This window comes from Leiobunum rupestre, chromosome 5, assembly GCF_980474605.1.
Source record: "Leiobunum rupestre chromosome 5, qqLeiRupe1.1.hap1, whole genome shotgun sequence".
NCBI lineage: Eukaryota > Metazoa > Arthropoda > Arachnida > Opiliones > Sclerosomatidae > Leiobunum > Leiobunum rupestre.
This window is the reverse complement of record NC_143388.1, coordinates 46833872-46978050: the sequence shown is the minus strand read 5'-3', so window position 1 is coordinate 46978050 and position 144179 is coordinate 46833872.

Here is a 144179-nt window from a genome sequence, read left to right as displayed (position 1 = left end):
TGACTACTTTTAACTCCGAAGGGGATTCTTTTCATACCAAGGGTGATTATTTCTTTTCATACCAAGGGTGATTATTTCTTTTCATACCAAGGGTGACTACTTTTAACTCCGAAGGGGTTTCTTTTCATACCAAGGGTGATTATTTCTTTTCATACCAAGGGTGACTACTTTTAACTCCGAAGGGGTTTCTTTTCATACCAAGGGTGATTATTTCTTTTCATACCAAGTGTGACTACTTTTAACTCCGAAGGGGTTTCTTTTCATACCAAGTGTGATTATTTCTTTTCATACCAAGGGTGACTACTTTTAACTCCGAAGGGGTTTCTTTTCATACCAAGGGTGATTATTTCTTTTCATACCAAGTGTGACTACTTTTAACTCCGAAGGGGTTTCTTTTCATAACAAGGGTGATTATTTCTTTTCATACCAAGGGTGACTACTTTTAACTCCGAAGGGGATTCTTTTCATACCAAGGGTGATTATTTCTTTTCATACCAAGGGTGATTATTTCTTTTCATACCAAGGGTGACTACTTTTAACTCCGAAGGGGTTTCTTTTCATACCAAGGGTGATTATTTCTTTTCATACCAAGGGTGATTACTTTTAACTCCGAAGGGGTTTCTTTTCATAAAAAGTGTGACTACTTTTAACTCCGAAGGGGTTTCTTTTCATACCAAGGGTGATTATTTCTTTTCATACCAAGGGTGATTACTTTTAACTCCGAAGGGGTTTCTTTTCATACCAAGGGAAATTATTTCTTTTCATACCAAGGGTGATTACTTTTAACTCCGAAGGGGTTTCTTTTCATACCAAGGGTGATTATTTCTTTTCATACCAAGTGTGACTACTTTAAACTCCGAATTGGTTTCTTTTCATACCAAGGGTGATTATTTATTTTGATACCAAGGGTGATTACTTTTAACTCCGAAGGGGTTTCTTTTCATACCAAGTGTGACTACTTTTAACTCCGAAGGGGTTTCTTTTCATACCAAGTGTGATTATTTCTTTTCATACCAAGTGTGACTACTTTTAACTCCGAAGGGGTTTCTTTTCATACCAAGTGTGATTATTTCTTTTCATACCAAGTGTGACTACTTTTAACTCCGAAGGGGTTTCTTTTCATACCAAGGGTGATTATTTCTTTTCATACCAAGGGTGATTACTTTTAAATCCGAAGGGGTTTCTTTTCATACAAAGTGTGATTATTTCTTTTCCTACCAAGTGTGACTACTTTTAACTCCGAAGGGGTTTCTTTTCATACCAAGTGTGATTATTTCTTTTCATACCAAGTGTGACTACTTTTAACTCTGAAGGGGTTTCTTTTCATACCAAGGGTGATTATTTCTTTTCATACCAAGGGTGATTACTTTTAACTCCGAAGGGGTTTCTTTTCATACCAAGGGTGACTACTTTTAACTCCGAAGGGGTTTTTTTTTTCATACCAAGGGTGATTATTTCTTTTCATACCAAGGGTGACTACTTTTAACTCCGAAGGGGTTTCTTTTCATACCAAGGGTGATTATTTCTTTTCATACCAAGTGTGACTACTTTTAACTCCGAAGGGGTTTCTTTTCATACCAAGTGTGATTATTTCTTTTCATACCAAGGGTGACTACTTTTAACTCCGAAGGGGTTTCTTTTCATACCAAGGGTGATTATTTCTTTTCATACCAAGTGTGACTATTTTAACTCCGAAGGGGTTTCTTTTCATACCTAGGGTGATTATTTCTTTTCATACCAAGGGTGATTACTTTTAACTCCGAAGGGGTTTCTTTTCATAACAAGGGTGATTACTTTTGACTCCGAAGGGGTTTCTTTTCATACCAAGGGTGATTATTTCTTTTCATACCAAGGGTTACTACTTTTAATTCCGAAGGGGTTTCTTTTCATACCAAGGGTGATTATTTCTTTTCATACCAAGTGTGACTACTTTTAACTCCGAAGGGGTTTCTTTTCATACCAAGGGTGACTATTTCTTTTCATACCAAGGGTGACTACTTTTAACTCCGAAGGGGTTTCTTTTCATACCAAGGGTGATTATTTCTTTTCATACCAAGGGTGATTACTTTTAACTCCGAAGGGGTTTCTTTTCATACCAAGGGTGATTATTTCTTTTCATACCAAGGGTGATTACTTTTAACTCCGAAAGGGTTTCTTTTTATACCAAGTGTGATTATTTCTTTTCATACCAAGGGTGATTACTTTTAACTCCGAAGGGGTTTCTTTTCATACCAAGGGTGATTATTTCTTTTCATACCAAGGGTGATTACTTTTAACTCCGAAGGGGTTTCTTTTCATACCAAGGGTGACTACTTTTAACTCCGAAGGGGTTTTTGTCATACCAAGGGTGATTATTTCTTTTCATACCAAGGGTGACTACTTTTAACTCCGAAGGGGTTTCTTTTCATACCAAGGGTGATTATTTCTTTTCATACCAAGTGTGACTACTTTTAACTCCGAAGGGGTTTCTTTTCATACCAAGGGTGATTATTTCTTTTCATACCAAGGGTGATTATTTCTTTTCATACCAAGGGTGATTACTTTTAACTCCGAAGGGGTTTCTTTTCATACCAAGGGTAATTATTTCTTTTCATACCAAGGGTGATTACTTTTAACTCCGAAGTGGTTTCTTTTCATACCAAGGATGATTATTTCTTTTCATACCAAGGATGATTATTTCTTTTCATACCAAGGGTGATTACTTTTAACTTCGAAGGGGTTTCTTTTCATACCAAGTGTGACTACTTTTAACTCCGAAGGGGTTTCTTTTCATACCAAGGGTGAATATTTCTTTTCATACCAAGGGTGACTACTTTTAACTCCGAAGGGGTTTCTTTTCATACCAAGGGTGATTATTTCTTTTCATACCTAGGGTGACTACTTTTAACTCCGAAGGGGTTTCTTTTCATACCAAGGGTGATTATTTCTTTTCATACCAAGGGTGACTACTTTTAACTCTGAAGGGGTTTCTTTTCATACCAAGGGTGATTATTTCTTTTCATACCAAGGGTGACTACTTTTAACTCCGAAGGGGTTTCTTTTCATACCAAGGGTGATTATTTCTTTTCATACCAAGTGTGACTACTTTTAACTCCGAAGGGGTTTCTTTTCATACCAAGGGTGATTACTTTTAACTCCGAAAGGGTTTCTTTTCATACCAAGTGTGATTATTTCTTTTCATACCAAGGGTGATTACTTTTAACTCCGAAGGGGTTTCTTTTCATACCAAGGGTGATTATTTCTTTTCATACCAAGGGTGAATACTTTTAACTCCGAAGGGGTTTCTTTTCATACCAAGGGTGACTTCTTTTAACTCCGAAGGGGTTTTTGTCATACCAAGGGTGATTATTTCTTTTCATACCAAGGGTGACTACTTTTAACTCCGAAGGGGTTTCTTTTCATACCAAGGGTGATTATTTCTTTTCATACCAAGTGTGACTACTTTTAACTCCGAAGGGGTTTCTTTTCATACCAAGGGTGATTATTTCTTTTCATACCAAGGGTGATTACTTTTAACTCCGAAGGGGTTTCTTTTCATACCAAGCGTGATTATTTCTTTTCATACCAAGTGTGACTACTTTTAACTCCGAAGGGGTTTCTTTTCATACCAAGTGTGATTATTTCTTTTCATACCAAGTGTGACTACTTTTAACTCCGAAGGGGTTTCTTTTCATACCAAGGGTGATTATTTCTTTTCATACCAAGGGTGATTACTTTTAACTCCGAAGGGGCTTCTTTTCATACCAAGTGTGATTATTTCTTTTCATACCAAGTGTGAATACTTTTAACTCCGAAGGGGTTTCTTTTCATACCAAGTGTGACTACTTTTAACTCTGAAGGGGTTTCTTTTCATACCAAGGGTGATTATTTCTTTTCATACCAAGGGTGATTATTTTTAACTCCGAAGGGGTTTCTTTTCATACCAAGGGTGACTACTTTTAACTCCGAAGGGTTTTTTTTTTCATACCAAGGGTGATTATTTCTTTTCATACCAAGGGTGACTACTTTTAACTCCGAAGGGGTTTCTTTTCATACCAAGGGTGATTATTTCTTTTCATACCAAGTGTGACTACTTTTAACTCCGAAGGGGTTTCTTTTCATACCAAGTGTGATTATTTCTTTTCATACCAAGGGTGACTACTTTTAACTCCGAAGGGGTTTCTTTTCATACCAAGGGTGATTATTTCTTTTCATACCAAGTGTGACTACTTTTAACTCCGAAGGGGTTTCTTTTCATACCAAGGGTGATTATTTCTTTTCATACCAAGGGTGACTACTTTTAACTCCGAAGGGGATTCTTTTCATACCAAGGGTGATTATTTCTTTTCATACCAAGGGTGATTATTTCTTTTCATACCAAGGGTGACTACTTTTAACTCCGAAGGGGTTTCTTTTCATACCAAGGGTGATTATTTCTTTTCATACCAAGGGTGATTACTTTTAACTCCGAAGGGGTTTCTTTTCATAAAAAGTGTGACTACTTTTAACTCCGAAGGGGTTTCTTTTCATACCAAGGGTGATTATTTCTTTTCATACCAAGGGTGATTACTTTTTACTCCGAAGGGGTTTCTTTTCATACCAAGGGAAATATTTCTTTTCATACCAAGGGTGATTACGTTTAACTCCGAAGGGGTTTCTTTTCATACCAAGGATGATTATTTCTTTTCATACCAAGGATGATTATTTCTTTTCATACCAAGGGTGATTACTTTTAACTCCGAAGGGGTTTCTTTTCATACCAAGTGTGACTACTTTTAACTCCGAAGGGGTTTCTTTTCATACCAAGGGTGATTATTTCTTTTCATACCAAGGGTGACTACTTTTAACTCCGAAGGGGTTTCTTTTCATACCAAGGGTGATTATTTCTTTTCATACCAAGGGTGACTACTTTTAACTCCGAAGGGGTTTCTTTTCATACCAAGGGTGATTATTTCTTTTCATCTCAAGGGTGACTACTTTTAACTCTGAAGGGGTTTCTTTTCATACCAAGGGTGACTACTTTTAACTCCGAAGGGGTTTCTTTTCATACCAAGGGTGATTATTTCTTTTCATACCAAGTGTGACTACTTTTAACTCCGAAGGGGTTTCTTTTCATACCAAGGGTGATTATTTCTTTTCATACCAAGGGTGATTACTTTTAACTCCGAAGGGGTTTCTTTTCATACCAAGGGTGATTATTTCTTTTCATACCAAAGGTGATTACTTTTAACTCCGAAAGGGTTTCTTTTCATACCAAGTGTTATTATTTCTTTTCATACCAAGGGTGATTACTTTTAACTCCGAAGGGGTTTCTTTTCATACCAAGGGTGATTATTTCTTTTCATACCAAGGGTGATTACTTTTAACTCCGAAGGGGTTTCTTTTCATACCAAGGGTGACTACTTTTAACTCCGAAGGGGTTTTTGTCACACCAAGGGTGATTATTTCTTTTCATACCAAGGGTGACTACTTTTAACTCCGAAGGGGTTTCTTTTCATACCAAGGGTGATTATTTCTTTTCATACCAAGTGTGACTACTTTTAACTCCGAAGGGGTTTCTTTTCATACCAAGGGTGATTATTTCTTTTCATACCAAGTGTGTTTACTTTTAACTCCGAAGGGGTTTCTTTTCATACCAAGGGTGATTATTTCTTTTCATACCAAGGGTGATTACTTTTAACTCCGAAGGGGCTTCTTTTCATACCAAGTGTGATTATTTCTTTTCATACCAAGTGTGAATACTTTTAACTCCGAAGGGGTTTCTTTTCATACCAAGTGTGACTACTTTTAACTCTGAAGGGGTTTCTTTTCATACCAAGGGTGATTATTTCTTTTCATACCAAGGGTGATTACTTTTAACTCCGAAGGGGTTTCTTTTCATACCAAGGGTGACTACTTTTAACTCCGAAGGGTTTTTTTTTTCATACCAAGGGTGATTATTTCTTTTCATACCAAGGGTGACTACTTTTAACTCCGAAGGGGTTTCTTTTCATACCAAGGGTGATTATTTCTTTTCATACCAAGTGTGACTACTTTTAACTCCGAAGGGGTTTCTTTTCATACCAAGTGTGATTATTTCTTTTCATACCAAGGGTGACTACTTTTAACTCCGAAGGGGTTTCTTTTCATACCAAGGGTTATTATTTCTTTTCATACCAAGTGTGACTACTTTTAACTCCGAAGGGGTTTCTTTTCATACCAAGGGTGATTATTTCTTTTCATACCAAGGGGGACTACTTTTAACTCCGAAGGGGATTCTTTTCATACCAAGGGTGATTATTACTTTTCATACCAAGGGTGATTATTTCTTTTCATACCAAGGGTGACTACTTTTAACTCCGAAGGGGTTTCTTTTCATACCAAGGGTGATTATTTCTCTTCATACCAAGGGTGATTACTTTTAACTCCGAAGGGGTTTCTTTTCATAAAAAGTGTGACTACTTTTAACTCCGAAGGGGTTTCTTTTCATACCAAGGGTGATTATTTCTTTTCATACCAAGGGTGATTACTTTTAACTCCGAAGGGGTTTCTTTTCATACCAAGGGAAATTATTTCTTTTCATACCAAGGGTGATTACTTTTAACTCCGAAGGGGTTTCTTTTCATACCAAGGATGATTATTTCTTTTCATACCAAGGATGATTATTTCTTTTCATACCAAGGGTGATTACTTTTAACTCCGAAGGGGTTTCTTTTCATACCAAGTGTGACTACTTTTAACTCCGAAGGGGTTTCTTTTCATACCAAGGGTGATTATTTCTTTTCATACCAAGGGTGACTACTTTTAACTCCGAAGGAGTTTCTTTTCATACCAAGGGTGATTATTTCTTTTCATACCAAGGGTGACTACTTTTAACTCCGAAGGGGTTTCTTTTCATACCAAGGGTGATTATTTCTTTTCATCTCAAGGGTGACTACTTTTAACTCTGAAGGGGTTTCTTTTCATACCAAGGGTGACTACTTTTAACTCCGAAGGGGTTTCTTTTCATACCAAGGGTGATTATTTCTTTTCATACCAAGTGTGACTACTTTTAACTCCGAAGGGGTTTCTTTTCATACCAAGGGTGATTATTTCTTTTCATACCAAGGGTGATTACTTTTAACTCCGAAGGGGTTTCTTTTCATACCAAGGGTGATTATTTCTTTTCATACCAAAGGTGATTACTTTTAACTCCGAAAGGGTTTCTTTTCATACCAAGTGTGATTATTTCTTTTCATACCAAGGGTGATTACTTTTAACTCCGAAGGGGTTTCTTTTCATACCAAGGGTGATTATTTCTTTTCATACCAAGGGTGATTACTTTTAACTCCGAAGGGGTTTCTTTTCATACCAAGGGTGACTACTTTTAACTCCGAAGGGGTTTTTGTCACACCAAGGGTGATTATTTCTTTTCATACCAAGGGTGACTACTTTTAACTCCGAAGGGGTTTCTTTTCATACCAAGGGTGATTATTTCTTTTCATACCAAGTGTGACTACTTTTAACTCCGAAGGGGTTTCTTTTCATACCAAGGGTGATTATTTCTTTTCCTACCAAGGGTGATTACTTTTAACTCCGAAGGGGTTTCTTTTCATACCAAGTGTGATTATTTCTTTTCATACCAAGTGTGACTACTTTTAACTCCGAAGGGGTTTCTTTTCATACCAAGTGTGATTATTTCTTTTCATACCAAGTGTGACTACTTTTAACTCCGAAGGGGTTTCTTTTCATACCAAGGGTGATTATTTCTTTTCATACCAAGGGTGATTACTTTTAAATCCGAAGGGGTTTCTTTTTATACCAAGTGTGATTATTTCTTTTCATACCAAGTGTGACTACTTTTAACTCCGAAGGGGTTTCTTTTCATACCAAGTGTGATTATTTCTTTTCATACCAAGTGTGACTACTTTTAACTCTGAAGGGGTTTCTTTTCATACCAAGGGTGATTATTTCTTTTCATACCAAGGGTGATTACTTTTAACTCCGAAGGGGTTTCTTTTCATACCAAGGGTGACTACTTTTAACTCCGAAGGGGTTTTTTTTTTCATACCAAGGGTGATTATTTCTTTTCATACCAAGGGTGACTACTTTTAACTCCGAAGGGGTTTCTTTTCATACCAAGGGTGATTATTTCTTTTCATACCAAGTGTGACTACTTTTAACTCCGAAGGGGTTTCTTTTCATACCAAGTGTGATTATTTCTTTTCATACCAAGGGTGACTTCTTTTAACTCCGAAGGGGTTTCTTTTCATACCAAGGGTGATTATTTCTTTTCATACCAAGTGTGACTACTTTTAACTCCGAAGGGGTTTCTTTTCATACCAAGGGGGATTATTTCTTTTCATACCAAGGGTGATTACTTTTAACTCCGAAGGGGTTTCTTTTCATACCAAGGGTGATTACTTTTAACTCCGAATGGGTTTCTTTTCATACCAAGGGTGATTATTTCTTTTCATACCAAGGGTGATTATTTCTTTTCATACCAAGGTTGACTACTTTTAATTCCGAAGGGGTTTCTTTTCATACCAAGGGTGATTATTTCTTTTCATACCAAGTGTGACTACTTTTAACTCCGAGGGGGTTTCTTTTCATACCAAGTGTGATTATTTCTTTTCATACCAAGTGTGACTACTTTTAACTCTGAAGGGGTTTCTTTTCATACCAAGGGTGATTATTTCTTTTCATACCAAGGGTGATTACTTTTAACTCCGAAGGGGTTTCTTTTCATACCAAGGGTGACTACTTTTAACTCCGAAGGGGTTTTTTTTTATACCAAGGGTGATTATTTCTTTTCATACCAAGGGTGACTACTTTTAACTCCGAAGGGGTTTCTTTTCATACCAAGTGTGATTATTTCTTTTCATACCAAGGGTGACTACTTTTAACTCCGAAGGGGTTTCTTTTCATACCAAGGGTGATTATTTCTTTTCATACCAAGTGTGACTACTTTTAACTCCGAAGGGGTTTCTTTTCATACCAAGGGGGATTATTTCTTTTCATACCAAGGGTGATTACTTTTAACTCCGAAGGGGTTTCTTTTCATACCAAGGGTGATTACTTTTAACTCCGAATGGGTTTCTTTTCATACCAAGGGTGATTATTTCTTTTCATACCAAGGGTGATTATTTCTTTTCATACCAAGGTTGACTACTTTTAATTCCGAAGGGGTTTCTTTTCATACCAAGGGTGATTATTTCTTTTCATACCAAGTGTGACTACTTTTAACTCCGAGGGGGTTTCTTTTCATACCAAGTGTGATTATTTCTTTTCATACCAAGTGTGACTACTTTTAACTCTGAAGGGGTTTCTTTTCATACCAAGGGTGATTATTTCTTTTCATACCAAGGGTGATTACTTTTAACTCCGAAGGGGTTTCTTTTCATACCAAGGGTGACTACTTTTAACTCCGAAGGGGTTTTTTTTTATACCAAGGGTGATTATTTCTTTTCATACCAAGGGTGACTACTTTTAACTCCGAAGGGGTTTCTTTTCATACCAAGTGTGATTATTTCTTTTCATACCAAGGGTGACTACTTTTAACTCCGAAGGGGTTTCTTTTCATACCAAGGGTGATTATTTCTTTTCATACCAAGTGTGACTACTTTTAACTCCGAAGGGGTTTCTTTTCATACCAAGGGTGATTATTTCTTTTCATACCAAGGGTGATTACTTTTAACTCCGAAGGGGTTTCTTTTCATACCAAGGGTGATTACTTTTAACTCCGAATTTGTTTCTTTTCATACCAAGGGTGATTATTTCTTTTCATACCAAGGGTGACTACTTTTAATTCCGAAGGGGTTTCTTTTCATACCAAGGGTGATTATTTCTTTTCATACCAAGGGTGATTATTTCTTTTCATACCAAGTGTGACTACTTTTAACTCCGAGGGGGTTTCTTTTCATACCAAGGGTGATTATTTCTTTTCATACCAAGGGTGACTACTTTTAACTCCGAAGGGGTTTCTTTTCATACCAAGGGTGATTATTTCTTTTCATACCAAGGGTGATTACTTTTAACTCCGAAGGGGTTTCTTTTTTTACCAAGGGTGATTATTTCTTTTCATACCAAGGGTGATTACTTTTAACTCCGAAGGGGTTTCTTTTCACACCAAGGGTGATTACTTTTAACTCCGAAGGGGTTTCTTTTCATACCAAGGGTGATTATTTCTTTTCATACCAAGTGTGACTACTTTTAACTCCGAAGGGGTTTCTTTTCATACCAAGGGTGATTATTTCTTTTCATACCAAGGGTGATTACTTTTAACTCCGAAGGGGTTTCTTTTCATGCCAAGGGTGATTATTTCTTTTCATACCAAGGGTGATAACTTTTCACTCCGAAGGGGTTTCTTTTCATACCAAGGGTGATTATTTCTTTTCATACCAAGGGTGATTACTTTTAACTCCGAAGGGGTTTCTTTTCATACCAAGTGTGACTACTTTTAACTCCGAAGGGGTTTCTTTTCATACCAAGGGTGATTATTTCTTTTCATTCCAAGGGTGATAACTTTTCACTCCGAAGGGGTTTCTTTTCATACTAAGGGTGATTATTTCTTTTCATACCAAGTGTGACTACTTTTAACTCCGAAGGGGTTTCTTTTCATACCAAGGGTGATTATTTCTTTTCATACCAAGGGTGACTACTTTTAACTCCGAAGGGGTTTCTTTTCATACCAAGGGTGTTTATTTCTTTTCATACCAAGGGTGACTACTTTTAACTCCGAAGGGGTTTTTGTCACACCAAGGGTGATTATTTCTTTTCATACCAAGGGTGACTACTTTTAACTCCGAAGGGGTTTCTTTTCATACCAAGGGTGATTATTTCTTTTCATACCAAGGGTGATTACTTTTAACTACGAAGGGGTTTCTTTTCATACCAAGGGTGACTACTTTTAACTCCGAAGGGGTTTTTTTTTCATACCAAGGGTGATTATTTCTTTTCATACCAAGGGTGACTACTTTTAACTCCGAAGGGGTTTCTTTTCATACCAAGGGTGATTATTTCTTTTCATACCAAGTGTGACTACTTTTAACTCCGAAGGGGTTTCTTTTCATACCAAGTGTGATTATTTCTTTTCATACCAAGGGTGACTACTTTTAACTCCGAAGGGGTTTCTTTTCATACCAAGGGTGATTATTTCTTTTCATACCAAGTGTGACTACTTTTAACTCCGAAGGGGTTTCTTTTCATACCAAGGGTGATTATTTCTTTTCATACCAAGGGTGATTACTTTTAACTCCGAAGGGGTTTCTTTTCATACCAAGGGTGATTACTTTTAACTCCGAATGGGTTTCTTTTTATACCAAGGGTGATTATTTCTTTTCATACCAAGGGTGACTACTTTTAATTCCGAAGGGGTTTCTTTTCATACCAAGGGTGATTATTTCTTTTCATACCAAGGGTGATTTCTTTTAACTCTGAAGGGGTTTCTTTTTTTACCAAGGGTGATTATTTCTTTTCATACCAAGGGTGACTACTTTTAATTCCGAAGGGGTTTCTTTTCATACCAAGGGTGATTATTTCTTTTCATACCAAGGGTGATTTCTTTTAACTCTGAAGGGGTTTCTTTTTTTACCAAGGGTGATTATTTCTTTTCATACCAAGGGTGATTACTTTTAACTCCGAAGGGGTTTCTTTTCACACCAAGGGTGATTACTTTTAACTCCGAAGGGGTTTCTTTTCATACCAAGGGTGATTATTTCTTTTCATACCAAGTGTGACTACTTTTAACTCCGAAGGGGTTTCTTTTCATACCAAGGGTGATTATTTCTTTTCATACCAAGGGTGATTACTTTTAACTCCGAAGGGGTTTCTTTTCATACCAAGGGTGATTATTTCTTTTCATACCAAGGGTGATAACTTTTCACTCCGAAGGGGTTTCTTTTCATACCAAGGGTGATTATTTCTTTTCATACCAAGGGTGATTACTTTTAACTCCGAAGGGGTTTCTTTTCATACCAAGTGTGACTACTTTTAACTCCGAAGGGGTTTCTTTTCATACCAAGGGTGATTATTTCTTTTCATACCAAGGGTGATAACTTTTCACTCCGAAGGGGTTTCTTTTCATACTAAGGGTGATTATTTCTTTTCATACCAAGTGGGACTACTTTTAACTCCGAAGGGGTTTCTTTTCATACCAAGGGTGATTATTTCTTTTCATACCAAGGGTGACTACTTTTAATTCCGAAGGGGTTTCTTTTCATACCAAGGGTGTTTATTTCTTTTCAAACCAAGGGTGACTACTTTTAACTCCGAAGGGGTTTTTGTCACACCAAGGGTGATTATTTCTTTTCATACCAAGGGTGACTACTTTTAACTCCGAAGGGGTTTCTTTTCATACCAAGGGTGATTATTTCTTTTCATACCAAGTGTGACTACTTTTAACTCTAAAGGGGTTTCTTTTCATACCAAGAGTGATTATTTCTTTTCATACCAAGGGTGATTACTTTTAAATCCGAAGGGGTTTCTTTTCATACCAAGTGTGATTATTTCTTTTCATACCAAGTGTGACTACTTTAAACTCCGAAGGGGTTTCTTTTCATACCAAGGGTGATTATTTCTTTTCATACCAAGGGTGATTACTTTTAACTCCGAAGGGGTTTCTTTTCATACCAAGGGTGATTATTTCTTTTCATACCAAGGGTGATAACTTTTAACTCCGAAGGGGTTTCTTTTCATACCAAGGGTGATTATTTCTTTTCATAACAAGTGTGACTACTTTTAACTCCGAAGGGGTTTCTTTTCATACCAAGGGTGATTACTTTTAACTCCGAAAGGGTTTCTTTTCATACCAAGTGTGATTATTTCTTTTCATACCAAGGGTGATTACTTTTAACTCCGAAGGGGTTTCTTTTCATACCAAGGGTGATTATTTCTTTTCATACCAAGGGTGACTAATTTTAACTCCGAAGGGGTTTCTTTTCATACCAAGGGTGATTATTTCTTTTCATACCAAGTGTGACTAATTTTAACTCCGAAGGGGTTTCTTTTCATACCAAGGGTGATTATTTCTTTTCATACCAAGGGTGATTACTTTTAACTCCGAAGGGGTTTCTTTTCATACCAAGCGTGATTTTTTCTTTTCATACCAAGTGTGACTACTTTTAACTCCGAAGGGGTTTCTTTTCATACCAAGTGTGATTATTTCTTTTCATACCAAGTGTGACTACTTTTAACTCCGAAGGGGTTTCTTTTCATACCAAGGGTGATTATTTCTTTTCATACCAAGGGTGATTACTTTTAACTCCGAAGGGGCTTCTTTTCATACCAAGTGTGATTATTTCTTTTCATACCAAGTGTGAATACTTTTAACTCCGAAGGGGTTTCTTTTCATACCAAGTGTGACTACTTTTAACTCTGAAGGGGTTTCTTTTCATACCAAGGGTGATTATTTCTTTTCATACCAAGGGTGATTACTTTTAACTCCGAAGGGGTTTCTTTTCATACCAAGGGTGACTACTTTTAACTCCGAAGGGTTTTTTTTTCATACCAAGGGTGATTATTTCTTTTCATACCAAGGGTGACTACTTTTAACTCCGAAGGGGTTTCTTTTCATACCAAGGGTGATTATTTCTTTTCATACCAAGTGTGACTACTTTTAACTCCGAAGGGGTTTCTTTTCATACCAAGTGTGATTATTTCTTTTCATACCAAGGGTGACTACTTTTAACTCCGAAGGGGTTTCTTTTCATACCAAGGGTGATTATTTCTTTTCATACCAAGTGTGACTACTTTTAACTCCGAAGGGGTTTCTTTTCATAACAAGGGTGATTATTTCTTTTCATACCAAGGGTGACTACTTTTAACTCCGAAGGGGATTCTTTTCATACCAAGGGTGATTATTTCTTTTCATACCAAGGGTGATTATTTCTTTTCATACCAAGGGTGACTACTTTTAACTCCGAAGGGGTTTCTTTTCATACCAAGGGTGATTATTTCTTTTCATACCAAGGGTGACTACTTTTAACTCCGAAGGGGTTTCTTTTCATACCAAGGGTGATTATTTCTTTTCATACCAAGTGTGACTACTTTTAACTCCGAAGGGGTTTCTTTTCATACCAAGTGTGATTATTTCTTTTCATACCAAGGGTGACTACTTTTAACTCCGAAGGGGTTTCTTTTCATACCAAGGGTGATTATTTCTTTTCATACCAAGTGTGACTACTTTTAACTCCGAAGGGGTTTCTTTTCATAACAAGGGTGATTATTTCTTTTCATACCAAGGGTGACTACTTTTAACTCCGAAGGGGATTCTTTTCATACCAAGGGTGATTATTTCTTTTCATACCAAGGGTGATTATTTCTTTTCATACCAAGGGTGACTACTTTTAACTCCGAAGGGGTTTCTTTTCATACCAAGGGTGATTATTTCTTTTCATACCAAGGGTGATTACTTTTAACTCCGAAGGGGTTTCTTTTCATAAAAAGTGTGACTACTTTTAACTCCGAAGGGGTTTCTTTTCATACCAAGGGTGATTATTTCTTTTCATACCAAGGGTGATTACTTTTAACTCCGAAGGGGTTTCTTTTCATACCAAGGGAAATTATTTCTTTTCATACCAAGGGTGATTACTTTTAACTCCGAAGGGGTTTCTTTTCATACCAAGGGTGATTATTTCTTTTCATACCAAGTGTGACTACTTTAAACTCCGAATTGGTTTCTTTTCATACCAAGGGTGATTATTTATTTTGATACCAAGGGTGATTACTTTTAACTCCGAAGGGGTTTCTTTTCATACCAAGTGTGACTACTTTTAACTCCGAAGGGGTTTCTTTTCATACCAAGTGTGATTATTTCTTTTCATACCAAGTGTGACTACTTTTAACTCCGAAGGGGTTTCTTTTCATACCAAGTGTGATTATTTCTTTTCATACCAAGTGTGACTACTTTTAACTCCGAAGGGGTTTCTTTTCATACCAAGGGTGATTATTTCTTTTCATACCAAGGGTGATTACTTTTAAATCCGAAGGGGTTTCTTTTCATACAAAGTGTGATTATTTCTTTTCCTACCAAGTGTGACTACTTTTAACTCCGAAGGGGTTTCTTTTCATACCAAGTGTGATTATTTCTTTTCATACCAAGTGTGACTACTTTTAACTCTGAAGGGGTTTCTTTTCATACCAAGGGTGATTATTTCTTTTCATACCAAGGGTGATTACTTTTAACTCCGAAGGGGTTTCTTTTCATACCAAGGGTGACTACTTTTAACTCCGAAGGGGTTTTTTTTTTCATACCAAGGGTGATTATTTCTTTTCATACCAAGGGTGACTACTTTTAACTCCGAAGGGGTTTCTTTTCATACCAAGGGTGATTATTTCTTTTCATACCAAGTGTGACTACTTTTAACTCCGAAGGGGTTTCTTTTCATACCAAGTGTGATTATTTCTTTTCATACCAAGGGTGACTACTTTTAACTCCGAAGGGGTTTCTTTTCATACCAAGGGTGATTATTTCTTTTCATACCAAGTGTGACTATTTTAACTCCGAAGGGGTTTCTTTTCATACCTAGGGTGATTATTTCTTTTCATACCAAGGGTGATTACTTTTAACTCCGAAGGGGTTTCTTTTCATAACAAGGGTGATTACTTTTGACTCCGAAGGGGTTTCTTTTCATACCAAGGGTGATTATTTCTTTTCATACCAAGGGTTACTACTTTTAATTCCGAAGGGGTTTCTTTTCATACCAAGGGTGATTATTTCTTTTCATACCAAGTGTGACTACTTTTAACTCCGAAGGGGTTTCTTTTCATACCAAGGGTGACTATTTCTTTTCATACCAAGGGTGACTACTTTTAACTCCGAAGGGGTTTCTTTTCATACCAAGGGTGATTATTTCTTTTCATACCAAGGGTGATTACTTTTAACTCCGAAGGGGTTTCTTTTCATACCAAGGGTGATTATTTCTTTTCATACCAAGGGTGATTACTTTTAACTCCGAAAGGGTTTCTTTTTATACCAAGTGTGATTATTTCTTTTCATACCAAGGGTGATTACTTTTAACTCCGAAGGGGTTTCTTTTCATACCAAGGGTGATTATTTCTTTTCATACCAAGGGTGATTACTTTTAACTCCGAAGGGGTTTCTTTTCATACCAAGGGTGACTACTTTTAACTCCGAAGGGGTTTTTGTCATACCAAGGGTGATTATTTCTTTTCATACCAAGGGTGACTACTTTTAACTCCGAAGGGGTTTCTTTTCATACCAAGGGTGATTATTTCTTTTCATACCAAGTGTGACTACTTTTAACTCCGAAGGGGTTTCTTTTCATACCAAGGGTGATTATTTCTTTTCATACCAAGGGTGATTATTTCTTTTCATACCAAGGGTGATTACTTTTAACTCCGAAGGGGTTTCTTTTCATACCAAGGGTAATTATTTCTTTTCATACCAAGGGTGATTACTTTTAACTCCGAAGTGGTTTCTTTTCATACCAAGGATGATTATTTCTTTTCATACCAAGGATGATTATTTCTTTTCATACCAAGGGTGATTACTTTTAACTTCGAAGGGGTTTCTTTTCATACCAAGTGTGACTACTTTTAACTCCGAAGGGGTTTCTTTTCATACCAAGGGTGAATATTTCTTTTCATACCAAGGGTGACTACTTTTAACTCCGAAGGGGTTTCTTTTCATACCAAGGGTGATTATTTCTTTTCATACCTAGGGTGACTACTTTTAACTCCGAAGGGGTTTCTTTTCATACCAAGGGTGATTATTTCTTTTCATACCAAGGGTGACTACTTTTAACTCTGAAGGGGTTTCTTTTCATACCAAGGGTGATTATTTCTTTTCATACCAAGGGTGACTACTTTTAACTCCGAAGGGGTTTCTTTTCATACCAAGGGTGATTATTTCTTTTCATACCAAGTGTGACTACTTTTAACTCCGAAGGGGTTTCTTTTCATACCAAGGGTGATTACTTTTAACTCCGAAAGGGTTTCTTTTCATACCAAGTGTGATTATTTCTTTTCATACCAAGGGTGATTACTTTTAACTCCGAAGGGGTTTCTTTTCATACCAAGGGTGATTATTTCTTTTCATACCAAGGGTGAATACTTTTAACTCCGAAGGGGTTTCTTTTCATACCAAGGGTGACTTCTTTTAACTCCGAAGGGGTTTTTGTCATACCAAGGGTGATTATTTCTTTTCATACCAAGGGTGACTACTTTTAACTCCGAAGGGGTTTCTTTTCATACCAAGGGTGATTATTTCTTTTCATACCAAGTGTGACTACTTTTAACTCCGAAGGGGTTTCTTTTCATACCAAGGGTGATTATTTCTTTTCATACCAAGGGTGATTACTTTTAACTCCGAAGGGGTTTCTTTTCATACCAAGCGTGATTATTTCTTTTCATACCAAGTGTGATTACTTTTAACTCCGAAAGGGTTTCTTTTCATACCAAGTGTTATTATTTCTTTTCATACCAAGGGTGATTACTTTTAACTCCGAAGGGGTTTCTTTTCATACCAAGGGTGATTATTTCTTTTCATACCAAGGGTGATTACTTTTAACTCCGAAGGGGTTTCTTTTCATACCAAGGGTGACTACTTTTAACTCCGAAGGGGTTTTTGTCACACCAAGGGTGATTATTTCTTTTCATACCAAGGGTGACTACTTTTAACTCCGAAGGGGTTTCTTTTCATACCAAGGGTGATTATTTCTTTTCATACCAAGTGTGACTACTTTTAACTCCGAAGGGGTTTCTTTTCATACCAAGGGTGATTATTTCTTTTCATACCAAGTGTGTTTACTTTTAACTCCGAAGGGGTTTCTTTTCATACCAAGGGTGATTATTTCTTTTCATACCAAGGGTGATTACTTTTAACTCCGAAGGGGCTTCTTTTCATACCAAGTGTGATTATTTCTTTTCATACCAAGTGTGAATACTTTTAACTCCGAAGGGGTTTCTTTTCATACCAAGTGTGACTACTTTTAACTCTGAAGGGGTTTCTTTTCATACCAAGGGTGATTATTTCTTTTCATACCAAGGGTGATTACTTTTAACTCCGAAGGGGTTTCTTTTCATACCAAGGGTGACTACTTTTAACTCCGAAGGGTTTTTTTTTTCATACCAAGGGTGATTATTTCTTTTCATACCAAGGGTGACTACTTTTAACTCCGAAGGGGTTTCTTTTCATACCAAGGGTGATTATTTCTTTTCATACCAAGTGTGACTACTTTTAACTCCGAAGGGGTTTCTTTTCATACCAAGTGTGATTATTTCTTTTCATACCAAGGGTGACTACTTTTAACTCCGAAGGGGTTTCTTTTCATACCAAGGGTTATTATTTCTTTTCATACCAAGTGTGACTACTTTTAACTCCGAAGGGGTTTCTTTTCATACCAAGGGTGATTATTTCTTTTCATACCAAGGGGGACTACTTTTAACTCCGAAGGGGATTCTTTTCATACCAAGGGTGATTATTACTTTTCATACCAAGGGTGATTATTTCTTTTCATACCAAGGGTGACTACTTTTAACTCCGAAGGGGTTTCTTTTCATACCAAGGGTGATTATTTCTTTTCATACCAAGGGTGATTACTTTTAACTCCGAAGGGGTTTCTTTTCATAAAAAGTGTGACTACTTTTAACTCCGAAGGGGTTTCTTTTCATACCAAGGGTGATTATTTCTTTTCATACCAAGGGTGATTACTTTTAACTCCGAAGGGGTTTCTTTTCATACCAAGGGAAATTATTTCTTTTCATACCAAGGGTGATTACTTTTAACTCCGAAGGGGTTTCTTTTCATACCAAGGATGATTATTTCTTTTCATACCAAGGATGATTATTTCTTTTCATACCAAGGGTGATTACTTTTAACTCCGAAGGGGTTTCTTTTCATACCAAGTGTGACTACTTTTAACTCCGAAGGGGTTTCTTTTCATACCAAGGGTGATTATTTCTTTTCATACCAAGGGTGACTACTTTTAACTCCGAAGGAGTTTCTTTTCATACCAAGGGTGATTATTTCTTTTCATACCAAGGGTGACTACTTTTAACTCCGAAGGGGTTTCTTTTCATACCAAGGGTGATTATTTCTTTTCATCTCAAGGGTGACTACTTTTAACTCTGAAGGGGTTTCTTTTCATACCAAGGGTGACTACTTTTAACTCCGAAGGGGTTTCTTTTCATACCAAGGGTGATTATTTCTTTTCATACCAAGTGTGACTACTTTTAACTCCGAAGGGGTTTCTTTTCATACCAAGGGTGATTATTTCTTTTCATACCAAGGGTGATTACTTTTAACTCCGAAGGGGTTTCTTTTCATACCAAGGGTGATTATTTCTTTTCATACCAAAGGTGATTACTTTTAACTCCGAAAGGGTTTCTTTTCATACCAAGTGTGATTATTTCTTTTCATACCAAGGGTGATTACTTTTAACTCCGAAGGGGTTTCTTTTCATACCAAGGGTGATTATTTCTTTTCATACCAAGGGTGATTACTTTTAACTCCGAAGGGGTTTCTTTTCATACCAAGGGTGACTACTTTTAACTCCGAAGGGGTTTTTGTCACACCAAGGGTGATTATTTCTTTTCATACCAAGGGTGACTACTTTTAACTCCGAAGGGGTTTCTTTTCATACCAAGGGTGATTATTTCTTTTCATACCAAGTGTGACTACTTTTAACTCCGAAGGGGTTTCTTTTCATACCAAGGGTGATTATTTCTTTTCCTACCAAGGGTGATTACTTTTAACTCCGAAGGGGTTTCTTTTCATACCAAGTGTGATTATTTCTTTTCATACCAAGTGTGACTACTTTTAACTCCGAAGGGGTTTCTTTTCATACCAAGTGTGATTATTTCTTTTCATACCAAGTGTGACTACTTTTAACTCCGAAGGGGTTTCTTTTCATACCAAGGGTGATTATTTCTTTTCATACCAAGGGTGATTACTTTTAAATCCGAAGGGGTTTCTTTTTATACCAAGTGTGATTATTTCTTTTCATACCAAGTGTGACTACTTTTAACTCCGAAGGGGTTTCTTTTCATACCAAGTGTGATTATTTCTTTTCATACCAAGTGTGACTACTTTTAACTCTGAAGGGGTTTCTTTTCATACCAAGGGTGATTATTTCTTTTCATACCAAGGGTGATTACTTTTAACTCCGAAGGGGTTTCTTTTCATACCAAGGGTGACTACTTTTAACTCCGAAGGGGTTTTTTTTTTCATACCAAGGGTGATTATTTCTTTTCATACCAAGGGTGACTACTTTTAACTCCGAAGGGGTTTCTTTTCATACCAAGGGTGATTATTTCTTTTCATACCAAGTGTGACTACTTTTAACTCCGAAGGGGTTTCTTTTCATACCAAGTGTGATTATTTCTTTTCATACCAAGGGTGACTTCTTTTAACTCCGAAGGGGTTTCTTTTCATACCAAGGGTGATTATTTCTTTTCATACCAAGTGTGACTACTTTTAACTCCGAAGGGGTTTCTTTTCATACCAAGGGGGATTATTTCTTTTCATACCAAGGGTGATTACTTTTAACTCCGAAGGGGTTTCTTTTCATACCAAGGGTGATTACTTTTAACTCCGAATGGGTTTCTTTTCATACCAAGGGTGATTATTTCTTTTCATACCAAGGGTGATTATTTCTTTTCATACCAAGGTTGACTACTTTTAATTCCGAAGGGGTTTCTTTTCATACCAAGGGTGATTATTTCTTTTCATACCAAGTGTGACTACTTTTAACTCCGAGGGGGTTTCTTTTCATACCAAGTGTGATTATTTCTTTTCATACCAAGTGTGACTACTTTTAACTCTGAAGGGGTTTCTTTTCATACCAAGGGTGATTATTTCTTTTCATACCAAGGGTGATTACTTTTAACTCCGAAGGGGTTTCTTTTCATACCAAGGGTGACTACTTTTAACTCCGAAGGGGTTTTTTTTTATACCAAGGGTGATTATTTCTTTTCATACCAAGGGTGACTACTTTTAACTCCGAAGGGGTTTCTTTTCATACCAAGTGTGATTATTTCTTTTCATACCAAGGGTGACTACTTTTAACTCCGAAGGGGTTTCTTTTCATACCAAGGGTGATTATTTCTTTTCATACCAAGTGTGACTACTTTTAACTCCGAAGGGGTTTCTTTTCATACCAAGGGTGATTATTTCTTTTCATACCAAGGGTGATTACTTTTAACTCCGAAGGGGTTTCTTTTCATACCAAGGGTGATTACTTTTAACTCCGAATTTGTTTCTTTTCATACCAAGGGTGATTATTTCTTTTCATACCAAGGGTGACTACTTTTAATTCCGAAGGGGTTTCTTTTCATACCAAGGGTGATTATTTCTTTTCATACCAAGGGTGATTATTTCTTTTCATACCAAGTGTGACTACTTTTAACTCCGAGGGGGTTTCTTTTCATACCAAGGGTGATTATTTCTTTTCATACCAAGGGTGACTACTTTTAACTCCGAAGGGGTTTCTTTTCATACCAAGGGTGATTATTTCTTTTCATACCAAGGGTGATTACTTTTAACTCCGAAGGGGTTTCTTTTTTTACCAAGGGTGATTATTTCTTTTCATACCAAGGGTGATTACTTTTAACTCCGAAGGGGTTTCTTTTCACACCAAGGGTGATAACTTTTCACTCCGAAGGGGTTTCTTTTCATACCAAGGGTGATTATTTCTTTTCATACCAAGGGTGATTACTTTTAACTCCGAAGGGGTTTCTTTTCATACCAAGTGTGACTACTTTTAACTCCGAAGGGGTTTCTTTTCATACCAAGGGTGATTATTTCTTTTCATTCCAAGGGTGATAACTTTTCACTCCGAAGGGGTTTCTTTTCATACTAAGGGTGATTATTTCTTTTCATACCAAGTGTGACTACTTTTAACTCCGAAGGGGTTTCTTTTCATACCAAGGGTGATTATTTCTTTTCATACCAAGGGTGACTACTTTTAACTCCGAAGGGGTTTCTTTTCATACCAAGGGTGTTTATTTCTTTTCATACCAAGGGTGACTACTTTTAACTCCGAAGGGGTTTTTGTCACACCAAGGGTGATTATTTCTTTTCATACCAAGGGTGACTACTTTTAACTCCGAAGGGGTTTCTTTTCATACCAAGGGTGATTATTTCTTTTCATACCAAGGGTGATTACTTTTAACTACGAAGGGGTTTCTTTTCATACCAAGGGTGACTACTTTTAACTCCGAAGGGGTTTTTTTTTCATACCAAGGGTGATTATTTCTTTTCATACCAAGGGTGACTACTTTTAACTCCGAAGGGGTTTCTTTTCATACCAAGGGTGATTATTTCTTTTCATACCAAGTGTGACTACTTTTAACTCCGAAGGGGTTTCTTTTCATACCAAGTGTGATTATTTCTTTTCATACCAAGGGTGACTACTTTTAACTCCGAAGGGGTTTCTTTTCATACCAAGGGTGATTATTTCTTTTCATACCAAGTGTGACTACTTTTAACTCCGAAGGGGTTTCTTTTCATACCAAGGGTGATTATTTCTTTTCATACCAAGGGTGATTACTTTTAACTCCGAAGGGGTTTCTTTTCATACCAAGGGTGATTACTTTTAACTCCGAATGGGTTTCTTTTTATACCAAGGGTGATTATTTCTTTTCATACCAAGGGTGACTACTTTTAATTCCGAAGGGGTTTCTTTTCATACCAAGGGTGATTATTTCTTTTCATACCAAGGGTGATTTCTTTTAACTCTGAAGGGGTTTCTTTTTTTACCAAGGGTGATTATTTCTTTTCATACCAAGGGTGACTACTTTTAATTCCGAAGGGGTTTCTTTTCATACCAAGGGTGATTATTTCTTTTCATACCAAGGGTGATTTCTTTTAACTCTGAAGGGGTTTCTTTTTTTACCAAGGGTGATTATTTCTTTTCATACCAAGGGTGATTACTTTTAACTCCGAAGGGGTTTCTTTTCACACCAAGGGTGATTACTTTTAACTCCGAAGGGGTTTCTTTTCATACCAAGGGTGATTATTTCTTTTCATACCAAGTGTGACTACTTTTAACTCCGAAGGGGTTTCTTTTCATACCAAGGGTGATTATTTCTTTTCATACCAAGGGTGATTACTTTTAACTCCGAAGGGGTTTCTTTTCATACCAAGGGTGATTATTTCTTTTCATACCAAGGGTGATAACTTTTCACTCCGAAGGGGTTTCTTTTCATACCAAGGGTGATTATTTCTTTTCATACCAAGGGTGATTACTTTTAACTCCGAAGGGGTTTCTTTTCATACCAAGTGTGACTACTTTTAACTCCGAAGGGGTTTCTTTTCATACCAAGGGTGATTATTTCTTTTCATACCAAGGGTGATAACTTTTCACTCCGAAGGGGTTTCTTTTCATACTAAGGGTGATTATTTCTTTTCATACCAAGTGGGACTACTTTTAACTCCGAAGGGGTTTCTTTTCATACCAAGGGTGATTATTTCTTTTCATACCAAGGGTGACTACTTTTAATTCCGAAGGGGTTTCTTTTCATACCAAGGGTGTTTATTTCTTTTCAAACCAAGGGTGACTACTTTTAACTCCGAAGGGGTTTTTGTCACACCAAGGGTGATTATTTCTTTTCATACCAAGGGTGACTACTTTTAACTCCGAAGGGGTTTCTTTTCATACCAAGGGTGATTATTTCTTTTCATACCAAGTGTGACTACTTTTAACTCTAAAGGGGTTTCTTTTCATACCAAGAGTGATTATTTCTTTTCATACCAAGGGTGATTACTTTTAAATCCGAAGGGGTTTCTTTTCATACCAAGTGTGATTATTTCTTTTCATACCAAGTGTGACTACTTTAAACTCCGAAGGGGTTTCTTTTCATACCAAGGGTGATTATTTCTTTTCATACCAAGGGTGATTACTTTTAACTCCGAAGGGGTTTCTTTTCATACCAAGGGTGATTATTTCTTTTCATACCAAGGGTGATAACTTTTCACTCCGAAGGGGTTTCTTTTCATACCAAGGGTGATTATTTCTTTTCATACCAAGGGTGATTACTTTTAACTCCGAAGGGGTTTCTTTTCATACCAAGTGTGACTACTTTTAACTCCGAAGGGGTTTCTTTTCATACCAAGGGTGATTATTTCTTTTCATACCAAGGGTGATTACTTTTAACTCCGAAGGGGTTTCTTTACATACCAAGGGTGACTACTTTTAACTCCGAAGGGATTTCTTTTCATACCAAGGGTGATTATTTCTTTTCATACCAAGGGTGACTACTTTTAACTCCGAAGGGGTTTCTTTTCATACCAAGGGTGATTATTTCTTTTCATACCAAGTGTGACTACTTTTAACTCCGAAGGGGTTTCTTTTCATACCAAGGGTGATTATTTCTTTTCATACCAAGGGTGACTACTTTTAACTCCGAAGGGGTTTCTTTTCATTCCAAGGGTGTTCATTTCTTTTCATACCAAGGGTGATTACTTTTAACTCCGAAGGGGTTTCTTTTCATACCAAGGGTGATTATTTCTTTTCATACTAAGGGTGATTACTTTTAACTCCGAAGGGGTTTCTTTTCATACCAAGGGTGATTATTTCTTTTCATACCAAGGGTGATTACTTTTAACTCCGAAGGGGTTTCTTTTTATACCAAGGGTGATTATTTCTTTTCATACCAAGGGTGACTACTTTTAACTCCGAAGGGGTTTCTTTTCATACCAAGTGTGATTATTTCTTTTCATACCAAGGGTGACTACTTTTAACTCCGAAGGGGTTTCTTTTCATACCAAGGGTGATTATTTCTTTTCATACCAAGTGTGACTACTTTTAACTCCGAAGGGGTTTCTTTTCATACCAAGGGTGATTATTTCTTTTCATACCAAGGGTGATTACTTTTAACTCCGAAGGGGTTTCTTTTCATACCAAGGGTGATTACTTTTAACTCCGAATTTGTTTCTTTTCATACCAAGGGTGATTATTTCTTTTCATACCAAGGGTGACTACTTTTAATTCCGAAGGGGTTTCTTTTCATACCAAGGGTGATTATTTCTTTTCATACCAAGTGTGACTACTTTTAACTCCGAGGGGGTTTCTTTTCATACCAAGGGTGATTATTTCTTTTCATACCAAGGGTGACTACTTTTAACTCCGAAGGGGTTTCTTTTCATACCAAGGGTGATTATTTCTTTTCATACCAAGGGTGATTACTTTTAACTCCGAAGGGGTTTCTTTTTTTACCAAGGGTGATTATTTCTTTTCATACCAAGGGTGATTACTTTTAACTCCGAAGGGGTTTCTTTTCACACCAAGGGTGATTACTTTTAACTCCGAAGGGGTTTCTTTTCATACCAAGGGTGATTATTTCTTTTCATACCAAGTGTGACTACTTTTAACTCCGAAGGGGTTTCTTTTCATACCAAGGGTGATTATTTCTTTTCATACCAAGGGTGATTACTTTTAACTCCGAAGGGGTTTCTTTTCATGCCAAGGGTGATTATTTCTTTTCATACCAAGGGTGATAACTTTTCACTCCGAAGGGGTTTCTTTTCATACCAAGGGTGATTATTTCTTTTCATACCAAGGGTGATTACTTTTAACTCCGAAGGGGTTTCTTTTCATACCAAGTGTGACTACTTTTAACTCCGAAGGGGTTTCTTTTCATACCAAGGGTGATTATTTCTTTTCATTCCAAGGGTGATAACTTTTCACTCCGAAGGGGTTTCTTTTCATACTAAGGGTGATTATTTCTTTTCATACCAAGTGTGACTACTTTTAACTCCGAAGGGGTTTCTTTTCATACCAAGGGTGATTATTTCTTTTCATACCAAGGGTGACTACTTTTAACTCCGAAGGGGTTTCTTTTCATACCAAGGGTGTTTATTTCTTTTCATACCAAGGGTGACTACTTTTAACTCCGAAGGGGTTTTTGTCACACCAAGGGTGATTATTTCTTTTCATACCAAGGGTGACTACTTTTAACTCCGAAGGGGTTTCTTTTCATACCAAGGGTGATTATTTCTTTTCATACCAAGGGTGATTACTTTTAACTACGAAGGGGTTTCTTTTCATACCAAGGGTGACTACTTTTAACTCCGAAGGGGTTTTTTTTTTCATACCAAGGGTGATTATTTCTTTTCATACCAAGGGTGACTACTTTTAACTCCGAAGGGGTTTCTTTTCATACCAAGGGTGATTATTTCTTTTCATACCAAGTGTGACTACTTTTAACTCCGAAGGGGTTTCTTTTCATACCAAGTGTGATTATTTCTTTTCATACCAAGGGTGACTACTTTTAACTCCGAAGGGGTTTCTTTTCATACCAAGGGTGATTATTTCTTTTCATACCAAGTGTGACTACTTTTAACTCCGAAGGGGTTTCTTTTCATACCAAGGGTGATTATTTCTTTTCATACCAAGGGTGATTACTTTTAACTCCGAAGGGGTTTCTTTTCATACCAAGGGTGATTACTTTTAACTCCGAATGGGTTTCTTTTTATACCAAGGGTGATTATTTCTTTTCATACCAAGGGTGACTACTTTTAATTCCGAAGGGGTTTCTTTTCATACCAAGGGTGATTATTTCTTTTCATACCAAGGGTGATTTCTTTTAACTCTGAAGGGGTTTCTTTTTTTACCAAGGGTGATTATTTCTTTTCATACCAAGGGTGACTACTTTTAATTCCGAAGGGGTTTCTTTTCATACCAAGGGTGATTATTTCTTTTCATACCAAGGGTGATTTCTTTTAACTCTGAAGGGGTTTCTTTTTTTACCAAGGGTGATTATTTCTTTTCATACCAAGGGTGATTACTTTTAACTCCGAAGGGGTTTCTTTTCACACCAAGGGTGATTACTTTTAACTCCGAAGGGGTTTCTTTTCATACCAAGGGTGATTATTTCTTTTCATACCAAGTGTGACTACTTTTAACTCCGAAGGGGTTTCTTTTCATACCAAGGGTGATTATTTCTTTTCATACCAAGGGTGATTACTTTTAACTCCGAAGGGGTTTCTTTTCATACCAAGGGTGATTATTTCTTTTCATACCAAGGGTGATAACTTTTCACTCCGAAGGGGTTTCTTTTCATACCAAGGGTGATTATTTCTTTTCATACCAAGGGTGATTACTTTTAACTCCGAAGGGGTTTCTTTTCATACCAAGTGTGACTACTTTTAACTCCGAAGGGGTTTCTTTTCATACCAAGGGTGATTATTTCTTTTCATACCAAGGGTGATAACTTTTCACTCCGAAGGGGTTTCTTTTCATACTAAGGGTGATTATTTCTTTTCATACCAAGTGGGACTACTTTTAACTCCGAAGGGGTTTCTTTTCATACCAAGGGTGATTATTTCTTTTCATACCAAGGGTGACTACTTTTAATTCCGAAGGGGTTTCTTTTCATACCAAGGGTGTTTATTTCTTTTCAAACCAAGGGTGACTACTTTTAACTCCGAAGGGGTTTTTGTCACACCAAGGGTGATTATTTCTTTTCATACCAAGGGTGACTACTTTTAACTCCGAAGGGGTTTCTTTTCATACCAAGGGTGATTATTTCTTTTCATACCAAGTGTGACTACTTTTAACTCTAAAGGGGTTTCTTTTCATACCAAGGGTGATTATTTCTTTTCATACCAAGGGTGATTACTTTTAAATCCGAAGGGGTTTCTTTTCATACCAAGTGTGATTATTTCTTTTCATACCAAGTGTGACTACTTTAAACTCCGAAGGGGTTTCTTTTCATACCAAGGGTGATTATTTCTTTTCATACCAAGGGTGATTACTTTTAACTCCGAAGGGGTTTCTTTTCATACCAAGAGTGATTATTTCTTTTCATACCAAGGGTGATAACTTTTCACTCCGAAGGGGTTTCTTTTCATACCAAGGGTGATTATTTCTTTTCATACCAAGGGTGATTACTTTTAACTCCGAAGGGATTTCTTTTCATACCAAGGGTGATTATTTCTTTTCATACCAAGGGTGACTACATTTAACTCCGAAGGGGTTTCTTTTCATACCAAGGGTGATTATTTCTTTTCATACCAAGTGTGACTACTTTTAACTCCGAAGGGGTTTCTTTTCATACCAAGGGTGATTATTTCTTTTCATACCAAGGGTGACTACTTTTAACTCCGAAGGGGTTTCTTTTCATTCCAAGGGTGTTCATTTCTTTTCATACCAAGGGTGATTACTTTTAACTCCGAAGGGGTTTCTTTTCATACCAAGGGTGATTATTTCTTTTCATACTAAGGGTGATTACTTTTAACTCCGAAGGGGTTTCTTTTCATACCAAGGGTGATTATTTCTTTTCATACCAAGGGTGATTACTTTTAACTCCGAAGGGGTTTCTTTTCATACCAAGGGTGATTATTTCTTTTCATACCAAGTGTGACTACTTTTAACTCCGAAGGGGTTTCTTTTCATACCAAGGGTGATTATTTCTTTTCATACCAAGGGTGATTACTTTTAACTCCGAAGGGGTTTCTTTTCATACCAAGGGTGACTACTTTTAACTCCGAAGGGGTTTCTTTTCATACCAAGTGTGATTATTTCTTTTCATACCAAGGGTGACTACTTTTAACTCCGAAGGGGTTTCTTTTCATACCAAGGGTGATTATTTCTTTTCATACCAAGTGTGACTACTTTTAACTCCGAAGGGGTTTCTTTTCATACCAAGTGTGATTATTTCTTTTCATTCCAAGGGTGATTACTTTTAACTCCGAAGGGGTTTCTTTTCATACCAAGGGTGATTACTTTTAACTCCGAAGGGGTTTCTTTTCATACCAAGGGTGATTATTTCTTTTCATACCAAGGGTGATTACTTTTAACTCCGAAGGGGTTTCTTTTCATACCAAGTGTGACTACTTTTAACTCCGAAGGGGTTTCTTTTCATACCAAGGGTGATTATTTCTTTTCATACCAAGGGTGATTACTTTTAACTCCGAAGGGGTTTCTTTTCATACCAAGGGCAATTATTTCTTTTCATACCAAGGGTGATTACTTTTAACTCCGAAGGGGTTTCTTTTCATAACAAGGATGATTATTTCTTTTCATACCAAGGATGATTATTTCTTTTCATACCAAGGGTGATTACTTTTAACTCCGAAGGGGTTTCTTTTCATACCAAGTGTGACTACTTTTAACTCCGAAGGGGTTTCTTTTCATACCAAGGGAGATTATTTCTTTTCATACCAAGGGTGACTACTTTTAACTCCGAAGGGGTTTCTTTTCATACCAAGGGTGATTATTTCTTTTCATACCAAGGGTGACTACTTTTAACTCTGAGGGGTTTCTTTTCATACCAAGGGTGACTACTTTTAACTCCGAAGGGGTTTATTTTCATACCAAGGGTGATTATTTCTTTTCATACCAAGTGTGACTACTTTTAACTCCGAAGGGGTTTCTTTTCATACCAAGGGTGATTATTTCTTTTCATACCAAGGGTGATTACTTTTAACTCCGAAGGGGTTTCTTTTCATACCAAGGGTGATTATTTCTTTTCATACCAAAGGTGATTACTTTTAACTCCGAAAGGGTTTCTTTTCATACCAAGTGTGATTATTTCTTTTCATACCAAGGGTGATTACTTTTAACTCCGAAGGGGTTTCTTTTCATACCAAGGGTAATTATTTCTTTTCATACCAAGGGTGATTACTTTTAACTCCGAAGGGGTTTCTTTTCATACCAAGGGTGACTACTTTTAACTCCGAAGGGGTTTTTGTCACACCAAGGGTGATTATTTCTTTTCATACCAAGGGTGACTACTTTTAACTCCGAAGGGGTTTCTTTTCATACCAAGGGTGATTATTTCTTTTCATACCAAGTGTGACTACTTTTAACTCCGAAGGGGTTTCTTTTCATACCAAGGGTGATTATTTCTTTTCATACCAAGGGTGATTACTTTTATTTCCGAAGGGGTTTCTTTTCATACCAAGTGTGATTATTTCTTTTCATACCAAGTGTGACTACTTTTATCTAAGAAAGGGGTTTCTTTTCATACCAAGTGTGATTATTTCTTTTCATACCAAGTGTGACTACTTTTAACTCCGAAGGGGTTTCTTTTCATACCAAGGGTGATTATTTCTTTTCATACCAAGGGTGATTACTTTTAAATCCGAAGGGGTTTCTTTTCATACCAAGTGTGATTATTTCTTTTCATACCAAGGGTGACTACTTTTAACTCCGAAGGGGTTTCTTTTCATACCAAGTGTGATTATTTCTTTTCATACCAAGTGTGACTACTTTTAACTCTGAAGGGGTTTCTTTTCATACCAAGGGTGATTACTTTTAACTCCGAAGGGGTTTCTTTTCATACCAAGGGTGACTACTTTTAACTCCGAAGGGGTTTCTTTTCATACCAAGGGTGATTATTTCTTTTCATACCAAGGGTGACTACTTTTAACTCCGAAGGGGTTTCTTTTCATACCAAGGGTGTTTATTTCTTTTCATACCAAGGGTGACTACTTTTAACTCCGAAGGGGTTTTTGTCACACCAAGGGTGATTATTTCTTTTCATACCAAGGGTGACTACTTTTAACTCCGAAGGGGTTTCTTTTCATACCAAGGGTGATTATTTCTTTTCATACCAAGGGTGATTACTTTTAACTCCGAAGGGGTTTCTTTTCATACCAAGGGTGACTACTTTTAACTCCGAAGGGGTTTTTTTTTCATACCAAGGGTGATTATTTCTTTTCATACCAAGGGTGACTACTTTTAACTCCGAAGGGGTTTCTTTTCATACCAAGGGTGATTATTTCTTTTCATACCAAGGGTGATTATTTCTTTTCATACCAAGGGTGATTACTTTTAACTACGAAGGGGTTTCTTTTCATACCAAGGGTGATTACTTTTAACTCCGAAGGGGTTTCTTTTCATACCAAGGGTGATTATTTCTTTTCATACCAAGGGTGATTACTTTTAACTCCGAAGGGGTTTCTTTTCATACCAAGGGTGACTACTTTTAACTCCGAAGGGGTTTTTTTTTTCATACCAAGGGTGATTATTTCTTTTCATACCAAGGGTGACTACTTTTAACTCCGAAGGGGTTTCTTTTCATACCAAGGGTGATTATTTCTTTTCATACCAAGTGTGACTACTTTTAACTCCGAAGGGGTTTCTTTTCATACCAAGGGTGATTATTTCTTTTCATACCAAGGGTGATTACTTTTAACTCCGAAGGGGTTTCTTTTCATGCCAAGGGTGATTATTTCTTTTCATACCAAGGGTGATAACTTTTAACTCCGAAGGGGTTTCTTTTCATACCAAGGGTGTTTATTTCTTTTCATACCAAGGGTGACTACTTTTAACTCCGAAGGGGTTTTTGTCACACCAAGGGTGATTATTTCTTTTCATACCAAGGGTGACTACTTTTAACTCCGAAGGGGTTTCTTTTCATACCAAGGGTGATTATTTCTTTTCATACCAAGGGTGATTACTTTTAACTCCGAAGGGGTTTCTTTTCACACCAAGGGTGATTACTTTTAACTCCGAAGGGGTTTCTTTTCATACCAAGGGTGATTATTTCTTTTCATACCAAGTGTGACTACTTTTAACTCCGAAGGGGTTTCTTTTCATACCAAGGGTGATTATTTCTTTTCATACCAAGGGTGATTACTTTTAACTCCGAAGGGGTTTCTTTTCATGTCAAGGGTGATTATTTCTTTTCATACCAAGGGTGATAACTTTTCACTCCGAAGGGGTTTCTTTTCATACCAAGGGTGATTATTTCTTTTCATACCAAGGGTGATTACTTTTAACTCCGAAGGGGTTTCTTTTCATACCAAGTGTGACTACTTTTAACTCCGAAGGGGTTTCTTTTCATACCAAGGGTGATTATTTCTTTTCATACCAAGGGTGATTACTTTTAACTCCGAAGGGGTTTCTTTTCATACCAAGTGTGACTACTTTTAACTCCGAAGGGGTTTCTTTTCATACCAAGGGTGATTATTTCTTTTCATTCCAAGGGTGATAACTTTTCACTCCGAAGGGGTTTCTTTTCATACTAAGGGTGATTATTTCTTTTCATACCAAGTGTGACTACTTTTAACTCCGAAGGGGTTTCTTTTCATACCAAGGGTGATTATTTCTTTTCATACCAAGGGTGACTACTTTTAACTCCGAAGGGGTTTCTTTTCATACCAAGGGTGTTTATTTCTTTTCATACCAAGGGTGACTACTTTTAACTCCGAAGGGGTTTTTGTCACACCAAGGGTGATTATTTCTTTTCATACCAAGGGTGATTATTTCTTTTCATACCAAGGGTGATTACTTTTAACTACGAAGGGGTTTCTTTTCATACCAAGGGTGATTACTTTTAACTCCGAAGGGGTTTCTTTTCATACCAAGGGTGATTATTTCTTTTCATACCAAGGGTGATTACTTTTAACTCCGAAGGGGTTTCTTTTCATACCAAGGGTGACTACTTTTAACTCCGAAGGGGTTTTTTTTTTCATACCAAGGGTGATTATTTCTTTTCATACCAAGGGTGACTACTTTTAACTCCGAAGGGGTTTCTTTTCATACCAAGGGTGATTATTTCTTTTCATACCAAGTGTGACTACTTTTAACTCCGAAGGGGTTTCTTTTCATACCAAGGGTGATTATTTCTTTTCATACCAAGGGTGATTACTTTTAACTCCGAAGGGGTTTCTTTTCATGCCAAGGGTGATTATTTCTTTTCATACCAAGGGTGATAACTTTTAACTCCGAAGGGGTTTCTTTTCATACCAAGGGTGTTTATTTCTTTTCATACCAAGGGTGACTACTTTTAACTCCGAAGGGGTTTTTGTCACACCAAGGGTGATTATTTCTTTTCATACCAAGGGTGACTACTTTTAACTCCGAAGGGGTTTCTTTTCATACCAAGGGTGATTATTTCTTTTCATACCAAGGGTGATTACTTTTAACTCCGAAGGGGTTTCTTTTCATACCAAGGGTGACTACTTTTAACTCCGAAGGGGTTTTTTTTTTCATACCAAGGGTGATTATTTCTTTTCATACCAAGGGTGACTACTTTTAACTCCGAAGGGGTTTCTTTTCATACCAAGGGTGATTATTTCTTTTCATACCAAGGGTGATTACTTTTAACTCCGAAGGGGTTTCTTTTCACACCAAGGGTGATTACTTTTAACTCCGAAGGGGTTTCTTTTCATACCAAGGGTGATTATTTCTTTTCATACCAAGTGTGACTACTTTTAACTCCGAAGGGGTTTCTTTTCATACCAAGGGTGATTATTTCTTTTCATACCAAGGGTGATTACTTTTAACTCCGAAGGGGTTTCTTTTCATGCCAAGGGTGATTATTTCTTTTCATACCAAGGGTGATAACTTTTCACTCCGAAGGGGTTTCTTTTCATACCAAGGGTGATTATTTCTTTTCATACCAAGGGTGATTAATTTTAACTCCGAAGGGGTTTCTTTTCATACCAAGTGTGACTACTTTTAACTCCGAAGGGGTTTCTTTTCATACCAAGGGTGATTATTTCTTTTCATACCAAGGGTGATTACTTTTAACTCCGAAGGGGTTTCTTTTCATACCAAGTGTGACTACTTTTAACTCCGAAGGGGTTTCTTTTCATACCAAGGGTGATTATTTCTTTTCATTCCAAGGGTGATAACTTTTCACTCCGAAGGGGTTTCTTTTCATACTAAGGGTGATTATTTCTTTTCATACCAAGTGTGACTACTTTTAACTCCGAAGGGGTTTCTTTTCATACCAAGGGTGATTATTTCTTTTCATACCAAGGGTGACTACTTTTAACTCCGAAGGGGTTTCTTTTCATACCAAGGGTGTTTATTTCTTTTCATACCAAGGGTGACTACTTTTAACTCCGAAGGGGTTTTTGTCACACCAAGGGTGATTATTTCTTTTCATACCAAGGGTGATTATTTCTTTTCATACCAAGGGTGATTACTTTTAACTACGAAGGGGTTTCTTTTCATACCAAGGGTGATTACTTTTAACTCCGAAGGGGTTTCTTTTCATACCAAGGGTGATTATTTCTTTTCATACCAAGGGTGATTACTTTTAACTCCGAAGGGGTTTCTTTTCATACCAAGGGTGACTACTTTTAACTCCGAAGGGGTTTTTTTTTTCATACCAAGGGTGATTATTTCTTTTCATACCAAGGGTGACTACTTTTAACTCCGAAGGGGTTTCTTTTCATACCAAGGGTGATTATTTCTTTTCATACCAAGGGTGATTACTTTTAACTCCGAAGGGGTTTCTTTTCATGCCAAGGGTGATTATTTCTTTTCATACCAAGGGTGATAACTTTTCACTCCGAAGGGGTTTCTTTTCATACCAAGGGTGATTATTTCTTTTCATACCAAGGGTGATTACTTTTAACTCCGAAGGGGTTTCTTTTCATACCAAGTGTGACTACTTTTAACTCCGAAGGGGTTTCTTTTCATACCAAGGGTGATTATTTCTTTTCATTCCAAGGGTGATAACTTTTCACTCCGAAGGGGTTTCTTTTCATACTAAGGGTGATTATTTCTTTTCATACCAAGTGTGACTACTTTTAACTCCGAAGGGGTTTCTTTTCATAACAAGGGTGATTATTTCTTTTCATACCAAGGGTGACTACTTTTAACTCCGAAGGGGTTTCTTTTCATACCAAGGGTGTTTATTTCTTTTCATACCAAGGGTGACTACTTTTAACTCCGAAGGGGTTTTTGTCACACCAAGGGTGATTATTTCTTTTCATACCAAGGGTGACTACTTTTAACTCCGAAGGGGTTTCTTTTCATACCAAGGGTGATTATTTCTTTTCATACCAAGGGTGATTACTTTTAACTACGAAGGGGTTTCTTTTCATACCAAGGGTGACTACTTTTAACTCCGAAGGGGTTTTTTTTTCATACCAAGGGTGATTATTTCTTTTCATACCAAGGGTGACTACTTTTAACTCCGAAGGGGTTTCTTTTCATACCAAGGGTGATTATTTCTTTTCATACCAAGTGTGACTACTTTTAACTCCGAAGGGGTTTCTTTTCATACCAAGTGTGATTATTTCTTTTCATACCAAGGGTGACTACTTTTAACTCCGAAGGGGTTTCTTTTCATACCAAGGGTGATTATTTCTTTTCATACCAAGTGTGACTACTTTTAACTCCGAAGGGGTTTCTTTTCATACCAAGGGTGATTATTTCTTTTCATACCAAGGGTGATTACTTTTAACTCCGAAGGGGTTTCTTTTCATACCAAGGGTGATTACTTTTAACTCCGAATGGGTTTCTTTTTATACCAAGGGTGATTATTTCTTTTCATACCAAGGGTGACTACTTTTAATTCCGAAGGGGTTTCTTTTCATACCAAGGGTGATTATTTCTTTTCATACCAAGGGTGATTTCTTTTAACTCTGAAGGGGTTTCTTTTTTTACCAAGGGTGATTATTTCTTTTCATACCAAGGGTGACTACTTTTAATTCCGAAGGGGTTTCTTTTCATACCAAGGGTGATTATTTATTTTCATACCAAGGGTGATTTCTTTTAACTCTGAAGGGGTTTCTTTTTTTACCAAGGGTGATTATTTCTTTTCATACCAAGGGTGATTACTTTTAACTCCGAAGGGGTTTCTTTTCACACCAAGGGTGATTACTTTTAACTCCGAAGGGGTTTCTTTTCATACCAAGGGTGATTATTTCATTTCATACCAAGTGTGACTACTTTTAACTCCGAAGGGGTTTCTTTTCATACCAAGGGTGATTATTTCTTTTCATACCAAGGGTGATTACTTTTAACTCCGAAGGGGTTTCTTTTCATACCAAGGGTGATTATTTCTTTTCATACCAAGGGTGATAACTTTTCACTCCGAAGGGGTTTCTTTTCATACCAAGGGTGATTATTTCTTTTCATACCAAGGGTGATTACTTTTAACTCCGAAGGGGTTTCTTTTCATACCAAGTGTGACTACTTTTAACTCCGAAGGGGTTTCTTTTCATACCAAGGGTGATTATTTCTTTTCATACCAAGGGTGATAACTTTTCACTCCGAAGGGGTTTCTTTTCATACTAAGGGTGATTATTTCTTTTCATACCAAGTGGGACTACTTTTAACTCCGAAGGGGTTTCTTTTCATACCAAGGGTGATTATTTCTTTTCATACCAAGGGTGACTACTTTTAATTCCGAAGGGGTTTCTTTTCATACCAAGGGTGTTTATTTCTTTTCATACCAAGGGTGACTACTTTTAACTCCGAAGGGGTTTTTGTCACACCAAGGGTGATTATTTCTTTTCATACCAAGGGTGACTACTTTTAACTCCGAAGGGGTTTCTTTTCATACCAAGGGTGATTATTTCTTTTCATACCAAGGGTGATTATTTCTTTTCATACCAAGGGTGATTATTTCTTTTCATACCAAGTGTGACTACTTTTAACTCTAAAGGGGTTTCTTTTCATACCAAGGGTGATTATTTCTTTTCATACCAAGGGTGATTACTTTTAAATCCGAAGGGGTTTCTTTTCATACCAAGTGTGATTATTTCTTTTCATACCAAGTGTGACTACTTTTAACTCCGAAGGGGTTTCTTTTCATACCAAGGGTGATTATTTCTTTTCATACCAAGGGTGATTACTTTTAACTCCGAAGGGGTTTCTTTTCATACCAAGGGTGATTATTTCTTTTCATACCAAGGGTGATAACTTTTCACTCCGAAGGGGTTTCTTTTCATACCAAGGGTGATTATTTCTTTTCATACCAAGGGTGATTACTTTTAACTCCGAAGGGGTTTCTTTTCATACCAAGGGTGATTATTTCTTTTCATACCAAGGGTGATAACTTTTCACTCCGAAGGGGTTTCTTTTCATACCAAGGGTGATTATTTCTTTTCATACCAAGGGTGATTACTTTTAACTCCGAAGGGGTTTCTTTTCATACCAAGTGTGACTACTTTTAACTCCGAAGGGGTTTCTTTTCATACCAAGGGTGATTATTTCTTTTCATACCAAGGGTGATAACTTTTCACTCCGAAGGGGTTTCTTTTCATACTAAGGGTGATTATTTCTTTTCATACCAAGTGGGACTACTTTTAACTCCGAAGGGGTTTCTTTTCATACCAAGGGTGATTATTTCTTTTCATACCAAGGGTGACTACTTTTAATTCCGAAGGGGTTTCTTTTCATACCAAGGGTGTTTATTTCTTTTCAAACCAAGGGTGACTACTTTTAACTCCGAAGGGGTTTTTGTCACACCAAGGGTGATTATTTCTTTTCATACCAAGGGTGACTACTTTTAACTCCGAAGGGGTTTCTTTTCATACCAAGGGTGATTATTTCTTTTCATACCAAGTGTGACTACTTTTAACTCTAAAGGGGTTTCTTTTCATACCAAGAGTGATTATTTCTTTTCATACCAAGGGTGATTACTTTTAAATCCGAAGGGGTTTCTTTTCATACCAAGTGTGATTATTTCTTTTCATACCAAGTGTGACTACTTTAAACTCCGAAGGGGTTTCTTTTCATACCAAGGGTGATTATTTCTTTTCATACCAAGGGTGATTACTTTTAACTCCGAAGGGGTTTCTTTTCATACCAAGGGTGACTACTTTTAACTCCGAAGGGATTTCTTTTCATACCAAGGGTGATTATTTCTTTTCATACCAAGGGTGACTACTTTTAACTCCGAAGGGGTTTCTTTTCATACCAAGGGTGATTATTTCTTTTCATACCAAGTGTGACTACTTTTAACTCCGAAGGGGTTTCTTTTCATACCAAGGGTGATTATTTCTTTTCATACCAAGGGTGACTACTTTTAACTCCGAAGGGGTTTCTTTTCATTCCAAGGGTGTTCATTTCTTTTCATACCAAGGGTGATTACTTTTAACTCCGAAGGGGTTTCTTTTCATACCAAGGGTGATTATTTCTTTTCATACTAAGGGTGATTACTTTTAACTCCGAAGGGGTTTCTTTTCATACCAAGGGTGATTATTTCTTTTCATACCAAGGGTGATTACTTTTAACTCCGAAGGGGTTTCTTTTCATACCAAGGGTGATTATTTCTTTTCATACCAAGTGTGACTACTTTTAACTCCGAAGGGGTTTCTTTTCATACCAAGGGTGATTATTTCTTTTCATACCAAGGGTGATTACTTTTAACTCCGAAGGGGTTTCTTTTCATACCAAGGGTGACTACTTTTAACTCCGAAGGGGTTTCTTTTCATACCAAGTGTGATTATTTCTTTTCATACCAAGGGTGACTACTTTTAACTCCGAAGGGGTTTCTTTTCATACCAAGGGTGATTATTTCTTTTCATACCAAGTGTGACTACTTTTAACTCCGAAGGGGTTTCTTTTCATACCAAGTGTGATTATTTCTTTTCATACCAAGGGTGATTACTTTTAACTCCGAAGGGGTTTCTTTTCATACCAAGGGTGATTACTTTTAACTCCGAAGGGGTTTCTTTTCATACCAAGGGTGATTATTTCTTTTCATACCAAGGGTGATTACTTTTAACTCCGAAGGGGTTTCTTTTCATACCAAGTGTGACTACTTTTAACTCCGAAGGGGTTTCTTTTCATACCAAGGGTGATTATTTCTTTTCATACCAAGGGTGATTACTTTTAACTCCGAAGGGGTTTCTTTTCATACCAAGGGCAATTATTTCTTTTCATACCAAGGGTGATTACTTTTAACTCCGAAGGGGATTCTTTTCATAACAAGGATGATTATTTCTTTTCATACCAAGGATGATTATTTCTTTTCATACCAAGGGTGATTACTTTTAACTCCGAAGGGGTTTCTTTTCATACCAAGTGTGACTACTTTTAACTCCGAAGGGGTTTCTTTTCATACCAAGGGTGATTATTTCTTTTCATACCAAGGGTGACTACTTTTAACTCCGAAGGGGTTTCTTTTCATACCAAGGGTGATTATTTCTTTTCATACCAAGGGTGACTACTTTTAACTCTGAAGGGGTTTCTTTTCATACCAAGGGTGACTACTTTTAACTCCGAAGGGGTTTATTTTCATACCAAGGGTGATTATTTCTTTTCATACCAAGTGTGACTACTTTTAACTCCGAAGGGGTTTCTTTTCATACCAAGGGTGATTATTTCTTTTCATACCAAGGGTGATTACTTTTAACTCCGAAGGGGTTTCTTTTCATACCAAGGGTGATTATTTCTTTTCATACCAAAGGTGATTACTTTTAACTCCGAAAGGGTTTCTTTTCATACCAAGTGTGATTATTTCTTTTCATACCAAGGGTGATTACTTTTAACTCCGAAGGGGTTTCTTTTCATACCAAGGGTGATTATTTCTTTTCATACCAAGGGTGATTACTTTTAACTCCGAAGGGGTTTCTTTTCATACCAAGGTTGACTACTTTTAACTCCGAAGGGGTTTTTGTCACACCAAGGGTGATTATTTCTTTTCATACCAAGGGTGACTACTTTTAACTCCGAAGGGGTTTCTTTTCATACCAAGGGTGATTATTTCTTTTCATACCAAGTGTGACTACTTTTAACTCCGAAGGGGTTTCTTTTCATACCAAGGGTGATTATTTCTTTTCATACCAAGGGTGATTACTTTTATTTCCGAAGGGGTTTCTTTTCATACCAAGTGTGATTATTTCTTTTCATACCAAGTGTGACTACTTTTATCTAAGAAAGGGGTTTCTTTTCATACCAAGTGTGATTATTTCTTTTCATACCAAGTGTGACTACTTTTAACTCCGAAGGGGTTTCTTTTCATACCAAGGGTGATTATTTCTTTTCATACCAAGGGTGATTACTTTTAAATCCGAAGGGGTTTCTTTTCATACCAAGTGTGATTATTTCTTTTCATACCAAGGGTGACTACTTTTAACTCCGAAGGGGTTTCTTTTCATACCAAGTGTGATTATTTCTTTTCATACCTAGTGTGACTACTTTTAACTCTGAAGGGGTTTCTTTTCATACCAAGGGTGATTACTTTTAACTCCGAAGGGGTTTCTTTTCATACCAAGGGTGACTACTTTTAACTCCGAAGGGGTTTCTTTTCATACCAAGGGTGATTATTTCTTTTCATACCAAGGGTGACTACTTTTAACTCCGAAGGGGTTTCTTTTCATACCAAGGGTGTTTATTTCTTTTCATACCAAGGGTGACTACTTTTAACTCCGAAGGGGTTTTTGTCACACCAAGGGTGATTATTTCTTTTCATACCAAGGGTGACTACTTTTAACTCCGAAGGGGTTTCTTTTCATACCAAGGGTGATTATTTCTTTTCATACCAAGGGTGATTACTTTTAACTCCGAAGGGGTTTCTTTTCATACCAAGGGTGACTACTTTTAACTCCGAAGGGGTTTTTTTTTCATACCAAGGGTGATTATTTCTTTTCATACCAAGGGTGACTACTTTTAACTCCGAAGGGGTTTCTTTTCATACCAAGGGTGATTATTTCTTTTCATACCAAGTGTGACTACTTTTAACTCCGAAGGGGTTTCTTTTCATACCAAGTGTGATTATTTCTTTTCATACCAAGGGTGACTACTTTTAACTCCGAAGGGGTTTCTTTTCATACCAAGGGTGATTATTTCTTTTCATACCAAGTGTGACTACTTTTAACTCCGAAGGGGTTTCTTTTCATACCAAGGGTGATTATTTCTTTTCATACCAAGGGTGATTACTTTTAACTCCGAAGGGGTTTCTTTTCATACCAAGGGTGATTACTTTTAACTCCGAATGGGTTTCTTTTCATACCAAGGGTGATTATTTCTTTTCATACCAAGGGTGACTACTTTTAATTCCGAAGGGGTTTCTTTTCATACCAAGGGTGATTATTTCTTTTCATACCAAGTGTGACTACTTTTAACTCCGAAGGGGTTTCTTTTCATACCAAGGGTGATTATTTCTTTTCATACCAAGTGTGACTACTTTTAACTCCGAAGGGGTTTCTTTTCATACCAAGGGTGATTATTTCTTTTCATACCAAGGGTGACTACTTTTAACTCCGAAGGGGTTTCTTTTCATTCCAAGGGTGTTCATTTCTTTTCATACCAAGGGTGATTACTTTTAACTCCGAAGGGGTTTCTTTTCATACCAAGGGTGATTATTTCTTTTCATACTAAGGGTGATTACTTTTAACTCCGAAGGGGTTTCTTTTCATACCAAGGGTGATTATTTCTTTTCATACCAAGGGTGATTACTTTTAACTCCGAAGGGGTTTCTTTTCATACCAAGGGTGATTATTTCTTTTCATACCAAGTGTGACTACTTTTAACTCCGAAGGGGTTTCTTTTCATACCAAGGGTGATTATTTCTTTTCATACCAAGGGTGATTACTTTTAACTCCGAAGGGGTTTCTTTTCATACCAAGGGTGACTACTTTTAACTCCGAAGGGGTTTCTTTTCATACCAAGTGTGATTATTTCTTTTCATACCAAGGGTGACTACTTTTAACTCCGAAGGGGTTTCTTTTCATACCAAGGGTGATTATTTCTTTTCATACCAAGTGTGACTACTTTTAACTCCGAAGGGGTTTCTTTTCATACCAAGTGTGATTATTTCTTTTCATACCAAGGGTGATTACTTTTAACTCCGAAGGGGTTTCTTTTCATACCAAGGGTGATTACTTTTAACTCCGAAGGGGTTTCTTTTCATACCAAGGGTGATTATTTCTTTTCATACCAAGGGTGATTACTTTTAACTCCGAAGGGGTTTCTTTTCATACCAAGTGTGACTACTTTTAACTCCGAAGGGGTTTCTTTTCATACCAAGGGTGATTATTTCTTTTCATACCAAGGGTGATTACTTTTAACTCCGAAGGGGTTTCTTTTCATACCAAGGGCAATTATTTCTTTTCATACCAAGGGTGATTACTTTTAACTCCGAAGGGGATTCTTTTCATAACAAGGATGATTATTTCTTTTCATACCAAGGATGATTATTTCTTTTCATACCAAGGGTGATTACTTTTAACTCCGAAGGGGTTTCTTTTCATACCAAGTGTGACTACTTTTAACTCCGAAGGGGTTTCTTTTCATACCAAGGGTGATTATTTCTTTTCATACCAAGGGTGACTACTTTTAACTCCGAAGGGGTTTCTTTTCATACCAAGGGTGATTATTTCTTTTCATACCAAGGGTGACTACTTTTAACTCTGAAGGGGTTTCTTTTCATACCAAGGGTGACTACTTTTAACTCCGAAGGGGTTTATTTTCATACCAAGGGTGATTATTTCTTTTCATACCAAGTGTGACTACTTTTAACTCCGAAGGGGTTTCTTTTCATACCAAGGGTGATTATTTCTTTTCATACCAAGGGTGATTACTTTTAACTCCGAAGGGGTTTCTTTTCATACCAAGGGTGATTATTTCTTTTCATACCAAAGGTGATTACTTTTAACTCCGAAAGGGTTTCTTTTCATACCAAGTGTGATTATTTCTTTTCATACCAAGGGTGATTACTTTTAACTCCGAAGGGGTTTCTTTTCATACCAAGGGTGATTATTTCTTTTCATACCAAGGGTGATTACTTTTAACTCCGAAGGGGTTTCTTTTCATACCAAGGTTGACTACTTTTAACTCCGAAGGGGTTTTTGTCACACCAAGGGTGATTATTTCTTTTCATACCAAGGGTGACTACTTTTAACTCCGAAGGGGTTTCTTTTCATACCAAGGGTGATTATTTCTTTTCATACCAAGTGTGACTACTTTTAACTCCGAAGGGGTTTCTTTTCATACCAAGGGTGATTATTTCTTTTCATACCAAGGGTGATTACTTTTATTTCCGAAGGGGTTTCTTTTCATACCAAGTGTGATTATTTCTTTTCATACCAAGTGTGACTACTTTTATCTAAGAAAGGGGTTTCTTTTCATACCAAGTGTGATTATTTCTTTTCATACCAAGTGTGACTACTTTTAACTCCGAAGGGGTTTCTTTTCATACCAAGGGTGATTATTTCTTTTCATACCAAGGGTGATTACTTTTAAATCCGAAGGGGTTTCTTTTCATACCAAGTGTGATTATTTCTTTTCATACCAAGGGTGACTACTTTTAACTCCGAAGGGGTTTCTTTTCATACCAAGTGTGATTATTTCTTTTCATACCAAGTGTGACTACTTTTAACTCTGAAGGGGTTTCTTTTCATACCAAGGGTGATTACTTTTAACTCCGAAGGGGTTTCTTTTCATACCAAGGGTGACTACTTTTAACTCCGAAGGGGTTTCTTTTCATACCAAGGGTGATTATTTCTTTTCATACCAAGGGTGACTACTTTTAACTCCGAAGGGGTTTCTTTTCATACCAAGGGTGTTTATTTCTTTTCATACCAAGGGTGACTACTTTTAACTCCGAAGGGGTTTTTGTCACACCAAGGGTGATTATTTCTTTTCATACCAAGGGTGACTACTTTTAACTCCGAAGGGGTTTCTTTTCATACCAAGGGTGATTATTTCTTTTCATACCAAGGGTGATTACTTTTAACTCCGAAGGGGTTTCTTTTCATACCAAGGGTGACTACTTTTAACTCCGAAGGGGTTTTTTTTTCATAACAAGGGTGATTATTTCTTTTCATACCAAGGGTGACTACTTTTAACTCCGAAGGGGTTTCTTTTCATACCAAGGGTGATTATTTCTTTTCATACCAAGTGTGACTACTTTTAACTCCGAAGGGGTTTCTTTTCATACCAAGTGTGATTATTTCTTTTCATACCAAGGGTGACTACTTTTAACTCCGAAGGGGTTTCTTTTCATACCAAGGGTGATTATTTCTTTTCATACCAAGTGTGACTACTTTTAACTCCGAAGGGGTTTCTTTTCATACCAAGGGTGATTATTTCTTTTCATACCAAGGGTGATTACTTTTAACTCCGAAGGGGTTTCTTTTCATACCAAGGGTGATTACTTTTAACTCCGAATGGGTTTCTTTTCATACCAAGGGTGATTATTTCTTTTCATACCAAGGGTGACTACTTTTAATTCCGAAGGGGTTTCTTTTCATACCAAGGGTGATTATTTCTTTTCATACCAAGTGTGACTACTTTTAACTCCGAGGGGGTTTCTTTTCATACCAAGGGTGATTATTTCTTTTCATACCAAGGGTGACTACTTTTAACTCCGAAGGGGTTTCTTTTCATACCAAGGGTGATTATTTCTTTTCATACCAAGGGTGATTACTTTTAACTCCGAAGGGGTTTCTTTTCACACCAAGGGTGATTACTTTTAACTCCGAAGGGGTTTCGTTTCATACCAAGGGTGATTATTTCTTTTCATACCAAGTGTGACTACTTTTAACTCCGAAGGGGTTTCTTTTCATACCAAGGGTGATTATTTCTTTTCATACCAAGGGTGATTACTTTTAACTCCGAAGGGGTTTCTTTTCATACCAAGGGTGATTATTTCTTTTCATACCAAGGGTGATAACTTTTCACTCCGAAGGGGTTTCTTTTCATACCAAGGGTGATTATTTCTTTTCATACCAAGGGTGACTACTTTTAACTCCGAAGGGGTTTCTTTTCATACCGAGGGTGTTTATTTCTTTTCATACCAAGGGTGACTACTTTTAACTCCGAAGGGGTTTTTGTCACACCAAGGGTGATTATTTCTTTTCATACCAAGGGTGACTACTTTTAACTCCGAAGGGGTTTCTTTTCATACCAAGGGTGATTATTTCTTTTCATACCAAGGGTGATTACTTTTAACTCCGAAGGGGTTTCTTTTCATACCAAGGGTGACTACTTTTAACTCCGAAGGGGTTTTTTTTTTCATACCAAGGGTGATTATTTCTTTTCATACCAAGGGTGACTACTTTTAACTCCGAAGGGGTTTCTTTTCATACCAAGGGTGATTATTTCTTTTCATACCAAGTGTGACTACTTTTAACTCCGAAGGGGTTTCTTTTCATACCAAGTGTGATTATTTCTTTTCATACCAAGGGTGACTACTTTTAACTCCGAAGGGGTTTCTTTTCATACCAAGGGTGATTATTTCTTTTCATACCAAGTGTGACTACTTTTAACTCCGAAGGGGTTTCTTTTCATACCAAGGGTGATTATTTCTTTTCATACCAAGGGTGATTACTTTTAACTCCGAAGGGGTTTCTTTTCATACCAAGGGTGATTACTTTTAACTCCGAATGGGTTTCTTTTCATACCAAGGGTGATTATTTCTTTTCATACCAAGGGTGACTACTTTTAATTCCGAAGGGGTTTCTTTTCATACCAAGGGTGATTATTTCTTTTCATACCAAGTGTGACTACTATTAACTCCGAGGGGGTTTCTTTTCATACCAAGGGTGATTATTTCTTTTCATACCAAGGGTGACTACTTTTAACTCCGAAGGGGTTTCTTTTCATACCAAGGGTGATTATTTCTTTTCATACCAAGGGTGATTACTTTTAACTCCGAAGGGGTTTCTTTTCACACCAAGGGTGATTACTTTTAACTCCGAAGGGGTTTCTTTTCATACCAAGGGTGATTATTTCTTTTCATACCAAGTGTGACTACTTTTAACTCCGAAGGGGTTTCTTTTCATACCAAGGGTGATTATTTCTTTTCATACCAAGGGTTATTACTTTTAACTCCGAAGGGGTTTCTTTTCATACCAAGGGTGATTATTTCTTTTCATACCAAGGGTGATAACTTTTCACTCCGAAGGGGTTTCTTTTCATACCAAGGGTGATAACTTTTCACTCCGATGGGGTTTCTTTTCATACCAAGGGTGATTATTTCTTTTCATACCAAGGGTGATTACTTTTAACTCCGAAGGGGTTTCTTTTCATACCAAGTGTGACTACTTTTAACTCCGAAGGGGTTTCTTTTCATACCAAGGGTGATTATTTCTTTTCATACCAAGGGTGATAACTTTTCACTCCGAAGGGGTTTCTTTTCATACTAAGGGTGATTATTTCTTTTCATACCAAGTGGGACTACTTTTAACTCCGAAGGGGTTTATTTTCATACCAACGGTGATTATTTCTTTTCATACCAAGGGTGACTACTTTTAACTCCGAAGGGGTTTCTTTTCATACCAAGGGTGTTTATTTCTTTTCATACCAAGGGTGACTACTTTTAACTCCGAAGGGGTTTTTGTCACACCAAGGGTGATTATTTCTTTTCATACCAAGGGTGACTACTTTTAACTCCGAAGGGGTTTCTTTTCATACCAAGGGTGATTATTTCTTTTCATACCAAGTGTGACTACTTTTAACTCTAAAGGGGTTTCTTTTCATACCAAGGGTGATTATTTCTTTTCATACCAAGGGTGATTACTTTTAACTCCGAAGGGGTTTCTTTTCATACCAAGGGTGATTATTTCTTTTCATACCAAGGGTGATTACTTTTAAATCCGAAGGGGTTTCTTTTCATACCAAGTGTGATTATTTCTTTTCATACCAAGTGTGACTACTTTTAACTCCGAAGGGGTTTCTTTTCATACCAAGGGTGATTATTTCTTTTCATACCAAGGGTGATTACTTTTAACTCCGAAGGGGTTTCTTTTCATACCAAGGGTGATTATTTCTTTTCATACCAAGGGTGATAACTTTTCACTCCGAAGGGGTTTCTTTTCATACCAAGGGTGATTATTTCTTTTCATACCAAGGGTGATTACTTTTAACTCCGAAGGGGTTTCTTTTCATACCAAGTGTGACTACTTTTAACTCCGAAGGGGTTTCTTTTCATACCAAGGGTGATTATTTCTTTTCATACCAAGGGTGACTACTTTTAACTCCGAAGGGGATTCTTTTCATACCAAGGGTGACTACTTTTAACTCCGAAGGGGTTTCTTTTCATACCAAGGGTGACTACTTTTAACTCCGAAGGGGTTTCTTTTCATACCAAGGGTGATTATTTCTTTTCATACCAAGTGTGACTACTTTTAACTCCGAAGGGGTTTCTTTTCATACCAAGGGTGATTATTTCTTTTCATACCAAGGGTGATTACTTTTAACTCCGAAGGGGTTTCTTTTCATACCAAGTGTGATTATTTCTTTTCATACCAAGTGTGACTACTTTTAACTCCGAAGGGGTTTCTTTTCATACCAAGTGTGATTATTTCTTTTCATACCAAGTGTGACTACTTTTAACTCCGAAGGGGTTTCTTTTCATACCAAGGGTGATTATTTCTTTTCATACCAAGGGTGATTACTTTTAAATCCGAAGGGGTTTCTTTTCATACCAAGTGTGATTATTTCTTTTCATACCAAGTGTGACTACTTTTAACTCCGAAGGGGTTTCTTTTCATACCAAGTGTGATTATTTCTTTTCATACCAAGTGTGACTACTTTTAACTCTGAAGGGGTTTCTTTTCATACCAAGGGTGATTATTTCTTTTCATACCAAGGGTGATTACTTTTAACTCCGAAGGGGTTTCTTTTCATACCAAGGGTGACTACTTTTAACTCCGAAGGGGTTTCTTTTCATACCAAGGATGATTATTTCTTTTCATACCAAGGGTGACTACTTTTAACTCCGAAGGGGTTTCTTTTCATACCAAGGGTGATTATTTCTTTTCATACCAAGGGTGACTACTTTTAACTCTGAAGGGGTTTCTTTTCATATCAAGGGTGATTATTTCTTTTCATACCAAGGGTGACTACTTTTAACTCCGAAGGGGTTTCTTTTCATACCAAGGGTGATTATTTCTTTTCATACCAAGTGTGACTACTTTTAACTCCGAAGGGGTTTCTTTTCATACCAAGGGTGATTATTTCTTTTCATACCAAGGGTGATTACTTTTAACTCCGAAGGGGTTTCTTTTCATACCAAGGGTGATTATTTCTTTTCATACCAAGGGTGATTACTTTTAACTCCGAAAGGGTTTCTTTTCATACCAAGTGTGATTATTTCTTTTCATACCAAGGGTGATTACTTTTAACTCCGAAGGGGTTTCTTTTCATACCAAGGGTGATTATTTCTTTTCATACCAAGGGTGATTACTTTTAACTCCGAAGGGGTTTCTTTTCATACCAAGGGTGACTACTTTTAACTCCGAAGGGGTTTCTTTTCATACCAAGGGTGATTATTTCTTTTCATACCAAGTGTGACTACTTTTAACTCCGAAGGGGTTTCTTTTCATACCAAGGGTGATTATTTCTTTTCATACCAAGGTAGATTACTTTTAACTCCGAAGGGGTTTCTTTTCATACCAAGTGTGATTATTTCTTTTCATACCAAGTGTGACTACTTTTAACTCCGAAGGGGTTTCTTTTCATACCAAGTGTGACTACTTTTAACTCCGAAGGGGTTTCTTTTCATACCAAGTGTGATTATTTCTTTTCATACCAAGTGTGACTACTTTTAACTCCGAAGGGGTTTCTTTTCATACCAAGGGTGATTATTTCTTTTTATACCAAGGGTGTTTACTTTTAACTCCGAAGGGGTTTCTTTTCATACCAAGTGTGATTATTTCTTTTCATACCAAGTGTGACTACTTTTAACTCCGAAGTTGTTTCTTTTCATACCAAGTGTGATTATTTCTTTTCATACCAAGTGAGACTACTTTTAACTCCGAAGGGGTTTCTTTTCATACCAAGGGTGATTATTTCGTTTCATACCAAGGGTGATTACTTTTAACTCCGAAGGGGTTTCTTTTCATACCAAGGGTGACTACTTTTAACTCCGAAGGGGTTTTTTTTCATACCAAGGGTGATTATTTCTTTTCATACCAAGTGTGACTACTTTTAACTCCGAAGGGGTTTCTTTTCATACCAAGGGTGATTATTTCTTTTCATACCAAGTGTGACTACTTTTAACTCCGAAGGGGTTTCTTTTCATACCAAGGGTGATTATTTCTTTTTATACCAAGGGTGATTACTTTTAACTCCGAAGGGGTTTCTTTTCATACCAAGGGTGATTATTTCTTTTCATACCAAGGGTGATTATTTCTTTTCATACCAAGTGTGACTACTTTTAACTCCGAAGGGGTTTCTTTTCATACCAAGGGTGATTATTTCTTTTTATACCAAGGGTGATTACTTTTAACTCCGAAGGGGTTTCTTTTCATACCAAGGGTGATTATTTCTTTTCATACCAAGGGTGATTATTTCTTTTCATACCAAGTGTGACTACTTTTAACTCCGAAGGGGTTTCTTTTCATACCAAGGGTGATTATTTCTTTTCATACCAATGGTGATTACTTTTAACTCCGAAGGGGTTTCTTTTCATACCAAGGGTGATTATTTCTTTTCATACCAAGTGTGACTACTTTTAACTCCGAAGGGGTTTCTTTTCATACCAAGGGTGATTATTTCTTTTCATACCAAGGGTGATTACTTTTAACTCCGAAGGGGTTTCTTTTCATACCAAGGGTGATTATTTCATTAGTTTTGTTAACACCATTCTCTTCCCTTAAAAAAAGAAATCTAACCGAGTCTGTTTGGGGTTTAACAAACTCTACTTCAGGAAACGTGAACTCAATATCCGCGACTTATGCAATTTTGTTATATTAACGAGACTAATGGGTCGTAAGACTCAAAGCTTAAGTTCGATATGAAGAAATCAATAAAAGCTTCCACCTCTATCTATATATGACGTGAGATCAATAAATTTTTGTTCCTTCTCTTGCATTGTATTCGAACGAAAATTGGGTTGAAATCTTCCCCAGGTGTAGTTCCATTAAGGGTAGTCTCCAATGAATTTGGGAACTGTGAGATAGGCTAGGCGATCTTCAGGAATGGAACTGGCTGCGGTATACGTATACCTTTTGGCGGCTGGACCAACACTGGACCTCTAGGTGGCTGGACTCCCGGTTGTGGCATGGAAACAGAGTTGGCGCCAAGATGATGACCTGACCTCCCGAAAATAATATTTGGATACATTTGATGCTAACTGACCGTAGGCTTTGCGAATGGTTCTTTTGACGATGGACTTAATTTTTATTTCGTCCTCCATGAAGAACGTTTCCTGAGGATGGTGAGGGCATCTTCTCAGCTCTCCACCGCGACTTTTGTGTCAACCAGCAGTGCCTTGATTCGGTTAATTTTTTTCGTTGCGGCTATTCTGGCGTTCGTTCTGATAACTTCGGTGAGCTTAAGCTCTTGCGAGTCGGTTACGTTGGCAAAGTCACAAACGCTGGGGCGAAAACGCTTTGATTCCCGCCTCCACCAGCCTTCAGATTGGAAGGCATGATGCGTTTTTCGCGATGAGACGGATTGCTATTTTTTTTCTCCGGGTGCTACGGTACCACGAATTAATTGTTTTGGCGGTGTATGCCAAATTTAAATAATTAGTTAATTTTTTCTGCGACTGGTGGTTTTTATTAGGAGAGCCAAGTTAAGCGAGTATATTAGACTAAATTTTCTTTCTGACATGTTGGGTATTTCTCTCTCCCAAGGAGTAATGCTTACAATGAATTAAAGTTTAAAAATAATTACCAAAGATATTACAAAGCTATACACAATTTACAATGAATATGATAGTTTCAAAATTTATTTTACATTAAGGACACAATTTTACTTACATATACTAAAACACTTAACCCCTTTCTAATTTTCTACAGCTCAGTCAAATATATTAATATAATTATATAGAATCTATCGTGTTACCATCGTACAAGTGTGAAAATGGTCAGATGCCTTGGTTATCATAAAATCCATTTTTTCTGTCGTTTCTCTCAGTATAAATGAAGTCAACGAAAGATGGTTCACTTTTATAAAAAAAAAACATTCCTTAATTTTGCGGATAGATAAGTTTTTTAATTTCGGTGATTTGGACAATATCAGCTGAATTAGACAGCAATTTATCGACTGGCTTAATCAGCCTTAAATTGCTATTTCTGAAAAATTCGGCCGCAATATCTACCCAAGTACTTGAAAATGTTGGCGCGAATAGACCCAAGTTGTTGAGGCGCTCGTCGTGTCGTAAAAGCGTGGGTGCTAAGACAGCTGAAACTTTTCACCGCCATAGTGTCGGCCAATATTGTTTTACAACTTTGTCATCTCACAGTATCTCTAGACTCCTTTTTATAAATAATTTTTATGTAATAATATATCAATAACTAAATTAAGAACCCAATGTCAATACAAGACAATAAACAATAATCTGCTATGAAAAATATTCGATACGATCATATAAAATTTAATTGTTGCAACCCAGAAAGATGGATCAACATTTAGGGCGTATAAAATGAAAAACACAAACATGTTTTCCACTAACGATGCGAAAAAGCGATATTACAGTTGAGAGTCACTCGCTTTTTAGGGCAAAATAAATTGGAAATGCAAGTACGTGGCTTGGTTAAATTAGAGGTTTAAGCGAGAAAGCACTCTAGTCATGCCAGTACATTAGTTTGGTGGCGAGAAAATTATTGGTTTGAGCCTTTTGTTGCGTGTTCCAAAGACATGTGGTTTCTAGATTCAAAATCTAATCGTAAATGTGCGACTGAACAAAGCCTTGATTTTCTGTTTAAAAGAGGCTCCTTGCTCTGGATGATACGCCCAGAAAACTTCTGACGTTCCAACCGACGCCCAGTAAACCTCTGAAGCTCCAACCGACATAACGAGTAAGTACTATTTCGAAATAATTTACTGATAGATAACTATTTTTTAAATTCTTTCGTGGAACCATACTGTCATAGAAAATCGTCGATTATAATTAAATTTGTATTTAAAGTTGAGTTTGTACTTAGAAATTTGAAGGTATTGAAAAATTTCGCTTTGCCTTCAACTACTTTTTTCGAACGTTTACTCTACAATTAAGAAGCTGAAGCGTTTCGTTTCACGGAACTAGCGAATTTTGGCTGCTGGCGTATATTATAAACGGCATTGAGCTCCATACAATAGGTTTTTAGTTTTTACGTACTGTGAAAAAAATTGCGTTATTCAAGCTTTTCAGAAGAAATAAAACCAGTTTGCCAAGGCGATAATATTGTTTCTTGCCGTATTTCATTTACGCAGGTAGCATAAAATCATAAATTAGTAATAAATCATAGGCTAGGCAAACCTATTCAAAATTGTAACTGATCTAGTTGCTTCGGGATAATCAGATACACCAGCATTCTGGCCTTGAATTAGACGTTATAGGTCCTTTTAGCTGAGCATTGGAAGCTAAATGTGTTTCAAATACAATTGATCCCCCTGAAATTAATGCAACTGGCCCCGAAGTAACGTCTTGACGCCTCGACCTTTCCGCTGCGTAAGCCTGGCGTTGCCTGAGGTTTCCTCTTTTCCGGAGTTCAGGATCGAGTTTCTTGGCAGCGTATCTTTCTCTAGTTTTAATCTTCTTTATCTAAATCTCTCAAAACTGAAATTTTCAATAATTACAAATAAGCCCTTCAATAATAACAACTAAACTCCCAAACATCTTACGCTTGACACATTTTAATCATTAAGGAAAATCTCCAAAAACATGCAATCAAAAGCTGAAACCAAATGATTTTTAATAATAACAAATACACGCCAAACCCTAAAATTATTTAGTCCTGACGCATTAAATCTTTCACAAAAGCTTAAACCAAAAAACAAAACCCAGTATTTTTAATAACGCCTGGCACATTGTATCTTTCCAATAAGGCGGAACTGTTTCAATCATAAAGCTCTTTAATTAGAACATAGCCAAGGAAAACAATTTCTAACATTAAAAAACCGGCGAGGAAAACGTATTCTAAATTGTAACCAACGCTGCAAAAACCAAACTATTCCTAAAGGACACTATTTGGTGACGATGAGCGTTCTAAATAACGAAAGTAACTCAGCGTTGCCAGGCCACAAAAATTAAATTATATTATACATAATTATGGACAACTTTGATTACTTGCTATAGTGTGGTAGCATTTACCCATAGTTGGCCGTGACTCATATTTATTTTAGCGCAAAATTAAATTTATATATAAACCCCGATTTACAAACTTCTTTAATTATCGCCCAAATATCGGAAATATATTTAAATAATCGTAAAAGGCTTCCTTTATAGTAAGTTTTAAGTTCATGCATTTTTGGATAAAAAATACTGGCCCGTGCCACTACAGAAATATTTTCCGATCGCTGCCGCTGGCTGTGACTCTAGCCTGCTAGCTGGGCAAGAAATCAATAACATATTTTTGTAATCGCAAATTCACCGTACTCTTTGTTAGTATGGCGCCAGAGATCTAACGCAAAATGTCACAACACTTTCCAAACATTTTCCATCCCTCAAAAACCTTTATCTGTTTTTGTCTCTCTCTCGTAGCCTTCGGAAAATTTTTTCCCTCTTCGTAGCCACTATTCCTACTCGCAGAAATTTCTACTCATACTGGGAGTCACGATTTCCCCCGCGTTTTCCCCTTCTTATTAATTCTCCCGCAGCTGAAGCTATAGTGGCTTTAGCGGAACTGAAATGAAAACTGAAAAGATGGTAGTGTGATCGCGTATTTTAAAAAAGTTATAGGCTAAATCAAAGTTTAAAAGTTAAACGCGTTCATGAAAACGTGGCTATACGACAATATTTCGTTAGCCGCTTCGAGTTTTTCTGTCACATAAAAAACCTGTAATACATAAGTTAATTTTATATTTGTTCTTTAGTTGTTGCTGAACTGGATATTTCCTAATTTTAAAATTAAATTATTATTATTGCTGAAACGGTACCTTAAATTCGTTTTGTTTAAGTAAACGATTATTATTCGGTATAAAGATAAGCGCTAGAAGGCTTGCAGTTAGAAGCTTAAAATATTTTGTTTTAAGAAAATGTTAAGTACATGTGAACTGAGAAACCGGAATTGAGATGTAGCTTTCATGATTAAATAAGCCCGCTTTACCAGTGACAACGCCTTTGTTTCGACCAGGATGCCTGTAAAATACCCATGTGAAAGCAAAATAATCACAAAAAAGAATTTTTCCAAAGAAATGGTAGCGTTATCATTCCTGAATGCTGTTAAATTCATGTCTTTTATGATTATGGTGTATCGTATATAATCACTTCAATCATTTGTTTACAGAAATGATGAAAATTGAGTTACTCGAATTAAGGCTTCTTGTAACTCTGTGTTTCTTAACCGCTGGAATTTGGTCTCAAGCGTGTACAAATAAGGATGTAAGCCAGGGTGACCAGGACACAATCTTAGGACTACACAACGGTCTTAGAGATCAAGTTACCAACCAGCCATACACTCTTATTGACCAAACTGGGACACCTCTAGTTCCTGCCTCGAATATGAAAGACTTGGTAAGGTCACGCAGCTTACTTTTCTTAAAAGTCTAAATTAGGCAAACTCTTTCTATGTAATTATCATGATGTTTGGGTAATGACGACCTCGACGAAAGGGATCGACGCTTCGATATCATAAAATAAGAACTTAAGACATTTAAAAACAGTCTGCCTATTTAAAGAAAGAAATTTAATTTCTACGAAAACAATCTATATAATCGCTAATAATAAACGCGTGTGATAGAAAAACCACTCCCATTACCTTTTATCCTTAGTGGGCATTTAGAAATGTGATCTAACGGTTGCCAAATGCACTTACTTATCAACGTATTTAATAAAGATACGCAGCTAAGTGTACGACAGCGTCGGTAATCGGTACGATACCAAAACTCCTCAACTTGAAGGTGAGATTTCCGTCAGGTTTAAGTGAACTATATTTTAACCTGAAGTGTTATCGGTTGCGTTCGGGTTACCGATTTTAAACATTAAATGCTATAAGGTCGCGTAAGCTTAGCGCTCAAAAGCAACGGCGTTGGTTGGTCTTCAACCCGATCCGACCCGACAACTCGAGAAAAGTATGACGTGTCCGAATGCTTGTGGTAATTGAACAACTTCTTCCGCTTTGAGTTCTCTCCCCCACGGTTTTTAGGGGTTTTCTCCCGAGTTCTTCGGTTTCCCCTTCTAAATAACTTGTTGAGGTTAAAGAATAATTAGTGTAAGTAACTGTTGGCTCGCGTTGCATGAACGGCTTGCCACCACCCTCCATTGCATTTTAAACCGGTCAGCTGAATTAATGGCTTTAAAGTCGCGTGATGACTAAGGTGGTGCTTGGGTATAAGCATAGCCAATTATTATTCACTCGCAAATGTAGAGATTATTTTATATTTTAAATTTACACTTTTCACAGAATTTTCATAATGAACATTGTTGCTTAAACGCATTACATGAAGTTAATGAAAATGTTTCGTAATAATTAATTTAAATTTCGGTCAGTTCACACGCGTCCGGTGATTAATTATCTTAAGAAAGTGTTTACTTGGTCACAATTACGACCGCAAATCATTCTCGTCAGTGCCCATAAGCGTCAGCTTGTAGGGGACTTTCTACGCAAACCCTGATCGCTATTCCTACCCTAAAGTAATCTCCGCGACCCTTCCTACATTCATCCACGTGGTCTTCCCTCTCGCGTAACGTTCTAGTTTAAACAGGGTTGTCTAGGGAAAATTGTACGCTTAACTATTACATAGATAATTGCCATTTAATTGATCAATAATCAAAAATAATTTAACAGTAATAAAATTTCACCTTTTAAAAGAAAAACACAGGGACACCACAAGATACAAGCTAATAATTCTAACCAATAAAGCACTTATTTGATCGGCCCACTTTATGGTCCTCACAGGCGACGTAGATACACGCACTTCGCGCAAACTTGGCGACCCAGCTGCGACTCACGCGCATTCGCGCTTTCGTCTCGGAAGCGTGGTTCCTCTTGGAGAGTCATTTACTCACGGGTTAACTTTCACCAAAGTACTGTAGCTCGTGTCTCGCGTCCGACTCCCGGCACCTGATCCTGGGACGTTTTTTCTTGACAAGTTTTCCCTGTCGACCTCTTGTCTCAGCGAGACCCTAACAACCTTTACCTCGATCACCGATTCCTTGGTTTTTGTTCTTCACCATGTCACGTGTTTTCCGACGTCCAATAATGTTAACCCCAATCGGTGACCTAGTTTTCAGGATTACTGGCTGGACCCAACCAATCACAACCATGGCGTCGTGACCCTCATTATAAAAATATCGTTCGTAACGTCGGAGAGGAACAAAGGGTCGGCCGTAGCTTGGCCAATGAATCAATGGTTAAAATTATGTCAAATCTGGCGCCATACATCACACTATGAATATGACACTTTCAGAAATACTTTACAATAAGTTAATTATCCGAACTTGGTAATTGGCAAACCGAAGTCAGGACCGACAATAAAAATAGGGGAGTTGGCGGAAAAAGAGACAGGATTCGCGAAGGAGATAAAGCAAGAAAATGGGGACTCCCTAATCCCAAAAGCGAGAGAACGCTAAATAGAGGAAACAACGTAGGGGGGACTAAGGATACCTCTGGTCACAAGGATTCCCAGGACAGCCGTGACCCGCGCGTCACCTTTGATAGACGAGAGCGGTCCACTTTTAAGAATGCAGAGAACCTCTCAAAACCCCGCCCCCCTTCCTCCCGGAAACGATGGCCAGCATCGGGAGCCCAGACGGCCCAGAAAAACCTTATCTAACAATAATAAGAACGCCAGGTTGAATTCTCAATGACGTGGGAAAAAGACATTTTGAAAACCTTTATATGGTATGAAAACTATCTAGGGAACTACTAAGAAAAATAATAATTAAAGGACTATCTAAAATTGGTTGATTCATACTTTATTGGGGCCCCTTACTTTTCTCTAGACTCGTATTGGGCTCGGTTCTACATGATGGCAAGTGTCTGCTCTCTTTGACTTTACAATCACTTTTGCTCTAGCACCTTCCTGACCTTAATCGACCACTGTGTTTGAAATTTATTTTGAAACCATGGTTTAGAAACTATTTCTGAATAAGCAGGATGTCTGAATCGCGGAAGGCTTTTTATTAGTCGTTTCTTCTATTTCCTTGATAAAACGAAACATTAAAAGCGAAGAAAGTTTATTTATATATACATAAACTCGATTAAAAATTGAAAAAAATATACAATAACCTTCGAATAAAAAGTCGAAACTTGAATAAAAGTGATTGCTAAATCAAATTAAAAAATAATTGGTTTAAAAAAAATCATAAGATCTATTAGATAAAAATAATATGTCAGCGAAGGGCATGAGAATTGAGTTATCCGCAAATGGCACTAACTCGTAAATCACTAACAAAAATGGGAAATGACGTCTACACAATTCTTTTAATCAGCTTGGGAAATTAAAATAAAGTATAAAACGACCAATTTCAGACCGATTACCAAAATTTAGGAATTGGCCTTATTTGAAAATGAAATCTGTATGATCGTGGCTTCGACTCTTGTAGTTTTATCATGAACTGACCAATATGTTTTTTTAAATAAATATTGGTATCAGAATTAATTTGCTGGGTTGGTTTCAGGCTAGACCCTTTTCGGGCCACGTTCAGTTCATTTATCTTGACCGGACCTGACCTTATCCTATGGCAAGTCAAGAGATAATTTTTACTATTTAATTTATAATTGAAAAGAGTGGAAAAAACCCTTCAAGAATACTTTCACAAAATATTTCATAAATTATTTAATATTCATGTTGTAGAAATTTCTCGGTCGAAGAACCTTTATCTAGTGGTGAACCTAGCGTACCCTAACTCGGGCGGCTTAAATTAAATATCTTTTTGTGATCAATTTAAAAAATATTATTTAAACCTTATTTTGTATTATATTGTTATAATTTTTAAATGAATGTAGATATAAGCTGACGTTCATTTCTAAGCAAGTGAATCCTAAATAACCGTACAAAAAGGTCCCTGGTGGTGAATTCAGTCCCAGTAATTGAATAAAAACGTATCAATTTTAACATAAGATATGTTCATTAAACTCTTTATCCGAATAGCTCATGAAAATTCAACATTCCTGAAAATATAATTTTGATTGTACCTTAACTAGTTTAACTTATCTCCGCTAAATATAAGGTAATTGCAAACAACTAGACCGAAAACAAAATTTTTAAAACATTATTCAATTATCTAAAGCACGTTTCATCTATACACCTTTAATCGTTTAAAAAATCAAAAATCAGTGACATTAGTCAAAAAACTATTTTCAAGGTGAAACATTAATGCATTTTTATACGACGAAACATTTAATTCATGGTCAGAGCGCACATAATTAGGTTTATCATCATTTGGCATAGATAGTAAGGCATGTTTCTTACTATTGTTTTTATTTTGAGATTCAAAAGAAAATGGGTGGTTAAATGAATTTTATTCAACATTCATTAAAAAAACAGTTTAAAATTAGGAGTTTGAGCTTAGATCCTTCGACTACGGGTCTAAGAAATTTTAGTTCATCACAATTTTAATAGTTCTTCATTTAGCTGAGATAATTGTGTTCTATATATTATCTTTAAAAGTTAACATGGAAAATTGCTTTGTTATATAAGGAATGGGTAGCCATGTGACTATTTACACGATTCTCCACGCATAATAGACCAGAAAATCACACTTTAAAAAATGATAAAAATATTTCACGTTTTTTTAGAAATGGAACAATGATTTAGCTAAAGCAGCAGAGGGGCTGACCAGTGAATGCATATACAAACATAATGAACCCGTTGGTAAGTATCCTAGGTTTAAGAATATCTTTTGAATATAATTTGTTCAGTGATAGGTAGTGACAAAACCTATCCAAAACAAATCGAATTTTAAAAGTATCACTTGATCCAGCTACTAACATGACTCGTACAACAAATTAATCGTTGGAATTCAATAACTTTTAAATAGTGTTGTTCAACATCTTTGATCTTGTTTTGATTGATTCGCACCTTTCCTTTTTCTCGGATACGACTGAAAACGGACGTGATTTTATAAATACATTTGTTCTAGATAAACCAAGCTATTGGGTTTTTGCTATAAAGTTCTTCTTCGGCTTATTAATCAAATTAAAAACAATTAATTTAATATATTTAAAAAATATGTAAAATAACCTTAATCCGGACATATTTCTTAGTTTTATAAAAGTTATTTTTCTTTAATATTTTCATCCAAAAAGTACAAAAAATAAAAACTACATCAAGGCGACGTTAAGACGATATCATGATTTAATTTATCAATTGAGGTTATAAACTTAGTATCAAATTTTGCTCAATATTTTCGGTAAAATGAAACATTTGGGCAAATTGTGATTTCCTACCTTTTACACTTTTTAAAATTATCCAAAATATTAATGATTAATTTTCGAGATTTTTAAACTATTATTTATTCCAAATACCGTAAGCAATTTTATTTATTTAAACTTCGGTTATTTTCCATGTATTCATTACGATTTATTGAAACTATAAACGGTTTTATAATAATATAGTAATGGTTATTTGGATCATATGGAAATATTAAAATATAAAAAAAGATAATCCAATCTGATTATTTTTATATTTATATTTAAACATCCACAATAAATAGATTAAACGGGTTTATTTACAATTATTTTGATTTAATCCTGAACAAGATTATACGAAAAAAATGTCCATTCTGGAAATAATTTAATGTTATAAATAATAAATCCTTTGTCGATATTACTAAATACAATCTTGATAACAATTTATTAAACAAAATTTTATGAATAAACATTTTCAAGAAACACATTTGAGTAAGGATAAAATAACTTTAAAAGAATTGAGTTACCCGAAAGAAATAACCTGAAATTACAATGTTTCAGAAAATCAGTAATTAGGTGCACTGTTAATTTCCGAATAACAGGTTCGTTTGAAAATCATATATTTTTTCTTTTTTAGTTCCAGAATTCAAAGAAGTTAATCAAAACATCTTCAGGTCAGACGTAAGTTATACAACGATGATTTAATACGATTTGCTTATCTAAAATAACGATGGGTTCAAAAAAAGAATTAGGATGGTTTTACTAGCTCTTTGGAGTGGGGGCTAACATTGCTTGTTTCTGCTGACCGAATGTTATTACTGTGAACTACATAACAAAGTTTTAAAAAATTCGGAAATAGAAATAAAATAATGTCTAGCCGTATAAGTTATGGTAGATATTTTTATAAAAATCGTTTAACTTGAGTTTTCTGTTAAAATATTCAACGTCTGGAAGAAAAAGAAGAGTAAATCAATGGTTTTTATCTCTTAATCTACTTTATCTTTCTTCAAGGGTTTACGTTAACATTTAACCGTATTAACCCGTAAAGCCCGAGTCCATTTAGTCAGGATTTATATTTTCCCGGAATTAAGTTAAAATGAAATGGCTGTTTCGTCTTCCGGCATCACAAAGTCATTTTCTGAATCGGGCATTTATCTTTTTAGTCCACTGATAAAAAATCCGAGTGCGATTACGCCGGAGCGTTTGAATCTTGGAAGAAAGAGATTAAAGACTATGAAGGAAAGGATCAAAGACGCCCTTTCAAGTATAGACAGGCAACTTCGCATTTTACTCAAGTAAGGCATTGTTGTGGCTGATTTTTCTATTAAAGAGATATTTTTACTTCTTAAACCAATTCTGATACCAGTAATGGAAACCGCAGTCTTTTTCTCAAACGATTGAGAATATATCAACGATGCAGAATGGGCGCGTGTTAATTTAAAACTCGTATTTTAATCAATATTTTGAAAAATCTAAGCAATTTGTCTTTTATTCACAAGCGATTTTCAAACTTTTGTGTTGAATTCGGGGTAATTAAATGCTAGTAATAATTACATATGCAACATTTATTAAATATTTTATTGATGCTAGGTTTAGCTTTTTGTGAAATATTGAAACTAGAAATAAATCTCACGAGCGTCGAAATAATTGTCTTTTTATTTTAGCTGATTTGGGCTCAAACGACCGATGTTGGCTGCTCTTGTTCGCTGAACGGAGATAGTGGCAACAGTAAATTTCCATTTCGGCAATTCATCGCCTGTAACTACGGACCTGGGTACGTTTGAACTTACATCTACTTACCTACACTCTGTCAGATTAGGAGCTGACGTTACGCTTCATCATTGAACACATTGTACAGTAAATAGTTTGTTAAAAAGTGTTTTAAAATTTGGGACAATGCATTTTGATATTTCTTCTAATTTGACTCGCTTTCAAGCGTTAACGTTTGTCGCCATTTTAAAAAATGGAAGCTAAAAACGAGACTTTCAAATTTTCGCTAAACATATTATATAACCGAGTTTGCGGTTTGACTTAATGTAATTACAAGACTTATAAAAATAGTTTCCTTAAGCATGTTAAAATGAACCAAAGAACAATAAAAATGCTAATAAGGGCAGCGAATACCAATAGTCGTAAGAAAAATTTTAAGTACTACTTATTGAAAGGCTTATGTCCGTGATGTTATATTTAAAATTTGAAAAAAAACCTTTTCGAAAACGGGAATTTTGCAAAGAATTGCATTCAGATTACTAGCTCTGAAGTGTATTTTATTACGTCAGATAACGATTTTGAGAATTGTAAGTAACATAATGAGGATCAAAAAGTGTATCCTCTTCTCTTATTCTTTGTTGGAACCTTATCAAAACTAATGGTTCTCCAAATAGGCAAACTTGACCTTCAATTCCCTTAACTGAGGCCTGACAATTTCTTCAATTTTCTCACCACGGGTTAAGATGCGTAGGCCTCAACCATTGACAAAAGAAGTTTCGGCTTTTGAACAATAAGAACGAATAATGGTTGGAGCTTTTATTAATATCAAATTTATAAAAAAATAAATTTTTTTCTAGGGGAAATGTGCAACTCCCACCATCTCCAGGATATGAAATCAGTATTTATGATTCACAAACTGATACAAAGCCAAGTACCGATATTGTGGAACTTTTGAAAAATGCTAAGGTCGTAAAGCCATAAAATATTGTAACAATTGTAATAAAATTGTCAATTTGCACAGACTTAGTTGTCCTCGTTTTGAATTATCCTTTCACTCTATTTAAACTAAAGCTGAATATTAATCTTCAAGAATTAGCTTATTATGATTCAAAGACAGCTAAATCATATTGATAAAGCAGCTCACATTGTTTAACGAAAATTTTCCGTGTTTGTGCGCCTGCAATAACATTTAACACCAAATTGAAAGTTCGTGCTAAAAGAGTTTATGCTGATACTTTTCCTAGTCAAACTATTTTAAGTGCCTTTTTTACTCTGTTAGTAATGTCATTTACAGTATGAAGGTCTTCAAATCCGGTGAGTTAATTTAATGCAATTTAAACAATTGTGAAATTATCCCTTTTTGGTTCTATTTATTACGATGTTAACGGAGAACAATATTATGGAATTTACTTTTAAGTTTAAACAACTGATGATTTCGGCTTAATGTCCAGAGATGGTCACTCTCTGCTCTTCATACTCGATCACGATTCAATACTCAAATGTATTTATGAAATATCTGATCACGATAGACAAAAATATTTCGCATTAAAACAATGTGCTAGAATATATTTAATCGAACGCCTCTAAATAATGAGTTTCTATACTTAATTTTCAAAGACTATTTCTTCAAAGTATTTATCTATTTATCAACCTAATATTGAGGTCGAAATGATATATTTCGGCGAATCAAATAACGAACAATAATTATCACGAGTAGTGTAAAGCTTATTTGAGTTTTAAATGACGTTCATTACGCGAACATTTCGAAAGGATTCGAAGTCGAAAAAAAAATTCTTACCTGACAAACAAGTTTTTTATGCGCAGATAAGATGGATTTATTTATGAACTACAAATCACAAAATTACTTTTAATTTAAAAAATTAATAAATGCAATATTTACTACAGGGGATATTGTTTTTAAATATTATCTTCTCAATATTTATTGTCAGGATAAAAAAAGGCTCTCCCCTCTTTAAATAAGATTTTATACCACATTCAAAATAATCGTTAATAATGACGGTATCGGTTAAGTTTTATCAGTAACGTTTTATTTTGTTGGTTAACCAAACATTCAAATTCAACCCTTTCTTATATACTGGTGGCTATAATTATTTTTGTTTTAAAATTTAAAATTAAATCGTTAACGGCGGAGATTAAATTTGCCTTTTTGTAAAGGCCGTTGCTATTTGCCCCCGATTTTCGGTGGTTAATAGCCTGTTTCTATTTACCACCGAAAATCGGGAGTAAATAGCGCCACCGCGCGGCCAATGCTATTTGCCACCGAAAGTCGGGCTTGTATTTTAATGCTAAATTACAGAAATACGCTTTCATAATACGGTTATTTTTTCAGATTATTACACATATATTTTTTAATTTCTGGCTGCTCGTAGCGTCGGCTTATATGGATATTAAAGTAGGGGTCGCCTCTAAAGAAAAACATGCTTCATCTTATTTTTAAAAATAAACAAACAGGGACAAAGATAATACGCGAGATTTTTATATGTCTATCATTCGACAGTGTCCGTTATTCAGGGGTTGTTCATATAGACCAAAAAGTTATAATATATTTTCGATAAAATTTTCTATCTAAATGGTTTGACGGTGGGAATTATCCGTTTTTCTTTTGTAGTCAAGATTGGGTAATCTATAAATATTTAATTGTTCATTAAAAGTGAAATAATTGAAAAAAAAAGAACATGTATTGCAACTTCCGTGAAATTTTAACTGTCTTTGTTGGTAGTGTCTGTTATCCTTAAGAAAGGGTTTGATTAAAATCTGACCAATTGATGACCAAAAATTGAACCTATCAAAAGCTGGATTAAATCTCGATGAAGATGGCTTAATATTAAAATCTTTTCATCACGGTTTCGTCAGTCAATTTAAAAAAAAACTAATACAAAAATAATTTGCGTACGGTTCTTTATCTGGAAATGTAGGGGTTGTTCATATAGAACGAAATGTTATATATATATATATATAGAATTCTTGTGATGACCAGCTATTTCTGGATAGTCCTCTAAAGATTTTTAAATCCCGCGGCGTGATTACCTTTGATTTCGGAAATCAGGTTGGCCTAATCGATGCTGTCAATGTATAACCTGATTACTCGAATGACTACCCCTCGGGCTTGGGACCTTGTAGCTAAAAGTATACAATAGTGGTCCCATTAACCCGTTTTTGGTCTGTTTTTGAGTGGGCCCCTCACTCTGGAGGGCCCTGTGTTACATTTATAATTTTCTCACTAACTGCATAAAATGTTATTTTAGGTCCATTTAATACAGGGTGGAAAAGATAGACGATTACTTATTTTGATTAAAAGTCTTAAAACGGTGTATTTTGAAACTGCCAACGGAAGAAATTGGTATTCGAAACAACAGACATAGGCAGGAGGATGTAAAATTACAAAAAAGCAAGCCGATTATCAGAGCCGTAGTGAGGGGAGGACAGGAGGGGCATCCGCCCGGGCGCCGACGGTTAGGGAGGCGCAAAAGGGGCACCCAAAGTATAAAATGTTATAATATAAATTAAGATCATTGCAGTTTTACTTAAAGGGGAAGCGCCAAGCTTTGCCAAATATCGGCTTATTTGCGTTTTAAAAGTTGACCAAGGATAAATTATTACTAAAAAACACATTTATCTATCAAATAGGTCTAAACGCTCCAAAAATATGGCTATAAAATCGTCGCCATTTTGTGATGCCTAACGTCATATTCACCCACCTATAGCAGAGACACTCGACGGAGGATGTGAAAACTAAATACTATAGTTTAATATTAGGCATTAGCTAACTCTAATTTGAAATTACGCGCACGCCCGCATTTCCATAGTAACGAACTTTGCGTTTACTGTTCGTGGCAGTTCGTCATAAAACCAAAAGAGGGCCCAGAAATGAGCAATGTCATATTTTAAAAAATAATTACAAAACAACAGCTTACTATTTTGTAACGTGGTTTTCGCCCCTTGAAAACGTTAAGGAGAAACATTGTCAATGTGGCATTTTCTCGCATTTGATAGTCAGTTTCAAGCAAGAAAAACTAAAATGGTAGGGTATTTTAGTATGTTATTATGTGGTGGAATTTTTGAATTAGAACACCAACCTTTTAAAAAATTATTGCCGCTCCTTTATCATATTATACTTGCAATAAATGAGTAATTTCGAATGACACATCTTTGTTTCATTAAACACAAGAAACTAAAACCAACACTTGAGAAGTTTCAAAAGCTGCTTAATATTTCAACGTTCGTGCACGGCATTTGCGGGAAGTTTGTTTAGGGAAATGCTTAGTTAAGAACAAGTATTTCACTTTGGAAAATATTTTACTGAGAGCTAAGCAGCGGCCAACGCGAGAAGCTCGCTAAGCTACTGGATTTCCGTCTGCTAATTCGTCTACTCACAGTCTAGCCTCTACTCTAGAGTCTAGACTGAGAGTAGTCTAATAGCAGACAGAAATCCAGTAGTTTGGCGAACGTCTCGCGTTCGCCGCTAGAAGGCTCTATAGTAACCTAAATGGCTTATTAATATTTTTCGAAAGGTAAATACAGCATTTATTTCTTATTTTACGAGATGATAGATTATCTTTTGAATAATTGTTGTAAATTATCTTTATTATTAAAAAAATAGTTTAGTGTATTTAGGGTTATTTAGGAAGGCTTAACTAGCTAGCTCATATCCAAAGGTTAAATTTTTCATCACTGTTTGTTTGGGAATTTTACATTGGTCGCATAGGCCGAACTATTTATAATACTTAGTTAATAGTAGGTTTTCAGTTTGCTTCGGTTAAAATTAGATATACGTGTGTTTAGAGAAACTGTCTTTGCTAAAGAATTATACAAGGTATATTAACCAAGTATATTGTTGCTGGCTCAGAGGTCTACATTTAGCGTTGAAATAATTCACAATGTATATACTAATTTAAAGAATTAAATATAATTTATTATACCTTTGATTCGCTCGCGTTCTACATGTCGAACAGTGTTATCGGTGTCGTGTTTTCTTTTCCTATCATTGATACTGGTCTTGTGGATTTAATCCTTACGGCGCTGCAGTTAATATGAACTTAAATTGAAGTGACCCATTATTCCGACGTTTCCCTCAATTTCTCTCACACTACCTTCACAATATAGCTTCATTTTCAAGCGATTTATTGCAGAAATAACAAGAGTTAGCTGGGTGGTAAATTTTAAACGCGGTTACATGAAGAGCGGCGGACCCGATTTAAGTCAACGAAGGCGCAAAATTGTAAGACGCGTTTCGGGTACAACGTTAAAACCGCGAATACGACACAACGATTGCTCGTAGTAAAATGTTCATAGAACATTGTTTATGGGAAATAGCCGGACCCTAATGTTCGTAATGCGTTTATAGCCGTACATACAATACTAACGTAGATATTCGCGATAAACCATTACTGGGCACCGGTTTCCCCCATAACCATTACTCGTAAAACAACTATTTCTAACAGTAACCTGTGAAAATATATGTTTTCTTTTGAGAATTTACTCTTACACGATTTGATTACGCAGTTTTTAGCCATTCTTCAACTTTAATTAAACATAAGTTACTTTAAAGATTTAAAAAAAACCGCGTTAGCGTCGAGCTAAAGTCGGCCATTTAATCTTAGGCGAAATAGAGTGTTAGTTCACCAGTGTGGCACCGATGGCGTAACTTTCGTTGCCAGCCAAACGAAAAGCATTTGCCAAAGGCAGGGTTCTTTAAAAGTACCAATCGGACCACACGACAAAATTTCAAAAATCGTTCTAGCTTGTTATTCGATTTCTATGTTTAGCATATGTAACATAATTATGTTACATATGCTTCTAGGTTGGTAAATACCTAATGAGGGATAAAATCCCTCAAAGTGGAAGCACTGCTTGGTTTAGCTTTACCCTAAACGCCACAGAACTTTGGCGCGAGTGCAGAAACTTACACGTTGACTGTGAAACAAAGTCGTAGTTTTTTTTTGGCTAAGTCTCTAATTATAATTTTTAGAAAGTAAAATAGCTATAGAACTTAATAAGCAATTCTAGGATTCGGAATCTTGTATGAAACACCATAACAATTACTGTGATGTCAATATTTCTCCCACACTTTCAAAACACAGAAGTCTTACAACTGTAGATTCCCATAATAAGGCATTGCAGAAAAAATCAAAGGGCCTGGTCAAGTTACTTCCGGCTGTATTGAAATACGTGAAAGTCAAATTCATATGCCCGCATTTTGGCGAATACACATCACAAGCCACGGGAAAAAGGCAGTCATCCACATTTCGAAGTCAGTGCCCAGCTTATGTGAAATACTCAGCTTCGTAAAAATTTTGTACATTGGTCGTAACATCGCTTGACCTTAACCACAATCATGAAACTGGGCCATCTCTTTATAAAAAATAACCCAGCTAACAGAGCTATACGACGTACCAGCGGAGAAGATAAAGAAATGATTAGAGATTTAGTGGAAGTTCGCGGAGACAACAAAATGGTGTTGGAAAAAATTTCAAAAACTACAGGACGACACGATATTCCTAAATCTCTTCATAATTTTAAAAACAAAGGCTCTGTTAAAAAGTATTTGGATGAAAATTCAGCTCAAAGGATGTTCCAAATGTTAAAAGAAGATAAAGAACTCGATCCCTCTATGGTAAATATAAAATATTTTACATACTTAAATACCATTAAGAACGAATAAAGCGCCAAAATTAGCCTATGCTATTTGAAAATACAAGCAAACTTACAGATACAATTATATTGGAAATAATACGGTTCGAACCAATTTTCCTGAAGTAAGATGACCTCAGATTAACTTCTTTGAGAATAACATAGTTGGTTACTACTGTAAGTGACAATTTCTTCTTTGAAAAACAAACGCTTGCCAATGTATCGATTATCTCGATTTTCGCAACGCTATCAATTTCTTCATCGCTAGAATAGTTAAGTCCAAAGAAATGTTTCGCTCATTGGTTCTGTTTTACCATAACAAATATATAATGTTAAAATTACGAAACCATCAGCAAATAGCGGCCGTCGTTTCGGTAACGTAGAGTAGCAGACTACTAAATTTGTTTGCACTATACTAAATCAGAAAAATTTAAGTAAATGTACTGAAAATGGAAAATGATAGCAAGGTACGAAGTAATTATTTTTCTTCATAACCAATAAAGTATTATTTATAGAAATTTGGTTTCTGGTTAAACGCAGATTGTTTGTTTTATTGGAATTAGAGTAAAATTTTATAACGCAATGCAAGTTATAAAATTAAATTATTAATATTCATATTATTATTACTATTATAGGTAGTCATCTTTAATGTGAATGCTGTCACCAATGAATTAGAGTTCGTTTTCTGGCAAACTGGAAGAATGATAGATATATTTAAAAGATATCCCGAACACGTATTATGTGATGTAACATATGCATTGAACTATTGCCGCTATATGAATTTATGGTTGTGGATGGTAATCTTTTAAGTGAAATTGTCGCCTTCGCCATAGTTAGTCGTGAAACTGGTGATTCGGTGAAGCAAGTTTTTGAAACTTTAAAAAAAATCCAACGAATGTTCAAATCTTATAAAAAGCGTCATTTTAGATAAAGATCTTGTAGAGATAAATGCTCTGAAAGAATGCTTCCCCGGTGCCACTATATAAATTTGCCTTTTTCATGTTTTGAAAGCAATCAAAGCAAAAATTCACGCACTTAAAATGTCAAAGTTGGTAGAATTAGCCACTAAAGAAAACACGCAACAAATAGCCTACTCATTTACCGAATCAGCATGCATTAAAAATGTTGATCGATTGCAGAGAGATGAAAGACTTTCGTCTCATCCAGTATTTGTCAAATATATTGAGGACAATTGGTTAAGTATTAAAGAAATGTGGGTGCAATGCTACAGAAGGCAGCATTTCAATTTAGGTGACACGACTAACAATCGTCTGGAATCGCTTAATCAAAAAATTAAAGGTGTGTGTCGGAGAAACGCTCCGTTAGATGAGTTCTACGGAGATTTGAAGCTTCTCTGTGGCTTTATTGAAAAGCGACATGATTTTGAAAAATTTAAATGCAAAACCAAACGCAAATTCAATCAAATTAATTCAAATGAAAAAAAATCGAAGATGCAGTTGCACTTGTAAACGAGTTATGCGTTCCTCAAATGGTAGATAAAATCACTCAAAACATCATAATTGGAACGACCGAGGCACAGTGTGCCAGTGTTGATAACACAAATGAAATGATTGTAAAACATAAAAATCACATTGATGCAATTTCAGACGGGGAAACATGTTCATGTGCGACATATACTATGTACCTTATTCCGTGTTTACACGTGTTTTTTGTAAGGAAACATCTCCAAAAGATCTCTTTAACAATGGAATGGTTACTTCAAGAGTAAATAAAAAGAAATGGATTGAAAGTATAATTTCCGAACCCATCAAGTAGTCACCCTCGAAAAGCAGCGACTTGTCGAACATCGCAACAGAAATACAGTGACCTTTGGCCATGTTTGAAAAAATTATGTGACGTAGCGTCAACAACAAACGAAAGGGAGTACCTTAAGAGAAAAAAATATTATAGATATAGTGACAAAAGCATGGGCCCAAAACCATGATGTTCAGGTTATCATTGAAGGAAAAATTTCGATGGTTCTGATGATGTTCCAGAATGTTCCAGCCAACTTTTACAGGATTTTAATGGAGACTGTGGCAGTCAGAATAATGGTATCGCCGCTAATGTTAATGTACCTACTAGCTTGCCGCGTCCAGAATCGCTTGTACCATTAGATTATAACAGTAATAAAAACACTGATACCGGCATTTTTGAGTGTGCTAGCTTACTATGCTCAGAGTTGATTGAAACCAAGGCCACTAACATAGGTAGTGAATATGTTCACTCAAATAAAGAAAACCCTGATTTTTCTCATGACGGAGAAACATTTGAAAATATTATTGTGTCTGTTAAAGAACCGTTGAAGACCAAAATTAGGGGTAAACCAAAAGGGGCCCTTCATACAGTTGTTGGCTTAAAAGAGAAAACTACTAAATGTTTCGTAGTCGAAGAATTTACTTCGCCAATATCGGATAAAATGAATAGAAAATCAATAACTCCAATAAGTGTAACTGGTGAACCAAATGACCTCCCTGTAACTAGTTTATCTGATAATGAAACATGGAAAAATAAGCCAAAAATGTTATCCAAAGTACATGAACACTCGGTTTTAACCAATGGCATGGAAATGCACACTGAAGTAATTAATTTCATTCAAATATTGCTTAAAGAAAGCTTTCATAATGTAAACGCTGGTTTTGTTATGTTATATAAACTAAATATTGATACAGGCACTAATAAAATCCCATACATCAGAAATAACATTGAAAACACAGGGTTCTTTGTACAAATCTATCATGTTGGAAAACATTTTTTCTGCGTAGGAGGCTTCTACGACGAAACCGTTGCTGAGATTTCCGTGTACGACTCACTGAACGCCCATCGCCGCCTAAACCAAATTATTTCGTTATTAAGCGCCCAATTTAAAAACACGAATGTTAACAAACTTAAAATAAAGTTTGTTGAAGTAACCTACCAAACTAAACTGGATTGTGGCGCACATGCCGTTGCCAATGCTATTAACTGTTGTTTACACATAAATCCAGGAAGCGCTCGTTACGACACTAGTGTTATGAGAAAGAGTTTGCATCAAATCTTGCAGAACGAAACAATAATTCCTTCTCCTGTGGTCTCTAGAAGGCCGTATGATTTAAAAGTGTACCATGAAAGCACGCACAAATTAGTTTGCTGCGCTTGTAGAGAAACCTATAACAGCGCAATGGTTCAATGTTGCAAGTGCCATGAATGGTTCCATATGCGTTGCATTTCGCTTGAAAAACGACCTCAAAAAGATGAAATATGGCTTTGTCCATTTAAATGCGAAACCAAAAGAGTCACTATTGAATAATATTTTAAGATGTTTTAATGATTTTTAAATATACAAATTTAAGTGCAACTATAAATAATATATAGTCAATATATAATCAGCCATTGAACGTCCATTGTTAAGCTAAAACCTTCCGTTTATCCAGCAGCGACACCTTTTCAAGTAGAATTGTTTGACCTTGCGCAGAAAGGCGGCAAATCCAAGTGCCAGAGTAAATACTCAGTATTGCTCCCCTTTAAACATAATTTTATACATTTTAAAACACAGTGCTCTTTTGCATACTGTAACTTTTTGAAATAAAACTACAGAAAACGAAAACATGATTCAAGGTCAATCATTTATCCACAGTTCATAGCTCACTACATAGCTCAGTTCATATTCTCACACCGTTATTAGTTCCTTTCTTTTTTAAATGAGTTCGTCATCCTTATACTTCGTGAGTTAAATTTGGAATTACTTTTAAAATTTCCAATTTCCAGTGACCCCTGGACAAGCTTTGGAAATTTAAATTAAAATTCTTAGAAAAAAACGTTACTGTATTTTTAATCCTGGATATATTTAAGTGAACACCCTGTACAGGTTTCTGGCAGACTATACTCAATATTTATTAAATTGCGGAAAAGCATTATGTAGGCAGGGTAGTCAACGGATTAGCTGATCTTTCCTATCCGCATACCAGTGTATTTGTAAATTCGATAGAATTATAACTAAAGCTTATTCCCTAAACCATCTGTAGTGCCATGTCATTTATTTTTGTTGATTTTCAGTGAAGGAAAGTACGACTCCTTATTGTTCGTCTTCTAACAAATTCAATTTTCATGTGAGCCATTTGAAATTTCGTCTATTTCTCAAAGAAGAAATTTTCTTTACTTTAAGACTTTTATTTTCCAGGTTTATCAAACCATTTATGTTACATATTTATCTCTATATGCTTTTCACAAAAAGTGTCCCGAATTAACATTTCGTTCTATATGAACAACCCCTACATAAATAACCGTACGGAAATTGGTTTTTAAGAAAAATCGATTGACGAAACGGTATTGAAAAGAGTTAAATATATACCATAGTTTATCGAATTTTTGTCAACATTTGATTGGTTAAATTTTTGGTAATCAATTGGTCAGATTTTAATCAAACCCTTTCTTAAGGATAAACGACACTACCAACAAAGACCGTTAAACTAGTAAATAGTAAGAAATATACTATAGAGACAGATATATTTCATGGTTTAAAATAAACTTTTATTAAAAAGAAGAATGAAAGATTTTAAACCATGAAGTATCTGTCTCTATAGTATATTTCTTACTATTTACTAATTTAAATTAACCATGGTTACATTTTGCGTTTATGAAAGACAGTTAAAATTTCACGGAAGTTGCAATACATGTTTTTTTTTTCTCAATTATTTCACTTTTAATGAACAATTAAATCTTTATAGATTACCCCCTCTTGACTACATAAGAAAACGGTTAATTCCCACCGTCAAACCATTTAGATAGATAATTTTATCGAAAATATATTATAACTTTTTGGTCTATATGAACAACCCCTGAATAACGGACACTGTCGAATGATAGACATATAAAAATCTCGCGTATTATCTTTGTCCCTGTTTGTTTATTTTTAAAAATAAGATGAAGCATGTTTTTCTTTAGAGGCGACCCCTACTTTAATATCCATATAAGCCGACGCTACGAGCAGCCAGAAATTAAAAAATATATGTGTAATAATCTGAAAAAATAACCGTATTATGAAAGCGTATTTCTGTAATTTAGCATTAAAATACAAGCCCGACTTTCGGGGGCAAATAGCACGGAACGCGCGGCGAAGACTTTTTATCACCGAAACGAAAAAACTTGAGATTTAAAGGGAATATAACCTCTGGTATTTCTGTCGCCCTCCGAGGGTTCCAATATTTTCCGCTGCCTCCCATGGCTTTTCACACTTGCGGCGCTGATAAACGCTGATTGTGAAGGGAATAAAGGAAATTGATGGGGTCTTCCATAAAGAACGCGTTGGGGGTTCTATTCCCTTTAAGGTGGAAAATAGCTGTAGTCACTGCTGAGACTATTTGCCACCGAAAGTCGGGGCTCGGTCGTGTCGGTGGGAAATAGCTTTGGCCGCGCGGTTAGACTATTTGCCACCGAAAATCAGACACCCCCGATTTTCGGTGCAAAATAGTCTCGATCGCGCGGGGCTTGCTAAATGCACCGAAATTCCTGAGCCCCGACTTTCGGTGGCAAATAGCATTGGCCGCGCGGTGGCGTTATTTACCTCCGATTTTCGCTGTTAAATAGAAACAGGCTATATACCACCAAAAATCGGGGGTAAATAGACATGGCGTTTTGGGCAAGCGTAAGAAACTTGCGTAACAATTGTATGGCACTGATCGACAGCGTTTAATAATTTTCGGGAAACCGGAAATAAGTGTTGCGTGCGGTGATCCTCGCCTCGATTGCACAAGCCACTCTGCGATATATTATCCTTATATAACACTTATTTAAATAGAATTTTCAAAGCTCCTATCCTCACCCACTTGCTGGAAACGTTCGGCGACAACGAACCAAAGAAATATCGCTGAAACGCAGACAAGTGGGCGATTTAGCGTCAATATGTGGGTTTGTAAGATTGACCGACAACACCTACATAAATGTATTGCGAGAAGCGATGATTCCGTCTGCCCGTTTTGAACTGGATCACGGGGCGGAGTGAGATTTTTTCAAATTTAATAGATACATATAGCTTTTAGTATTTATATATTTTTATATTTTAGTTTTGATTTTATGCATGAAAATTGCTGCACATACAAGGCCAGAATTGTGACCGCATTCCTGGACACGGAAGGTTTCCCAACGTGGGATTGGCCAGCTGGGTCGCCCGACCTAAACCCCATTGAAAATATGTGGGCGATGATTGTTCAGCTCATGGTTAACTGCATTCCCGAGAGCAGGAAAGATTTATTACAAATGGTGCGAATTGCCTTCGACTTGGTGCCCCAATGTTATATTCGAAGCTTGTGTATGCCCTCCGTAGACGATTACGAAAATGTTTGGCAAACGGAGGTCTTATGCTCGACTATTTAATAAATAATCAATTTTTGTAAGCCAAATTTTTATTATAGTAAATCTTATTTGTATTATTTGTTTGTAAATTAACGATGGTAGCACTATAATGACAATAAATACAGCCTTTTGTTTGATTCCTATAGAGGCTGATAATTATATCCATTCAATAATTCTGATAAGTTTTCGAAACGTTTGACAAAATATTTTATATAATGGTTTTATATTAATTGTCTCACTATATAACAACAATTATTAAATAAAAAACAGGGTCCAATTGCTTTGTTAAGAACTTTATGTGGCTCTGGCGTATTTAATATTCATCGCTTTCAAATGGACGTCAAAGGTTTCCTTCTCCGCGAGACTTCAAGCAAACGAGCATATCTCGGATAGACTTATCCACAAATTGGAGATATGTATGGTCGCTCGTGTATTTGCCAATTCATACCACTCTCTTCGAAGGTAGCTACGCTTTCGCCAAGAGCTCATTTATCCATAATGGCTTTTCTAATTATATTTAGAAAATTAGATTACAACTTATTTAACTCGAATACTGATTCAGAACTTTAGGGTCGCTCTTGGCGTCATATTACGGAATTGTTCTTTGGCGTTTTAACTATTTTCAGTTACACCTTTTACAGCGTCGGAAACAATCGAAAGAGGAGGGGTCACTTCCTTTAAAAATTTCAAAACTCGCACATGAGTTCTAATGGACTGCTTTAACATGGCCTGAAATATCAAATCCTTTACAGTTAAATGTAATTTCCAAAAACAAGGTAAAAATTTAATGACAGTGCTTTTGTTTGATTATTTGAAAAAGAAAAAACTCAGCTTTTGTTTAACATTATATCGTGTTATTTTTTAATACATAAATAATTATAATGGTTTAATCTATCAAAAATTAATGCTTCACTGCTTGCAAATTGATGTGTGTCATAAAAATGACGGAAGATGGACGATGTGCTTTAGTGATTATGATCACAGTATGTAACCAGTTAGCAAACATAAATTTGAAGATATTTCAGCCGCAAATATTAAAACAGAAATCTATTTAGGCAGTATACTTGTGAAAGCTAACACAAAATATTTTATATCTATGCCTCACATTATATCGTTAATAAAGAAAAACCTAAAGCACATCTAAAAAAATGTGTGTTTTTTTTGGTTGGGGAAAAAAGGTGGCCTATCTAAATAAAATCACCCAAGCCGATGCCAATTATATATGTATCTCATATGAAATGATATGTCATATTCCCAGGTATTCATGCTTTTGTGGTAACACACTTTGTCAGAATAAATATTCCCAAAGTTTCTTTCACCGTTTTTGAAAATAATGGAGCTCGAATCATTTTATTGAGACTACAAGATGATTCTTCCACATTTCAAAATGATAAAATGTCGCCGATCAATTTTTGATCATCTTTTGCGTCCTTCGAAAAATAAAACCAAGAATCTAACTACTTCTTTCAAGATTCCCTGTTATTGTGACTTAGCTTTAACTCATTAAAACATTCTAAAGAACACTTACAATAATTTATGGGAATTTGAATGTGTCTCTGGGAATGGCTGAAAAAATAAAATGTTTCATATGATGTCTTACAAAATTCACAACTGGTTAGACAAATTTATTTCTTAAGAATTATCCAAACTTTTCCTTGAAAAAAAAACAATTGAATATATCCTTAGGAAAATTATCTATCTAATTGCCCAATAAATTTTATTTAAATGTATGGTAGCTTTCTTGAGAAACTTATAACGGACCCTTTAGCCTAAGTATTTTAAGGGTTGACTAAAATTAATTTTAAAAATAGGGCAAATAAATAGTAATAGTAATGTAGCGCGTGATTAAAATGGCAGATTATTTTAAAGTAAACTAAAGTATTAAAAACATTGAGTTTAAAATTGTAAATTTCAGAAATCTTGAAAGATTTGGCCATTCCTTAGCATTTTTTCACAGATCGGTATTGGACAAAATGTTTGAATGATAAAATTATAAAGCGTACGTCATGAAGAAAATCCATCTGGTACTACTTAAAATAGCTTTGCAGAGCCATTTCTAAATTAAGTTACAAACAAAACACTATTCAGAGTATCAAAGAATACACTATATATTCAATCAAACAAAAAGCTACCAGATAAATCCGGATATGCTAAATGTCACTGAAGAAAGCATTTTAATATTGTGTTTTATTGAAATGTAATAAAAGTTCAAAACAGTTACAAAGTCCAAATTATTATTTGCAAGTACAGTTCAATATTTCCTCCTTCTGCTGCAAAATGACCTCTGAGTGAATTCAAATTCAAATTCAAAAAATGTTTTATTTCGAGCTTTTTTTTCATTTAGTTTTTCATAATGGTTATAATTCTTTAACGCAATTCGTCAACAGTATTGACAGACTTACGATATGAAACTTCATTTAATGAAAAAGGGGAATCAGAGAACACGTATGGAAACCCCTAATCCATGGGGGACATAACGTGCAAACGCAACGCAGAAGGAGCTGTTCAGAGTTTCTATTAAGTGACAGAAGCTGGGATCAAACTCGGCTCCTCTGTGGCCAAAGTGCGAGTCACGCAACTTCCCGAGACTAACGAATGAAATAAACGACGTAAAACTAAAGTTCATAATAGTCATTGAAGAAAAATGAACAGAATTTTAAACAACGGTATTTTTAGAATATAAGATTGCCAAAGATTCAGCATTCAGAAGATAAATATATCGAAAAAATTACCGTTTCAATAAAGCCAGTAAAGTAAACAGTAGGCCTAACTTCAGAGTGCAATTTCTTTCCCACTTTAATAAAGTTCCCGTGCTGGAAGAAGATGGGTGGTTTGATAAACGAATTATTAAGAGATTCTTTCTTTTCTTCCTGTGGATTCCCTCTAACAAGACCAGTTCTCACTCTTTTCACGCAGCTCGTTTCGTGAATTGAAAATTCTTTTAAACTTTATATTGTATTGTTGGTTTAATTTCTGACATTGCATGGTGGAATAATAAGTTAAATTCGGTGTTTTTTCGTTTAAAAAAACCCTTAAGTTTCAATTTTCAATTTACTTGTTGATATTATTATTTATATAAATATTTTTTTAAACTACTCAAGTTTGAAATCACATTTCTTGAAATTTCTGAAAAAATATTTATTGTCGGATTTAAAATCTAAGAAATGGAGAGGTTTAAGGTGAGTTAAAACTAACAATAGCAATGTGGCAAAGAAATTCCTACCGCTACGCTTCAAAGAGACTGGAAAAAATAATTGTGATTCAAAATGTAAGCTTTTGCAGTGTAAACTTTTCTTATTTTCAAAACAATTATGATATAAGATATTTTCTGCAATTGTGGACATGGTTTGCACACTTTTCGTACCACATTATCTCTTACGTTAGAGACTAAGACGTTTATTACTTTATCCAATTATTATACAAACACCGAAATATTATAACTTTCTATTAAATTATCTTACTTGGAGTCAAAATTAAGTTAACTTCGAAAACTATAGATAAAAGTACACTATAAATATATTGAATTATCTTTGATTTATTTTGGAATTTATTTATCGAACAAATCAATTCCTATTTAGTGGTACACCTGGTTGTCATTTGTTAAACGTTTAATGCGAAGGAAATAAAACTAAACGACCAAGAAGATCATTGTTTAATTCCAAAAAGACATTTTATCTTAAAGAATGAGACCTTAATATAAATAGTGCATACAGGTTTTTTCGAAAGGTATTGGCAAATAAGGGCTATCACGTTTTTATTTCTAGTGAAAGTTTTCAAATTTGGCCATTAAAAAGTTCTATTTAAAATACGGATAAAGTTCTTTCTTTGTTTCATTATTGTGAAACCGCCATTTTAAATCTGCGGAGACTGAACCGTTCTTTCCTCTACTTAATCGCGCTTCGCTGCAGGTCCTTATGGCCAGCGTAATGTTTCGTAAGCATTGCACAAATGCAAAGTGTAACGGCACTCTGGTGTTCGATCAGGAAAGCGTGTATCATGCAAGTTGAGGTGACCGCAAATATGACGTTGTCCTCATAAGCCGACCTTAGGAAAGATTTAATTGATGATTATGTTACGTCCCATAAATTAATTTTAATAACCCCAAAGAATTATCATTTCGTCGGCTAGGATTAACTATCGCCCTTGACGATAAAGAACCAGATCAACTTCAAGCCGAGTTTAACTCCAGTAGTCAGTTATGTATTAGAAATGTTATCGCTACAGATTTTATTCAGGTGAGCATGGTTGTTAAAAAAGGACATTTTCCGTCAACATAGCGGAATTAAAAATTAATTAACCATTTCAGTATTTAGCCTATAGATTTTCCGTTGGAAGATGGTTTAGACAAACCATAGTTCTTAATTTCTATAACGTTCAGTTTTTCGTTGACTGTAGCTCCATTATACACTTTTTTCTTCTAAAAGTACGTTTGAGACTGGCCTAATATTAACTCTAAGTGGTTTTATTTGTAAATCTATATAATGGGAAAACCCAACTTTCAATTATTTTCATGTTTAAAAATTAATTCTAACGTAAAGCTAAATTAATTTAACATTTTCCGTAATAGCAGCTATCCTCCAAATCCAACGGTAATTTTTTTTATCTTGTAATGACCTATTAATCTTTCTGATACATCTACTGTTTAATTATTTTATGGTTTTTCCTATTATTTGATTGCTTACATACAATTTCAAATTAAGTATTTTCAGTATTCAAACCTACTGAGGTTGTGCTAATTTTAAATATGGCTGTTATAGAATTGTTGCCCATTAATTCTCACTAATCGTAATGGAATTGACAAAGCGTTAGCAATACAATGGAGCCACCTAAATCAGATATTTTTAATGTTTTTACCCGAAAAAAACTATTTATATTAAAAAAAAAATCCCTCGGGATCTCGGAAAAGCTTTACACCACTTTTCCAATTTTTAGTTCTTCCAAGAATGAAATGTTACCTACAGAAATATTTTAGTTACATATATTTGTGTTCCTAAGCCTAAAAGATTAGATTTACGGGAAATTTTTCCCGTCACACGGGACTCTTTCTGTCGATACCATTTCTGAGATTAACATGCTTTTAGGAAAAAGATCTGATCTGAGATAATCAAGTTATAAGTTTGGTTCCGGTTTATCTACTTCCAACCATTACTATTCAAGTGTCAATAAAGTTCAGAATCACTTTAATTATTTCAATAATATTTTTACAAGCAAGCTCATTCAGCGCTTCTTCAAACGATTTTTGAAAAGATGTATTTGACGTTTAAGTTCCCACGCGGCATTTGAAGCAAAGCACACAAATAGGCCTTTCTATTAAATAAGCTACGCTTGCTGAACTTGATTTAATGTAGCTCAATCGTCACGATATACGTTAAAGTTCAGTTTAGTTAATGCTTAAAAACAGGGTGCGTCATCGAAATTACTCTCATGTCCAGAGCTTTTCGTAGGAAAAAACATCGATTCGTCACCCGTGACGCAGCAGCAACATCAAAACAAAAAGGCCAATGTTACTAAGACCTATTGGTAACATCTTAGATTTAAGAATTACCAGTGCATTAAGTTAGTAATAGTTGTAATCGCTGCGGTAAGCGGCATCAAAAACGACGCATAGATAATTTCTGCACGATTAGACCCAGAAAAAACTAGCCTTTACTTTGTATTTGCAATTAATTAAAAATCATTTACTTAGTCACCAAATTGTCCTTAGAAATAGCTCTAGCCTCTGTTGAATACGTGCGCGTCACGTCCATCCAAAGCACTAACCACGTCTCCGTTTCTCTTTGTCTCTGTAAAGTGCGCCACCTGTTGGCCAAATTGGATTAGTGGCAGGATCCGTTCCAGCGGTCCTCGATTGAAAAGGTCGAAGTCAAGCATCACTACGATACATGTACACAGCTCTAGAGTAAATCGATACAAGATGGTTCCTTGTTAACGTTATAGCTTAGGCCGTTATAAGAGCCCGAACGATCTTGTTTCAAATGATTTCAAACCACACTCCGTTACGTAACTGAAATTTTCTTTTGAGAAGAAGATTATTCCAATTAACTTTGGAAAAATCAATTACAAATCTTTATCAAATACCATCTCCATTACGAACAATATTGGTTTTAAGGCAGCAAGCATGGAAATATTGTTTGAGACAAAAATTTATCTGACCGTATTTGTTTCGAAATACATAAAAATTTGGATTGTTTCCACAGCTTTAGTTTATCACCAGAATAATACATTTTAATTTGGATAGGAAAAAATATAAACTTTTCTATAGACTGGAGATTTTAACGTTTTTTTAATATATCTACGTTTTCATGCTAAGATAATTAATAACATACACTTAATGACGCTAGCATATATTTCAAAAAGTTAAAGGACAATAATCTAGTACAATTTTAATTCTTACATACTCTATTATTGTTTATAATATATACTTCTGTCTAATCGTAGCAAAATTAAATTAAGGTTTAGTAAGTTGAGCAAATTTTAAAAGGAGTGATGTACAGTTAGTCGTAATTTAAATGATAAAACCCTGTTTCTAATACTAAACAATGATTAAACCATTAAAAACTATTTTCCTTCTGAATGATATAATTTTTGATTTCAATGTTCAAGCTTGCCCCATTATTAGTTGAGTGACTAGCGTCTTCTAAACCAAATTGATCTAGCTTACTTGACTGAACTCATACATGGGAAAGAAGACCTGCATGCGCAGTAATGTGCTTCTTATTAATCCCTTCCTAAAAGATATTTTCCAGCGGAATAAACAGTAGGCAGATATACCTGGCAGCCAAAGATTCACATTATTTTGAGAGCCACTTCCTCAGGTTGAATAATAATAATTATCAGCTAGGCTAATACCAAGGCACCACCTTAGGCCTAAGTCATCAAGCGACTTTTGAAGCCAATAATTCAGGTGGCCGGGTTACAATGCGTAGGAGGGTGGTGGCAAGCACTGCATGCCACGAGATCGAGCCAACAGCTCCCTACACTAACTATTACCGTTAACCTCGGCAAGTTTTTATGGAAGGGGAAACCGAAGAACTCGAGGGAAACCCCTTAAACCAGTGGGGAGAGAAATTGCAAACTCAATGCAGAAGGAGTTGTTCCGAGTTTTCACCCAGTGCCACAAGCTGGGATCGAACCCGGCTCCTCTTGCTGCGAGGCGAATGTGCTAACCACTCCGCCACCCCACTTATTATTCAATGAAATTCTTAAACCAGGTCTTGGGACTCAGACTTTTGCCTAGAGGCTTCTTTGATGAATCTTTTTGTATTTAAGTTGAAATTCTGCACAACAAATATACGATGACAATTTCATAACACTGGATTATAGAGTTTTTGAGAAAAATTGAAAATGGAAATATGCAACAAACGAAAGTTTCCCGAGCCAACCATTAGCTTTAGAACTAAAGTTACATTTCAAAGGTAGAGTTATTAATAATATTTTAAAATTTCAACTGATTGTACAGCTATGATAGTCCTCTTGCCGAGGTAAACGTTAGACATGTTGCTTAAGAGACGTTGCATTTGATTGTCCATAACGGTGATTGCCCTAGGTGAATTGACTTTACTTACGGCCAACAACTGCTTTTATTGAGAATAATTATTCCAATAGGCGCTTAAATAAAACATCTTCCGAGAAGCAGTAATATTTCCGACAGCCAGGACTCATAAGTTACCATTTATATAGTGCTTGTTGAAATATTAGAAAGCTGAAAACCTTTCTCGAACAAAACATCGGTTTTTTGCTAAGCCTTAACATGCCAAAAAAAGTTACCTGGTTAAAAGGAAATAGTTGTTGCATACCGTACTGCAAAAGTAATACCTTTAGTTGTAAAGGAATTAGTTTTCATCTTTTTCCGAAAGATAATTTTATACGAAATTAATTAAATCAGCCTCCATGAGAAGCCTTAAAATTGCCCGGTAATATAAAAATATTCCGTATAATTTTAATTATTTATACCATAAGATGATGATAATATTAATAATATTATCTTCTTATACTTAGTTTTAGTAACATTATATTTTACCTTAAAATATATTATCGAAAATTAACATTATTATGTTCCTTTTACACGTGAGCCGACGCATTTCTTATCTGACGCAAAATTCTCATGAGGGCAAAAACGCGTCTCCAATTGGCTAAAATATGACTTTTTGGCTAGCCATTCTAACCGTTTAACCAACCGACCGGAAATAGTTCCTTCCCAGATGTATTTAAAGAGGGGAGTAAAAACCGAGTATCTTTTATTGAAGCGTCCATTGTCAGTAGAGATCGGCGGAGCAGATAAATTAACTGGCAAAATTTCAATTAATCATAAAAATTGCGGATATTATCCATGGACAAAAACGATTTAATATGGGAAAAAACCAAAAATAACTGATTATTTTTGGATAATTTTTGTTAATGGATATTATCTAAACAAACGGTTAATTGTTATCCAAACGCGGACCTCTAATTGTCAGTAATATTATACTGCTAAAGAAGAAAGTTATTTTCTTAAAAGTTCTAACAGCATGGTCAAGGAAAAGGAGAAAGTGAGGTCGTTCTTGAAAAACGTTTTAGTAGACTATCCCAATTTTGTTTTTCGGGTTAACGTTGTGGCTCCATAAAATGCGTACTCAGTTTCCTAGCTAACATTTATTTAATAGCATCACTGTAGAAATAAGCCTAGATTTGTCAAAATAATGAGTATTAAGAAAAATGAGCGTATATGACCACGTGCTATCGATATGGTATGAGAAAAATAATGGGGAATCGGTATCCTAATAGAAATATAACGAACAGGATATTGCGATAGTAGTAAATAAATTTAGATATACGTTAGTGTTTTTTTTACTTTTGAGATATTCAGAGTAGTTTGATTAAACTACTTCAGAAAAAACATCAATTAATAAAGTAGAATTATTTGAAGTGGTTTTAAAAAGGATTAAAATGTATAAAGAGAGCACCATCACGTATAGGGAGCTATACTTGCTCTATTGTTCTAACAGTCCGTGCTGAACAATAGACGAAGCTCGGAAAAAGATAATACCTTCAGTCAGGTTAACAAACAAGTAGCCGTGATACTTGCCACATGTGTAACCATTAACATTCGGGGTTTTCAAACTAATTGTAAAAAAGGGACACAGAAACGTCTGGGTAGATCACGTCCGAGACTAACAATTATAGCGAATTGTTTTGTACCTTCCTTATTACGTTAATCTAACCAACATCCGAACTAAACTTGGGTATACAGCCAATTTCGTCCAGGTAAATATATTTTAATTATAATAAGTAATTTGAGCTAAATTCTAATTAATTGATTTTGTTTGGTAAATAGTTCCAGACAGTTGATATTCCAGACCCAACTATTTCGACTGAAGAAACTAATTGTACCGATTTACTTATGGGTGCTGGACCAGTACTTGGCCTTGTCGTAACAGGAGATGCAAAACCGCAATTCCACTAGTAGCTCCTGAGAAAGCACCACAGTCGCCTGTGGTACTTGCGGAAGAAGTGCCAACTACCAAAGCTGTAGCCAGACCGTCCAGAGTAAGCAGAATGAATATATAGGAAACGGAGCTCCTCTACGACGGATGTTTAATTACACAACCATAACATTTATTTTTAACCTCATTTGAAAGTCCCACGATTACATTTTCCCTTATTTCGTTATATATTAATTTCATTTCATTGTGGTAAGCCATCACGACATTGTATTTCTTTAACTAAGTCTTTCGGGGATGAACCCATTTTTGTTATGTAACGCTCTCGGTAGTTCACGCCACATCCTAGTACAATTTCTCTCAGAGCAACTACTTTCCTGTTTTTAAAAATACGTAGCTTAACACGTTTTGTGTCCGATACGTCAAATGGCGGTAGAATCGCTGTCCATGAACGATGATAATTGATGGCTTTCCCTCAACAATTGCTCGAGTTCATCTTCCGTCAGCGTAATTTAGGTACTTCCGTCTAATCTACCAATTCGGAGGTGCAAATGTGGAGCTACTGTATTGCCTTTTGTATATGAAATTTTGAATATGCTACTGGTGTTCCTATATTTTACGTGTACGTTAGAATATTTCGTAAAACAAATACGGTGGTGAAAGTTTCGCTTACATTTCTGAGGGTATTTTTCGAACTTGTTGAATTTCCAAAGCGATCAGATGGCTTTGAAGACTAAGAATAATTTTCACTTCCTTAGCGAAGAAATATCGATACCCCGTTCTACGGTATCCTGTTCGTTATATTTCTATTAGGATACCGATGCCCCATTATTTGTCTCATATCATATTGATACCCCGTCGATACCATATGGAAAATCGATACCACGTGGTCACAAACGCTTATTTTTCGTACCACTTATTATGATGACAAAGCTATGCTTATTTCTAAAGTGATCTTATTAAATTGATGTTAGCCGAGAAACTAAGAACGTATTTTATGGAGAAATAACGTTAGCTCGAAACACAAAATTTGGATAGTTCAATACAAAGTTTTCCAAGAAGGACCTCTTATTTATCGTTTTCCTTGACCATGCAGCCAGAATTTCTTGGATAAATCTTTCTTCTTAAGCAGTATAAAGACACTGACAATTGGAATAATTGTTCTCTATTAAAGCAATTGTTGGTCGTAAGTTAAGCCAATTTGCTAAGTGCAGTCACAGTCATGGACAATCAATGCAAGGTCTCTTTAACACCAAATCTACCTTTACCTCTCCAAGAAGACTATCATTGCTGTACATACTGTTGAAAATAAAATAAACATTACTAACTCTACCTATAAATTGTAACTTGAGTTCTCAAGCTTAGAGTTTGCGTGGGATACTTTCGATTAAGGCATATTTCAATACGTAAATTTTTCTCAAAAACTATATAATCAATTCTTCTGAAATTGTCATGGTATATTTATCGTCAAATGTTATTTAACACTGTAATTTTCTATAAATCGGAAAAGATTTCGTTGATTTCTTAAATTCCTTTTCATCGTAAATGAAGAATTTTTGCTAAAATTGTAAAATATGAAACAGTTTTTAAATGATTAAAAAGGAGCTTTTAAATGCCTTAAAAAGTAGTTTTACCTAATTTTAGATTGTGTTTTGAAAATTCATAATTTTGGTTGGTTTAACAAATATATTTATTATTTAATAACTAATTTTTGAAATTTAACTAAAAGGGTGAATGGTTAACAGTAATAAATCGCTAAATGTTTTCTTACTACCATAATAAGCCTTTCCGTAAGTGGAAAAAATGCTAATTCATCTCATTTATTAAAAATATTCTATTTCCGCCCAAAAATACCTCTGGTAAATGTGAAATGCACTTTCCTCGGATTTCCCGGCTCCTGCTCCCATTCAACTTTTAAATTATGAAGCGCAAATCCTCTGTTGCAGGGATTGTTTAAATAAGCCAACGACTGTTCCTCTATTTTCAGTCTTCCTCCAAAGTTGGGTTAAACAATATTTGTTAAGCCCTACCAAACAGAAATGATGTACTTATTTGAGTAGGATTCAAGTTGTCATTTCTCTTATAAGGGAATTATTCTGAAACTTAAAATCTAAAGGTTATAAACTCTTCAATTCTAAGGAATACGCTATGATATTTGGTAAAAAGATATTATAAATAAATAAAAACGATTATTGTGCATTGTAATCGACACAAGAATATTTTCGAAAAGAAGAAATATTATATGCTGGGAGGTTTTTCTGAAAAAATCAAAAATGACAATGCGCGTGTGCAGTTACTATCGAAATATCAAACTATCTATAGTATTGGTCAAATTCAAAATCATGGCGATCTGTAATGCTGACGAAAGTGATTTTCTTGAATTGCTTCGACATTCGGTTGATGGTGCCAATTTCAGTCTTAAGCATTTAAATTATGATTTGACTCAAATACATACTTTTTTTACTATTTAAAATTAAATTAACACAATCGATAGTTTGATATTTCGATATCCGCCCCTTCTTCACATGCGCATCGCCATTTTTGACGGATCGAGATTATATTTGTCATATTTGTTTTTTACAGAATAGGCTTCCAGGAGGATTATTTAAATTTATAAATTAGTGATTTAAATACAAACCTTATTAATATAGTTATGTAAATACCTTTTTTTTTGTTAGAACTGAATTTTACATTCAATTGCAGGGGTGGGGGTGAAATGAAACTGTGCCATTATGAACGACCTCTCAAAACGGCACACTTCTAAAATATAATGGCCTAAAATGGCACACTTTTTAAACAAAGAACGTCATTCTTTTAAAAGAATAATTTCGTTGAGGTTTCGTATACGTAAATACTGGCTGTTTTAAATCACGCAGGAAACTTTCTAATTTACAGAAAATTCTAAAAGATAATCATGTTTTTTTAACATTTATTTGTTTGACCGGTGACTAGGTGATAGACGAACACCTTCCATAAGAAAATTTTCGAGCATTTTCTAAAAATAAGAAACAAGAATATTTCTTACGTCATACGTATGCAATGAGAATTTAACCTTTTATAGATTTGTGAAAAATGCGATAAACGTTAAAGGGCATATATTTAAAGGTTTCAACCTAGACTAATCCTTATCCTTAAAAATCCAATTGTGCCGTTTTAGCCCATGGAACATTATGCCGTTGTTCACTATCAAAACGACCTCCCTTGAAAGGCGTTGATGAGAGAATTAAGTAAGTTTCTCAACCAGAATGATATTAAATTCTTATTTTATTGCCTAGTTAAAGTTGACTACATGGGCAAAATAAAACAACCTGTAGATTAATTTATCTGGATTACATAGTAAATAAAACCTGTATTAATAAGTGTATCTTCGAAATAGGAGTTGAATCATTTAGGATTGTGGCTAACTTATTTCATCGAAATATTCATATTACAATTGCAGGTTTTGAGAGCGAAAGGAATTTTCGCCAACCACTAATTGGGTGAAAATTAGATTAAATAACAAAAAAATACATTCATTGGTTTTTCTATTATATTGTTAAGAAGTAAAATTTTGTAGGAACAAATAATTTTATTGAATTCCAATATTAATCTAATACATGTGTGTCAACTGATAAAATAATAAAATATTTGATATTTCAGAAAGGTCGCGAAATTGTTCGAATAATCGCGGGGATTAAATGGAATGCTTCCGTCTCCAAAATAGCTGTTATATCTGCTAATGGCGTGATTATTGATCCATTGCATGCGTGTTTTGTAATTTTCTACAACATCAAAGTAAAACTAAAACTGTAAAACGAAGTACGTAAATTTTTTGCTATTCAAAATAATATTATCTATTTCATGTAGTATTTTTCATTCAATTTATTTTTATTTCACTTATTTCCAAATCGTTTGGGTTCCAGAACAACTGGATAATTCGAAGGACAAGGTTGGTAAAATTTCCTGTCTCTCTCAAAACCTACAATTGTTACATATATATTTACGCTGAAATAAGCTGGCCACAAACCTATATGATAAAGCTTCTAATTTGAAGAAACACATTTTAGGTCAGGGTTTTTTCCTAGGTCGTCCAGATAAATTAATAGACAGGGTGTTGGATTTTTCCAACATAGTCAACATTAACTAAGCAATCAAATTCGATTAAAGAAGCTTAATATGGATGTTTTCAGAAAAAGATAACAGATCATTTACACGAGAAGTTTGATCAGTACACGATATAATTGTGAAACTGGTTCATCTTCAAGTTTCAAATCGTGCTTAGAGCTACTTACTTCTTAATAAATAAGTCTTAGAAAGTCAATATTATGAAAGTATTGTCCAGTTCTTTGTTTAATACTGTCGTTATTTTAAACAAGCAATTTAAATATTTATAATTTATTAATAAAGGTAGATTTTCCAACCATAATGATTATTGGGTTGATTACAGATTTTGGTTGTTTAGGTAAATTCTTTAATTTAGAGTTAGGAGGTGAAATACAAACTCCAAGGTTATATCCCGGTAAATTATTTTATTCTTTTATTTCCCTCTGAAATCTAGTCTGGATTTCACTTAAATAAAATTGAAATGCAATTAAAGGTGACGATGAAGATAGGCCTTCTAAATATAAGCTTCTGCGAAGTTCTAATTCCGTCTTTCCTCGAAGCCATTTGTCTCCATTAGACGCTCATTATCATTTCAGAGTAATTGCCACAAACGCTGTCGTGGTTTACAGTTTCGGAAAGTCCTTTTGAGTTTTAAATTTCAAATAGAAACCGAGGAAGGGAAGTCGAGAGGACCCATGCGCGGATTAAGGAAGATTGAGCCAAGAATTAAACTCTGACGAAAAAGAGACGCGAAACTTTATCAAATCGTTTTTAACCTTATTTATCCTGATTTGTCCTGATAAAATTAATCAAATTCTTCTTAAAGTTATTATTCTTATTTAATCAAATTTATTAAATTATTATCTTTATTCAACGTTATTTTCACTAGGTGAAAACTCGGAACTACTACTTCTGCGTTGAGTTTGCAAGTTCCCACCCCACTGGTTTAACGGGTTGATGAAACCCTGAGAAAAAAAAGGTATCTGGCAAACAAGTAAAAGCCGTTGAACGGATAGAGAAGTCAGATTTAAGTAGGCTTAACAAGTCCCTCACGCTTTGGCTAGGAAAACATAAGGCTTAGCAAGATATACGCGCTAAGGCTGAGAAAACAGTAAAGCTATTGGAAAAAAATAAAAATTCTAGTCCTAAATCCTATGTATATACAGGGTGATTCAATGGTCAGTACAGAGAAGTGTGTTTGTTTTTGTCGCGATTCTCTGCGACGAGTTTAAAGAGCGCTTGAAGGATTCAAAGTTGGGTATGGAAGTAGGCTGCCGTAAGCACGCACCCACGAAGAAACTATTACAGGGGCGCGATAGAGTTTCGAATGGGTAGGAAGTAAGCAAAAACAAAAAAGAAAATACAACCACAAAACTATTTTCATTAAAATTAGTGCTTGAAATGTCGTCCTTCAACTCTTAAGCAAATGTAGCACCGTAAAAAAAGTGAATCACGGTCATGCTGGAACACTCCGGGTGTAGTTCGGATGTGTTGGTCACATTCAACTCAGCGTTAAAATTTACTACACAAACGATACCCAACTCGACACAATTGCTAAATTTAAAATGTTCGGATTTTTTTGGAAGATTAGAGAAACACCACGTAATTCATTTCAAATTCGGTCATAACTATCAAATGGTTCATCCTACAGACATGTGGTTGTTCTCTTTCGACACCGCGTGAATCGTACCATCGTGAACAGCACCACACACGGTCCAATTCGTTGAACGCAAATTTCGGGGGAAATGGTCCCCTCTTGCCCTTAAAAACTATGCTGTCCACCCCGCATCGTTGCGGACTCATCAGAACCTAAAAGTGGACAGCAAAATTGAAATTTTAGGCCACATTGCAAGTTGAGACGAATTTTGCCACTCGAGAGCCTTTTTTGGGACTCTTTTACCTGTACTAAAGGCCAAAAGAGCTCTCTCTAAACAAAATTAATTTTTGAAGGGTTCTACAAACCACGTAAGAGGAAAAGCGTGCGTTCTGCTTCACTCAGTTCGGTTTTTATTTCGAAAACGGCCAATTAAGAAAGCTGGCGCTAAAGAAATAATTGGCTTTATTTAAATTAACCCTGAATAAGATAAAAGTGTCCTAAAAAGGGAGCGCGGTAAGTGAACCTTTCCTCGACTGTGACTGCTGCTTCGAAACGCTTGTAAAATTTCCTTTATCAACTTATTGTCTCAGGGTTGGAAAAAGAAAAAACCAAACGAATTTGGTTAAAAGCTGGATAAATTTCCAAAATTGCTTCTTCTGTTTATTTTGTTATTAAACCACTCTTTACTGGCAAAATCAATGTATTGAAATTTGTTATGTAGAAATTCTGTGTGAAATTGAAACAAAACAGTTATTTTAAATTACTTTCAGTTTTTGTTTTTTTTTAAAAGCAGGTTTGAAAAAAGTCTTTTAACAAAAAGGATACTTGGTTTGAAGTATGATTTCTACCAAATAGAGCCTGAACGGATCGTTGTTTTCAAAAGTCCAATCCGTCCGTGAACTGTTTATGTCGGATGCGATCCGTAAACGTTGCATCCGTAAGTAATATAATCCGAACTGTCCGATTCGACAAACAAAATAATACAGTTTGTGAAAAAATCCAATCCGTAGGATTACGGATGAATGTATCCGAATAATTGAACGGAGTGGTCGATTCACTTCGGATCCAATCCGTCCATGGTTCGGTCTCTTCGGATCCAATCCGAACCGTCCAATCCGTAATTTAAAATAATCCAATCTGTGAAAAAATATAATCCGTAGGATAACGGATGAATACATCCGAAAAATTGGACGGATTGGTCAGTTACGGATTACAATTTTACGGTTTGAATTTGGTTGAATGAAACCGACCCAGGTAGCAAAATAACGTTGATATTTGGTTAATATATGGTGTAAGCATCATAAAACGTTATTGGTAAAATTTAAACGTTATGTATGACGTTGTTATGGGGTTTCAAAATCACACAAAAAATAGGTTTTTGAAACTCGTTAACACAACGTTAATAACAAGTCACGTAATAACGTGTATTACTATATATAACGTCAACGTTGTCATAACGTGTTATCATGGTTTCAAAATGTATATTGAAATATTAGCAAAAATACGTTGACCTAACGTTATTTCTGAAAGTTGATATAACGTCATACGTTGTGATTGTAGAGACGTTGAATATGTCGCCATCGGGGACGATAATTAAAGACCACTACTAAAAGTGTTGTTTTAACCTATAAAGTGGTTAAAGTTATGCAAAAAAGTTAACAAAATAAACTGAATAATATACAGTATTGGCAACGTTTAATTTTGAAGAATATGACGTTGTTAGTCGGTATATGTATGACGTTTTATTTTGGTAACTAATTGACGTTATCGGCATGCTTTTAAATTATTGAAATTACGTTAGAAGAACAATGATAATGGGGTTGTGTTATACTGTAACGTTGAATATAAGTTAACAAAAAACTTGTTGTTTTAAACTAAAAATTTGTAAAAGTAATCAGAAATATATTAAAAAGAAACGCAAGATCAAAAATACTCGAATTAATTTGACTTGCCATGTATATCGCGCTACTCCTTTTTGGCCCTGCACATCGTAGACGTTGCCGTAATTTTATTCTGATTAAGGCATTTGCCATTTTTATCCATTTTGGTTTGCTTGACACATTTTCGACAATAGAGCGGCTTTTGGATTTATGCATACTGGCTCTAGCGGCGAAGAGGGATAAGACGTAGAATGCTTTCCGTTTTTAGGAATATTTAGCGGGGCTGGAGTTAGAATTTTGATTTTTAGAAGATATATTTAATTTTTAAGAATTTAATTCAAATTAATATAAATATTAATATTTACATAAAACATTTCAAATTGCAATTTAATATTAAAATATTAAACTTAAACTAGTAAAATTATATTAAATTAAATTTATTTAAGTGATTTATTTATAAAAATAAGTAATAAAATTAAAATTATTTAAGTATTTAAATAACGAAATAAAAACTATATTAAAAGATTAATTCTGCATTTATCTTTTTAAATGATTGGTTTCTTGAATGTAGATGGCCACATAGAAATCAGCAGGTAAATAAAACGATTTTTTGCAATGGAATACCATGAGCTGATTTGAAACTGGCGGATTAGTCAGTAACGCCGTCTTTTAACAATATCCTTTATTCGTAACGAAGGTAGACTTTTTAAGATACAAAAATTGCGGGAGAGGCCGCCACGGGCGGATTCCGCCAAGTTTTAGTAAAGCCAAAGCTACGGTTCTAATCGGCGGGCATTCTGCCATTGGCAAATCGTTCTAGTTCCTTTTGGCAACTTGTTAACAAAAGACACGCGTCTACGTTTTTAAATTTTGTTATCTGGAAACACTGCTTTTGAAACCAAAGCTAGACAACAATTTTTTTACGAGCAACCATTGTCGCGAAAGGCTTTTTTAGTATCAACCCCTTGTTAACACTAGTCAAGCATCTAAAATATCAAGGTACGTTATTATTCTTCTTATTTAAAATTATTAGAAAAGTAGAGCTATTTAAGAATAAAATTCAACGAACTATTTTCAAGAAAGTTAAGAACTAATTATCAAGTAAGCCTAAAATTACCCTTTTGTAAGTAGGCCTAATAATTCACTTACATGCAGGCCTATTTATTTCTTGCCTTCAGTGGCGCCGATTGTAAATTTTACAATTTAGGGGGGAGCAGAGATCACAGAAAGGCGAAATTGATATGAACACATTTAATGTAAAAAGTCTTACATTTAGCACCGGCTACCTTTCACAAACTGCACGAAAGCCTGGTTTTCACTTGGTGGTTTTTGGGTGAAATAACTCAGCCTTGACGGAAAATGAGCAATATTTTACGTCTACGCCAGACGGAAATTCCGTTGGTTTTCGTTTTTTTTAATTACATTCAATTTTTTTTCGCTCAGTTGGGCTATTCCGCTCGCTTTCGACTAATCACAGATCACGCCAGTCTGGTCACGTGGTCAGGAGAGCCGCCTTCCACAACCGAAAACCTTCTGGCCGTTGCTCTCCTTAATTCGTTAATTTTAGCCTTACTAGTTTTTCTTTAGTAATATCATATGTAACATAAATACTCATAAGTGTGCCAGAAAGAACTTTTTCCAATGAGACCTTGTTGCAAGGATATTATTATGTAATAAATAAATTACAGGTTATCAATGCTCGTTAGGCCTATGTTTTGCGTCGAAGCTCGGCGGCTTGGCATTTTTTACAATTGTATAAACCAGCCTTTAATCCGAATGGGGATTTTAACATTGACGGATTAGGACTGCAACTAAACAGTATTTACAAAATATATTCAAAACTACAAAATAAAAAAGGAGTAACAACTTTCTATTTACAGCTCTAATAAAAATTTTGCGAGAACTTGAAAATTTTAAGGCCAAGTATCAATTAACACAGGAATGTTAAACAAAATGATGGTCGAAAGGAATCCGCAAAATACAAAGCTAGACGTGGACCACCTTCATCTACCAGTTGGTTCCGCTAGTAGATTAGCGGAAGTTGAAGAATATTTTTCTGAAAAGGACAATCAAATGAACCTGGTACGTTCCTTACGAAGGTTGTTACAACTAGGGGCATTGGATTGAGGGGAACAGTGGCTATACACTATTTTCGCGGTCTTTTCGAACCCTCTTTTTGGCCGCCCGCTAGTCGGCCATTACCTGGAAAGACCGGTGGGGGTCTAGGCTCGGGTCTTTGGTCCCAGGATATGGAAAATGGGGGTTAAATGGGGTAACCACAACATGAACGCGCCCAGCAAAATTCCCAAAAAAAGAGTGTATACTCCTCCTATATAATTCAGAGGGAGAGGGAAACTTATGTTATTGACCACTGCAAAAATTGTTTTTACGAGTTTCTGATGTAAAGCTTTATATCGAACTATAAATCTGAATCTTACTGATAAGTTGGTATTTTGCCCAACGTTTTAAATATGGAAATATTTTGTAACAAATTATATCTGACATTTATCAAGGTTTATCTTAAATTTGTGTAAATTTTCACGTTAAACCAATGTAAACATTTTATAGGCAAAATGCTTTTAACTCTTTAAAAGTAAGAAGGGCACCGAGTCCCCTCCCCCCCCCCTCCTCCTCTGATCTCAGGTTTTCAGTTACTTTTCCCCCTTCCAGTTGGTCCAAAGTTGTTAAACTCCTGGTTACAGCGAGTATTAACCTAATAAACCTATATTTTTTCAGGTTTCATTTCTAGGGGGATTGGGAGGAAAAAGGGTAGAAGATGCCACGAGAAGAATCATGTCTGAAATTTTTACCGATTCACTAGCGCATATATTTAACTGGGCGGGAAATAAAAAAAGTCCTTTTCGGGATATAAGAGTGAAGGATGTGGTCATAAGTACGTTTCAAGATGTGAAACTTACGCATTTATTTGTTGATTTCATGTATACAATTATCATTCAATTAAGGTGCTGTAAGGACAAACACTTTCTTTAGTAAAGTGCCACATGAACAGTGCATTAAAGAATGGCTGAAGCTCGCTCCCACAAGAATTTCACAAAGGAAGAAGAAATCCGGAAAAACTAATTCCGTAGATGCGCAATCGACTTTAAACAACAAAAACGTTGATAATAATGAAATTTTAATTATTGATAAATAAAAATTGGTGCATACATTTTTTTGTAATCATGTGATTACTAAAATTATATAAATTTCAGCAGTCAAATTGGGTTATTGTAGATTAAATCGTTTTATTTTCGTTTAATTGTACCTTCTATTCAACGTCGTTCAACGGTTGATAAAGGTTCCGATAACGTCCAAAAGTAATCAAAATATAACGTCATATTAAAGAGACTATCAACGTCATATTATCCAAAATAAAACGTCTTCATTGCCGTTTTACTCGTTATTCTTAAGATATATTTCTGATTACTTTTATAAATTTTTAGTTTAAAACAACGTTTATACATATATAGGTTTAGTCGTTTTAAAAACCCTTGTCCAGAATGATATGATGGTCCCTACAACCAAACTACACGTGTACTGTTGTATTAACGTTGAGATCAAACGTTAGTTCAACTTATTTGTCTACTCTGATTAGCAGTTAAATGAAGTAAAACAGACGTATGTTTTTGTTAAGTAACACGTTTTGCCAACGTTTATTTGTAACTTATATTCAACGTTGCATACGCGATTGAATTTACCGTCTTTATCACTGGTTTTCTAAAGTGATTTCAACGATTTTAACAAGTGCCAATAACGTCAATTAATAACCAAAATATAACGTCATACTTAAACCGACTATCTACGTCATATTCTCCAAAATTATACGTTGACAGTACTGTAAAACAGAGTATTCGTACGATTTTTTAGGATATGTATACTATTTGTTGCATAACGTTTACCACATTATAGGTTAAAAATGCTTAAACATGTATATGTTGAGTGGTTTTCACAACCGCTGCCCGGGGTGACATGTTCAACGTCCCTACAACCGAAAGGTGTGACGTTGTATTTACGTTAAGAAATAAAATTTGTTCAACGTATTTTTTCTATTCTGATAAGCAGTTAGAATAAGTTAAAAAAACGTCGTGTTTTGTGAATTAACAAGTTTTTTGTTAAATTATATTCAACGTTAAAGTATAACGCAACGTCTTTATCACTGTTGTTCTAACGTCATTTCAATAATTTAAAAGAATGCCGATAACGTCAATTAGTTACCAAAATGAAACGACATACCTATACCGACTAACAACGTCATATTCTTCAAAATTAAACGGTGCCAATACTGTATAACACGTTATTATTCAGTTTATTTTCTTCACTTTTTTAATTCGATTGTAACGTGTGGGACAGTTCAGTCCTCTAGTCCATCTGATTAATCAGGGTGAGATATGTGTTATGGCCACGCCAACGGGGGGATACGTGGGGACCGGGGTGGGGACAGGACACACGGCCATCCACAAACTCTGCCTCCCAGACGCTTGACAACGTAACTGCAACGTCGTTTACTGGGAATGTTGCCGAAGGTGGCAGGCAATTGCCATGGGAAACTATAACCCGAAAAAAGACAATGTGACTTAATAAAAAGTAACAACATTTCGCGCTCCCCTCTCAGCCCTCTCACGGCCAAAACAATAATTATCAGCTAGGCTAATACCCAAGGCACCATCTTAGGCCTAAGTCATCAAGCGACTTTTAAAGCCTTTAATTCAGGTGGACGGGTTACAATGCGTAGGAAGGTGGTGGCAAGCCCTTCATGCCAACAGCTCCCTACACTCACTATAACCATTAACCTCAACAAGTTTTAACGGAAGGGGAAACCGAAGAGCTCGCGGGAAAACACCTTAAACTAGTGGGGAGAGAATTGGCAAACTCAACGCAGAAAGAGTTGTTCCGAGTTCTCACTCAGTGCCACACGTTGGGATCGAACCCGGTTCCTCTTGTTGCGAGGTGAAAGTGCTAACCACAGCTCCGCCAGCCCACAAATATCTCGCGTTCAATAATACCTCACTTCAAAAACATTTCCGTAGTTTAAAAAAGGTTAAAATACCTTCATTTTCAATTTCGGAATTTTTATTTACAATTAAAAGTACCCCCCTTCCCGTTTTAGATTTATTTTGACCCCCTTTATTTGAACCTGACATGGAGTGTGCAAATTCACATTTTATCAACAATAAATAGAAATAACACTTATTTTTACGTTAAGCCCCGCTCTCACTATACAAGTAATTTGGCCAATTAACCGTATGCATCATGTATCTTGGGTGATACTAAAAATAATATTAGAATCTTTAGAATCTCTAGAATCACGTAACCCTCAAACTAAAAAGAATTGTAGAATCTTAGAATCCTTAGAATACAGTATGTTTGCTACTAACATAGGTAAGAGAGTACTATTTGACCAAATATACAACTTCACATATCAAAGATAACAACTTTACACACGTCACTCGAAACGCTTAAAATAAAACCAATTATCTAAAATTGTACATAGATATAGAATTCTTTACAATGAACAACATATTTTAATTAAACCAAAAACTCCTCCAGAATCCAGTATAAAAATTTATCACCTGCAAACTAATCTTGATATTTTATTTAATTCTAAATATTTTTCTTCTAGAATCCTCTGTAAATCTCAATTCCCTGTAGAGTAAACTTGATAGTTTATTTAATTCTAAATCTTTTTCTTCTAGAATCCACTATAATAACAAAGTATCTGTAAAGGAAAGATGATATTTTATATTAAAATAAATAATTTTCATCTAGAATCCACTGTAAAAACCTATTATATGAACAGTAAACATAACGTTTTATTTAATTCTAAATAATTTTCATCTAGAATCCACTATAATAGCAAAGTATCTATAAAGTAAAGACGATATTTTATTTTATTATAAATAATTTTCACCTAGAATCCACTGTAATAACCTCTTATATGTACAGTAAACAGGACATTTTATTTAATTCTAAATAATTTTCATCTAGAATCCACTGTAATAACCTACTATATGTACAGTAAACATGAAGTTTTATTTAATTCTAAATAATTTGCATATAGAATACACTATAATAGCAAAGTATCTGTAAAGTAAAGATATTTTATTTTATTCTAAATAATTTTCATTAAGAATCCACTGTAATAACGTGTTATATGTACTGTAAGCATGCAGTTTTATTTAATTCTAAATGATTTGCATCTAGAATCCACTATAATAGCAAAGAATCTGTAAAGTAAAGATGATATTTTATTTTATTCTAAATAATTTGCATCTAGAATCCACTATAATAACCTATTATATGTACAGTAAACATGACGTTTTATTTAATTCTTAATAATTTTCATCTAGAATCCACTATAATATTCTATTCCCTGTACAGTAAACTTAATATTTTATGTAATTCTAAAATTTTTCTTCTAGAATCCACTATAATAACCTTTTCCCTATAAAGTTAACTTAATAATTTAGGTAATTCTAAAAATTTTCTTCTAGAATCCACTATAATAACCTTTTCCCTATACTGTAAACTTAATATTTTATTTAGTTCTAAATCTTTTTCTTCTAGAATCCACTATAATAACCTATTCCCTGTACAGTAAATTTAATATTTTATTTAATTCTAAATAATTTGCATCTAGAATCCACTATAATAACAAAGTATCTGTAAAGTAAAGAAGATATTTTATTTTATTCTAAATAATTTGCATCTAGAATCCATTATTATAACCTATTATATGTAAAGTAAAGATGATATTTTATTTTATTCTAAATAATTTTCATCTAAAATCCACTGTAATAACCTACTGTATGTATAGTAAACATGCCATTTTATTTAATTTTAAATAATTTGCATCTAGAATCCACTGTAATAACCTATTATATGTACAGTAAACATGACATTTTATTTAATTCTAAATAATTTGCATCTAGAATCCACTATAATAACATAATATCTGTAAAATAAAGATGATATTTTATTTTATTCTAAATAATTTGCATCTAGAATCCACTATAATAACGTATTATATGTACAGTAAACATGACGTTTTATTTCATTCTTAATAATTTTCATCTAGAATCCACTATAATATCCTATTTCCTGTACAGTAAACTTAATATTTTAGGTAATTCTAAAAATTTTCTTCTAGAATCCACTATAATAACCTTTTCCCTGTATAGTAAACTTAATATTTTATTTAATTCTTAAGAATATTCTTCTAGAATCCACTAAAATAACATAACATCTGTAAAGTAAAGATGATATTTTATTTTATTCTAAATATTTTCTCTACAAATAACGCCATGTCATTATGATTTTGATATTTAAAGTTTTTTTGTTGGAATCAGTTACAGTAGAATTACTTCATTCTTAATAGTAACTTGAATCATCAAGCTCCAAATATTTCAAAAAGGATATCAAACAACACACCAAGCTGGCTAACGCCAGATATAAATCATAATATGCATCTGAGAAATGCGTACCTAAGAAAGAGCCGGAAGAATGCTGTTTTTAAAAATCAATATCAACGACTCAGAAACAAAGTAAATAACCTAATTGAATAAGCTAAAAAGAAATCGCTACAGTCAAGTATTGAAGGTTCAAAGCTGGGCAGTTGTAGCACGTGGAAAACTTTAATCCACCACCTTTAACCCCCTGTGGAGATAATATCGCATATTAGAATCGGTGAAAAAATAATTTCTGAATTTCAATACATTGCAGTGGAATTGAATAAATATTCCACTAACTTCAATATTACAGCCTTGAATACTATTAGTGACCTGCCGACTCAACTGTTTAAATTTCGGGATTCATTCAATGTGTTTATTCCACGATATTTTTTTAAATGATGTTACTCTATCGATATCGTGTTGTTTTAAAGTAATCAAATCAGTTAAAGACTGTTTTAAATTTGGGGACAGAACCATAAACTTGGTTTTCTATTTATTCAGTTTTAAATTCTGATTTGAAAGTTTTGTTTTGAGATTTTTTATATCCAATTCCATATTATATATTAAGTCCGAAATACTGTTTGAGGCAGTCATTAGTGAACTGTCATCTGCATATTCGTGTGCTGTGCTATTCACCAGACAAGTATGAATATCGGCTGTATATATATTAAATAATAGGGGCCCCAGTACACTTCCCTGGGGTACCCCGCTGTAAATAGGTAGTGGTGGTGATGTATAACCGTCAATAACAACAGATTGACTTCTGTGTGTGAGATAAGTTTTAAACCATTTATTTTCAGTATTCTTTACGCCATAGCATTCCCGAATTTGAAGTAGTATTTGGTGACTAACGGAATCAAAAGCCTTTGACATATCCACGAACACCAAACCAACGATCTTCCGCTCTTTTAACTTATTAATAATTGTTTCTTAAAGGTCTGTCGTACATGTTAAAGTTGAATGGCCGCTCCTGTAGCCACATTGTTTTAGGTATAGAATATCATCTTCTATGGCATGCTGATATAACTGGTCATATGCTATTCTCTCAAGAGTTTTCGATAGACAAGCCAAAACTGAAATTAACCTGAATTCGCTTAATTCTTGAGCGAGGGGTAAGACAGTCTCAGATAATCTGTACACCGAGTTCGTGCATTTAGCACTGTTAAAGGTACATATTTTCAAGAGTTCGCGAGTTCCATTTAGCACTGTCAAAGGTACGGCAGTGTACACCGAGTTCGCAGAGTGTCTTACCCCTCGTTCTTGAGCGGTATTGCTTTTGCCTTTTTCCATTCTGTGGGGAAAACACCGGATAAGAAAGATAGGTTTATGATATATGTTAATATTGGAGCTATGATGTGTGATAAAGCGTGAATTAGGGCAGGATTTAGATTATCTATCCCAGTTGATTTTGTTGGAATGATTTCAGACAGATGCTTGGTAACAAATTTATCGTTAACGTCCCGAAATTTAAACACCTTTATTCGGCATGTCACTAATAGTATTCAAAGCTACTACTGTCCAGCTTTGAACCTTCAATACTTTACTGTAGAGATTTCTTTTTAGCTTGTTCAATTAGGTTATTTACTTTGTTTCTGAGTCGTTGATATTGATTTTTAAAAACAGCATTCTTCCAGCTCTTTCTTAGGTACGCATTTCTCAGATGCATATTATATTTATATCTGGCTTTAGCCAGCTTGGTGTGTTGTTTGATATCCTTTTTGAAATAAATGGAGCTTGATGATTCAAGTAACTATTAATTACAGAATAAAGTAATTCTACTGTAACTGATTCCAACAAAAAAAGCTTTAAATATCAAAAACATATTGATATGGCGTTATTTGCAGAGAAAATTATTTAGAATTAAATAAAATGTCATGTTTACTGTACATATAATAGGTTATTACAGTAGATTCTAGAAGAAAATTCTTAAGAATTAAATAAAATATTAAGTTTACTTTACAGGGAATAGGTTATTGTAGTTTATTCTAGATGAAAATTATTTAGAATTAAATAAAATGTCATGTTTACTGCACATTTAATAGGTTATTACAGTGGATTCTAGATTAAAATTATTTAGAATAAAATAAAATATCTTCTTCACTTTACAGATATTATGTTATTATAGTGGATTCTAGATGAACATTATTAAGAATAAAATAAAATATCATCTTTACTTTACAGATACTTTGCTATTATAGTGGATTCTAGATGCAAATCATTAAGAATTAAATAAAATGTCATGTTTACTGCACATATAATGGGTTATTACAGTAGATTCTAGATGAAATTTATTCAGAATAAAATAAAATATCATCTTTACTTTACAGATACTTTGCTATTATAGTGGATTCTAGATGATAATTATTTAGAATTAAGTAAAATGTCATGTTTACTGCACATATAGTAGGTTATTACAGTAGATTCTAGATGAAAATTATTTAGAATAAAATTAAATATCGTCTTCACTTTACAGATATTATGTTATTATAGTGGATTCTAGATGCAAATTATTTAGAATTAAATAAAATGTCATGTTTACGGCACATATAATAGGTTATTACAGTAGATTATAGATGAAAATTATTTAGAATAAATTAAAATATCATCTTTACTTTACAGATATTATGTTATTATAGTGGATTCTAGATGCAAATTATTTAGAATTAAATAAAAATTCTTTTTAGTTTGAGGGTTACGGGATTCTAGAGATTCTAAAGATTCTAAGATTCTTTTTAGTATCACCCAAGATACATGATGCATACGGTTAATTGGCCAAATTACTTGTATAGTGAGAGCGGGGCTTAACGTAAAAATAAGTGTTATTTCTATTTATTGTTGATAAAATGTGAATTTGCACACTCCATGTCAGGTTCAAATAAAGGGGGTCAAAATAAATCTAAAGATTCTTTTTAGTATCACCCATGCATCTTATTGTACTCAAGAAAACTGTAAAGTGTGATCATAAAAATTTTAACTATTGCTTCAATTTTTCCGTTACACAATACAATGTTCTTGCGTTCAATTAATTGGATACAATTAAGTAACCCATTTACTTGTAGTGTGAGCGGGGCTTTAGACTAAAAAGTTAGTATATACTAAAATATCTTGTGAAATTAGCAATTTATAAATTAGTCAAAACTTCACCTTCTAAAATAAGGTCTTTCAAATTATGAATATAGGGTTAATCAGCGTAGGAAGCGGGGAAACCTTCGCGGGGCCCAGGGCGAAGGGGGAAAAGGAAATTCTTAATAGCATCTTCAACAACAGGGGCCATCTGCCGTGACTTCTAAGTAGAGTAAGAACTCATGGTGTTTTCTCTCGTGAATACCGTTCTGCACATTGGCGCGTTTAGACGATTGTAGACTCTCGGCGCAGTGTCATTTTGACTTCCAACACTTTCAAATTGAACCCCCCCCCCCTCCCTCGAGACATCCAAACTTTTCATTTTTATGATGAATTGCACAAAACGTTTCCTCAGGTTATGAAAATGGAGTACCAAAATCTGCCCAATTTCAAACCTTCCTAGGATCAGGGACCCTAGTCGCGCGTATTGATCCTAGACGGAGCACCATTATTTTTTCTTTAGTAAGGCTATCTCATGAACTATGGTTGCCACGATTTTTACTCTTGTATATATGTCCGTGATACACAATATCGTAAGCCACGATGACTTTGAGGGTTTTTATCTTAATCCACGGTGACCACGACATACTATCATGTTAACCACGATTACCACTATGTATGTTATCCTAAATGATAGTGACAACGAAATTTTGTTTTAAACCACGAGGACACGAACTTTCCTTTTGTTATCCATAATAACCACTTAGTTTTCTATCGTAAACAGCGATATTCACGACATTTATTTCTTAAACTACAGTTACCACAGCCAAAATCTCAAGGTTGCGATGTTTTCTCTTGAAAAATAGGATCGGGTCGACATTTCTAATTTGAGTCGAATACCATCTGAAGAGTAAACAGGGACGCATCTCAAACGTAAAAAGAATAAATTGATATCAACACCGCTCCAAAGACTCTCCGAATTCCTCAGTTATAATTTGAACTCGGGAAGCACTGCCATTATCGCCATATCAAAACAACCCTCAATGGCTCTAAATAATAGCGATATCTAACGTTCAGGACTAATGCAGAGTATCATGAATCATTTACTATTCGACAAGAAACAAATTCAGTCTACACTCCGCTAATTAGTCAAATCCATTCAAGTTCAGATTCATACCGAAAAATCCCATTCGTATAAAGAGTAAGAAGTCAAAATCCGTAAAAAACCAAGCAATCCATTAATTCGGATATACTAGTCCGTATTTCTACAAATTTAAGCGTTTTTATCTTCGGATTGGACTGTTCGAATTATATTTACTACGCATAAACGCTTACGGTTACATCCGAAGTGAACGGACCACGGACGGATTGAATTAGGAAAACCCAGGGTCGGATTAATCCAATCAAAATCCAATCCGTTAAATTTTAAGTGGTGAAAAACCGTAACCGACCACTCCGTCCAATTATTCGGAAACATTCATTCATATTCCTACGGATTGGATTTTTTCGCCAACTGTATTATATAATTGTCGGATCTGACGGTTCGGATTAAATTTTTTACGGTTTGAACGCTTACGGATTATATCCGAAGAGAACGGGTCACGGATGGATTGGGTCCGAAGTCTACGGATCACGGACGGATTGGGTTTGGAAAATCTAAATCCGTTTAGGATCAGATTAATCCAAGCAAAATCCAATCCGGAAAACTTTAAGATGTAAAAATCCACAACCGACCAATTTTACTGTTAGGAAGTAGAGCCTTTTTAAGATCGAATTTTCGATTGGTGTTATTGTTTTTCGGATATTTGCTAAATTTGTACATCCTTTCTTCACGGTGATGCCAAAAAAATTCTGAAATAGCGCTTCTCGGTAGCGGCCCCATGGAATAATAATCTCAAGCATCTTCCGGGAATTTGATGTTCAATTTTGAATAACGCTATTTTAAAACTTAAAGCCTATTTAGCCGCTTTAACTTCACAGATGAAATATTAGCTTCAATTATTACTATTTTTTTAAACTAATAGCTATTGTAATTAAAAGACAATTACTCTTAGTTACGAGGGGTAGGGGGAGTTCAAAAAGTGTATTTTTTTGTGTTACCTAATATGTGAACAACCCCAAAGTGGGAAAAACAAAACCCAAGTATTTCAATTAGCTAGAATAAAACTTAGGTAATCCTGACCCTCTATGAATGCAAAAGGAAAAGCAAAATTTTACAATTAAATGTTACCATTAACTATCCTAATGCGTAATATTAAGACTGAGGTGTATAATTGTGATTAATTTTAATTTATTTTGGGTACTTCGTTGTCTTTAGACCTATATCTGTCTGTGGTTACTTGGCCTATAATATAAACTGTATATATCTCTCTTCTAAATGAAGGAAAATAAAACATTATTATCATTATTAATATTATTATAATGGTGCGTAATTTGTGCGTTTGATTGGTTAACATGTTAATGTGAAAAGTACAAAGTAGGGTGGCTAGGGTAAATTTACCCCCTTTAAAGTGGTTAATTCCTTCCGAACCCCATGGGTTCATAATGGGGGTATTGGTGGTGTGAAATGTGTGTTAAACTTCAAACTGAAAATCGTACAATCGTATGTTGTATTTAATGTAATACATAAGATTTAAACGTTTATTTCGTCGTCAACGTATTCACAGATAAGCCTTACTCTGTAACACCTCGAATACGTAGCCGCTTAATTTGTTGACACTTCAATCCATTTAAGAAAATTTAATATGTGGAAGGATAAGTAAAACCGAAACTCTCCAATTCGTAGCGAATGTTCACGGATGGATTATATTTTTTAAAACCCAAATCCGTACAGTTACAGTCTCGGTTTCATTCAACCAAATCCAAACCGTAAAATTGTAATCCGTAACTGACCAATCCGTCCAATTATTCGGATGTATTCATCCATTATCCTACGGATTATATTTTTTCACAGATTGGATTTTTTAAATTATGGATTGGACGGTTCGGATTGGATCCGAAGTGAATCGACCACTCTGCAAATTATTCGGATATATTCATCCGTAATCCTACGGATTAGATTTTTTCACAAACTGCATTATTTTGTTTGCTGGATCGGACAGTTCGGATTATATTACTTACAGATGCAACGTTTGCGGATCGCATTCGACATAAACAGTTCACGGACGAATTGAATTCGAACCGAGTGATCATGGACGTATTGGACTTTTGAAAATAACGATCCATTCAGGCTCTATAATTGGTAGAAATCATACTTTAAACCAAGTATTGTTTTTGTTAAAAGACTTTTTTCAAACCTGCTTTTAAAAGAAAACAAAAACTGAAATTTCAATATATTGAAATAACAAAATAAACAGAAGAAGCAATTTTGGAAATTTATCCAGCTTTTAACCAAATTCGTTTGGTTTTTTCTTTTTCCAACCCTGAGACAATAAGTTGATAAAGGAAATTTTACAAGCGTTTCGAAGCAGCAGTCACAGTCGAGGGAAGGTTCACTTACCGCGCTCCCTTTTTAGGACACTTTTATCTTAATCAGGATTAATTTAAATAAAGCCAATTATTTCTTTAGCGCCAGCTTTCTTAATTGGCCGTTTTCGAAATAAAAACCGAACTGAGTGAAGTAGAACGCACGCTTTTCCACTTACGTGGTTTGTAGAACCCTTCAAAAATTTATTTTGTTTAGAGAGAGCTCTTTTGGCCTTTAGTACAGGTAAAAGAGTTCCAAAAAAGGCTCTCGAGTGGCAAAATTCGTCTCAACTTGCAATGTGGCCTAAAATTTCAATTTTGCTGTCCACTTTTAGGTTCTGATGAGTCCGCAACGATGCGGGGTGGACAACATAGTTTTTGAGGGTAAGAGGGGATCATTTCCCCCGAAATTTGCGTTCAACGAGTTAGACCGTGTGTGGTGTTGTTCACGATTGTAGGATTCACGCGGTGTCGAAAGAAAACAACCACATGTCTGTAGGATGAACCGTTTGCGAGTTATGACCGAACATTTTAAATTTAGCAATTGGGTCGAGTTGGGAATCGTTTGTGTATTAAATTTTAACGCTGAGTCGAATGTGACCAACGCGGGTCGTTTGGATCCATAGTTTCGGAGGTATGTCTAAATATTGAAAAGTTATATCAAGGTTTTTAGGTATTGTTTAGTGCTGAATCGAATGAGACATACCGTAAGTCCGTTGCCGAGTTATAACGAAAAATGTGCGGAACATAGTTGTTGCTGTTCTCAAAAAGTTCTAAAATTGGTCTTTAAACCTCGTACGTTTTCTAAACATTACTCTCCGGACTACCACAACGTACGCGTTGTAAAAGGGCTTAAGATAAAATTCGTTCGAATTATGATTTTAAATATTTATATGTTTATACTAAACGAGGTCTTCCATTCAGCCCAACAAGAGAAAATCCAGCGGTTATTATAAAGAATACTTTTACGTTTACTTTTTGTGCTTTTGTCTTGTTGAACTAACTTTTTTAATCCCGAGTTTGACGAACAAGTTCTACAGGCACGCGTAATGGGAGCCTCACAATCTTCAGTTTGGTGGGTGATGCTCGAGGACCATCAGCACCCTTACCACCGCCCGATGGTGCAAGCCTTTAAAGAGGAAGAGGCGTGTGAAGTTCGCCCGGTGGTTCGTGAAACGTTCGGAACACGATGTCCATTTCCCTAGAAGCGTGTTGCTTTCGGAGAAACCACATGGGGACGGGAGGGTCGTTTTAACACTCACAACCACCACGAGAGGGCGCATACAAATCCTCATGCTATCAGGAAAGATTATCCGTTAACATCTGGGCTGGAATTGTTGGAGATATCTGATTGACCCTGATGCTGCCGACACGACTCGATGGTTCGACGTACCTAACGTTCTTGCACGATGTCCTACCAGACCTCCCTTATGATGTTCCACTAGCAACTCAAAGGCGCATGTGGTTTCAACATGACGGAGCTCGAGTCCACTTTGCCGTATCAATTTGATACCACCTAAATTGGAGCTATCCACACTGATGGATTCACGAGCTGGTCCAGTTGCATTACCTGCACGATCTCCGGACCTAAATCCACTTGATTTTTCTGGTGGGGCTGGATGGAAGAACTCGTGTACGCGACGCCAGTGGAATCCGCTATAGATTTGATTGCAAGAATCCACGCCGCTGCCGAACACATCCGAACTACACCCGGAGTGTTCCAGCACGTTCGTGATCCACTTTTGTTTACGGTGCTACCTTTGCTTACAAGTTGAAGGACGACATTTCAAGCACTAATTGCAATGAAAATAATTGTGTTTTTATTTCCTTTTTTGTTTTTGGCTTTTGTCCTACCCATTCGAAACTCTATCGCGCCACTGCAATAGTTTATTCGTGGGTGCGTGCTTACGGCAGCCTACTTCCATGCCAAACTCTGAAGCCCGCTAGTGCTCTTCAAACTCGTCGCAGAGAATCGCAACAGAAATTTCTTTACTGACAATTGAATCACCCTGTATAGACATAGGATTTAGGACTAGAATTAATCTTTTTTCCCAATAGCTTTACTGTTTTCTCAGCCTCAGCGCGTATAATTTGCTAAGCCTTATGTTTTCCTAGCCAAAGCGTGAGGGACTTGCTTAGCCAACTTAAATCTGACTTCTCTATCCGTTCAACCGCTTTTACTTGTTTGCCAGATATATTTTTTCTTTCAGTCAGAAATCTGGCCATAACCTGTATCCCCCGAATTCAAAAAGGGTAAAGCACTGGAAGCTATATTTATACAAACCTCTATTATAAACGTTATTTAAAAAATCACGTGTTATTTATTACGTTAAAGTTCAACCATTTTTTAAATAAATCCTTAAAACTAAGATGTCCCATGTCTTTACCTTTAAAAGTTATAAAATTCGGTATTCATGGTTTCATCTCTGTTTATGACAGTCTTAGCGCCTGAAATGAAACTTTAATGGTCTGACATTCGAACAAATACCAAACACTCTAGAATAAAATACTATTAGCAATCTTGAAATTAACTTGTAAATCCCAAAATCTGGGCTAAATTCTCGATATCAGCCTAAAAATTCCAATATACAACTGAAATCTGGATATCAGTTTTGGATTTCTTTAATCACTTTAAGCTTAGTTTTCTTAAGTCTAACGGTTGTTTCTGAAATCAACAAGTCTGATCATAGCTTTTTTGTAATCAAATGAGATTGTTCGTTACTTAAAGAAATACAAGCACGTGGTTTTCTTTTGAATCGTGAAGTATTAATATTTCAAAAACGTAGGTTCTCCATTTTAATTTCTTTAGGAATTAAATGAATGTAAGTGGGACATTCAATATCAAGTGAGTCGGTCATGCCACCATGGGTTCGTGGATTGTAGTGAAATTTGGTACACTTGGCCGATACTTCAATGGATGAACTTTGGGCAATTTGTAGGCCAAAATATTAAAAATTAATTTTTTTACGGACTTTTAACCAAAACCTACTCAATTTTATCGTCAATTTACAAAAAACGGTACCCCTTGCTTAAATTACGAATAACTCGTTATAAACTTTACATATTCACTTGAAAACTTGCTCCTTTATGAATTTTATATAGAGTTATCCGATACTTCTCTCAGAAAATTTCAATTACTTTTTTAAAAAATTAAAAATAATTAAAATTAAAAAACAAATTCGGGGGTCTTCTTCCTGAGAAAAATTGACCATGTGGTTCTACTTTCAAAAAAGTATAAAAATGTTTTTAAATTACTCCTCGAGTAGATCTTTCTAACGGTATATTACTCGTTAAGTGTATTTGTTTCGTTCGTCACTGAGAGATGAAAAACCAAATATGTTATTTTGCTTGAAAATCTAATATAAATCTATATTTTAAAAAAAAAATTGTTAACAAACCTCGTTCACTGTTTTGGCATACTTCCTTTTTATACTAAACTACTGTCATCATTTACTTATGAGGGCTTTATTTTACATTTGTAATACGTGTAGAGGACGCGTGGTGGCGCTGCCGTCTAACTTCGTTATATAAAAAAATTGCTTTCAGAGGCAGCTATTTCAAACCGCTCGTTTCAAACTTCGCGTTCACTTACTCTCTGTTTGAAATCTCGCTGCTTTTGCGTCATCTCGTTTTGTATAGATATAGTAATACTTCTTACTTTTTGGTAAGTAGTTTTTGTTTAATTTTTTCGTTATAGATATACTTAAGGCTGGTTTTCATTATCGCAAAATCATATTCCGGACAGCATAGATCATCGTTGACTTTCCCGTTAGGCCTAATGTTAAATTTTTGCGTCGAGGCTCGTCGCGACGTTTTAGGTCTAAGTGAAAACCAGCCGTCCTTTTAACCTATCAAAAACACACACCATAATATCTTAATATTATTCTTTTATCTAACAGGTCCAAAAATATCTGTCAATTTTTTTTATTTGGATAATTCATTTTCGTCAACAAAAATATTTCTTTCTCTCTCTATAATGGAAGTTACAAATCGAGGAGAAGATTCGGATTTATCAGTCTGTTAGGTTGGCGAAAATATCAACATTGACGAGTGCCTTAACTAACTCAATGTAGAAAACGAGGAATTTTAAATTTTTGCCAACTATTACCTGAGAGTCAAATACTTGTTTGTCAAAGATCGGGAATTGATTTGAGCCATTTGCATAAAATATGTTATCATCATCATTTTCTCCTGTTGAAGAAATATTCGACATTTCAGAGACATTGTTGCGAGCCTTTTCACGTACACCGGCGGAAATCAATTAAAGGTAATTATATAATTGATTAAAATTTGGGCTCGGCGATACGGTTAAATTAACCGTTCGATCGTATTATCCGTTTTCAAATTAAATTGATTTTTCTCGCAAATAAACAATTACCTAAAAATTTTCATTTAATTTATTTATATCGCCGACCCCTTATTATAATATAGTACTTTACCCGCTAGAAACTTTTAATCTATAATCAATTTTATAACTGGAACGTTTTCTAAACTTTTAATTTAACTTTTTGTTTAAGCTATAAAAACTTTCTCAATTGAAGACACTACATTACTTAGAAAAATTACCGGTCAAGATGTAATACCGGGACAAAAACTTTGTTAAAATTGCTGTATTACCTTCAAAGACATGACACCAACTCTTTCTTCCAGTCAGTCAAATTCAAGTATTCCTGAAGTTGAGTCACAACTCGGTCACAACGCCTAGAGATCCATGAAATGGAAATTGAGGAACTGAACAATACCCTAGTTAAGATTAATACTAGTCCATTGAAACTTCACTCAGTAGGCCAACATCAACGTGCAGCTTATGCGAAGAGGAAAGTAGAAAGCGCAGTTCAAGGAGTGAAATCCAAGATTTCAAAAGCTCTAAAATTACCTGATGAAATAAGTGAACAGAGTGCATCAAACAGTGAAGACTTAGAAAGATTAATTTCGGAAATTAAGGATAAAGTTTTAAATTCGCCGCAACAAGACTAATGCAAAATATTAACGCTGGTTCCTTTGTCATGGTCTCTTTCAAAAATCTGCCAAGAATTTAATGTTAGTAAACGCACTGCCCAAAAGTCGCGTCAATTGAAATAAGAAAGGGGAATTCTTCCTAATATTTCCCAAAAGAATGGTCACGCTCTTCCTGCAGAAACTGTAAATAAAATTATTTCATTTTACGAAGAAGATGAAATATCTAGAATTTGTCCGGGGAAAACGGACTTCGTGACCGTGCGTCTTGATGGTGTCAAAATTCAAAAACAAAAACGGCTTTTGCTCTTAAATTTAAGAGAGATGTTTATTCAGTTTAAAGAGACACATACCAATTTGAAAGTTGGGTTTTCGAAGTTTTGCGAATTACGGCCTAAGTGGTGTATTACTGTTGACTCCAAAGGAAGTCATAGCGTTTGTGTTTGCGTAATTCTCCAACATTTGAAACTGTTGGCTGTGGCACTGCCAAATAGGTTGAATTATAAAGATTTAATGCATCAGTTTGTTTGTTCTACCGAAAATAGACAATGCATGCTACATCGATGTGAAAATTGTCCTGGACAGGAGTATTTCAAGAACTATGTTTAGTCACTTTTTACCGAAGATGGAGTTGATCTAGACGATGAAATAACTTTCAAGCAGTGGATCAAACAAAATGGGCAAACGAAGCTCCAAGAGCTGACACAAACTGTAAATGACTTTGCAGAACACGTTACTCTCTCAATGGAAAAAGCACTTGAGCACCATTTTGTCGCGAAATCGCCATCCTCGTCTTTAAGAATAATGAAAGAAAACCTCTCAAGAACTCATGCTATAATACTTATGGATTTTGCGGAGAACTATTCTTTTGTCATTCAGGACGTGGTACAAGGCTTTCATTGGGAGAACTCACAAACTACACTTCACCCTTTTGTAAGCCATTATCGGTCAATAGATGACGGATCAATTAAGTGCATAAGCTGCTGCGTTGTAAGTGATGAAACCGACCATGGCGCATCAACAGTGCATTACTTTATTAAAATATTTTTGGAGTATTTAAAAAGTCAACTTCCTGATTTGGAGCTTATCTACTATTTAAGTGATGGCACTGCATCACAATATAAAAATTGTAAAAACTTGTTAAATCTGTGCAACCATAAATCGGATTTTCAGTTTGATGCAGATTGGAACTACTTCGCCACAAGCCACGGAAAAAGCCAGTGCGATGGTATTGGTGGAACGGTGAAGCGTTTGGTAACACGGTTTTCGTTACAACAACCATTTATTCACCAAATAACAACTCCCCTTCAATTGTATCAATGGGCCCAGCATAATATTGAGGGAATAAAGTTTATTTTTGCTTCAAAATCCGATGTTAAAACTCATGTCAACCAACTATCAGAACGACTTCATTGTGCTTCTACAATCGTTGGTACCAGGTCGCACCATAAATTCGTACCGCAGTCTACTACCGAGCTTGATATGTTTCGTTTAACCATAGATAATGTTGGTTCAAGAGTTAAAGTAGCCGTAGCTCAGCCTATTCAGAATAACCAATCTGTTATTTTATTTGATGACATTTCTATCGGCGACTATGTAGCTGCTGTTTACGACAGAGAGTGGCTTGTAGCATTGGTAGGCGAAACAAATTACGAAGAAATTGATTTTTTTCTGAAAACTTTTAAACTGACGTGGCCCAAGACAGTTTATAAGTGTTTAGTTTCCTTGCAAAACATTATTTGTGTGTTATCCAAACCCAAAGCGATTGGTTTGACATGTAATTATAAATTACCTAAGCAAGATATAGAAATGGTAAAAAACATATTTCACAAATTGTTTCAATAATTGAATAAATGGTCAAAATAATTTCTTAAGTTTCTAAGATAAATAGCTTACTAATTATTAGTATTTATTGTTAAACATTAGGTCGTATTTTATATATATTTTTTAAAATTAAAATTATTTGACATTTGTAATTTTATTTTTTTCAAGCAAAATAACATATTTGATTTTTCATCTCTCAATGACGAACGAAACAAATACACTTAACGAGAAATATACCATTAGAAAGATCTACTCGAGGAGTAATTTAAAAACATTTTTATACTTTTTTGAAAGTAGAACCACATGGTCAATTTTTCTCAGGAAGAAGACCCCCCCGAATTTGTTTTTTAATTTTAATTATTTTTTAAATTTTTTAAAAAGGTAATTGAAATTTTTTGAGATTAGTATCGGATAACTCTATATAAAGTTCATAAAGTAGCAAGTTTTCAAGTGAATATGTAAAGTTTATAACGAGTTATTAGTAATTTAAGAAAGGGGTACCGTTTTTTCTAAATTGACGATAAAATTAAGTAGGTTTTGGTTAAAATTCCGTAAAAAATTTAATTTTTAATATTTTGGCCTACAAATTGCCCAAAGTTCATCCATTGAAGCATCGACCAAGTGTACCAAATTTCACTAAAATCCCAGAACCCAGGGTGGCATGACCGACTCACTTGATATGGGATGTCCCACAACACTGCCCACTTTTTACATTTTTCCTTCAGAAATCCTAACAAGGTGGGTAAATAGCCCCCTTGAATATGTTGAAGTTTGCCCCGCCAAAGGCATAATCCATCATATTAGCCTTACAGCTAAGGCTTACAAAGAAGTAAAGAAATTAGAGAGGAAAATGACGTGTGTTTGGAAGCGAAGAAGAAATCCTCTTAATGGCGGAGGATTCTCGCCTCGGACCTGGGATGATAGTTAATCATTTATCGAGAACTCCCACTCCGGCAGCGGAAATTTACTGCATTTTTCGCATTTAAGCGGAAAATGCAGTTAAATTACGGATCATTGCATCACAATGCTCAGCTAAAACTCCTTTATTAAAAATATAGTTGGAATGTAATTAAGGTTTTAATTTTCTGCTTTAAAAACTTTAACCTCTAAAATGCTTTTTCATTTTGTTTTGATAAATCTGCTTTTTTATCTGCTAACATTATGTAATTCGATGTCTGTTTAAAAAAATATTTGGTTAACACAATCTCGTAAGACCTAAATTCGCTATTGACCTGATAAAGAAAAATGGTGGTGAATATATGTTACTGCATATTTTATGCCTATGAATATAAAAGATTGGTCAATTGATATATTTCAAACAACAGTGGGAATAATTGAAATGTCATAAGTAAGTATATTATGAATGATCCTGATTTGATCGTGTTCCTGCCTTGGTCAAATATATAAATTGATCAAAATATAAAAACCTCCATTTAAGATAAATTGATGCAACATATAAGACAAAAATTAAAATCCAACTAGATTAAATCGTACTAAAGTTTTAATTTATCAGAATTCTAAACACTGGCCCTTAATCCAATTTATTTAATTGATGAAATAACAAGAGATTAAAATAGAGGATGATTCTGGTCACGGTGGTTTAATAAAGCTCAATTTATTAATGTTACAGAAATCTCATGGCGATTTAAGAGTAATTTAAGGAGAAAAGTATTGATTAAATAACCAAAGGCGAGTTAGTGTTAATAATAACATTACGCCTTTTGTTATTAATAATACTTTTATATTAAAATTACTTTTTAAAACGTCATGAGTTTTTGGTAAATTTAATTTAGCATTAACACTAGACTATTATTTGGTGCAAACCATAAATGCATAGAACATATTACTTGGTAAAAAATTAGATCAAATGTATTAATAATAATAATAATAATCAGCTAGGCTAATACCCAAGGCACCACCATTGTCCCAAGTCATCTAGCGACTTATTATGCCTTTAAAAAGGTGGCCGGGTTACAATGCGTGGGCGGGTGGTAGCAAGCCATACATGCCACTCTAGCCAACAGCTCCCTACACAAACTATTACCGTTAACCTCTACAAGTTTTTATTGAAGGGGAAACCGAAGAACTCGGGGAAAACCCGTTAAACCAGTGGGGAGATAACTTGCAAACTCTACGCAGCAGGAGTAGTTCCGAGTTTTCACCCAGTGATAATAGCGTTGAATAAAGATAATAATTTAATCAATTTGATTTAATAATATTATTAACTTTAAGAAGAATTTGATTAATTTTATCAGGACAAATACGTTTAACATAGATATGATCAAGTTTCGCGTCTCGTTTTCGTCAGAGTTTAATTATTGGCTCAATCTTCCTTAATCTGCGCATGGGTCTTCTCGTCTTCCCTTCCTCGGTTTCTATTTGAAATTTAAAACTCAAAAGGACTTTCCGAAACTGTAAACCACGACAGCTTTTGTGGCAATTACTCTGAAATGATAATGAGCGTCTAATGGAGACAAATGGCTTCGAGGAAAGAGGGAAATATAACTTTGGAGCAGATTATATTTAGAAGGCCTATCTTCATCGTCACCTTTAATTGCAGTTCAATTTTATTTAAGTGAAATCCAGACTAGATTTCAGAGGGAAATAAAACAAAAGAATTAACCGGGGAAATAAATCTTTGCAAATTCGATCATCGTGATTGGATATAACCTTGGAGTTTGTATTTCACCTCCTAACTCTAAATTAAAGAATTTACCTAAACAACCAAAATCTGTAATCAACCCAATAACCATTATGGTTGGAAAATCTACCTTTATTAATAACATATAAATATTTAAATTGCTTGTTTAAAATAACGACAGCATTAAACAAATTACTGGACAATACTTTCATGATATTGACTTTCTAAGACTTATTTATTGAGAAGTAAGTAGCTCTAAACACGATTTCAAACTTGAAGATGAACCAGTTTCACAATTATATCGTGTACTGATCAAACTTCTCGTGTAAACGATCTATTATATTTTTCTGAAAACATCCATATTAGGCTTCTTTAATCCAATTTGATTGCTAAGTTAAAGTTGACTATGTTGGAAAAATCCAACACTCTGTATATTAATTTATCTGGACGACCTAGGAAAAAAAACTGAACAAAAATGTGTCTCTTCAAATTAGGAGTTTTATCATATAGGTTTGTGGCCAGCTTATTTCAGCGGAAATATACATGTGACAATTGTATACATATGATAATTTCGATTAAATAAGTTAGCCACAAGCCTATATTATTCCACTCATATTTCGAAGAGACACTTACTTACTATGTAATCCAGAGAGATTAATCTGAAGGATGTCTGATTTTGAACATGTAGTCAACTTTAACTAAGCAATCAAATAAAAATTTAATATCATGAGAAACTAACTTAATTTTCTCATCAACGCCTTTCAAGGGAGGTCGTTGTGATAGTGAACAACGGCATACTGTTCCATGGGCTAAAACGGCACAATTGGATTTTTCAGGATAAAGATTAGTCTAGGTTGAAACCTTTAAATATTTGCCCTTTAACGTGTATCGCATTTTTCACAAATCTATAAAAGGTTAAATTCTCATTGTATACGTATGACGTAGGGAATTTTCTTGTTTCTTATTTTTAGAAAATAGATCTGTTTTTGACCGAAAGAAACTTATTTGCACGTTTTCAAGAATGCTCGAAAACTTTCTTATGGAAGGTGTTCGTCTATCACCCAGCTACCGGTCAAACAAATAAATTTTTAATAAACATGATAATCTTTTAGAATTTTCTTAAAATTAGAAAGTTTCCTACGTGATATAATAATAATCAGCTAGGCTAATACCCAAGGCACCACCTTAGGCCTAAGTCTTCAAGCTACTTTTGAAGCCATTAATTCAGGTGGCCGTGTTACAATGCGTAGGAGGGTGGTGACAAGCCCTGCATGCCACGCGTTCGAGCCAACAGCTCCCTACACTAACTATTACCGTTAACATCAACAAGTTTTAATGGAAGGGGATGGCACCATCAACCGTATGTCGAAGCAATTCCAGGAAATCACTTTCGTCAGCATTACAGACCGCCATGATTTTGAATTTGACCAATACTATAGATAGTTTGATATTTCGATAGTAACGTCTTCTGCACACGCGCATTGTCATTTTTGATTGTTTCAGAAAAGCCTCCCAGCATATGATATTTCTTCTTTTCGAAAATATTCGTGTGTCGATTACCATGCACAATAATCGTTTTTATTTATTTATAATATATTTTTACCAAATACCATAGCCAGAATTGATGAGTTTATACCCATAGATTTTAGGTTTCAGAATAATTCCCTTATAAGATAAATGACAACTTGAATCATACTCAAATATGTACATAATTTCTGTTTGGTAGGGTTTAACAAATAATGTTAAGCCCAACTTCGGAGGAATACTGAAAATAGAGGAACAGTCGTTGGCTTTTAAAAACATTTAGTCCGTGAGCCAGACAAAAATCAAATTTTATGATTTCTCGTTAGGGGGTCACGTGGGCATGCCAAAACCGCTTGATAGACATCTCGATCGCCCAGCTATTCAAGATGGCAGCCGATCCAAGATGGCGTCGGGTGCTTTTGTTCAAATGCGTCTAACGTTTGATCTACTTGTCCGAGTTCGATGAAACAACTTTTATTCGCTAGATAATTGTATTACCGAAATATTTTGTCAAGTAAATTATCTTCCTTAAGTTAACAGCAAAGTTATAAATCGTGAAAATAATATTTTTGGCGGAAATTTAAATGAAGTGATTTCATTACCAATGCCGTAATAATTAATTTAAAATTTCTTTGGTCTACTTTACGTTAGATGGGTTTCCTACTTTTCAAACGACGTAACGCACGTCCATCTATTGGATATACTCACCGAATTATACACAGTACAAAGAGAGGCGCGCTTATACGTAGTGTCGGAAAATTCGCTTTATATGCGAATAGGACAATTTATAGAAATGTATTTTTGGCATCCTTGCTCTTTAGATAGAGCTCTTACGTTTCTGACGACGTTCATAAGCAAGACCACCTATTTCATATATTTTCCGAATTATAAAGAAAAAAATAAAAAAAAGTTTAACTGCATTATTATTTACAAACCGTACCAAGAACTTTTATGATTACAACAAAAAAGTGAAAATATCAATGAAAACTATTCTTATATGTTAGTATTAATTTTATTTCTTCATATTTCTTTTGCAATATATGTTACATTTATATATTTACATTAGTTAGTCATCGTCAGAATCATCCGAGTCTTTAAATGAAATATGGTTGAAGTATTCTTCTTCTATTTCATAAATTGATCCAAAGTTTTTTCGAAAATCTTTGAAGAACATAAAGACAAACTGTGGCTACCATGCTAACGCTCGAAAAGCCTCTTTTAAAAACAGACTATCATAAATGCATTACCAAAGATTAAGACAGGCCTCAATAACATAAGGTCATATGCATTTAAGAACACTACCCTCCCACCCAATGTATTAAAAGTACTTTGAATATCAAATTAAAACATCTTCTATTATTGGTACTTCTAATGGGGCCCTCAATGGTTTAGAGTGTGCAATAACTGGTGGCTTTACCGGGGAGTCGGGGTCCGGCTCTTGTAACCCATAAGGGCGGTGGCGCACTGGGAGATGTTAGCTCTGATCAAATGGTCCTATCTCCACCTCCGACTTCGGTCAGCTTTGGGCTGGATACAGAACTTCGGTTCAGGCTAACGGAGAGGGTCCAGGCAAACTGGTCGCCTCGGCGGATTGGGTAGCCTGCTGTGGGGCGGCCGGCCTCCATATGCGGGCACGGCGGTCCTTTTTCCCGGCCTTTTGGGGCCCACCGGGATATACGGTGCCAGCTGTGCCGGGTTACTTGGACTGCTGTGTGCTCGTCGTTCCCCTTTAGGAGCTCTCTCCTAAGGGTTTGGCTCCTTACCTACGTAGGTAGGGTGTTGGCTGGAGTTGCTATAGCATCGATTCTAAATCCCACTGCTGTGTGCGAAGTGGGGATTGGTCCACCCATTGCTGCACCTTCTGCTGGGTTGAATGGCTTGCGTCAAAGGTGCGACCATCAGTAGTAGGGTTCTGCTACCCATGCTGGATTTGTCACCTGTCCGGGCTAGGTGGACGCTGGCGTAGGGCACTATGATGATAGGCCTCCGGTGGTATGGTCTCTGTTACTAGGTACACCGGGCTATAAATTCTGACACACTGTACTTCTAATGGAAACTAAAAAACCAAAATTTCTTTTCTGGTGACACTTTTGTAATATTCAAAACCCAAATTAAATCTACAACTACACATTTTAAAGTGAAAATGTTGTTCTATTGTTATTTATCGACTTATAATGATTGACTTGGCACAAAAATTGAACCTGAAGTTGTGTTTTTGTTTAAAGTCTTTATAACAAGATGATTTTGAGAGTAAAAAAACTTCATTTATTAATCTGGGCATATAACCCTGGTTCTTTAATTGTGTATTTCAAATAAAATTTATTTAAATAAAGAGCAGCATCTACAGTTAAAAACAACTAACGAAAGCGAAATAATTTTTTAAAAGTAATATAATCCAGGGTTTTAAAAAATATGTTTTTTTTCTAAAACAGGTTTTCCCAAACAATTGTTCTTCTATATTAAAGACACTTTCTTAATCACCATGTAATTTAACATAACTATCGCACTTAGCATTAACAACCAAAAACTTTGTTTACCTTAATGAAAATCCAATGGCGAGACGTTCCGGTTTTCGTTCTACAATCGCAATCGATCGACGCAGAACACGGGTGCTCGAGTAAACGGCAAATACTAGTGAGGGTAGTGGTTGCCATGAGTGCAACAATCATTTCGGAATATATGACCGGATTATATGAACCATTTCCAAATTGCGAAAAACAATTGGATTTCAACGAAGATATATTCTTTCATAAAATTAAGAATCAATTAGATTTTAAACAAATTTGAAATTTTTTGTTATATTGATGAGAATTTCCCAACGACCTTTGACATTTTGTTCCCCCTCGTCTCTCAAAGAAACAGTGTATCTTTAAAAGTAAGCTAGTAAATAATTTCGCCAAATTTCATTTAAGTTGCAAATCGAAGATATTTGGAACTGTGTTATTTATTTATATTATAAATAATAATTATGCCATATTATAAAATAAACTAATTTAAGATACAAGATGACTGTTATAAAAAACTAATTTAATATGTATAAAAATACATAAGTCTGAAGAGCTTTCGAACCCGATATTCCTTTTCAAGTCGAGGTTTACCACTTTACATATAAAATTAGTTTTATATACCAGTCGTGAATTATCTTGTTTCTTAAATTAATTTATTTTTTAATTATATTTTAACCATGACTTTTAATAATTTTAAAATAATGCCGTTTGTTAAAATCTCGAGAGCACTAAGAAGAATGTTGGCTTACGTGGAAAAAAGAGCTTGCCACCACCCTCCTAGGCATTATAACCGTTCACCTGTTTAAAGGTATTAAAAGTCACTCGATGACTTGGACCTAAGGTGGTGATGATTTTTATTATTAACATCAAATTTCGTCAAAAGGGGAATGCAAATTTGCCATAATTATAATATTAGAAATCCAATTAGTTAAAAAGTTCCAATGGGAAACTTCAAAATGCTTTGTTTCTTTGCCACGTTTGTCAAACCAGCCGTGGGCCACTTATTATCTATAACACTAAGTAACTGGTGTTGTAAACCACCTCGAAGAAAACTAGAAAATGCACCAACCTTTCGGCTACAGTCTCCACTTCACTTCCATTGAAAAGGGTCTTTCGGAGTGCGTTTCAAGGTTTTTTTCTTCAAGATCTTTACCTAAAAAAATAAGTGGTGCCTGGAATGTCATTCAGTAGTCACTCTTATCAGCCTGCGAGCGATGGTACTTCAGCTCGTTACACAAAACCCTCGAAAATTCAAATGTCACTTTTGTTTTTCACCAAAGGCCTTAAATCCCTCGAGTTAAGAAAACAGTATTTAATCTTCTAAGAGTAGGCACTTTTATTTTGTGCCTTACAGTTTCCTTCTGAGGATCAAAAAAGCTTTGAACTCGCTTGAGACGTTATTATTTTAAGTAGTATGCTTAAAGACCAGCTTTAGTACGCGCCGACTCAAAGGCGATGAAGGTCAGTGATTTTAAAGAATTTAAAACCAATTAATGCTACTGTCATGTTAATGGTTTTATACTTTTATTTTAGTCCTAGAAGCCAAGGAGTTTAAATGTAAATGTTGTACCCTTTTTAGTATTTTTACAATTTACTTACATGATCAAAACATATTTTTTTTTATTTCAACACATGTTATGATTTAATATGATGACTCTGACATACCGCTTTGCAGATTATAACGGTGCATCTGGTGTCTGAGGTCAGAAAATACATCATGCGGGTTCAGAAATTAAGAACCAATCGCAGAAATCTTAAAAACGCCATCCTAATTTTCACGCTTACACACCTTTCAACACAATTTATCTAGTGCCGTAAGGTTTCGCTTTACTACCTTAAACCATGCTTATTCACTTCAAAACTAAAGTACATTAAACCAACTTATTTTTAAATACATTGTCTTTTGAGAAAACAATTCAAAGAATTGTCTTAAAATTTTTAATTAAAAAACAATTAGAAGATTATACGAATGGATAAAATATAAATCAGAAAATAACGATCTTACAATTTTTTTTAAGGTTTAACGTTTCAATATTCCTTTTATTATACCTCTAAACCTTCATAGAATTTTTCTTCTAAAAATCTGCTCTCTGTGATTTTATGAAAAAGGTCTTTTGTTGGTTTCCAAATTTCAATTTACTCTCAGTGTCTGGCAAAGACAGTCTGAAACCACAATTGCTTATTAAAAACCGACTCAGATTTCTGTTCGTCTTATAGGAACAGACCAATAGCTTCAATATATGGTATAAAGAATTAAATAGTCTGATTGGAATACTACTGGTCGCAAAGAAATCGATTCGCCACTTTCGTGAAAGAAGCTTCGCTTTAAGAATCTCTAGAGACTTCGTTTCATTGTTATTAATCCTCTCCTTTAAAGAGCTTCTTTTGGGTACACAGGGACCTTGACGTGCGAGCCTCTTATGCATCGAAGCTCAAAGTTATCAACTAAGAAATTCACCACCAGAAAAAAATTACTTGATCCCGTGACTCTCAAAATAAGGCAAACTTGGGCTGCTCATGTTCGTTTCCGTTCGTTAAGCCCATTTCGGCAGATTCGAGTGGATCTCGTTTCTAATCGATATGTATGAATGTAAAAAATCCAATAATATATATATATTAGCCAAATTTTATTATTATTTATAAACAGTTTTTGTATATTATTTCAAAAATAGTAGCGTTTGTTAATATCTTTCTGGCGCATGATTTTTTCTAAGTTTGAGTTGGTTAAGCCTTAAAATAAAAAGCTTTAAATTTGGAACAACTATACCTTAACCCTTAAGGTATAGTTGTTCCAAATATTGGAATAGACCTTGGGACAGTGTTGTCAGGTTCAAATTTCATGAACCGCCCAAGAATTTTGGGGGAACCGCCCATGGTAACCGCCCAATTTCTGATAAACGTTGGTGTGATATACACTCTTTGGTGGAGTATTGCTACCAAACTTCCGTAAATTGCTGATATTTGATATACAAATTCGCCAAAATCCCATCGCGAACCGCCCGAACTGAAGGGAAACCGCGCAAATAGCAACCCTGCTTTTGCCCCCCCCCCTGCACCGCCCCCGCCGGGGTTGGAAGGGGGTAAAATTATTTTCGCCGAGGAAGGAACTCTCCTTTTAGAATGGGGAAACAAACGTGTCTCCCCCTCTCTCTCTCGGAAAACTCCGCCGGCCCACGTTAGTAAGGAAGGCGAAGGCGGGCCGGCGAAGAAAAAGCGACCCGCGGAATAGAGGGAAATCGAGACAGCCTTTCGCTTCGTTACTGAGGCTTAAATCCTAGGCAGCGTGAATTTTTTTACTCTGTTCTTGGCCATTTTAAAACCAAGCCATCTTGTGAATACTTAAGGCTTTTTCTATCCGGTGGCGCCGGAGTTGGTAAAAGCTTCTTAATTAATGTTCTATACGAAGCGGTTTCTCGCTATTTTCACTCTATACCGGGGGTGGATGCGAGGGGCAGGTCACTTCCTTGATTAACGACGCACCCCTCTAAAGATTAAATCCGATTTAATCATGATTATTTTGATTAAATTCAATTTAATCATGATTTGGTTTATTAAATCACGTTTAATCCTGATTAGTATGATTAAATCGCGATTAGAAATTTGAACGAGAATCAGAATGATTATATTGGTGATTGGAATGAGCGGATTTGAATAATTTTATATGAAAAAAAAGTAGTTCCTATTTACAGTGTTCCCTTAATTACTAAGCTGTGATAACTCGTTTTACAAAGCTGTGATAACTTGTTACAAAGCTGTGATGTTTTCGGATGTTTTAAATAAAATGTAATAATTTATTTTTTGAATCATTTCAATCAAACACAATTGCGATAAAACCACCAATATCAATAATTAATATTATATTATCGTACTTTAATTTTGATTTTAATTATAAAATCTCGTTTCGACCGATTAAAATAATTGCATCTGATTAAATGATTAGATCCTGATTAGAATGATTAAATCTCGTTTAAATCGTGATTGGATTTATTAATTTAATCATTTTACTATGATTAAGACGCGCCCAAAATTGAAGTGACCTGCCCCTCGGGTGGATGTTGGCAATGTTGTAGTTCTTAGAACAGCTTTCACCGGAAAAGCAGCCTTTAACATAGGAGGTTCAACTTTGCATAATGCGTTTTGCCTTCCTGCTCACCAATACGCCGGACCAATGGTTAGCTTGGACTCTGAAGCTGTTAACAGAAAACTAATGGTGGTTGATGAAATTTCCATGACTAGTGTCAAAATTCTTAATCAGGTACATTCAACGTGTCAACAGATTATGGGTTCGAGGCGTACTTTTGATGGACTCTCTGTAATGCTGGTTGGTGACTTTCATCAATTAAAACCTGTAGGAGGCAAATTTGTTTTCGAATCGCCATATGGAAATTTGATTGACAGTCCTCTCTGGCAGGAATTTAAACTTTTTGAACTAACAGAAGTTGTGAGACAAAACCATTCCCAGAATGGGTAAGCTCGCGTAGAATGTCTAAACTTAAATAGGAATAATCCGGATTCCGGAAACACCTTATCGATTATCACACCTCGTCGTCACCTGAAAAACCAACGTCGTAAAAATAGCCCGAAATAAAAAAAATCTCTTAGCTCCGGCCATAATTAAAGAGTATTAGGTTTCTGCAATTCCCTGGAAACTAAACAGCTCCCAGCTGATTCGAAAGTCGCACTGCTCTCTAACCCTTTAATTGCTTTCCCTATTCTTTGTTACTGGACGTTTCCTTTTCTACCAGATAAGAGAAAACGTTTTCTCGTCGCCATGGATTTATCTACCTACCTACATAATATATTTCTTAAGGCTTTTCGCACACCCTTATGGCGACTTGGAATGTCATATTAAGTTGTACCGTAAGTAACATATTAACCATCAGTATGAAACTTTCGGAGGTGTTTATACAAATTTTCTGACGGAACCTTTTTTCGTCACCGACAATCTCGCGCAGATTCGAATTGGACGAGCAACTGAACCGAGTAGTCCTTGATAGTAGTATTATATTTCGGCTTTTGCATTTTTTGAGGCACACTGCGCTGAACTAAACTTCGATTGCGCAATAGATTTGAAAATCAGTTCAATGATAATTTTCGCTGTCAAACTTATAGCTACTATGTTACTTATGGTTGTTCTTAAGCTAAAAAATCTACTCTGCTGGCGCAAACGTCCCGTAACTGTGCGCGTCCAATGAATAGCCGGGCCTGCAAGCTTCTTTGGTTTCCTTTCACTTTATTTCTCTCTGAGGATTTCTGTTCCAGGCGCTCGAAAATTTCGGATTGAAGGTTTATTTTTTGTTTCTTTCCCTATACAAAGTTCACCGGGATACGTGATACAGTTTTTATAAATTTCACACATATTTGTTACTTCTGGTCACAAATTAAATGTGACGCGTACTGCTTCGATATTAAAGGGGAAGCGCCAAGCTTGTCCAAATATCGGCTTAATTGCGTTGTAAAAGTTGAACGAAGTCTAATTATTATTTAAAAACACATTTATCTCCCCGGAATTCTATTCTCGCGCGAGAATCTATCGATACTTGGGAAGTTTCAATCAAAAACCTTTCCATCTCCATATATGCTGAAGAAAGAAACACGCCAAAATGTTCTCCGGGTCTACAAAAAGTTTTCATAATCTTGAGATAGAAAGGGATACGAGTGACACCTACAGCCTATTAATAGCTCAGAAACTTAAGAGTTCTAAAATTACCGTGATTTTGGAAACAGTAAATTACGAGTTAATTTCCCACGTAATTTACCGTTAAACTAGGTTTACACTAACTTAGACAAGTGCATTTTTTTCGGCCATAAAATAAAATACCTTGAGACCAACCAAAGTACCTTTTTAACTGGTCAAAATATTTTTTTATTTCACTAATTATTTAGAATTTTATTTATCAAAAGGCGTTTGTTTTTTTAATATTTTAAAACCTGAAGGTAATTTAGAAAGAATCAGTTTGGTGTTTTTAAATATCGCGTCGGTTACGGTTTAAGAAACAGTGATACACGAATATGAAGGTAATTACTTTTTTCGTAATTTACCTGGAATAATTATAAAATTCTGTTTCCAGGGTAATTTTCCGCGTAAATTACTAGGGTCAATTACCGATTCGTTTCTTTATCAAAAACGCGGCCAGCTCGAAAGACGACGACGACATTTAAGTGGTTTCTGCGACGACTATTAAATGGTTCTCATTATTGATTGCTCATTTGATGTTCCCTGTTTCAATATAACACGGGCACCGAAATAATATTATCGCCTTCTTGGCGAGCTTGTTTTACCAAGATATTATCCGGATATAATAGCTGTTTAAATAAATTGTAATTGAAAGTTTATTAAATCATTATTAATCTTTTAAGAACATCTTTAAATTCATGCGACATAAATGAATTATTTTTTACTGGAGAAAACCATCCTTTACCAAGGAATATCACAGCGCTTTGCTTTAACGTTCTTTCAAAAATTATCTTAAAATGTATGAAATGTAATCGATAAGAAACTATTGTCTCCTACCCTGTAAAATGATCTTGATATTTTACCTATTCAAATAACTATTTATACTTCATAAAAAGGCTGACGCGCAACTAATTTATTTCAATAGAAGTCTTAACTTCGCATTTTAAACATATGTATTATATTTTATAATGCATTATATTAAAGTATTAGCCTTATATCACCAACAGCTAGAACAATTCTCACTTTCTGAGAAAAATGGTGAAATACTTTTCTCAATATGGTCACATAAAAACCATCATCCAAATCGCTCATTAAACTGACTAAAATCGAAGCCGAAATATTCGATGGGGTTTTGTGTAAATATAAAGAGATTGATGGCCAAAACCATTTTGCTTTTAGTTAATATAATATAAGGGACACAATAAACTCGATCCGGAATATAAGAGATTTTCCAAATATGGGATATTTTTCAATTCGAATTAAATGAGCTTTTTTTTGGCCCTGTTTCAAATACAGCAAAAGCTGTTTCATCTCATTTTTAAATATATTTTTTCTTCGGGAAAAAACCTTCGCTCTCAAGTAAATCCAAAATCAATTTGCTGTACATTTCTCAGCTCCCTTTAAATTCTCTATTTTGAAAAGCGCTAGTCATTTATATTATTGAAAACAAAAGGTTAAATTATATAATATCCTCTAGATAAATAAAGAATTTTTATATTTTGCAATGAAAATATTTCACATTTATTTTGCTTATAAATAGAAAAATATTTGAACTTAATATGAAATATGATTATCTATAAAGTACTTCTAAATCTATCTTATTTATTTAAAAATTATTACTTACAATACACATTCTGAGGGTTCAATAATTATTATTTATATTATTAGATCTATTAAAGGCCTTAATTTTAAATGTTCTACAGAATCAATACTAAATCGTATGGAGCTCAATGGGTTCTCAAGTGGGTTTTAATCCGAATGGACAATTTTACAGAGATCGCTCGATGTTCATCGTGTTAGATTTTGCATTATCTGATCTAAAGACATTTCTATAGTTATTTATTAACGATTATGTGAAATTTCCATTGCTTTTCGTTTGTAGTAAAATAACATAACATCGACCAAATAATTACTTATTATCTGTGAATCGCCAATATTCGGCCAATTTGAAAACCGAATCTCTGGCCAATAAAATAAAGGAAATAGCGAAGAGGCAAAGAAACCAGTACATGTATTAATTTGTTTAGTGAATAATTTTTGGTTTATTCCTTTGAATATGGATTTGTTTAACTTCTTAACATTTCTTAGACTCGTACATCACGATAGATAAAGCTAGTGACCCAAGAACCACCTGAGACAACCCACCAATTTCTACTTAAACTGAGTGGTGCAATTTAGTGAAATTTTGTAGATCATTTTTGTAGGATGTCATACATTCGAATATAGGCATTAGCTTCTAATTTCTTTTAAAGAGTTCAAAATATTAAGAGTATGAATTTTTCAATAGAAGGTAAGATTTGGAACGACCGTAATAGGTCGTAGTTATGTTATTATTTACGGACTCAAGTTAGAGTTTGATTTATGAATAATTGACTGGAATTAAGGCCAACACTAGATGTTTTTATTCAGAATTTCAAATGTCTTGCAAATATTTAAATGGGATCATTGACACTAACAGGGGCTTTGCTCAAACACCAAATGATTCAACGTTTTTCTTCCTCACATTTCGAAGAGACGCTACTTATACTCCTACATGTAGCTGGATATAATTAATTAAAAACTTGTTGAGGATAACGGTAATAGTTAGTGTAGGGAGCTGTTTGCTCGCGTGGCATACAGGGCTTGCCACCACCCTCCTACGCATTGTAACCCGGCCCGCTGAATTAAAGGCTTCAAAAGTGGCTTGATGACTTAGGCCTAAGGTGGTGCCTTGGGTATTAGCCTAGCTGATCTATCTCTCTTTGATCCGGAGAAGCATTAAAATTTATTGAAAGAATCCGCTCTTACCTATGAAAAAAGGTTTTGTACCTTATGAACATTTTTGTTGAATTATTGAATGAGATTTGAGGACGTGACCTGAAAACTACGTGTCAAATACTTTGATTTCGTTTTAAATCACAGATGATTTTAAAATGTTATTTTGAATATTTTTTATAAAAATTGACACTCTTAATTTAAAATTTTCAGCTAAAATATCCCTGAGAATCATCTAGCGGAAATATTTTAAACAAATTGTCGTAACCGTTTCTCTTGAAACTTTTATTCAAAATTGTTTTCAATATTGGTAAAATCATTAAAAATAAGGCTAGGCCAAATTAAAGAGTTAAATGATTTAAGAGTAATTGTGAGAATGCAGACAGGAACTCCATTATTAAGCAAATGTTGATGTCGAAAGGGCGGTGCTGCGAAGGCAAAATGTCATGACGCGTTGTTCTATAGCTCGAAACCTTTTGTCTCTATTAGAAGCTCATTAGCATTTGAGAGTAAATCCCTTTTACCTAAGGCCTAGTTTGCAGTTACGGAAGGTCTATTGAGATATAACTTAAATAGAGCAACGGACGAAGGGATCCGACGTGGATGAGGAAAGTACTAGTGTAGAGGTAAATTTATGAACAACGAGTAAAGCATAAAAACATAGTTGAAGCTAAAAGACCGTTACAGCTTCCTTAGGTAAATTAAAGACTAATTTTTATAACTTGATTTTGTCCATAAAATTCATAATATTCATAATTTTTTTAAGTTTCCATTTATGTATCTTTTCTGGGTTTTAATCTCATTCCCATTTTTAATGGGTAGTCCTAACTTGAAGGTGTTTGTTTGTCTTAAGAAAAGGGTTTTTCATAATTAAATAAGCTTTTGGACCATAGAAAAATGCATACAAGATTTTGGATTTCAATTTACTCGTCAGTTAAAAATATTTGTATGAAAAAAAGAGAAGTATATAATCAAATACTCTTTACCGTTGTATTTAAGCAAAACTCGTAAATCAAAATTAACATTATTCCAAAAACGTAAGGTTTATTTGTAAAAGACAAAAAAATCAAATCATATTATATTATAATATTTTAACGTTATTATTTGCAGTAATAAGAATCTGAAGTTTATTGGCTATGCAACATAAAACACTGATACTAAACTATTTGATTTTCATAATTTAGATTTAGCGCTAAAATTATTTCTCAATTGCTCTGAACAGGCGTTTTTCTCGAAAACCATTTTAGACACAGTTTTGAAATTTCCAGGGTATAGGTATTTAGTTCGGAACGATTTAAATCCTAAATTGCAGAAAGTAATTATATATTTAACGGTTTTTAATTTTTATTTTGACCGGTAGCTGATGGAAGAAAAATGGCATTAAGAAAGTTGTAGAGCATACTTATAAACGTACAAATAAAGTTTGTTTCGAGTGAAAAAGACTAATTTGTCACTGACCAGTTGTTAGTTAAGTGGTAATGAATAAAAACCAATTCGTCGTAATTTTGTTTTAGACTTAAGCATATAAAGCTATCACAGGTTAATTTAGTTTATTCAATTATTGTGAAAGAGTTAAGCTGATTAAACTTCGACCTGCTGCTTATTTTTGGTGAAGCCTATCTAAAATCAAATTTTTAACAAAGTTTTTATCAAAATTTTATCAAAGATTTTTTATAAACTTTTTATCGAATCTAAAGTTCAAAATTTGTTAAAAATAGTTGATGAAGTTTTACACGTCATTCGATGAACCATTCTCATAAGGGAAATATTTCTATTAAATTTTATCAAATTCTGATATGTTATTATAGCTAGTAAAAGATTAGAAAATTCCGATAAAATGGTATTTCATAAATTAATTATTAATTAAACTCCGATCGAATGTAATTTGGGAAAGAAAACGTTTATCAAATTAAATAGAATTTTATCAAAAACCATTTTGTCAAATACAAATTTATCCAATTCCGATAAAATACAAATTTATCAAATGGTATCATAATCTGATCAAATTACTTTTGTTCTAGTAAGATTTGGTCAAATTTCAATCAAAAATTAAAAAAAAATATATTTCAATCAAATGCCACTTCTTTTGATCAAATTTCCAAATTTTTATGAACCGTTATAGTGAGGGTCATATTGGGTGGGTTACGCAAAAAGATGAATTTACTTAAAATTTGGGTGACCTACTGGATGAAAGTGGCTGAGTACCTGCACTTGAGCAGGCTTGTGTAGCAACGGCTGTAACAACAAACTCACTTTTCAAGGCTTCACGCGTTAAAAAAACCTTGTGCTCATCAAATAACTGCTTGCGCGTTATTCAGATTAAGAAAGCAAACCTACGAAGAAAATCAAAATATGGGATCTCTAGAAGAATGAATCAAATTACAGGCTGATGCCTCTCCACAGTTGCATAGTGGTAGTTGGATTTCAACCTAGTTTCCCGTGTTTTCAAAGTCATATTGCTTATACTCTCTTGAAAGGAAATTACCAAACTATATTCCCTAAGAGCGTTTCAAATAATACGAAAAGGTAATATTTTCCCAAAAGTAATTTAAATAGAATTCCGAAATTCTAAGGATATTTATTTAAAAGTAAAAAACTTACTTTGTTAATTTCGGAAACATTTAATTCATTTTTATGATTTTGATATTTTTACCGGTAGGTAGAAAACAAAACCTTTAAATGACCAGGTCTTCCGACAATCTCTAAAACCAATTTTTCACTTGGTTATTACGTTTTCAAAATAAAATAAAATAAATAAATGATGACCAATCTTATTTTTAAGCAGAAATCAATAGGTATTTTTATAAAATAGGAGAGCTCACGTGTTGATGTTTTTTCTACTTCACAAACAGTAGTTATTTGAAATTAAAAGGACGCGCTATATGAATTGGGAATCTGCCAATCAGTGTACTAATAGGCTAAAGCTTTTAATTTTTACTTTGTTTTATTTTATGGAAACACCTATTCAGTGTACCAAATATAATTTATTTAATTATGTTTAAAGCCACTACTCAATTTTTAATAATTATACGAGTATGCTTTGTTATTCTTATGAAAAGTGCTTTTTTTCTAGAGTTATGTGTTGGTGTTACTTATGTAAGCAATTTTATGGATAATAGTAATAGTGACTTAGGTTGATTATTTTAATATTAATGGCCAAACTCAATTTTGTTAAAAGTTCATGGTAAATTTACGTGTGAATGTTTTGTAAGGACATTTCGCCATCTAGTCAACAGCCGCAACTTCAATAATAATAATACGGTTTAACAATATAAATAATAAAAAAACACTGTTTCGAAAATATTTTTCTACGGTTTAAAAAATAGTACAATTTTTTAATTTGATGAATAAAATGAATGATCAAACGTTTTAAACAAAATTTCTTTCAAAATAAATTCTCAAATTTCCCAGAACCCTAACTTAACTTTGACAAAGGGTTGGCATGATACGCCACGTCACCATTGATACGCCAAAAATGACGATATTTAAGTAGAAATTGAACAAAAAGTAAAACATTTATTTTAAATTTTGGATTTAATTATGTCTTAAGGCGAATTAACTTAATGGTATGACTAAAGCATAGTCTTTGGAAATATCTATTTGTACTCAAACCCTTACCTTTAAGCCCTCGAGTATGGTTTTAAAGTGTTATTAATGATAATATTGCTTATCCTTTTCATTATTTACTATGACAATTAAACTTGGCCTCTTTAGTTACATACCTATAATTACCAAATATAGAGTTTTGCGCTTAGAATGTGTACGGCTTTAGATATTTAATATTTTTTTTGCCTTGGGGTGTCGTGACCGAAAATGTCTTTGGATGAGATAGAAACCACCTATCATTTTAAAAATAGCGAAACAGGGGATTTAAACAGTGACTAAAACACCCGAAACATTTTGGAATATTAACTTGTTAAACAACACGGAGTTGAACACTTTAATAATTAAAATATATCTTTCCAACGAGGGTAGTGAAATGAATGTCACCGCCCATTTGCAAAATAGCTGAACTTTCCAAAAAAGTTTCGTTGGGTAAAAGACAAGTGAATAAAAAATTATATTTTATTTGAAATATTTCTGGAATTGAAAAGTTCTAAATTGAAATATGTTGAGTATTTGAGGTCTCTCAGTTAATTAAGTGCTGAAATTATTAGATAAACTACATCTTATTTTATTAATATTTTTTGGAGTTCTAATAAAGTATTTCTGTTCAAATACCACAATGAAGTGTATTTGATCATATTCTGATATAATTTTATTTCATCAAAAATATCTTTAAATGACGATAAAAAAGGTCAGTAAATTTCTATTTACCATTTTAATAAGTCAGTACTACCCACAAAAAATAGAAACCGATTCGGTATTCGGCTCGACGTTTTCGAGCCTTAAAGATTCGAAAATGGTTAAAATGGTTTTTGAATTTTCGATCAGTTATTAAATTACAAATCGTTTAACAAATTCCGCAAAAAGGTTTGATGATTACCATGGCCCTATTTCCCTGGGAATCAAGTTGCAAATAATTAAACGGCAAAGCCAAATAGGTCACTTTGTTTCAAAGTGATTTTGCTTGTAATTGTCTACATTTAACTAACTTGGCAGTCATTTAGGCAAGTGATTGATGAGTTTTGGCTTAAGAAACTTTGTAAGGTCAAATGTGAATTTGTTTTCTCATTCTTTATCCGAACTAAAAGATAAACGATAAAATTTAAAATTGTAAAAAATTTGCAACCGGAATAACAGGCTGGCAGACTTGCTTTGTGACGCTGTCATGCATTATAAGGTCAAACAATAATTTCCACTAAAATGCTAACTATCTTATATATTTTCTTTATCTGCTGTTAAAGAAGAATCTTTGGAGAAACGATTAATCATCTTCTTGGTTTCCGAGGCTAGAATGTTCTTTGCCCAATCCTCCGCCATTAAGAGGGTCTATTTTCCGGTTCCACCCAAATGTCTTCATCCTGTTCCTGTTCCTCTTCTCCTTGTTAATAAACCTCGACTTTAACACGTAGAATGATGGATTAGGTCTTGCACGTCGGAAACATGTGTATTTATTGCTGTGCACTCTTAAAAAAAGGCTTTTAAAGGTTTATTAAGGGTCTGAAATATAAAGCATGAAAAGGTGTATTAACGTTGTTATATTATACCGTAAATAAAGAGATATAACTCCGTGTATGGTGTAGCTCCCTTAAGTCAGTAGTTTATTACCCCGAAGAGAGTAGTCTTACACTTTATGGAGAGTAGTTTAACACTTCAAACAGTTGTTTAGTATCCTAAAGGGATTAGATTAACACTTTAAAGGAAGTATGGTAGAACCCTTAAGGGAGTAGCCAAGAACCCTGAAAGAAGTAGTTTTATATCATAAACTGTGTAATAAAGATAACAAACCTGAGGACTAAAGACCCTTAAAAAATTATATTTTTGAAACCTGTCAGGTGTTAATGAGACACAAAAGAAAACCCTAAAAGTTTTGAAAATAAACCTAATTTGTTTAATGAGTGTACAACTGCGACACCAAAAAAAAAGGTTAAGAAATATTTATTTTTATTTTTATTGCAAACTCAGAAAACAAACTTGTGATATTAAAATCGTCAAATGATTTTTAAAATTTTAAATCATTTTGTATTAACATTGTTCTAACAAAATATATTTTATTTCTACGTATCCGGTAAAAGCAGAAATTAATAAAACGCTTCCGGTGACTTAATTTTATTTTGTTTAGTGATTAATCGATCTATAATATTTCCACCTGAATATACGGCCCGAGTTTTCGTGAGTGTTTTTTTCCTTTCAGAACTTTCTCTGAAGTGAACGGCGAAGCTGTATTGATGAATAGGATTCACTGGTTCGTTATCTTTGTGGAGCATTCGCTTTGTTTAGGCTTGTTTGCTCCCAGTGGTGCCAAATAAGACAAGCTTTAACTCTTTTCATGGAAGTTCTTCTCTTACGCAAAAACCTCATTAAAGGCTTTTGTTTCTTATGCTTTCGTTTACTCAATCCCATTATTATACTACCTCATTTACTTTTCACTATCTACTGTTTGCTAAAGACATAATCCAAGAGTTAAACTATAACTATTAAAAATGTCATATCAAAATCATCTAAAATATTAGAAAAAATATAAAATATAAAAACATTTCTTTATGATTCTAAATACTGCCACACAAAAAATTGTGTGCAAAATCTCAATCTTTAAGTTTAAGAAGGTCACCAAGTTGAAGGAACAATCCTAAATACACGTATCGAGAACATTCTTACACTTAAAAAAATATTTATTTGAAAATGTTATTGGAGTTCTGTAAAACTGTTATTAAAACTGAATTGAGAAAAGTTGACCTTAACTTCTGTATTTCGTTGGAAATATTCAAACTGGGACTACATGTATATAAGAACGTTGGTGAATGCTGACTCTAAAATTGATCAATATTTCATTAAATAATAAATAGTAACACAATAAGAATGTGGATATTCTAAGGCTTATATCACACTGCAATATTTTTCACATCAGTGGTGGGTAAACTTTAGTTAAATGTCATCCAGGATGGCTTTGCCGATTTTCCACGAGATAAAGGTGTGTAAAAAATCAAGGAACGGTTTAACCTTTATGAAGCGATTGATCAGACGCAGTATTTCATCCACGGATATCCACGCCGATGACCGAAATCTGTCTTCATAAAAGGAGACGGGTGCAACATCCGTTTTATAAATCGCTCATTTATTTCTAATTAGAACATTACTGTCATTGGTGTGGTACCCTTCGCGCGCTGTCCAGCGTGTTTGAAGGACGTTCGACAATTAGATACAGCTGTTAAATTTACTACTAAAAGTGACTTATCCAAATTACATGCTTCAGAAAGAAATATAACCCGATGTAATGCGCAACTCTTCAGTAGAGTTAAAATTGTTCCCTGGCCAATAAATTTTTATTGGTGAGCGAATATTTATCACCGTCAATTAATTCTGGTGCCTAAACCAGCCTCTGTCTCACTTAGGCGCTTCAACGAGCACGGCCCCATTTGAAGTTTCCTAAACGAGGTCTTCCATAGTTGAATGATCAATGGCCGTAGGCGAAGTTTCACCAGATGGTGCCGTTGTCGGTTCATTTCTACCGACATTATTTTTTAAATAGTAATCTCGACGAGTGGCTTAGTTCGCATATTCCTGAACACCGATTACTTGACAATGTTTGAGTACAGAACCATTTATGGCTACCGCTATACGAAGTGATAACTAAATTATCATAGCTATAACGGATCGATAACAGAATAAATGAAGCTGCTCAGTAGATAATAGTACATAATTAGTACGGTGATAACAGAGCGTTGACAGTAGGAGTATGGAGATAACCGAATTATTACAGCGAATACAAAGCGATTATGGAAGTATAGTTATAAATTCTGAAAGCGCTTGACTATTAACAACCCAGATACTTTTCATGCTTAGAATTAAATTATAGGTTAAATTGTTAAAAACTAGTGTTAGAGAAATCAGTTATAAGAGAAGAATCAATTTACGTACTAAGTGAATTGAATGCACATAAATCGAGAGAGCGCGTGACACGTTGAGCTTCCACGAATCACGGTCTATAAAATATTTGCTGACTTCAAATATTTCAAAACTTTTAATCGAATGTTGTTTGAAAAAGTGTTTACTGATCAAATAATCGTTTAAAAAAAGGACGCGTTTTTTAATTCATTGAAAAATTTTAAGAAGAATTCTACACTAATAATTTAACTAAGGAGAATAGCTAGGTATACAATGAAATATTAGCTACTAAAGTAACGTGGTATATTCTTTTAACTAATATTATTTATTCTAATCAATTATCTGGAGCAAACGTGATCATTTGGTGAATTTAAACGAGACCAGTCCCCCATGATTTATCTGATCTCCACGAATGTTTATTTCTATATTTATGACAATCATAAAATGCAGAAACCATCGATACCAACAGGTTTAGATTTCTGACCTCCGCGCCTTATCAATCATATATCTGATTTATAATCTCGCATCAAGTAAAAGTTGTATATTTCACAACATATATCTTTAAGAGTGCAGGAAGGGTCAGTGTGGGGCCTGAGCCATCATTATTTCCTTTATCATGGAACAACGCCAACAGCAGCCACAAATCAGCAGGAGATTCATAAGTGGTAAAACTCCAAATTACACCCGCATCAGAATTCGATAAGTGTTGATCGTAGAACGTGAATATTCTAGCTATAATGAGACTAGAAACGTGAATATTCTAGCTATGATGAGACTAGAACCAAACAAGATTTGAAGCGCCAACATAAACTGTCTTTGACACCTTAATCTTTACAAGGACATCAATAATTTATTGGAATAAAATAAAATTTCCAAGATTCGATTAGAACAATAGTCTTAGGGACACCCTCTTCAGGAAAATACAATAAATTAAAGTTAAAACAGTTCATATTTCAAGGAAAAACGATAAACCTGCATGTTAACGTGTATTTGTTCGTAGTTCAGTATAAAGTTAACGATTTTTAAGGAAAAACATTTTATTCGTATAAATAAGTTTTCCTTTATAACATTGTGAATGATAAAAAAAAATATTTTACATTTTATTTAGCGAAACGTATTGGATACGGTAGTGCTACACGATAACAAATTTTCGGTGCACAATATTTCTACCATTTGTAAACCTGAATTTGTTTGTAGTTTATTATAAAATAATTGATTTTAAGTTAAAATTAAATTTATTTGTATCAATTAGTTTTCATTGTGAATGATAAAAATATAGAATTATTTTACATTATATTATCTTGGCTATACTAATGCTACACGAAAACCACTTTTCGCTGCACAGTATATATCCAAGTATTTCTACCCATTGAATGGTGTTTTGATAACACCATTGCTACTCGAAACAGCAGCTTTGTTTTTTTTGTAATTTAACTTAAGAGTTAATTTTTTTAATCAAAGAAATAGACAACCTAAAAAAGGTTGATACAGAGGAAAAAATTTAAACTGAAAGTAAGCTAAGTCTAAAATTGCACTGGCATTAGATGCAGAAACATTAACTGAAGAGCTCTTAATTATTCAACATATTTCAATATTTAAACTTTAACACTTCGTGTTGTTTTAAAAGGAAACATTCTAAAATATTTCCGGTGTTTTAGTCACTTGCTGAATCCCCGTTTTGCAAAACGAGACTTTTAGTTTCGCTAGTTTTAAAAGGATAATTGCTTTGGATAACAAAGAAATCACCTATCGGTCACGACACCTCCAAGGAAAAACACTGGCACATTACAGGCACGAAACCCTCTATTTGGTAATTAATGGTATGTAAATAAATAGATCACGTGTGGATGTCAAAGAAAATTTAGTAGAGGATTAGCAAAATCATCATTTCCAACAATTTAAACTCATATTCGAGGGCTTAAGGGTTTGAGTACAAATATATATTTCAAATTTAGTTTATTTGCCAAAAGAAAGAATTTAGTAAGTACTCTTTTTCTTCTTTATTTTCCCTTACCATATATTTGCTTATCAAATTCAAATCAAAATTTTCAAATAAATATATTTACTTTTGGTTCTATTTCTAGTTCAACCGCGTGTCGTTAGTAACACCAAAAATTACCTCGAAGAAAAAAGTGCACTTTTCAGAAGAATAACGAAGTAAACCCGTAAAATAATTTTAAATACAGTAGTGGATATAAACAGAATTAAATAAAAAAAGGTACACGGAATAGGTGTTACCATTAAATAAAACAAGAAAAAACTTTTGCTTATTAGTACTTTATTGGCACATGCGTGTCGCACTCCGACTTCAAAATCCAAAATATTTATCGTCTCGGGCGCGTGCTTTTTACATAGAAAATCTAGTGAAGTAGAAAAAACATTTACACGTAACCTCTCCTTTTTCATAGAAACACCTTTTGACAATGCTTTCAAATTATAATAACCGCGAATAATGATTACATTTTTACTTTCATCACTTTATGAGCAAGTGAAAAATAGACACTTTCAGTGAAAGAATTGAGTTTTCAAGATTGTCCTAAACCTTGATCATTGAAATGTTTTGTATACCAAATATCAAAATCATAAAAATTAATTAAATGTTTCCAAAATTAAATAAAAAGGCCCTCAGAATTTCAGAATTTTATGTAAATTAGTTTTTTAGTAATTTGAAACATTCTTCTGTAATCTGGTATTGTTATTTCCTTTTAAGAGAGTATTAGCACTATGACGTTAAAGGACGTCACGATTGCTATATCTGTTCGATAAAAAAAGCAAAATGGTAGTTAAGCCAAAGCTACCGAAATTACATCAGTGATGTTTCAGTTTAAGGTTTTTATAAACGAATTATAACTCACTTTTTTGATGTTTTTACACAAGTCCCTTTTTTATAAATTTTAGATCTTTTGAATATAAAAATGAAACGCGTTAATAATCGTTGCTTTAAAATCAAGTAAACGTCGAAGAAAAATCATCTTACAAAAAGCAGACAACATAAATATTTAATAGACAGAGCGTTGATGAATGAAACAGGAAAAAGGCTTTGGATTTATCAAAACGGTTTTTCATGTGTGGGTCATAAAGCCGGCTTGAAAGGGAGAACGTCGTTGACAATACCAATTTATTATGGAAATTATGCTTTTGATGATCTAGGAGACGCGGCGGAATTACTTTATGCAATATTAGCCTTTCTTAACAAACGACGGCCCCGAATTAACGTTTCCCCTTTCTAGAGACAAGTAAGGTTTTGGCTCATAACGTCAGCGGAAAATAAAAATATTCCAGACAATAGAAAAAAAAGGAGCTTAAGAATTAGGACGGAGCTATAATTAAGATCTCTTCTGAACTGTAAAATTGAAACAGCACTTTTACCTTCACATATATCAGCAAGAATGCTTTGGTAGCAGGCATTTCTGACTAAGAAACATTTAGCCGCCAAGAAATATTGTTGGATGAGAAAGTATTATCTCTGTCAGCTCCGAAAAAGGGTTAAAAAGGGTGTTTCCAAAGGTTCTCAACATACTAGTTCATTTACAACGATCCTTATCACCTTGTCATTCATCAAGTGAAAAATTAATTTTATCAATGAACATAATTTTTATTACAAACGTGCGGTGCCCTAAAAACCTCACCGAAACTATCTTCACTACTTAGAAGACAATGGACACAGTTCAGAATATCAGGAGAGATAAATTGGTGTATTTAGCTATGTGCCGTCACTTTAAGCGCGCAATTTGTTTTTTTTCAAGGAGGAAAATCAAATATTTCTGAATCTTGAATTGATACGAAATTTCAATTTTAAAATAAAAATCGACAAAAAGCACTTAAATAAACAAATGAAAAAAATAATTTGGCTACCGAGGGTACCATTTTATTACAAACCTTTCGAGAGTTTTGCCCCGAACGGATGAGTTGTGGAGTATGCCTGTTTTTTCCTACGATGAGTTAATAGAGCTTAAAAGTGTGGCCTACTAGCCCGTGGAAGAAGGCTGCAACAAGCGCCAAATCAAGCAGCAGGGACATGCGAACATTAAGGTTTGGGTTCTTGTGTTAGGTAATAAAGAACTTTGTGAACAAAACGAGGTAGGCAGCGTAAAAAGTTTAACTAAAACAGTATTTAAAGTAGTGATGGACCGCGATTTATCATCACTTTCAAACTGCAACAATAGAGTTCACTTCAGATGGCCATGCTTTGGCTGCTCAACGTCTATACCAGGAAAGGTACCCGAATCAGCGCATCCCCGTCTCTGGACTTTTACCAATGCCTACTTCCAGGGGCTAGTAGTTTACACTTTGAAGCACTCTGGTGCTCTTTTAACTCATCGTAGGAAAATGGGGGAAAAACAGGCATACTTCTCAACTCACCAATACAACTATTTTAAAAATTTGCTTAACCTTTGGAAATACCCTGTACATGCTAATATTTCCCAAATCGAAACCTAACTTATACATGGAAAAAGGTTCATTCCATCGTTTAGAACTTCATATTTTTATTTATTTGAAGTAGGAGAATGTTTTTAGCTAGAACTATAAAATTATTATATTTTATAGATAAATAGATCAATATTACATAAGAGAAGTGATATATTAAATTACAATAATAAAAAAAATTATAATTAATGAAAATGAGTAATTATGAAAGTCTAGACTAGATTTGAAAAAATGATCTGGCGTTGCCAACTTTGGAAAACCAGAAATCCGCAGTTTAATAGAGCCGACAAATAAATAATCCCAAAATTGAGAAGCATAGAAAATTGTTTTTAATTACTGAAATGGTAGAGAAACCCGTAGAAAATATAAAACATAATGTGGAAATAAGTAGATAAAAATGAATTTTTTTTAGGTATTTGGGATTTTTCGTAAATTCAATTCTAAACAAAGAGGCGCCGTATTTTACTTCTTGATGTGACATTTAAAAGTGAAAACACTTTTACTTTATAAAATTTTGAACGAAACGTCAGGAGTTTGGGGTGTGCGTATTCGCGATGAACAGTTGATGAAACCATCTAATACCATTCGATGTCGACAATCTATTTGCAAATCCATATTTGAACCTGTTATTATCGGGGAGTTGCTTTTTATTTTCCATTTAGCTGCGTACTTTCTAATTAGATTTCATTTTGGTTAGGGTTAATACGCTTTGCGTATCCCATTATTTAAGTTTAACTTCTCGTACTACTAAATTTATCTTTAAACATTATGATCGTATGACATAACACTAAATACCATGCAACGTTAGCTTGTTACCTAAAATCGTGTGCAAAATAGTTTCATTAACGGGAATCATCAGTTCAATTCATTTTCGTTTTGATGGATTCACACTAGGATAGCGGTTTTGGACAGTCTCCAGTCATTCACAAAATATCGCTTTAAGCAATTATATAACAGGGTTTGAAATACTTCAATATTAAGCTCACCTATAAATTGAAAACGTAGCTGTGATATATTTTTTATCAAATGAATCATGGATAAACACATGACAGATATTCAGATAAGGCTTATGTTAGGAAACACTTTTTTATCGCCGTAAAAAATACGGTAAGTGTTAATTTAAGCCATATTAATTTACTATCATTAAATACCGTCTGAAATTGAAAACTACGACCGATAATTTTTTGATATTTACGTTTATTGAAAGATCGAGGCATAAATGCTAAAGGTTTCCACAATTTTCTGCTGAGAGCACCCAAATTTGCACACTTGTTTTAAGTGAAGCAATCTTTTTAGTTCGGTCCTGCGGACCCTTTAGATTTAAACTTACAGTACCTATTTTCAGGAATAGATAATATTAAAAAACTTCAACTCGTTAAACGATTTTAAAATTGAGCCATCTGTATTTAAAATTTTTCTTAACGTCTAAAGGTTCTTTTATATTTAATAACTGGATTTTAAAATAAATATTCCCAAACAATGAATTATTCATTATATTCATTTAACTTTCCTCTGTAATTTATTTATGAAATTTAATATCGAATTAAAAAGCGAGGTATTTATGTTTTTTAAGGAAATGAACTTAACTTAATTTTTTAAAAGTAGACATTTGTAAAAAAATCTTCTTTTGAGGCTCGCCTTAGAAGCTGTCTTTTAAAGGTTTGGTAATGATTGAGTTACAAAATCGAGTTATAGATCATAAGCTGCCTTGTCCAAATCGGCTTTCATAGAAAAACGATATATCGAGTGGATCTAAATAGGGGACAAACATAAAAGCAAATAGACGCTGGTGAAAATAAACCAAGAATCTGTTTTGCAGCTTCTCAGTTTGAAAGAAGAATATTGATTTCAACAATTCAAGCATTATCGTTTGAAACGCTAAATGCCTGAAAGCTATGATAATTTATCTAACTTTCGTTATTATTTTACTCTTTCTGTTGTAAGCAGGGCTTCGAATCGTCAATTCTGATGAAAGTAATTAAATTTCCAACTACAAAAACGGTCACCGCCTACCAGAGGACGCGCTTATGGGTGGCAATGATAACATATTCGATTTCTACCCTGCAGATAATGAGCGCCTGTGGGTAAGCAGATACCTTATAAAATACCATAAGTCGGTATCCGAAACAAAGAACGACACCTTTAAAAGTAGTACACGACATATTTATTTAAAAAATAATAAGTTAAATTGTTTGTAATAAAATCAGACGATTGTAGAATCAGAAGTGAAGCGTATAATTTTCAGAATGCATAAAACTTTATATTTTACTTCCCTTAAGGACAACCGTTAAATTCTACCGCTTCCACAAATAACTTTTTTTAAAACCTAATCTGCTAAAAAAAAAACTTATTTTTCTTGAAAGTATATATTAGCTCAGCTGCAGCTTTCATGCTTATTGATTTCCAGATTTCATCTCACTAATTAGCACAAACTTCAAATTCTATAGGACAGGCAAATAAATCAAAAGATCAAAAAATATTTTTGCTGGTAATTGCGAAAGGGTTAACTTAAGAAAATTAACCAACGTAAGAAAAAACGACCATCGATTTAGCCTCTTGTAATGAGTCAAACACAGAATGTGGCAACGGTGAGCTAGTCCTAGATTTGGATTATGAACGAAATACGCGTACGAAAGAGCAATTGGGGCTTTCGGATTGTTAAGCCTTTTTCCAAGTTTTCTAAAACTACAAAATTGTGTAAATCAATAATAGTAGTTTTTCGTAAATAGAGGTATTTCGAAATAGAGGTATATAAAATTAATAATAGGTAGAGATAAATATCAGAAATTAAAAGTTAAAATTTATTAATGGAGTCAAATTAGTAAAAAGTAGTTAATATTATTAAATACTGATAAATATTTGTAAACAAAATTAAAAGTGATAAATTAAGTAAGTAATTAGTAACTATTGGTATATACAAGTAATTATTGGAAAATGTTAGTAACTTTTGGTAAAAAATAGTACCTATATTTAAATATTATAGGGGGTGGCGGAGTGGTTAGCACTTTCGCCTCGCAGCAAGAGGAGCCGGGTTCGATCCCAGATTGTGGCACTGGGTGAAAACTCGGAACAACTCCTTCTGCGTTGAGTTTGCAAGTTCTCTCTCCACTGGTTTAAGGGGTTTTCCCGCGAGCTCTTCGGTTTCCCCTCCCATAAAAACTTGTTGAGGTTAACGGTAATAGTTAGTGTAGGGAGCTGTTGGCTCGATCACGTGGCATGCAGGGCTTGCCACCACCCTCCTACGCATTGTAACTCGGCCACCTGAATTAATGGCTTCAAAAGTCGCTTGATGACTTAGGCCTAAGGTGGTGCCTTGGGTATTAGCCTAGATGATGATGATTATTATTATTATTTTATTATTTATTTTTATTATTCATTTCTGGTTAATGATGGTAACAAGCGGTAATTAGTAGAAACTTTAAAGATAAAATTAAGTTAAAAAACACCTTTATACTATTATATAATACTATGAGTCTTTTACGTCACCAAAGTCACTAATAAAAGTTGATTTGTTTTAATTTCGCAAATAAAGGTAATTTGTTATATACTATTGTATTTAACAGTGAAAACAATATCCATTTAAAAACATAATTTTAAATACTGAAGTTTATCGAGCTATTTTCCACTAATTACTAACCACTCCCATACAATGAATTGGTCATCATGATGTAAAAGTTGTTTATTTTGAATAATTAGAATAGCGACTTGACCACCAAAATTATATAACGTTTTTCAGGTTTTGTTGGTACGAATTCCTATCAATATCCTTCCATAACATACAACAAAATGTCAACTTTTTCTTGTCTTTTTATTAATTTCTCATATTCATTTATTGGCTAAGACGCAATCAATTGAGTCAAAAGATCTTAAGGCGTATGGAAAAAAACAATTTTACATAAGCACTCTATTTAATCTCAGACCATTTACACCTGGACTGCAATGAAGGTAGGCGTAGTTGTTAGGCCGCTACCCCAACGCCACCATCGTTATTTAGAGGGAACTCTCGTCCACAAGAGAATTCGGGCTCCTCTCCTGACATCCTACTCGGTCGCCCCGCGAGTCGTGACCAATTTTCGCCCGTTATTTTCGCCGCGTCAAGAGAGAGAGAGAGCATGAGAGCGCGAACCGTTCGCCTCCTAAAGAAGGGGGATAAAAAAGGGGGGGTTGCTGAATGTTTGTGGATAACTATTGCGGATTTTCTTCACTTGGTGGGGTTTTGTAGCGGACACTCTGAAATCGGAGTTATAACGTTGGCATTGTAGGCCAGGTGTAAATGGTCTTAGATTTAATACTGTCCCAAATATTGAAATTTCTCCCTTTGGGTGGTTTTGTTAATAATTTTATACAACATTTACACTTTTTTAGAAACTAAATTTCGAGAAAAATCTTTAAAACAATTTTTAAAAAGCGGACTCGATACCCCTCCAATTTAGAACAACGAAGGCTTGCTTACATTAAATTTTAAACCCCGTAAATTATATACAGGAAATTATTTATTACTGAAGTTTGGCGAAGAAAACGGTTTTTATTTTAAGTTTGAAAGAGATAAGTTATGCCACTGGGACAAAATTACGAAAACACTTTTGTTTTTGAAGTCAACATTGTAAAGAACCAAAACTTCAATGCAAGTAAATAACAAGAACGTGCTCTTCTTTAGCAACCATAATTTCTTACTTTAGTTGCATCAATACGTTTTGCGGCTCTCGTGAAAAGGAGCAATTTTATTTTGTAATTGTCTAATCGTCACATGTTAACTAGAATGCCTTGTAAGGTCGAGGTTTTAGTTTCAGCAAAAAATCGTTTTCGCCAGGAAATATATTAAAAAATTGTAAAGCCAACCCAGCAAAATCACTGCTCATCCCAAAGTAAATATCTAAATTTTAAAGCATTCGTTAGCAAGCGCTTTGAATAGTAAATTTAAGTGCGTGGAAAATGTGGAATACAAGTTAAAAACACAGTAATTTCATTTTTCCTTCAAGTCTGAAAGCTTCAATTCCTGTAAGTTAAATTTACTCGCAACTATTTTAACGTAGACATTCGTGATTTCTAACAATGTGAGCTAAAACCCGCGAAATTTGCAAAAAGACTAATTGCCTTTAATATTTGAAAAGTTTCAGCGACAGAGGTAGAGGTCGGGGACGGTTAATCATTATCCATGTTTAAATTGACTTTTTTCGGGGGAAAATGTAAACAAAGAAATTTACCGGTTAATATTTCGGAAAATGATTAAAAACATGTATTATTCGTAAAATTTGAGCTTTTTATCGAACAAAACGTCGTTTTTCCGATTAATTTTACAAATTTATCAAAAAATTAATCAGATAATACAGAAATATAAATTACTTGATCAAAACTTTTTACGAATAATTTTGAGAGCTTTATCTATTGAATAAAAGTTAACCATCCTCGACCTCTAGACAAAGGTATTACAGACATTTTTCAAAAATAAATAGAAAATTTTACCAGATAAATAATTGTGCACTTCGAGTTTCTATATGGGGAAAGTAATCACCGACAAACTCTGGGAATGATATAATCCAGCGCAAACCGAGATGGAAAAAATTGGTCAATATTAATTTTCCATTATTAGTTCGCTAGCCTGTTTCAAATAACTAGAACCCTAAACTGTCTTTCATTTAAACTACCTATTTTGTGAGCTTCCAACATCAGGACTTCGTTTGAGATACATTTTGTTGTGGTGATACTTTCGGGCAGTAAACGATCCTGGTCGAAAATTTTTATATTTATCATCCGGGGTTGGTCACTCAACGTCACTGTCCCAGAAGATTTTCGACCCTTAAATATCGACTGTCACTTCTCAAAAAGTAACACTATTTTATTTTTAATTATTGCATACATGTTGTATACGCGAATTTATAAATGGCCAAAGTATATATTTTTTATTCAGAAGTGTCAATCTTCCTAGAAAAGAGCAATTTCTAATTTATTAAAGCCTATCAATA